This window comes from Dermochelys coriacea, chromosome 20 (assembly GCF_009764565.3).
Source record: "Dermochelys coriacea isolate rDerCor1 chromosome 20, rDerCor1.pri.v4, whole genome shotgun sequence".
Lineage (NCBI taxonomy): Eukaryota > Metazoa > Chordata > Testudines > Dermochelyidae > Dermochelys > Dermochelys coriacea.
In genome coordinates this window covers 5,899,409-6,036,603 of record NC_050087.2, presented here as the reverse complement: position 1 = coordinate 6,036,603, position 137,195 = coordinate 5,899,409, and the positions used below count along the sequence as shown (strand labels likewise).

Sequence of the window (137,195 nt, the reverse complement as noted above, 5' to 3'; positions counted from 1 at the left end):
AATGAATTACTATTACTGGGAACCTCAAGGGAATTTTCAAAAGTGCCAGGAGGTACGTCTACACTGCAAAGAAAAACATGTGGAGCAGAGCCTGGGTCAATTGACTCAAGCTCACAGGGCTCAGGCTGTGAGGCTAAAATTAGCAGTGGAGATGTGCCCGCTTGGGCTGGAGCCTGGGCTCTGAAATGTAGTGAGGGGGGAGAATCTCAGAGCCCAAGCTCTGGCCCAAGTGGGCATGTCTACACTGCTATTTTTGGCCTGAGCCCTGGGAGCCTGAGTCAGTTGACCTGGGCTCTGAGACTTGGTGCCACAGGTTTTGTTCTGCAGTGTAGACATACCCTAAGTGGTTTAGGAGCATAAGTCAAAGGGATTTGTGATCTTAAATCATTAGGCACTTTTGAAAACCCCACCCTATGTCTTTAAGGGCTTGATTCTGTGATGTGCTGGGTGTGAATTTAGGCTGAGATTTTCAACAGAGCCTAAAAGAGTGAGTCAAAGTCAAAGGGAGATAGGTGTGTGAGATTTTCAAAAGTGCATAAGTGAGTTGGGCACCTAATGGACATTTTTCAGAGTAGCAGCCATGTTAGTCTGTATCCGTAAAAAGAAAAGGAGGACTTGTGGCACCTTAGAGACTAACAAATTTATTTGAGCATAAGCTTTCGTCAGCTATAGCTCACTTCATCGGATACATGCAGTGGAAAATACAGTGGCGAGATTTTATATACACAGAGAACATGAAACAATGAGTGTTACCATACAGACTATAACAAGACTGATCAGGAAAGGTGAGCTTCAGTCTGTATGGTAACACCCATTGTTTCATGTTCTCTGTGTATACAAAATCTCCCCACTGTATTTTCTACTGCAGGCATCCAATGAAGTGAGCTGTAGCTCATGAAAGCTTATGCTCTAATAAATTTGTTAGTCTCTAAGGTGCCACAAGTACTCCTTTTCTAATTGACATTGTAAGTTAATAGGAGTGAGGTACCTAATACATGTAAGTGCTTTCAAAAACCGCACTGTGTGCCCAGGGGTGGCAGGTTTGTAGAAATTTTGGTGGTGTCCAGAACCTGCCCTCACTGCAAACTCTGCCCCCCAACTACCTAAGGCTCTTTGAGGGAGTTTGGGTGGGGGGGAGGAGGTCTGGGGTGCAGGCCCTGGATTGGGGCTGGGGATTAGGGTGCAGGAGGGGTGCAGACTCTGGGAGGGAGTTTGGGTGGGGGAGGGGTCTGGGGTGCAGGCTTTGGGATGGAGTTTGGGTGCTGGGTGCAGGCTCTGGGCTGGGGCTGGGGTACAGGAGGGGGTGAGGGGTGCAGGATGGAGTTTGGGTGCAGGCTCTGGGCTGGGGCAAAGGGTGAGGGTGCGGGGTGCAGGCTCTGGGATGGAGTTGGGGGTAGGCTCTGGGATGGGGCAAGGGGTGGGGGTACAGGAAGAAGTGAGGGGTGCAGGCTCTGGGAGGGAGTTTAGGGACAGGCTCCGGGCTGGGGCAGGACGGGGGTGAGGGGTGTAGGCTCTGGGACGGAGTTTGGGTGCAGGCTCTGGGCTGGCGCAAGGGGTGGGGGTGGGGGGTGCAGGCTCTGGGATGAAGTTTGGGGATAGGAGGGAGTGCAGGGTTGAGGGCTGTGGGGCTGAGGATGAGGGGTTTAGGGTATGGGGGATGAGGGCTTTGTCTGGGGCTGGGGATGAGGGGTTTGGGTGTGGGAGGGGCTCAGGGCTGGGGCAGAGAGTTAGGGTGCGAGGGGATGTGAGGGCTCCGTTGGGGCTGGGGATGAGGGGTTTGGGGTACTGTAGAGGCTCAGCGCTAGGGTGGAACCGCAGCCTGCCCTGGCCCACTGGAGAGGGGCACTAGGATCCTGCGGCAGCAGTTGATGCCGGAAGCTGGCAGAGTCAGCATGAGCTGCAGGGGAGGTGAGCCGAGGCAGCAACTGGGGGCCGGGGGACACTCGGGGGAGGCACATGGGGGCAGCAGGCGGGGTCGGGGGAGAGACCTGGCCCCAAACATTGATGGAACCAGGACCCAAATTTTGGTGGAGGCCGGGCACCATGAGCCCATATAACTCGCTGCCCCTGTGTGTGCCTAATCCCCTTTGAAAAACCCAGCCTTATGGGCAGGGCGGATAAAAATCAACACATCAAAAAATCAGGTTTTTAAATCCAAATCTTATTTTTTATATTTCAATTAAATATACTTTATTTTTTAAAAATAAATCTTTTTAAATTAAATTTGAAATTGACAACATTATAATAAGTTTAAGCCTTACCACAATCTATTAAAATAATTTAAATTAAATACAAAAATTTTTTTTACATAGTGTGTGTTTGCTGCCAAGTTATAAAGAAAGTCAAACCACGGAACTGGTGGTAGTCACTGACTAAGTACCTGGAACCAGAATTTGCTGAAGTGCTAAACCAACATGTGAAATCAGTGGCCTCTGCTTCAGGTGCAGGGAAAAATATTTTCTTCATTTCAGAGTATTCAACTAGTTTAGTGCAATGATAAAGTTAAGAAACCGCTTGGGGTTGAAAAGCAGGAAAGCTTGTTTTCCTTTTACAATCTATGAATGAAAACTAGGTGTGAGAGGATGAGATCTACTAGTTCTAAAAATCTTGAAGGACATTGTGACCACAATTCACTAACTACAGATAATGCTTCCTTTGTTTAATAAAATCAGTAAGTTTTATATGCAAAATGTTTTCTTATGTAGAAAGCATCCTTTGGTCTCGAGAGGCCATGTGTATGTGCCCCTGAGAGGTAAAGAATTTACTCAACTGGTTTTATCGCAGCCGCGACTGTGGCTGAAGAGAACCACCTCAAGAGAGACAATCTCTGTTGCATCCATCACATTTAAAGGTGGTGTTTTGACCATTTGGACTCTGCCTTTTGCAAGCTCTCTTCTCCTCTGCTAACATGCTTCCTCTCATAACTCTGAAGACCTTTATTAAGCTCTTGTTTCCAAAGACTGCAGTCTTGAGTGTGATCTTCCCATTTGTCCACACCCACATCCATATCCATTTCTTATGTACCCCGCACATTTTCATGTAGTTTTACTCGATAAAAAAAATTAAAATATTGGTTTTGTATATTTTAATTTAATTTGAATTTCAATCCAAATAGTCTTGACACAAATTACAAGTAAAAAAGTTAATCTAGTAAATAAGAAATGCATCATTCACCATTTTCTAACAATAAAAAATGTAAAAATTAAAAATCTGAATAAATGTAAATTAAGATTATAATCGCTTAAATAAATGTGTACAGATATAGAATATCCTCCTAGTTAGCAAAAAGAAGTACCAAATTTAGTGAAGGCTATATTTAGTTGCAAACCATCGTGTATTAATGGTTACCAATTGATGAGAATCAACCTTTTTTTTAGGAAAATAAAAAGCACACACGCAAAACACAACTAAAACTGAAAATTTAAATTAAGGTTTCCTGTCTGCCAATTAATCATGATTAAAATTGGTGATTTAACTCACTTTTGAAGTTAGTGGTGACTGAAAAATTGTAACTTTTTTTAATTTCAAAGAGAGCACGTTTTGAGTCATTGCACTCAAAAAGCGTTTATCTGAAAGCAAATCTTGAAAAAATTATTCTCCCTTATAGAATCACACACATTTTCTTATGACTATCACATCCACCTCTCTGTGAAAGTGTAGAAAAGGAAACAAAATAAGCATTCTAGATTGAGATGTTCAAAGCTGCCTAAGAGATTGAGATGCCCAAATCTATCTATCTCCATACATATCTCTCTCTTTCTCTCCCTCCCTCAGTTTTACAGTGCCACCCATCACCGTAGTATCTGGGTACCTTCCATGTAAATCAGTGGCAATAGTCTCTATTGGACTTCAAATTCCATTAAAATAAATCACCATTGTGTGTCCCAAACCTCTCTGGCTGGCTTTGCAATCCCACATACCGTGGATATCTGGGTGGACTCTTAAGCTAGCTCTGGAATCCACAGATCAATAATGAAAGTTGCACCTGGTGGATTTCACTTCTGTGCAAGGATTATGCACTGCATGTTAAGCCTTCTTCTGAGGGCTGTATCCATTCCCACTGATATCAATGGGACGACTCCTATAGACACTATGGGTGTAGGTTCACTGGAGCATATGCCACCTCTCTGCACAGGAATGAATTTTGCCCTTAATTCTTCTCATCAATCAGTATTCATTTCATGTTCCCCCACGGTGAAACCTGCTGTACTAGCTGGAGGTTGCAGATAAACTTGATTCATCCATAGCTAATCAAAGGTCACATGGGGGTTACAACAAGGACTTCTGCAATACTGAAAAAGAGAATTCAGTATTTCTCCTTTCACCAGTAGATTCAAGGAAGCTCTTGCTCTCCTCCCACTCAGCCCAGGCAAGGTCACCATGACCTGTTCTCAAGTTAAGTGGTTTCTTGAACTGTCAATACCCTTGGTTTCCTGCAACGACAGTGTTCATCTACAAACCACCTGCCGATTAGCTTCTGTTTCCAGCCAGATGTGCATTGGGAATAAAAAAAAAACCCCTGCGTTTAAGACTCTATCACTTTGCTGCATCAGCCCCCATTATCCTGATTGTTGAACAAGCATACAAAGGCCTTTACGCTCAGCTCCGTCTGTCTGCAATGTGATACCATTTGAATGCTGCATCAGATCAATGCCAAAATTCCAGGGAATGTTCTAAGCATCCGTGGCAAGAATCCTCCTCATATTTCTCCCCAAATACAACAATCAGAAGGGGCAGGATGGGGGACACATGGAGCCCCTGATGTTTGATTAGCACAGTCTCAGCTTCATAGACTCATAGACTTTAAGGTCAGAAGGGACTATTATGATCTGACCTCCTGCACAACGCAGGCCATGGAATATCACCCAACCGCTCCTGCAATAAACCTCTCATCTATGTCAGCTATTGAAATCCTCAAATCACGGTTTAAAGACTTCAACGTGCAGAGAATCCTCCAGCAACTGATCCGTGCCCCATGCTGCAGAGGAAAGCGAAAACCCCCAGGGCCTCTTCCAGACTGCCCTGGAAAAAAATTCCTTCCCGACCCCAAATATGGCTTCAAGTGCCTCTGCTGTTGTTTGTAGGCAAAACAACTGGTGGATGGCACCAACTAATGGCTTCCCACATAGCAATACCCCTGCACATCCTCCTAAGGGTATTTAACAGTGTGGATACAATGAATGATTTGCCTCCCAGATAGAAAGAAAAATAAGGGGAGGGGATCTGGGGGTCAGGAGGAGTAGGGGGTGTGCACACAGCCCATGGGATGGGAGGGGGAGATTGGGGGATCCTGGTATGAAGGGAGTGGGGAAGGGGGCCCTAGCATGAGGGGAAGGTAGACCTCTGAGGTTTCATAAAGAGCCTCTGCCCGGAGGAGCACGGGGGACTCTGGAATGGGAGAAGGGGAGGCACACAGACTCCTGACATGTGGAGGAAGGTGGAAATGGGGAGGGGGCAAATTAATCCCTGGCAAGGAGGGAGATTGGGAGACCCTGGTAAGGGGGAGAGGAATGGGGGGTATGGATGGGAAGATGGGAATGGGGGTGCACACAGAACCCCTGCCATGGGATAAAGGGCAGAATTGTGGGATTGTGCAGAATAATGGGACACACAGAACCCCTGGTGTGGGAGATTCGGGGACCTTGATTTTGGCGAAGGAGATGAGAGGGCACCTGGCATGGTGGGGAGTGGAAATTGGAGTGCACACAGAGCTGCTGGCATGGGGGAAGAATTCCCCTGTAGTGGGAGGGATAACTCAGTGGTTTGAGCATTGGCCTGCTAAACCCAGGGTTGTGAGTTCAGTCCTTGAGGGAGCCATTTAGGGAGTTAGGGATTGGTCCTGCTTTGAGCAGGGGGTTGGACTAGATGACCTCCTGAGGTCCCTTCCAACCCTGAGATTCTATGATGTTATTAACCTGGGTTCCAAATCCACAGCCCTGCCTAAGCAGAAGTCAGCAAACGCATCTGAAAGGAATGCGTGTTTACCTTAATTTGCAGTAAACAGAATCATCAAGCCAGAAGGGAAAACAAAGAAAGCTCAAACAGATGAAAAAAGCCAGCAGGGAACCTCCTTCCACATAGACTCTCTGTCTCTTAGTTCTCAACTGGGATGGTTTTCCAAGAGGGGGACTGAAACTATAAAAAGGAGGGGCAAAGATCCCAAGATGCCCCTCTCTCTCTCCTTGCCCATGGCATTCTCTGCACCTGAGAAGACAAAAGAAAACAGCAGTTGGACTTTGCGAGGGGTGGGGGTGCTGAGCTCAAGAGTTTGGTCAGTAACCGTGCAAGAAGCATGTGATGAGAAATTTTGCCTTTTTCGTTAGGCACCAGTCAGAGTTTCATCTTTATTTTTCTTGTAACCATTTCTGACTTGCCATGGGGGAAGTGGGAATGAGGGTGCACATAGCACTATTGGCTTGGGGGGAGAACTGGGGACCTGGGTATAGGGGAAACGGGGGGCACACGGAGCCCATGGCAGGAAGGAGAGTGGAGGGATGTGCAGGGAGTCCCTGAAATAGACGGGGATGGGAGGCTGGCAGGGAGCTTGTGGGGGAATGGAGGGATGCAAGGAGCCCCTGGTGTGTACAACAAGCTCAGCTGACAAGCTATGAAATGTGTGACCCCCCTAGTGGACTTGAGCATGAGTTGTGCTGGGAGGAATGAAAATGGCAAAGTCTATTTCCTGGCAGCTCTGTTGAGGGTTCAGCTTACAGGTTGGTGATTGCACATAGGAATTTCCAGCTTGGATCAGATCCCTGGGTCCATCTAGCCCAATTCCTCTGTCTCTGACCGTGGCTAGAACTAGATGCTGCAGAGGAAGATGGAAGAGCCACACAGCAGGTACCTGTTACGAAGCACAAAGATGCACGAAACTCTGCAAGTGAAGTTCTCGGCGGGTCCGTGACCCAGCTCCTAGGTGCTCCCATGACCATAATAAATACAATTTGCAAATGTGGTTTTTGGTTCTCTTGTAAGTACTGGGAGGGAGGAATTGTGCAGGGAAAGCCAGGTAGGTGTAAAGTAACCAGCAGAGGAAATTTTAACCAGATTATTAGGAACCATTTTTGGAATAGGAGAGGCTGCTAGGCAGTTTAATAGGTTCCCAAAGGAAAGGGAGAAATTGGAAAGCCCATTGTTTGTGTGATTTAAAATGAGATAAGATAAAATATTCCTAGATATATTGAAAGGAACAATCCTGCACGGCTCCTGATGGCTATACTCGCAGAGCTAATAGACAGCATGCAGTGCTGCTGGATCAATTTTTATAGGGGGAGTGCTAAAGATGGAAACCATGTATTTGGGCTGTTATTACAACTTCAAGACAAGGGGTGTGGCAGCACCTCAGCACCCCTCATTCCAGCACGTATGGCAGCATGGTCCAGTGGATCAAACACAGGTTTGGGACTCAGGACAGCTGTGTTCTATGCGTGACTGCCAATGAGTGATCTTGGGCAAGTCACTTCATCTTTCCTGGACCTGTTTCCTCTTCTGTGGTTTGTCTATTGCAATTGTATGTTCTCAGAACTTCTGAACTGTGTCTGCCCAAGTTTCTGACACGCTGGGCCCTGACCTCAGTTGGTGCCTCTTGGTGCACTTAGAAAATTATTAAGAATATACGCTACTGTGAAACAGAGCTAGGCTACTGGAAATACCATAGGTATTAACAAATTTATTAGAGCATAAGCTTTCGTGAGCTACAGCTCACTTCATCGGATGCATTTGGTGGAAAAAACAGAGGGGAGATATTCCACCAAATGCATCCGATGAAGTGAGCTGTAGCTCACGAAAGCTTATGCTCTAATAAATTTGTTAGTCTCTAAGGTGCCACAAGTACTCCTTTTCTTTTTGCGAATACAGACTAACACGGCTGCTACTCTGAAACCTGTCATAGGTATTAGGTAGCATTCCTGGGTCAGAGTCAGATAGGGACACATATGAGGTCCACAGTGTACAGAGACTAGAGGTACCCATTGCGAGAGGAAGCCATGTGATCTGATGCTGAAGGGCCCTGTGTTTGCTAAGTATAGCGTTTCAAATATACGTGCATGTCCTCTGGCAGCTTCTGTTCCATGGGCACATGGAGGACATGTACCGGCAGGGAGGACATGGCTGGGGCTTTGTTTAGATGATGAGGTCACTTTGGAAAGCTAGTCAAGGAGACTTGGATAAGCTGCAATATTGCCAAAGCCAAGTATTCAAAAATAATGAATCAGGCTCACCCCCTTCCCCAAAATCATGAAACTTTTAAAAAAGATAATAATAAATGTTGGGTTCTTTTCATTTCTGTTCTGCCTTTTAAGCCTTTAGCTAGTGCTGGGTTCATGTCTTCCAGATTTTCTCTGCAACCAAGAAGGCCAGAAACATAATTTTTATACACTAAATGAAAGCTGAGATTCTCACCTGATCATATGACTCCAGGAGCTGGGACTTTAATGAAAACACCTGGGGTGCTGCCTCAATTGCTGAGACTGGCAATGGGGGGGGGGAGCTGAGAACTGACACCACAGATACCCTGAGGCCTGCGTGGGAAGGGGATGGTCTGCTGCTGACGGCACAGGTGCCCAGAGGCTGGTGAGTGGGGGGTGGGCCCGAGGGGCTCAAATCACAAAAGTGCGCAACACGGAAGTTGTGTTCTGAAGTGACCCTAGTGTCTGAATTTGGCACACAGGGTCTGGTTGCAACATGGCTGTGACTCAGGATGGGGTTCCCAGATTCTCAGCTGACGTAAATCAATCATTGAATAAATTGAGCTATGCTCATTTATGCCAACTGAGACTCTCAGTCTGTCTGTCTCCTGACAGAGATTATTTCTTTACAATTCTTCCTGATTAGGCATAGCTTTTGCTCCACCCATCTCATCTGCTCTCTCCCCGCACCACTCCGGTAATGGTGCATACACTCTGGGCACCATGTAGAATGCAACAACGTCAGGGCCCTGGGTTCTATTTAGAAGTATATGTCAATCCCCCATTTATCTGGGGACACACAAAAAAGGAACCCTTAACCAGCTGGGCAAAAGACAGAATTTTAGGATGCACAATGACATGACAACTCTATCTTCTACCCACACTAGCTGGACTGATAATTACTCAGATTTATAAAAGTGCAGAGGCTTGATCTCTCCACGCCCGAGTTCCCAGACTGTAATATGGGGATAATAACATTTCTATTCTCTCATACCTCATTAGAGTGTAAACCAACCGGGCCGGGACGGTCTCTTCTTATGTGCTGCTGCTGCACTCCTGGGTGGGGCATCAGTAGCAGGGTTTGAACCTGCAACCACTGGATCTCACAGCATAAGTGTCTACTGCAGGGGTGGCCCATCTGTGGCTCCCCAAGACACATGGGTCTCTTCAGAAGTTAATATGCGGCTCCTTGTATAGGCACCGACTCCGGGGCTGGAGCTACAGGGGCCAACTTTCCAATGTGCTCAGGGGTGTTCACTGCTTAACTCCTGGCTCTGCCACAGGCCCTGCCCCCACTCCACCCCTTTCCACCCCTTCCCCTGAGCCTGCCACACCCTTGCTCTCCTCCCCACACCCCCAGCCTCCGGCATGCCATGAAACAGCTGATTGGGAGGTGTGGGGAGGGAGGGGGAGGCGCTGATCAGCAGGGTTGCCGGTGGGTGGGAGGTGCTGGGAGCGAGGTGGGGGGGAGAGTTGATGGGGAGTGGGACTGCTGACATATTACTGTGGCTCTTTGACAAGATACGTTGGTAAATTCTGGCTCCTTCTCAGGTTCAGGTTGGCCACCCCTGGTCTACCGCCAGAGTACTTGTGCTAGTCATGGTTGTAGCAGTCTCATCTATCTGCACTTGTGCCCAGCCACTACTAAAGGCAGACAGAGCGCCACACTGAGAGGCCGTGGATTGCAGCCATACAAATCAAATTTTAAAAATAGGGACCTGTCTTTCCTATGGTAGCTGCAACACTTAGCACAAGTTTGCTGCTACCACCATGGCAATAATAAAGAACATGCACTTAGAGAAGTAAGGCAGGGTTTCTACAGATTCAATTGGGTTATGGAGGCACTTGGATCTAGCTAGGAGACGAGAACAGCAACTCAAGGAGACTGTTTGGTATTAAAGGGCTGGGGGAGATTGGCTAAGTGGGGATGGATGGATAGTCCTGAATGAGCAATTAGCACCCCTGCCAGCGTGACCTTGCACACACACTGTGTGGCGGATGCTGTTTTGAGAACAAAATGGCCAGTGCAAGCTGACCCTGCTACAGCAGTCACTCGTCAACTGATCCGGAAAAGGACCGGGTTTTAAATCACAGAAACCAACAGCAGTAAAATAAAAGGTTAATGACTTGATACTAGGCTGTATCTCAGGTAGTTGCCTTTACAACTTTTACAGTGTTACCTTTGGCCTAATTAAACATGACAGCTACTACCATTACCACGGTTACACTGATGACTTGTAGACAGCCACTGTAGAGATTGCAAAGGTGGCCTCTGTGTATAAAACATAGGTGACCCCCGCATTGCATCGGGCACTTTCTGGACTCCATCTGGTATAGTGCTGGGCACTGTCTCACAAGGAGGGACAATGTTGCTTGGAAGAGGTAGATTCTGCTAGCACATAAGACACATAAGCCCCCATCAGGTATACTGTGTGCAGGGCCAGCCACCATCCAGGCCCAGAGATCACAGTGTGGAAGGGAGTAGTGTGGTGGTAGGTTCTGCAGTAGGTACTGGTTAGCCGGGGCATACCCTTGACAACAGCAGGGAATCTATAGCCTGGCAATACTTTAGTTGTGCAATGCATTTGTAACCCCTTGTGTGCATGTAATTTGGCATGTCATGCCTCTTGAACTGAAATATGATTTTTATCTTAACCCAGCTCTCTGGAGTTTATCAGACTTCAGAGAGGCAAATTTGGGTTTATTTATCACTCCAACAATCTCCCATACACCAGCAGGGAGTGGCTTCCTAAATGCAGCACCTCAGATGAGTCCACCCCCCCCTCTATTTATTCTACTATTTCTTATGAGTTTTCTCCTGCAGCTGTTCTTTCTTTGCAAGGTAAACACATACCCTTTCTCTGCTGTAATAATAATAATAACAATCATTAACTAATTAATAAACCATTGATACTGAATTTCATGAAAACACCCACTTCTTGCTAAATGAAGTGTGCTTCTCATTTTAGTCCTTCTGAGCCTTTCCCTGCAGAGAAAATGGTCTTCTGGAAACTACACACATTATGCATGTAACCATTTTCAGTGAGCCTGCCTAAGGGAGTTAGTCACCCAAAGCTTACTGAAAGCCTAAAAGTCCCTTACAGTCTACTGAAAATGCCAGCCTCTCTTTCTAGGTATGTAAAAGAAATGGCAACAAAATCAGTTGCAGCAGGTTGTGCAACACAGCAATTAACACACACATTTTTCTCTAATACAAAACTTGTTCTCAGACTTACGCACATGTGATTGTTTTATGAACTCCTTAGATAGATAGATAGGTTAGATTAGATAAATATTTGAGACTACTATGGACACTGTGTGACCATACAAGGTCTGAAAACATGCCTTATAGTCAGAGTCTTAAGAAGCTTGATCAATTTACTTTATCCAAGACACCAATGTTAAGAGGTGACTTGGTCACTGTCTACAAGTACCTCCATAGGCAAGAGATTTCTGATACCAGCTGGCTCTTTAATCTAGCAGACAAAGGCATAATGGGAGCTGTGGGAACGGTGCCTGTGGACGGGGCAGTGCGTAGAGCCGCCTGGCCACACCTCCGCGTAAGAGCTGGAGCAGGGACATGCTGCTGCTTCCAGGAGCTGCTTCAGGTAAGCGCTGTCCGGAGCCTGAACTCCTGACCCTCCCTCATACTCCAACCCCCTGCCCCAGTCCTGATCCCCCTCCTGCTCTCTGAACCCCTCGATCCCTCCTGCACCCCAAACCGCTCATCCTCAGCCCTACCCGAGAGCTCTCATCCCCAGCTGGAGCCCTTATCCCCTCCCGCACCCCAACCCTTGGCCCCAACCCGGAGCCCCCTTCTATGTCCCAAACCCCTCATCCCCAGCCCCACCCCAGAATCTGCACCCCCCGCCAGAGCCCTCACAACCCCCTTGCCCCAACCCCAGCCTGGTGAAAATGAGTGAGTGAGTGAGGGTGCGGAGAGCGAGCCGTGGGGGAGAGGGGCCTCGGAAAAGGGGTGGGGCAAGGGTGCTCAGTTTTGTGCAAGTAGAAAGTTGGCAACCCCAAAGTAGAAAGTTTGTACAACGCCTATCATGATAGCATGATGAGGTTCCTAACTGCTATGGTAATAAAAACAAATACTATTACTAATAATATAATATTGGGTAAAGTTTTTGGTATGTATTCTACTGGAGGTCAGACTAGATGGTCAAAATGGTCTCTTCTGGCCTTAAAAATCTATGCAATGGTGAATCTGTGCAGTTATACAGAGATACTATACATAATTTAATTGACTAATTTGGTAACATCTAGCCCAGTTAATCTGAGACTCTGGCTGGATTAGAACTCAGGGGCCAGATCTTTTGTGTAACCCCTAGATTAGCCAAACTTTTTATATAGAACCAGTTATTGAGGAAGCTCTAGCCAGTGGTTAGAATGCTAACCTGGGACTCAGGACACTCAACACAGCTTCCCTGTCTGACCTTGGGCAAGTCACTTAGTCTCTCTGTCCCTCGGTTCCCGATATGAATACTAGTATGTCCTATCTCCCAGGGGCATCATGATGATACAGATAATAAAGACTGAGGAGCTCATATACTTATCTGGCTCCAATTATGTAGCAAATTTGTTAGTCTCTAAGGTGCCACAAGTACTCCTTTTCTTTTTGCGAATACAGACTAACATGGCTGCTACTCTGAAACCTTTCTTTGCAAGGTAAACACAGACCCTTTCTCTGCTGTAATAACAATAATTAACTAATTAATGACGGCTTTAAACTTTGCACCTAGTGTGCATGCCACTTGTTTAGCAGCTGGATCTGCTTTTCCATATAAGCAGCGTTTGCTCAAACTAAGGTGCCATCTAGTGAATTTCTGGGCAATTGCAACGTACATGACACAGACAGGCGGAATGCCTCAGGAAACTTATTTGCATCGTGGGAGCACCAATTAAGATGGGTGCCCCATTGTGCTAAGCTCTGTACAAACACATAGCGAGAGATCGCCCGTGCCTCACAGAGCTTACAGTCTAAACAGACTCACGTAGGGTCTGCACTTAAGAGGGTTGCTGATTCATACCCCTGACTGGGCTGTGTCAAGAAAAGCCCTAACATAGATGCAGTTATACTGGCAAAAACATTTGTTTGCCTATATTGCTTATTTCATTCAGGGAAGTAATATAAGCTACACTAATTACACTTTTGCTGGTATAAACTGCATCTCCACTAAGAGGCTTTGCAAACCCCTTCTGTTGTAGGCAAGGCCTAACACACAAAGAGTGGGAGAAAGGAATTCTGAGTGCTCCACTTTAGGAAAGATGGGGACAAACTGGAGAGAGTCCAGAGACGAGCCACAAGAATGATAAAGGGGTTAGGAAACCTGACCTAGGAGCAGGGCCGTCCCTAGAGGGGGTGGGGGCCTGGGACAAATCAGCCTCTATGGCCCCCCCCTTAACATTTTTTATACAGATTAAACCTGGTTGCAGTGAACTTCAAGGGCAGCTGCAGGCTGCAGGTTCAATATTGATAGCGCCCAGCTGTAGAATTAAAATGTAGTTATATTATATTGTAGTTCTTATGTATAATTATAATGAAGTTCATATAATTAAAAAAAAAAACCTCACCGTGAGGCAGTCCGGCCCCAGGACTGAGCTGTGCATGGACCCTCTAGCTGGGGGCCAGTGTCTGAGCCGCTCTGCACCCCCGCAGAGAGCTCATGAGCCAGGGCCCAGCAGGCCAGACCAACCCTCTGCCCTGCACAGAAATAACAAGCCGCGAACGGGCCTCTCACAGGCTCCTGGAGCTGGGGCCTTCACGCGACCCTGCTGCTGGCGGAGGGGGCCAGAGACCCTAGGAGGGCAGCACTGACCCCCACGAGATGGAGCTGAGAGGTCCTGGCCCGTGGGACGCCCCCGCCTGGTTGCGCTCTCCTCCCCAGCCCCGCACTCACCCCCCGCCTCCTCTCAGCACCGCCTCCTGCCTCTGATCCTGTTGCCACTGCAGCCCCCCCCCCCCCCCGTCTCTGGGGCAACCAGCCACGGGGCTTGTGCAGAGACAATCACTGCCGCCTCCAGCACTGCGGGGCGAACCTGAGAACCACCCCCAGAATCTCCCACAGATCACCACAGTCCGCCGGGATCCCCCAGCCCCGATCGGCCCCTGGGATCCCGAACCCCCCGAGCAACACACACGCACGCTCTGATGGGTGTGTGCGAAGTATTGCATCTGACACCATAATGTCAAAAAGAAAAGGAGTACTTGTGGCACCTTAGAGACTAACAAATTTATTAGAGCATAAGCTTTCGTGAGCTACAGCTCACTTCATCGGATGCATTTGGTGGAAAAAACAGAGGAGAGATTTATATACACACACACAGAGAACATGAAACAATGGGTTTATCATACACACTGTAAGGAGAGTGATCACTTAAGATAAGCCATCACCAACAGGCGTTAGCCTACCTGCTTGTCACCAAGAAAGGTTTTCCTCCTTTCCCCCCCCCGCTGTTGGTGATGGCTTATCTTAAGTGATCACTCTCCTTACAGTGTGTATGATAAACCCATTGTTTCATGTTCTCTGTGTGTGTGTATATAAATCTCTCCTCTGTTTTTTCCACCAAATGCATCCGATGAAGTGAGCTGTAGCTCACGAAAGCTTATGCTCTAATAAATTTGTTAGTCTCTAAGGTGCCACAAGTACTCCTTTTCTTTTTGCGAATACAGACTAACACGGCTGCTACTCTGAAACCCATAATGTCAAAGTGTGGGGGGCCCCAAAACACAGGGCCCGGAGCGGTCGCCCCAGTTCGCCCTACCCAAGGGACGTCTCTGACTATGAGGAAAGGTTTAAAAAAAAAAAAAAAAGGGCATGTTTCCTCTTGAGAAAAGAAGACTGAGGGGGAAACCTGACAATGTTTTCAAATACGTTGAAGTCTGTTGTAAAGAGGATGGGGATCAATTGTCCTCCAAGTGCACTGAAGGCAGGACAAGCAGTAATGGGCGTAATCTGTAGCAAGGGAGATTTAGGTTAGCAATTAGGAAAAACTTTCTAACTCAAGGGGTAGTTAAGCTCTGGAAGAGGATTCCATAGGGAGGCTGTGGAACCGCATCACTGAAGGTTTTTAAGGACCATGTGTACAAACACCTGTCAGGGATGGTCTTGGTGCCCTCCGCACAGGGGCTGGACTTGATACAGGGGTGCCAGAACGGGAGGGGGAGCCAAGGGGCCATGGCCCTCCCACTTTTGAAAGTGGACGTGCCTGGCCCGTCCGCTTTTCGCCACAGGCCTGGCTCCCTGTGCCTCCTCTTCCCCCCCCCCCCAGGCCCTGCTGCCCCCTGGCCAGGCTGGAAACTAGAGCCCAGCCCAGGTAAGAACAGCCTGGGGAGACTTGGACCCTCCCTGAGAGCAGATGGAGGGTCTGCGGCTCTCCACAGCTGCCCAGGTGGCTCTCACCATGGCCCAGCCGCAGCTCTTCGGCCCCACCAGGCCAGGGCAGAAGCAGGAGCCGGGTTGGGGTAAGGGGTCCCAGATCTGTTCCCCCCCACCAAAAGAAATAAAGCCATGTCACTAAGGGATAAACTTTAAGCACTGTCTTACCAAAGCTGCTGCTCCCAGATTTGAGAGACCCCCCAGTCCACACACACAGTCTTTTCAGGCCGCTTTAAGCACCACACACACCCCTGCAGGAAGCAGCAAGGGCTGGGGAACATCAACATGGAGCCCCAAGAACTGTTCCAGTTACTAATGCTCTGATGTGTTCCAGCTTTGTATTCCACCAAAGGAGCTCAAAGAGCTTTCCTGGGCCGGGGGGAGGAGTTGATCTTAACCCCATTATACAGACATATTGTTTGATTTAGGCAGCGATCCTGTAGATGATGGTGCACTGGGGCTACTTAGATCATTAGCTCTTTGGGGCAGGGACTGTCTTTTTGTTCTGAGTTTGCACAGCACCTAGCACAATGGGATTGTGGGGTATGACTGTGGCTCCTAGGTGCTACCATCATACATCTAATAAATAATGTACAGCGCCTAGCATAATGGGATATCCTGGTCTGTTACCGGTGTCCAACATGCTACCATAACACACCTACTAAATAATAATCATCTTTACGGGCACAGCAGTCCACCCAAACGCGGCCAGCTGTAGAACAGGAGCCATAGACACATCAGATTATGAATCTTGTCACTTTTGCATACATGTATTAGAACAATCTTTTCAATGTCCCTTATTAATAGTGTATAGTCAAAATGTTCCCAAATAACCAGGCTAGGAATTGAGGACAATTCTGAAGGCACTGCCCTCTCAGTCCACCACCAATCTGCCACATGGATAGGGCTCCGTGTTTATCACGGAAGTCGTGGAAGTCACGGATTCCTTGACTTTCCATGACCTCTGTGACTTTTGCAGGGGCCAGGGTGGCTGACCCCAGAGCCACCCAAGCAGTTGGCTCCGGGGCCAGCCACTGCTGGAGTGACTCTGGGAACAGCCGCACCAGCCGCTGATGCGGCGGCCCCCAGCAGTGGTCCTGGGACAGGCGAAGCAGCCTCAGTCCATGGCCCTGGGCAGCGGTCCCCATCCAGCCGGCGCAGCCACAGTCCACTGGCCCCGGCAGCGATCCTCGGGTGGCGGGCCGAAGCACCACTGTCCGCAGCCCCTGGCAGTTGGTGCCACTGGCCCTGGGCGCCCCTGCCCCCAGAGCCCCTCTGCCAAGATTTAATTACAGGTATTTTTAGTATAAGTCATGGACAGGTCACTGACCGTGAATTTTTGTTTATTGTCTGTGACCTGTCCATGACTTTTACTGAAAATACCCATGACTAAATCGTAGCCTTACCTATGGATAATATATGTGAGATGCTGAGCGCTAACAGTGTCTAGCTCTCATACATCACTTTCGTAAACAAATTAGGAAAATGCAAAATGGTTGGAAAAATGGTTGGAAAACCATTCCCAGAGAGTAGTTATCAGTGGTTCACAGTCATGTTGGCAGGGCATAACGAGTGGGGTCCCACAGGAATCAGTTCTGGGTCTAATTCTGTTAAATATCTTCATCAATTATTTAGATAATGGCATAGAGAGTACACTTATGAAGTTTGCAGACGATACCAAGCTGGGAGAGGTTGCAAGTGCTTTGGAGGATAGGATTAAAATTCAAAATGATCTGGACAAACTGGAGAAATGGTCTGAAGTAAACAGGATGAAATTCAATAAGGACAAATGCAAAGTACTCCAGTTAGGAAGGAACAATCAGTTGCACACACACAAAATGGGAAATGACTTCAATTTTTCCACATCCTTCTTGTAGTGTGGGGCCCAAAACTGGACACAGTACTCCAGACGAGGTAGTGATCAATGTGAGGTAGTAATCAATTGAGTAGAGATCAATGGTTCCATGTCTAGTGGGCAGCCGGTATCAAGTGGAGTGCCCCAAGGGTCAGTCCTGGGCTGGTTTTGTTCAATATCTTCATTAATGATCTGGAGTATGGTGTGGATTGCACCCTCAGCAAGTTTGCAGATGACACTAAACTAGGAGGTGTGGTAGATACCCGTCAACCCGGGTAGTTGAGCTCAATGATCTAGCCAGCTTTCCATCCACCTTATAGTCCCTTCATCCAGCCCATACTTCTTTAACTTGCAAGAATACTGTGGGAGACCATATCAAAAGCTTTCTAAAGTCAAGGAATAACATGTCCAATGCTTTTCCCTCATCCACAGAGCCAGTTATCTCATCATAGAAAGCAATTAGGTTAGTCAGGCATAACTTGCCCTTGGTGAATCCATGCCGACTGTTCCTGTTCACTTTCTTCTCCTCGAAGTGCTTCAAAATTGATTCTTCCAGGGACTGAGGTGAGGCTGACTGGTCTGCAGTTCCCCGGATCCTCCTTCTTCCCTTTTTTAAAGATGGGCACTACATTATCCTTTTCCCAGTCATCCAGGACTGCCCCTGATCGCCATGAGTTTTCAAAGATAATGGCCAATGGCTCTGCAATCACACCAGCCAACTCCTTTAGCACCCTCGGATACTGTGCATCCGGACCCATGGACTTGTGCTCGTCCAGCTTTTCTAAATAGTCCTGAACCATTTCTTTCTCCACAGGGGGCTGGTCACCTCCTCCCCATACTGTGCTGCCCAGTGCAGTAGTCTGGGAGCTGACCTTGTTTGTGAAGACAGAGGCAAAAAAAGCATTGAGTACATTAGCTTTTTCCACATCCTCTGTCACTAGGTTGCCTCCCCCATTCAGTAAGGGGCCCACACTTTCCTTGACCTTCTTCTTATTGCTAACATACCTGTAGAAACTCTTCTTGTTACTATTAACATCCCTTGCTAGCTGCAACTCCAATTGTGATTTGGCCTTCCTGATTTCACTCCTGCATGCCTGAGCAATATTTTTATACTCCTCTCTGGTCATTTGTCCAAGTTTCCACTTCTTGTAAGCTTCTTTTCTGTGTTTAAGATCAGCAAGAATTTCACTGTTAAGACAAGGTGGCCACCTGCCCTATTTACTATTTTTTCTACACATTGGGATGGCTTGTTCCTGCAACCTCAATAAGGATTCTTTAAAATACAGCCAGGTCTCCTGGACTCCTTTCCCCCTCATGTTATTCTCCTAGGGGATCCTGCCCATCAGTTCCCTGAGGGAGTCAAAGTCTGCTTTTCTGAAGTCCAGGATCCGTATTCTGCTGCTCTCCTTTCTTCCTTTTGTCAGGATCCTGAACTCGACCTTTTTGTGGTCACTGCCTCCCAGGTTCCCATCCACTTTTGCTTCCCCTACTAATTCTTCCGTGTTTGTGAGCAGCAGGTCAAGAAGAGCTCTGCCACCAGTTGGTTCCCCTACACTTTCCAAAAACTTCCTGGATTGTCCGTGCACCGCTGTATTGCTCTCCCAGCAGATATCAGGGTGATCGAAGTCCCCCATGAGAACCAGGGCCTCTAGTAATCTAAAAAGAAAAGGAGTACTTGTGGCACCTTAGAGACTAACAAATTTATTTGAGCATAAGCTTTCGTGAGCTCCGATGAAGTGAGCTGTAGCTCACGAAAGCTTATGCTCAAATAAATTTGTTAGTCTCTAAGGTGCCACAAGTACTCCTTTTCTTTTTGCGAATACAGACTAACACGGCTGCTACTCTGAAATCTAGTAATCTAGTAATTTCTGATAGTTGTCGGAAAAAAGCCTCGTCCACCTCATCATATCCCTTAAAATAGTTATAGTGGTATGAAAATAGTGTGTGGATCAGTATTCAATTCCTCATTTCTTAATCTGCCCATGTATTCACCATCTTTGTCTGGTTTTCTTTACAACATCTATGATGTAAACTGAATTCCCCACTCACAGCTTTTTATGGGCGACTGGAAGCAGAATTGAAAAAGGCCTGTTTCCTGTCCCTGGTTTATTGAATTTACCGATATTAACCTCAAGAGCCACCACAAAGGCAGGAAAGCATCCTTTCAATCTAGATTATTGCTGCCACTGCAGCTCCAGTGAGTCAAACTTTGTGCGTTGTGAGTGTGGGCAGAACCAAGAGAGAGTGATGGAAAAAGGCTATTACGCCATTCCACAACCACAGAGTTCGTCAGAGAGTTCAGCACCTGCCACAGAATTGTGCAGCAAAATTTAAGCTTTCATTAAAACAAACAAACATACACCCACCCCATCAGGCCTGATTCTCCCCAGCCTTTCACCATGTGCAGTTTTCTACACCTGTGCAAGGTAAGGGTATGTCTACACTATAAGCCTGTGACAGCCTAGCTCCACAGTGTAGACACAGGTTACACCACCTCCCCACGTCATTAGCTACTCGACAGCAGCCCTCTTCCATCAACATAGACACATCCATGCTGTGGTTTTTGTTGGTATATCTGTGTCGGTCAAGGGTGTGCTGACGTAACTTTTTTTTGTAGACCAAACCTACATGTAAGGTGTTCTCACTTTTTTCTGGTTTGGCAGCATTTTACACTCTGCATAGGAATAAACTGCAAAACAGGACCAAATAGGACTGCTACTCTGAGGTACAAAAAAAACAGGGATAACTGGGACGTTCCTGAACCCATAAAACTGGGCAGCTGGCAGTGCGTATTGGGTAACCTTGCAGATTTCCCAGGCCACCTACCTCAAGAAAGAGATAGCCTTGGGAAAACCGGGGAAGGTGACAACCCTAGGCCAGTCACTTCTGCCCTGCCCAAATCAGAACAGTAGCATTTTGCACGTGTGAAATGACTGCACAAGGTGCTGATCAACAGAGACTTGGGTCCATAAAAGGTCTAATTGCATTGCTACCCTGCACCTCAACCAGTCATTTGCACCATTTAAAATGCTACCAAACCAGAATTTGCACTGGTGTAAATGACCGTATAAGGGATGGGGGTCAACAATGAACCGGGGTGGTGGTGGTGGGGCAAAGCAGAAGAGACTTAGGCCACGCTCTCCTGCATCTAGTGAACTTGTGTTAACCCTGGAACCTAATAATGGCAACATGAATATGCACTCTGCAACAACTATGGGGCATACCGGGACAAGTGGGCAGCAGGCAGCTGCAGAGCTGCAACCCAAGCCCATAAGGGGAGGGCCCTTCGCGTCATGGCAACACCGTCACCGCCCACTCGCCAGGGACCCTCTGCCACCCAAGCACTAAGGCACACCCTGGTTCCCCACTGGACGCATGCGCAAGTAGACACCCAGGCGTTAGCACATGCGCATTGACATAAGCCCTGGAGAGCGTCGTCCCGTTTTGGCGCATGTGCAGTGAGAACGGGAGGGGGCTGGAGCGCATGCGTACTGTCTGGCGGCCCACAAGTTTTTTTAAGGGCGGAGTCTTCTATACGTGCGTCTCCCCCGCCTCGTGCCCGTGCGCATGCGCGTTGGCAAGGCTCGACCGGGTGCGGCTGACCGTCACTCAGGGGAGGAACTTTCTCTAAGCCCCGCCCTGTCGTCACGCGCGCGCAGTGTGGGTTGGGAGGGGCCGAGAAGAACGGGGCGGGTCAATGGGAGGCGGAGTCTTCCCTAGCCCAGCTGCCCCGCTTTTCCGCCCTCTGTGCTCCTGCGCAATATGGCTCCCCCGCCTCGTCCCCGGAGGGGCGGAGCTTCCCTTTGGCCGCGCCCCCCGTCCTCCTGCGCGGGTCGCGTTAGGAGGCGCCGTCATAGGGACTCGCGCGTGAGCGGGGGCATGCGCAGTGCGTGGAGCTGGCTTGTCAAAGTGAGAATGCTCCGTAGGTGTGAAGGGCCGTGCAGGGGCCCCTGAGGGAAGGGGGCGAAGTGGGGGCGTCGTCCCTGAGGCGGGGGCTTTGAATCTGTGGGGAGGGATGCGGTGGGGGTCCTCCCTGGCGAGGCGAGGCAGGGCAGGGTGGCCTGGGAGGGGGACGGTGGTTTTTCTGGCTTGGTGGAAGCAGGGCGGGCGGAACGGGCCCGGGGGTGGGAAGCTTTGGCTCTTGTTGGTGGGAGAGGTATGGGGGGTGTACCTCTCTTGAAAGGGAGGGGGGTTAGCTCTCTGGGGTGAGAGGGTGGAATGCCTCTGTGTGGGGGGCGGGGGAGCGCAGGTGGAGGAGGCATGTGGGGGCATTTAAGGAGGGCCTTGTCCCTCTGCGTGGATAGGGGAGGGAATAAAAAGGCAGGGGCATACCTCCTGGGGATGAAGAGCAGCTTGTCCCTCAGCGAAGGAGGGAATCCTATCTGATCACGAGCTGTGCTCTTCCCAACTTTCCTTCTAGGGCATCCAGCAATTCTTCATCTGTTGCCATGGGATGTCTGTTCTCTCTTGGTAGTAATGTGTCTTCCAGGCAGAGAAGAGAGAACGATGAGGACTTACTAGACAGCAGAGATCGTGAGGAAGACATTGCCAAGTTTCCATATGTTGAGTTCACCGGTCGGGACAGCATCACTTGCCCAACTTGCCAAGGCACTGGCTGTATTCCCACAGGTGAACCTATCTGTATTGAAATTTAAATCCCAAAGTATTTTACTCATGGGCTAGAAACCTTCCTTATTTAGCTAAAACTCATATTCATTTCAGGATATGGTTCAAAATTTCCCTCTTTGATTTCCAAACTTCTTCTGAAGTGTACTTGGGTGCCCTTGCTTGTTTCTCTTTCTGCTACTGTTTTAGTTTCTCCTGTTGAATAGAAAAAGTTTTTGAATGAACTTTTGGTGTAGAAAGACGTGTGCACTGAATTAGATTTGTACTCATCCCATATCTCCTAACAAGTTCCTTTTTCAAAGCCTGGTTCACTTCCCAAGACCAAACCTCCTAAATAGTGTTTGAGAATCTTAAGGCACTGGACTAATGAAGAAAAGGTTTCTTGGGCTAGATAGTCTCATCGTGGGGCCATCTGTCCCATGGTGGTGTTTAACTGTTAAGGCAAAGAAGCAATGAGACTGTTTGTTTATTCTAATCAATCCAGCTGGTAGCTGTGATATTTGTATTGTCCGCTACAGTCTAGGAAAGCATGTTCCGTCTCATGCTGAAGGAGCGCGATATTAAAATGTATACCCAGAAACCCTTGGCGGCTTTTAGTCATTTCCAGGTCCCTCAGTTTTAGGGAGCTTAGTGCATAGTGACCTTGCAAATGGGTGGAATTGACAAAGCTTTTTCCTTTTTGTCTTCTAGAGCAAGTCAATGAGTTGGTGGCTCTAATACCATACAGTGACCAGAGGTTACGTCCCCAGAGAACGTAAGTTTAGAGTAAAAGAGTCTAATGCGTGTCCACTGATCTTTCTCATGACCCTCTATTTGACATTGGTGAGGCCTCATCTGGAGTACTGTGTCCAGTTTTGAGCCCCACACTACAAGAAGGATGTGGAAAAATTGGAAAATGTCCAGTGGAGGGCAACAAAAATGCTTAGGGGACTAGAACACATGACTTGTGAGGAGAGGCTGAGGGAACTGGGATTGTTTAGTTTGCGGAAGAGAAGAATGAGGGGGGATTTGATAGCTGCTTTCAGCTACCTGAAAGGGGGTTCCAAAGAGGATGGATCTAGACTGTTCTCAGTGGTAGCAGATGACAGAACGAGGAGCAATGGTCTCAAGTTGCAGTGGGGGAGGTTTTAGCTTGGATATTGGGAAAAACTTTTTCACTAGAAGGGTGGTGAAACACTGGAATGCATTACCTAGGGAGGTGGTGGAATCTCCTTCCTTAGAAGCTTTTAAGGTCAGGCTTGACAAAGCCCTGGCTGGGATGATTTAGTTGGGGATTGGTCCTGCTTTGAGCAGGGGGTTGGACTAGATGACCTCCTGAGGTCCCTTCCAACCCTGATATTCTATGATTCTATAAAGAATAAATGCAACTGCTCCTCATTTGGAGCCTGGTTGTGCTGCCACAACTAAATATTGCACTGACTCTGCATTTCCTTTTGTGCTGCCTTCCATGCTCTAGTTTAATCTAAGATAATGCCATCAAACACTTCTTCAGCTGTAACTAAATATTTCCCATTAACTCCCACTCTTGGGGTGTGCATGAAAATCCCATTACTACTCCAGTTCATGCCTTTTAAGTTCTTAAAAGAAATTCTGGCTTATCAACATCAGAAGCACCAGACTGAAAACATTAAAGGGGGGGGAAATGACTCTGAGTGCCATGTTTACACTTTTTGGTATACTCAATCCCTTTCTTTTTGGTAAAATGCCTCAGTTTAAAGGGCTGTCTGTTCTTTATTTGAGTCGTTTAGACACATTATCCAATTTAATGTTATTCATGTAAGAGTAGCACTTATTATTTGTGATATGTTTCTCCAGGGAAGCTTGGGTGCATTGTCTAATAGCTGGGGGAGGGGTTTATGTATAGCACTTGATATTTTTCCAGGGATCCTTTGTTCTTTCTGTCCTTTTTCTTCTCCTGGTTTTTATACTGCTGGAACTTAATTAGTAACAGCTGGTGATCTAGCCTCTCATTGTATGGGAGGAAACGGTGCCCATTGGCTTTAAACAAACAAGCCAGGACTTTCTGAGAGAGAGGAAGACTGGCCCAGTGGTTTGGGCAGTAACCTAGGACTTGGGAGGACTGAGTTCATTTCCCTGCTCTGCCACATATTCCCTGTTTGATTTCGGGCATGTCACTTAGCATCTCTGTGCCTTTGTTCTCCACATGTAAAATAGTACAAGGCTATCATTTCCATCTTATAGACTTGCTGTGAGGATAAATACGTTCAAGATTGTGAGGTGCTCAGATGCTACGGTTATGGGGACCATACAAGTAGCTTAGATCTGTAGTTTCCCCATGACTGCTCCAGAGAGTTACTGGGTCACGGAGTCCCTCTGTGTCATGGTTCATGCATATGTAAAGTGGGGATAATATGCTTCCTACGGAGCCTTTAAAATCACTTCATGTTTGTAAATTGAGACTCTCCAGTCACAAGTGGAGTATTAGGACAAAGTGGGTAAAATGTTCATGTCTGTTGCAGGAAGCTCTATGTGCTGCTGTCTGTGCTGCTCTGCCTTCTGATATCAGGGCTGGTGATTTTCTTCCTGTTTCCACACTCGGTCCTTGTGGATGATGAGGGCATCAAAGGGGTTCAAGTTTGGTTCGACCAGAAAAACTCCATTGTCATTCTTGCCATCACGGTAAAGCTCTGTCTAATCCTTTGTCTGAGTGAATTTGCTGCTGGACTCTGGAGGACTCAAATTCTGATGAGTCTTCTCTCTTTCTTGATACAGACTACCCTGAGGATCAGAAACTCCAATTTCTATTCAGTCGCAGTGGCCAGCATAGCCAGCCAGGTGCAGTACATGAACACTGTGGTTGGAACCCAACAGATTACCAATGTGTCTCGCATCCAGCCGCTGAGCGACAAACTGGTATTACAGCCTTTCTTGAGTATGAACTGGGGCTTAAGCTGTAGAGAATATTGAACCATACCCTACTGCTGGTGATACTGGCCTTTGGAAGTGACCCACAGCCTAATGGCTCCAACTGAAGAAGTTAGATGACTTATGGCTGAGGTTCCTGCGCTAATGAGCGGGATCTTCTGCACAGAGAGAGACACCCTCCCTTCTTCCTCTCCTCCCAGCTTGTGCACTAACCAGATGGGACCCATAGCTACATTAAAATGCAAATGGTGAGATATCACCAGTGATACCGCATTTTTGACCAGTTCCCTTGTGTAGCTAAACACAGCTTGTCCTGGAAATGCAGAATTGGGGTGGGACTAGACAAGAATAAAGATGTTAGGGCTGACAGGAAAAGAACAAATCTAGCATCCTCTCTTTCCCTGTCCCCTCTCCAAAAAATAAAAAAAAAATGCAGGAATGAAGGGTCTACTACATATATTGATGATGAAAGAAGAAAATGCTGGATAGACACTAGGGAAGTTGATGGTTTTAAATGACTGAACTTTGAACTGTTTTTACAAAAGTTAACAGCAAGTTGGATGGGACAAGATGAGTCTGGACAGTTTAGTCAAGAAGTAATTGGTAAGCAGTAATATTAAGATCTACAAGTCTTAGTGCCTGCCAAGTGATATGGCAGTGGTCAAAAAAAACCCCAACCCAATGCAGCCTTTGGGACCATTATAAAGAAGTGTTATGCCAAGGTAATCTCCTTCTGTTCAGCTCTGGCAAGGCTACATCTGGAATGTGGTGTTGGGTTCCAGGGAAAAGATGCTGATAAATAGGAGGAAGTCCAAACAACAATAGAAATGTTTCTGGGGGTGAAAGGGGTTGACTTTGGAAGGATTAAAAGAAACTGGTTTAAGTGTCACTTGTGATATGTTGGTTGACAAATATCTGAATGTTGTGGATATCTAGAAGAGGGAGAAATTTGTCTAAAGGGGTCAAATTAGAGTATAACTAGAAGTAATAGGATGAAATTAAACAAGGGAGAATCTAGGCTAGAAGAGGAACCTTCCTGACACTGAGATGTGCTGGCTAACCTTCATCTACAACACAGCTATAACCAAGTCAAGAGACTCCATTTACAGCATTGTTGGGTCCTGTCCCATGACACATTTTAACTGTGATATTACTCTGTTTCCTAACTCAGCGATGGTTCTGTGGATTAGGCTTTGAATGGTGAAATAGTCTCCTTGCAGCTAGAGTCTCTTGTAGCTGGACTGGACAAAGCACAGGAGAACGTATTGTAGGGAATAACCTGACTCGGTTTAATACTGAAGGTCACTTGCATCTCTGATTTCTGATTCATCATACTATTGGCTGAACATGTCTTCTCTTGTCCTTTTCAGGTGAATTTCACTGTGAAATCAGAAATGGGTGGACCTTTCTCCTATGTGTAGTAAGGATTATTTATTATTTATCTCTGCAGTTCGTGCAAAGAATCTGCATAAATTGGATATCACTGAGTAAACTGATCTGACTCCTGCAGCTTTATTTAACGAGTTCCTGTTGGTCAAAAATATCAGACCTGACAGGTCATCTGTACCACACTTTTCAAATATAAAAAAAATGTTAAATGTTCTGGACAGTTCATCCAGAGCAGCCCCAAAGCAAAAAGGGAGTTCCAGGATGCCCAAGAAATTTTAAAATGCCTTTCTAAAATTTGTTATGGATCAAACTGTTTTAGTCTTTCTTCCAACATGTTTCTCTATGTTGGTCTCTTACAGTTTTTTTTGCACATTACCCAAGGTCAAGGTGCATAACATAGTGATCTTCATGAGGTATGTAATTCTTCTTTTGCTCTACTGCACTCTGTTGACTGGAAATGGAATTGCAGTGACAAAATTACAGGCTTATCTTAGACTTGAGTTCCTTCTGTTCTGCTGACACATTGGTCAGTCCAGTTCCTTCATTGATTGTGGTCACTTGCTAGTTTTGGCACTCCTTCCCAGATGTGCAGATTTGGTCATTGAGATTTGATTTCTTGAGATACTAGCTTCACTGAGATCTCGTACTTGCATTATGAGCTTCATTTGCACCTATCGTCTTCAAGTTTTGGTTTAACTTGGACATGTTAAGATGTAATTTGAGAGCGTGTCTACTTGGACTGTTTCTGTTGCAGTAAGGTTTTACCTTAGTGGGTCATAAACCTAACAGCAGAACCTTCCTCTTTTATCCGGGCTTGGGACTAGCACTGTTGCTTACAGTGTGAGAGTTTAACCTGTAGCACAGCGTACCAATTCCTTCTGGGAAGCATCCCAAGTTAGTTCCATGTGTCTGGAGGTCTGGCCAGCTGCTAAGAAATATGGCTGTGTAAAGTGTGAGTCAACCTCTGTAGGAGAGGACAGTCGGTGGAAGAACTGGGAGAGGGAGGGGGGTGGCAAAGCAGTAGATGGTTGTATCCGAAGAAACTTTCAGTATCTATCATACAGATTCCCATCACTGTGATCTAGGGGCCTAATCTCTAGCTCTGTTTTCATGAGTATTCTGATTGACTGCAGTAGGGCTACTCAGGTGAATCAGGGCTTCAGAGACCAGCCCTGGCTGCAGGCAAAGAAAAGCTGTGTAATGTGGAAGTTGAGTGGACCTTTAATAATCAAAGGGACTCGATTTCTCCTCTATTCCATAAGCAGCAGAGGGGAGGGCTATAAGTGCCTATTCCTTGTGCCTTCTATGTAGCAGTGATTCCCATATCAGTCTCAACTTTTGGCATGGGAAATTTGATTCCCCTTTTAACTAGGGCACAGTCAGATGTGGATTGCTGCCTATCTTTAAGAATATGGTGAGTGTAAATTGCAGCAGGCTGCTGGCCCCAAAGCTGTGAAGAATGCAGAACAGTTAGTTTAGTTGCATAAATGTGAAAATCTGATGTGCACCCTGCAAATTCTGGTAAAGAAAAAATGTCCCACAAACTAACAAACATCCCTTATCTTAGTACCTCTATACCAATGATAAGTGCTGTATAAATGTCCAATATAGTCAGCAGTTTCTGAGGGGAAGGAGATAACTAAAAAGCAGAGCCACTCCTATTGCTGTCTGATATTTTCATCAGCTCTTCCCAGATTAGTGTCTTTAGATTTAATAAGTGAATTAAATATAACCTGTCCTATCTGAGCTGAACTGAATCTCTCTCTTCCAGAACATCAGTGAAAATCTCCTACATCGGCCATGTGACTCAGAGCTCCTTGGAAACCTATCACTATGTAGATTGTGGTGCTAATTCCACAGCTGTCCAGGACCCTCGGCCTGTGTCCACCCCACCTACTCTAGATAGTGTAACAAAGAGAGGAGGATACTTTGAAGACACTGGAGTCAACTAATACTTCTCTTGGGGAAGTGATCATGCAGACTGACTTTTATTATAAATTAGTACCTGTAGGCAGGATCACTAGGTAACTTTTAAATGGAATTAGAGGGATCATTGCTGTCCTTGGAGAAACTTGGAGTGAACAGGAGGTGTCTGAAATCATGTGGCACATCACATTCATGCATATGCAACTTGGCTGCACTGCTTACGTTTTGGGCAGCGATTTGAGAGCATGTCCACTTGTGATCCAGTCTGATCCTCCCCAAAACGTGCCGAGTTCCCGCCCACTTATAACTTGACATCGATCTGGTATTTAGATATTGCAACGAATTTCTTAGAATTGAACCCAGAGAAATCAAGGAACTGTTTTAAATAATCTTTCAATAGAAGAACTTAATGAAAGTCAAAGAAGGCTTCAGACTCTGTCATTGCCTTAGGATAAATGCTGGGGATTGAGTTTTGCAGAGCCCACCAAGCAGCAGCTCTTTTTTGGTCCTTTTCGGACAAAGTGCTGTTTCAGTGAAACTCCTGTTGCCCCTCATTCTGCTCAGAGGCAGCATGCCATTAGAATATGTTATGGCATTGTGTTAGTAGGATTTCTATGCATAGTCATTCCAGGAGAGAGTGGCACTCATATTTATTCTCTGTAGCTGGAACTTGTGACAGATGCTGGAAGGGGAAATTATTGGAGCTAACCAACATATGTTCTATTTGAGGTGCTGGTTTGCTTACTGACCAAGTTTTCTGAGGGTGTTCATCTCCAGTGTATCAAAACCCTGCCGTCTTAGTGATGGCTATGTTTCAATAGGTGCACCACTCCAATGAAGTCGTACTGATTTCCTTGTATGGACCATATAGCTCTTGGGTCTTTTTCCTTCATGCAGTGTTTTGAAGCTACTGCTCTAGATATGTTGTATTGAAAGTTCTTGGGCGTCACTGAAGCTAGGGAACCTGTAACTGAGCAGTTTGATCTGTGTACTTGCTGCTTTCTTTTAACAGGAAAACTTTGTACCAGTTTGTAAGGGCCAGGATTTTAGAATAGCATTTTTGTACTTCTGTATATTTTTGCTAAAGGAAGGGATTTAAAGATTACATATGAAGTATCCTTGTGTAGATTCTCCAGACATTGGCTTACTTTTGCATGGGGATTTGACTGAGTGCAGACTTGAGCTGATTTCACTTAAGTTAATGGGAGTTGCCCATCTCAAATGCTCATTTTAGAGATGCAGTTTATATCTTGGGATGTATAATAGCCAGTTAACCCTGGTACAGAAGGCTAAGCACAATGTATTTTAGTTTTCAATTCCTCACTTTGTAGGACAAATGATTCTATAGGCTGCTTCTGAGCCAGACTCTTGCACATCATGATTTCAGGGCTCTTCATTTCACTGTAATTCAACTCAGCTTCCCCATTTCTTTTGGGCTAAATCAACCAGCATCTTTCTCTATCGTACTTTAGAGGAAATAGCTATGCCAATGGGGAGGAAGAATCAAACAGTCAATCTGAAAAGGAAACTGATAATATCTAAAATGTTATTAGTGTGAGGTAGAAAATGAACCTGTTTTAAGAAAATGTTACTATTGTATAGAATTGCACTTTATGGGCAGAATTTCTAGATCTGAATTTTTTTCTAGACAAATAAAATCTGAGATTATTTAACACTAAGAAGTATCATTTGTGTGGAGTAGTCCCCTGGCTCTTTTCATCTCCTGCATTTCTGCCCTGGAGTTTGAATGCTTTATACTGCAACTGGCCTGACGCGCCTCTCTCAACTTGCTAGCTGGCTAATCTATGTATTATCAATTAGCAGTACTTATTGACTTGTATTACAGTAGTATCTGGTGTCCCTAATCGTGGATCAGTGCCCCAGCATGCCAGGACCTGTACAACACATAAAGAGGGCTTACGCCAATCTCTGACTAATCAAGATGAGGATGAGGCTGATGTGGGATAGCCTGCCCCCAGTGTCTGCCTATTTTGGTGTTCTTGCACCTTTCTCTGAAACATCTAGTGCTGGCCCCTGCCAGAGATGGGATACTGGACTAGATGGACCTTGGCTCTGATCCAGTGTGGGAGTTCCTGTGTCCGTACAGAGATGATCTCTCACTCAAAGAGTTTGCAATAGAAGTACTCTAGCATCAAATGTTTTTTCTCCTGGATAACATATCCCTTTAATCTGCATTTTGTCCCATTTTTCTTTATGGACCTTACCAAATGTACTAATGTGTTCTGTTCCCTATGAATTGGTGAATGTTGGAGCCCAAACACTGAACTTCAGAGAACCATCTAAAGTATTCAGTTAATGCTTTTACACTGCTGCAGTAACTAAAATATAGTTCATTCTGAGGCTGCATGGCCCAGAGTGCGCTATGCCCTGCAGATCAGGGGCAATGTAAAGTAGGTGCCGAGTGGCATCCAGCTGTTAGGATACCATACTCTGTCTACAGCAAGAAGGGGAAGACTGTAATCCATTCCTGCCACCCACATCTGGAGTCATTGGAAGGCACTTCACAGATGCAGCAGTCTTCTTTCTAGGTCTCCCCTTGCAGCATGGATATTTCAAATGTCCTGTGCTCTGAAAGGGGCAATGCGTTCTGGGTCACGCAGCTCTACACACAGGGCTTAATTTGTAATGAAAGAAGTGTGTGGGGCTCAAGCAACTTTTTTTTTACTTTCCTGACTGCCACAGCAACCCTAGAGATTCCAAGGCTCAACCCTGGCAAACCCCTGCACAAATCTTAACATGTCTAAAAATTAGGACTGTCAATTAATTGCAGTTAACTCATGTGATTAACTCAAATTAATTGTGATTACAAAAATTAATTGCAATTAATCACACTGTTCTACAATAGAATACCAATTGAAATTTATTATATTTTTGGATGTTTTTCTACACTTTCAATATTGATTTCTATTACAACAGAATACCAAGTGTACAATGCTCATTTTATATTTTTTATTACAAATATATGCACTGTAAAAATGATAAAAGAAATTGCACTTCAGTACTTGTATGAGGTAAATTGAAAGATACAATCTCTTTAGTGTTCAAGCGTAACTTACAAATGCAGATTTTTATTTGGGGGGGGGTTACATAACTGCACTCAAAAAGAAAACAGCATAAAACTTCGGAGCATACAAGTCCGCTCAGTCCTACCTTATTTTGCCAATCGCTAAGACAAACATGTTTGTTTACATTGACGGGAGATACTGCTGCCTGCTTCTTATTTACAGTGTCACCTGAAAGTGAGAACAGGCATTCGCATGGCACTTCTGTAGCCAGTGTTGCAAAGTATTTACATGCCAGATATGCTAAACATTCATGCTTTGGCCATCATTCCAGAGGACATGCTTCCATGCTGATGATGCTTGTTAAAATAATAATGTGTCCACTAAATTTGTGACTGTACTCCTGTGGGGGAGAATTGTATGTCTCCTGCTCTGTTCCACCCACATTCTGCATATATTTCATGTTGTAGCAGTCTTGGATGATGACCCAGCACATCTTCATTGTCAGAACACTTTCACAGCAGATTAGACAAAACGCAAAGAAGGTACCAATGAGAGATTTCTAAAAATAGGTTTACAAATCTGAAGTGCTGTCCAAAATCTGAGAGGGACGAGGTGTGGAGCATGCTTTTAGAAGTCTTAAAAGAGCAACGCTGATCCGGAAACTACAGAACCCAAACCATGAAATAAGAAAATGAACCATCTGCTAGTGACATCTGACTCAGGTGATGAAAATGAATGTGCATCAGTCTGCACTGCTTTGGATCATTATCAAGCAGAACCCATCATCAGCATGGAAGCATGTCCTCTGGAATGGTGGTTGAAACATGAAGGGACATATGAATCTTTAGTGCATCTGGCATGTAAATATCTTGCAACGCCAGCTACAACAGTGCCATGCGCATGCCTGTTCTTGCTTTCAGGTGACATTGTAAACAAGAAGCAGGCAGCATTATCTCTTGCAAATTGTAACCACCCTTGTTTGGGTGATTCTGACCAAGAAGTAGGAGTGAGTGGACTTGTAGGCTCTAAAGTTTTACATTGTTTTATAATTTGAATGCAGGGGTTTTTTGTACATAATTCTACATTTGTAAGTTCGAGTTCACCAGTGAAGAGATTGCACTATAGTACTTATATGAGGTGAAGTGAAAAATACAATTTTTTTGTTTAACAGTGCAAATATTTGTAATTAAAAATAAAGTGAGCACTGTACACTTTGTATTCTGTGTTGTAATTGAAAGTAACATATTTGAAAATGTAGTAAACATCCTAAAATAAATGGTATTCTATTGTTTTACAGCGTGATTTTTTTTAATCGCTTGACAGCCTTACTAAAAATAATAACATATGATTAGGTTGTGATCTAATGACAGTTCCTTCTTTCCAGCTGACTAACTCTCTCTATCCCAAACCCATGGTACACCTTCCAGCTGCGGAAACCCTTCCAGCTACAATCACACTGTCCCCTTTCCTCAGGACCCTGATGGAGACAAGCCTGTAATTTTCACCCAATCTCAGTTGTGTACCTACTTGACCCTCGTGGTATTGAGGAGTGCCAGTTCTTCCAGGAATTTGCGGTCCTGAATTTTTGGGAGGCATTTCTTTCTTTCAGCTGAGCCAGTGGTTACGGCCAGGGTTAGAACCTGCATCTTCAAATAAGCTCCGTTGCTCTTTTTATTTAGTTTGTGTCTCAAGATCAAAAGAACAAGGAAATTGAATGAAAAAAGCCCTAGTTGTGAATTCAACATAACAGATGAAGATTCAAATGTAGAATATCAGGAAATTCTAAAGTTAGGGATGATTTAGCACCATCAACTTGCCCCCATATGGGCTAATTTGGGCTGATAAATGCCAACTGCCTGGGCCAAATTCTTCTCTTAGTGTTGCAAACTCTTGTGGTTTTTATCATGAGGAACTCATGCGTAGTTCATGTTTTTTCTTCAAGCCCCAGTTGGGCTTCGAATTAATAAGACTAGTTTAAACGATGAGATCTTTTAAAAACAGGGAACTTTGGGTTCTTTTTATTTGCCTTCTGGTTTCCAAACACAGGGTTCAGCCTTTAAATCAACATGGGGCCTACTTCATAGACCTGGGTTCTTTTCCAGGTTGTTCCCTATGCCTGCTTGGTGACTTTGGGCAAGTCATGTACCCTTTATGCCTCTTTATCCTCATCTTTATGGCTGCAGAAAGATGCTGTCCACCTTTGAAAAGCACTGTGAGATCTAGTGCTGAATAAGAGCTACATAGAATACATTGCCTGAGATTGGGTGGTGTAGGGTTAGCTAGAATCTACCTGCAGGCTTGCATATGATGCCAACGTATGAGGATAGCAGCAGCCCTTATATAACCCATGCTAATCGAGTATTGCTCTGTGCCCCTCTAGGAGCTAACCCATGTATAGAGGTTTATGACACTGCCAGAGTTCTTTAACTCAGAGGCTTGTGGCTCAGAGCCAGCGCTCATGGCTTCAGTCGTTGCTAACAACCCATGTGAGGACATCTTATTACGCTTACTGGTTTCACTGGGAGCTGTTGTGCTTGTTTTTTCTCTGGCTGTTCATGTGTACATCATCTGATGCCTTCAAACACATTGTACGACACTTACAAACACTGGTTGCAGAGCATTTCTGTGTCGTGGTTTCCCGCATGAGCCTGTCACTGAATTATGAGTCCACGTTAGAAGCATTTGGCATTTTAAAGTGTCTCTTTAAAATATGTTTTGTTTTGTTTTTTTAAATCTTCCAAGCTGGCCATTTTTAATTAATTAATTTAATTTAATGCTCTGATCCTGCAAGAATGTAGTCATGTATTTAACTTTACACAGGAATAGCTCTATTGACAGACGTGCAATAGCACTAATCCCAAATGTTCAAGAATCATGAGTCTGGGCTCAAAAAATCATGGGACTTAAAAATAAATACCAGTAAATAAATTTGGAGGTTTTTATTTGCCTTCTGATGTTTGAGCCTTTTGGTTTCATTTCAAGTTCTTCTCTACAACTGTGAGTTCTCTGCAGTTTTAAAAAAAAAATGAAAACTGAGTCTCACGTAATCACTGGAGTCCAAGAGCTGGGACTTTAAGAAAAAAAACCCAAAATTCATTAGACTTGTGATTAAAATCATGTGCAGGGGCAACACAATTATGCATGATGGTTAAGCACAGTTGTAAAGCTGTGAACGATGAGTCGATGTATTTGTTGGGGTGGGGGATTTCAGCTATAGAAATTTTTCTTCCAATTAGCAATTGCATTGTTTGGAAGGAAGCTTGTTTTAATTAAATCATGAAATGAGAGCCATTTTAGTTAAATATTTTTAATTAAAATTTTTTATTTGTGGTGTTTTGGTTTGTCATGAAAGATCCCAGATAAGATAAAACATTATTTAACAAAGATTACATCATTGGGCAGCAATTAATACAAATAAAAACAAATTCAACAATGGTGTCTTTATTTTATTTTTTTTAATAGGAAAAGCATTCTATCTTTAGTGTGGAAAAATAAGGGAAGGGAGTGGAGTGGGGAGATGGGCTGAGAAAGACAGGGGAACAGAGTTGTTTCACAAGCAGTGTGTGTAAACTCTCTACCATGCTTCAAATTGGTATTGTAAAATATATTTTTTTTAAAAAAGTCTATTTTACATATATAAAGTAGTACATATTCCTTGGTTTGCTTGTTCCAGTCTTCATGTCACCAAAGGGTCATTTGAAAGCAAGGCAAGAGGGGTTGGGTTAGAATTAGCAAGCAGTTTTGGGGGTCAATCCACATGCTTAGTTTTGGAAATAATTGTTAGAAGAAACTTTAACTAGCTAGCACCCAAGTCCTTATTATGGCAAATGTTTTCATGTATATCCCATTCACTTGACAGCTACTGCAATACCAAATGTGTAAGACTTAGGGAAGATGTAACACAACATGTCAGATCAACCTTGAGAGCTGCTCTCGGCCTCCCTGGGCCATTACTGGGTTCCCCCGCCTTTCTTTAAATATTCCCACTAAATCTGCCACAGACGAGAGGGAGCATGTGCCCAGAAGTCCCTTGATCAGCACCATTACCTTGTAGAATTAGTGATTTCCCTTACAGAAATCTCACGGCTTCTGTGTTGTCTGCTCCTGTGATCAGTTTCAAGATTTTTTTTTTTCCTTTTTAATTTTTTTTTATTTTTATTTTTTTTTTTTGTATGAGGTAGCTTAAAACCAGGGAAGTTTGAGATTGGACCCTGAAACTTCCTTTATCTTGGTTTGGAAAAAAAAAAAAAAAAGTTAACAAACCGAGAAAGGGATGAAGGGAAAGCGTTAGAATGCTGGAACTTTCTACGGATAGAGACAAAAAATAAAACCTCAGATCAACTTGTACTTTCCAACAAAGTTTTTTTTTATATCAATTGATGTTAAAAAATACAGACTTGTTTTACAATAATAGCACCATTTTTGTTGTATTATACACAGTACTCCTGCTGATGATATACACTGGGGGGAGAAGGATTGGTTATACCTATGCTTGGGACATCCATTTTGTAAGGAGGGGCCTTCACACCTGCCAGTTAGATTCCCACCTCCATCTGACCCAACAAGAGGTCTTACAGGAAGACAATAAATAAATAACACTGTGATTTTATTTCACGGTCTGCCCAGTGATGGCTTTAGAAATAGACAATAGTCCAAAATGTAAGCGTGTGGATGTATGGCAATTGGGGGATTGAATCACCCATTCAGTGCAGAAGTCATACAAGTGATTGGAAAGTACTCAGGTCCTTGGGGTGGGGGTTGGTTTGTTTTGGTTCTTTTTAATGGAATTGGACTGGATTTTTTTAAAAAATGTTTTGTTTTTTTCCTTTTTACAAAAAGCAGACTGGCCCAACGTCAACGCCAAACTCCTGATCGGCCCCACCAATGTCCATAGGGGCAATATCGATGATGGGCAGGCGCGAGGTCTTCTGTGATCGGTATTCAATGACTGTCTTGCCCCATTTGCCAGTGTGTTTCTGGGGAGAGAGAACGAGACCAGGGATTACTAGATGCTGCAAACACCATAAAAACTGGCCTCTCCGAAGAACAGATTCCCAGTCTGGACTGGTTAGAATTTCACAGCTGTGCTCCCGGGAATGTCTATGCTATGGGGACTATCTCTACGCCAGCATAACCCCATCATGTAGATTCACAGATTCCATGGCCAGAAGGGATCATTGTGATCATAGGCACTGACTTCCCCTCTGCCCCGCAGGTGCTCGAGCCCCCCTTCCCAAAGCCCCACCCCTGCACCGCCCTTGCTCTGCCCCAATTCCACCCTCTTCCCCAAGTCCCCACCCCACCCTGCCTTTTCCCAGCCCCCTCCCTGCCCCTATTCCACCCCCTTCCCTCAAGTCCCTGCCCCTGCCCCACTTCTTCTCCACCTCCTCCCCTGAGCGTGCCCTGTCCCCGCTCCTCCCCCTCCCTCCCAGAAAGTCCTAAACGCAGCCAAACGGCTGTTACACAGCGGGTGGGAAGCGCTGGGAGGGAGGGGGAAGAGCGGGGATGTGGCACACTCGGGATGCGGGGAGGAGGCGCGGCAGGGGCACGGGGAGCTTGGCTGCCGATGGGTGCGGAGCACCCGCTAATTTTTCCCTGTGGGTGCTCCAGCCCTGCAGCATCCATGGAGTCGGCGCCTATGATTGCGATGATCTGATCAGACCTCCTGTATAACAACACAGGCCATAGAACTTCCCCCAACATCATTCCTAGAGCTGACCTTCTAGAAAAACAGCCACTGTTGATTTAACAATTGTCAGTGATGGAGAATCCACCACCACCCTTGGTAAGTTGTTCCCATGGTTAATTACTGTCACTGTTAAAAAGAGGTTTTATACTCACTACAGGAACAGCACCTCCCAGGTGCCAGTAGGTTGGTCAATGGAAGCATTAATCTGATTAGCTAGCTGCATCTACCCCAGGGGCTAGGTCAGCATACCTACGGCATGCAGAAGTGTGGATTTTTCACACCCCATGTGCCAGAGCTATGTCAACCTACATTTGAAGTGTAGACCAGACCTCAGCATGGCACTGGGATAGTGTGAGATGCGCAGGGCTTGACACTCACAAAAGTTCCCGGGAATAAACATTTCAAGTGGGTTAGTTAAAATATCCGTGTGGACGCTTGGCTTCAGAATTAATTTGTTTGGTCTTAATTCACTGTGGAAGCGAATGACCCTTCCTCTGACCATGGCAATTGACACTAAAGAGGTGATACTGGCATAGCCTCCGCTGTAGACCAGTTTACGCTGAGAGGAGGAAGAGTTCTGCTGGTGTAGTTCATCACCTCCCTGAACAATGTTAGCTGTGCTGACAATAGCTCTCTCTGTTGGCGTAGCTATGGCATTAGGGAGTGTTTTTTTCACACCCTGACCAATGCCGGTATACGTTTTAGGTGTAGACCAGACCTATTACCCTTACTACTCTGTGCAATGCTTAGCACAGTGGGGCCCCAATCTCCAAGAGGGGCAATAGGTGCCATGAGGAAGGCCCATGTCTTAATCTCCCCAAAATTGAGGTGCACACAATCACTGCTTTTGAAAATTTTGACCCCCCCACCCTAAAAAAACCCATGTGCCTCAGTTTCCCCATGAAATGGGAATAATGGCACCAACTGACCAAACAGCCCTAGCTCATTGTGAGGATTAATTAGCTCAGGGGTGACCAACCTGTGGCTCCAGAGCCACATGCAGCTCTTCAGAAGTTAACATGCGTCTCCTTGTCTAGGCACCGACTCTGGGGCTGGAGCTACAGGCGCCAACTTTCTAATGTGCCGGGGTGTGCTCACTGCTCAACCCCTGGCTCTGCCCCCACTACACCCCTTCCCTTCCCATCCCCTCCCCTGAGCCTGCCATGCCCTCACTCCTCCCCCCCTTCCAAGCCTCCTGCATGCCATGAAACAGCTGATCAGGAGGTGTGGGGAGGAATGGGGAGGCGCTGATCAGCAGGGCTGCCGGTGGGCAGGAGGTGTTGGGAGCGGGGTGGGGGAGCTGATGGGGAGCTGCTGACATATTATTGTGGCTCTTTGGCAAGGCACATTGGTAAATTCTGGCTCCTTCTCAGGCTCAGGTTGGCCACCCCTAAATTAGCTGATGTCTATAGAGAACTTTGCAGGTGCCCTGCTATATAAACCCTAAGCAACAGTAACTTCCATCAGCTTACCGTGCAGCCATCCGCCAAGGCACTGTATGTGAATCTGCTGTTGCCCTCAGCTCTGATCTCGACGTCATTGGATCCCTGTATCAGGATGGCTTTCTTCAGGTTGCCGGAAGCCTCATCCATGTAGGCAACGCTGTTCTTGCAGTGATAGGTTATGTTCTGGGAGCCTTCGGTGGACAGGAGACGCAGGAAGGTCATCTGGATGTTGGCAGTGTTAGGGGCCAGGTTGTCATCTCCATAGCTAAACTGGAAGGAGAGATTGAGATGGTTAGCGAGTCTGGGTAGCAATGGGCCTAGAACGTCAGCTAGGAAGGCAGAGGCAATCATGGAAGACAATCTTAGACCTGTCTTCTAAGACGTGTCTAAGGCAACCTCATTTCCCATTGCCCTCCAAGTGTACTTGGGGTACCTAACTTCCCTGGGCTCCTGTGAAAACCGCACATGGTTAAAAAAAATCAAGAGGAAATTCAGAAAGTTGGCATGAACTGTAGAATCATCATCCTCATCCCACTGTTAACGTATTCTAAATTTCAAAGGCACTCCAGATCTAAAGGCCTTTGTGCTAAACAAGACTAAAAACTAAGTGTGGAAAAGTCAAGGTGCTCTTATTACCAATGAGGTGGAAAAGTGTGCTTGAGTAGGGCACAGTTCATTATAATATATGAGGCTTGATAGTTCTCAGAAGAAGCCAGGGAAAAGCAACACTCAAGTAGAAAGTTTCTATAAAAAAATTCCCCACAAAAACAATCGTATTTCCTAATAGCTGAGATGCCCTGTTACCTCCTTTGGATACAGAACACCAGATTGTCAAAGGGATTTAGGTGCCTAGCTCCTATTGAAATACCTTTATTAATCACAGGTTTCAGAGTAGCAGCCGTGTTAGTCTGTATTCGCAAAAAGAAAAGGAGTACTTGTGGCACCTTAGAGACTAACAAATTTATTAGAGCATAAGCTTTCGTGAGCTACAGCTCACTTCCATGATGAAGTGAGCTGTAGCTCACGAAAGCTTATGCTCTAATAAATGTGTTAGTCTCTAAGGTGCCACAAGTATTCCTTACCTTTATTAATCTGGCCCTTCATGTTTTGCTACTATCTGGCATGCTAGAGATTGAGAAGAGATTCTAAGAATTCTTATTTCCTTTGCAGATTTCACTCTACTTCGACACTCCCCCTTCTTTCCCAGGGTCAGTATGTCTGTTTACATCAGTGTGTGAGAGATGTATTGACTTTTCAGGAACATATTATTCAATTTTTTCCAGGTTTTTGTGGTGGCGGGGGGGAAAGAGAGTTGAAATTTTGATGAAAATTTCCATTCAGGTTCATGTGACATGTCAACCAGCTCTAGTCTGTATTTTCAACGATGACTAGTAATTCTGGGGGGATTTTGTGGGGTGCCCAACTTGAGACATCTTAAAGAAGACTGATTTTCAGAGGGCGGTTGCTCAGCCTTTCTTGAGAATCAGGCCCCTTTGGAGGGGTTTCAAGTGGAGCCCCCTAAAATCACCACTCACTTTGGAAAAATGTGAAGCTGGATATAGAGGTAAAGAAAAGGGCTCAATAGATCTCTCATCCCACCCTTAAACTCAACTCCTCCCCCAAGAGAGGCCAACTCCGGCTAGTTTGAAACATTAACCACAGGCACTTACGTGGAATCCACCATTGATGGTCTCTCCAAACCAGATATGCTTCCTCTCCTTGGTCTTGCTGGTCCACCAGTTCTTCTTGGGAATGCTGGAGGGGTTGGGATAGACGCATGTCTCGCCAGTCTCCATGTTACAAAAAACCTTAATGGCATCCAAGGTACAGCCCTGGTTAGGGTCAATCCAGTAGTCACCTGCAATGGCAGAAACACACAGAAGGTTGGCGTCTTGGTAAAACTAGGACTAATGGGTTTTTTTTGTTTTTGTTTTGAAACTCAGGAGAGAGGTGGAGGGCTGTGATGGCAGAGGATAGTGCAGGTCAGGAATGAGGTGCAGCCACGGAGATGTGTGTTGGAGGGGAGCCCAGGGCTGGAATAGCAGGGATGCTACAGTTAAGGAGTGAGGTGCATCAGCATTGTGTGGTGTGTGGAGAGTGCAGGGCTGAAATAGCAGGTGGGCAGTGCAGGAGCATTGCGATGTGCATTGGGAGAGAGACTTATGGGGGAGACCTCCAATGGAAGAGCAAGGGGGCATGTGGGTTGGGACTGAGGTGCATTGGCAGAGCTGAGTGCGTGGGAAGCTGAGGGCTGGAATAACAGGTCGGCAGTGAGGTGCATTGGCAGAGCGGATGGTGGGGAGGTTTGCACAGCCCCCGCCCATACAATGCCTGAAGGGTCAGTATTTCAGAGAAGACAGGCAGGGAGGGATTCAGAAGCAGAAACGCCTTGGTTCTCTCCTGGCTCTGTGGCCCCTGCAGCCCTGGTGCTGCAAATCCCCACGCTCAACGCTCAGCACCCAGCTTTGTGCCTGGCACTCACCGCTCTTCCACTCGGGGTGGCAGAGTTTAAGGTCACGGCAGGTCCGGGCTGGGTTCTTCTTGGAGCCCTCGGGGCTGCGGATGCTTTCGATCTGGTTGTTGAGGGATTTCAGAGTGGCGTCGACCTCAACATCATGCTGGCGCAGGTCGCTAGAGGCCTGGTCAGCTCGCATGTAGCGCATAGGGTCAGGGCCTTTCTCAACCTGGCCCAAACCGGCGAAGGCTGACATGTCAATGCCGGGGCCTGGGGGGCCAGGAGGTCCAGGGGGGCCAGGATTTCCAGGGGGACCCTGCAATGGGAGGGGAAAGACACAATCCTTGTTTAGAACTCAGAGCCAATCTCCATCCTGCTGCTGTTCCCATGTCCCCTCATCGGGCTCAGCAAAGGGGGAAGACAAGGTCCCGTCGAGCTGATGAGTGGATTTACCAGTCTCCTGGCTGCTTCTCCATTAGGAGATTGAACTGGCAATGATAGCCAGCTGCTGAGGTTACACTGGGGCAAGGGAGTCACTGTGGAGGTGGACCCACTCGGGGCGGATCAGGGTAATGGAGCCCCTGAGGGAGAGAGGTGGTGGGGGAATAGTGTTGCTGGGTGCAGACTGGAGTGACAGAGCCAATTAGGATGAAGGAACCAGTCGGAAATACAGCCACTCGGTGGGAATTGGGGAGATAGAATTGGGGGTGACGGAGTCACTTGGGGCAGATCAGGATGATGGAGCTGCTCAGGGTGGATTGGGGAGATTGAGCTACTTGCGGGAGATGAAGATGATGATGCAGGTCAGGGTGATGGAAACACTCAGGGTGGTTTAGGGTGATGGAGACACAGTACAAATGACTTCAAGGCATGTAAGTGTCCTGCAGCTGCACTTCACAGGAAAGGCCAAGCCTTTGGTAGGGTATGGGGCTATGAGCTGCCCCATTAGCTAGTGGGGTTCGAGTCCTTAAGGCCCAGGTTGAAAGGCTGGCAGCTCTGCAAGGGGCACGGTACTTACAGCAGGTCCGGTTTCGCCACTACGACCACGAGGACCTGGAGGACCAATTGGACCGGGCATGCCACTTGAACCATCTTTGCCAGAGGGACCAACAGGGCCTGGGGGACCCTAGAAAAGATTCACAAGGAGGGAAATTGAGAGCTACGTCGTGAAAGAATCATGATGTAAAAAGACACCTGCAAGCTCAAAGGGCTCTGTGCCCTAATGAGGCAGCCAGACTAATTCATAACGCAATGAATGGGGCACCTTGGACTTCCCCATCCATCCCTCTGCTATGTGCCATGGCCACTGAGAACCCGACTACATCTGCCTATACTGCTAATGACTAATGGAGACTGACCTTAGTGCAAATGATAAGGAGAATCTCCACCCACTGTTAGCACTGTAGGGGCAGTGACACACAGAGCAGCACTTCTCATTCCATCCAGCAGAGGGCACAGGTGTGTGTGTACACAGCTCATGACCTTATACTGGAAGTACAGAGTTCTTTATCCAGGTTACTAAAATCTCCCTTGAATTTCTCCTCCTTGAAGCTGGAAAGGGGACTAAAACCCAATGTCCTTTTTGCCCATAATGCTGTTGATTATTTTCTGCACTTTGCTCAGCTTGGCTAAGCAACTGACTAGGCCATTTCACTTGAACCTGCACTGTGCTGTTCTTTGGTCCCCCGCTACCCTCCCACGCTCCGGGAACAGGACTTACCCTGGGACCAGAAGGACCAGAAGGACCAGTAGCACCTTGATCTCCAGGTGTACCCTGAAGGGGATGGAAACAGAACCACATAGTCATATCTCAGCATCTGGACAGCTTCCCTCTGGGGGGTGTGGAACCGTGGCCAGGCAGGGGATTCTGGGTGGGCAAGAGCAGCCCTTACCCAAGGGCTATGTTTGGTGTCTCTGAGGCATGAGCAGCCCAAAGCTGGGTGAGGCCTGGCCCAGCGGAGGGCCCCTTTTAGCCATGCCAAGAGAGGCTGTCAGCTTCTCGCCTGGCCCAAGGCTAGGAGCTTTATGCCACAACAAGGCCAACATGGTGGGGTGGCCCAGAGCCCCCTGCGCTCCCCTCTCCCAACTCACTTCCCTCAGAGAATGAAGGAGGGGGGGCTGGTTTTGTTTGACTCCAAAGGAGCAGTTGGGATGGAAGGGCTCTGGCCCTGGAGGTGCTGGGATGTCTCAGCTCTTGACAGGCCTTCAGTGAGACAGGCTGCCGAACCTTCCAGGACGCACAGATGGCTGGGGCCATGGTAGGAGCAGGATTATGCTCATGGGGCCAAGGCAGGGACACAGCCCAGTGCCCCTGCATCAGCCCTGGCGCGGCATGTTCTGTCCCAAGTCCTGCGCCGTGAGCTCAGGCCAAAGATGGGGCTCTGACGCTGAAACTTACGGGAGGTCCAGGAAGACCCTGCAGACCAGTGAATCCTCGGTGACCCTTCAGACCTCTCTCACCAGCCTCTCCAGCTTCGCCCTTGTCACCACGAGGACCTTGAGGACCCTGAGGGGGTGAAAGAGAAGAGCTTTCAGCCTGGGGCAGGAAAAGTCAAAGGCCAGGACATGGTCCAGCCCAGAGGGCCAGGCACGATGCATGCTATAGTGCAGAGTGCTGAGCATGATGCACGGACGTGCCACACACTGCAGGGCATGGCGCAGCCCAGAGCGCATCCCCTGCAGCTGGATGCAGTGCCAGTCTGTGCATCCCACAGGAGTTCCAGGTGGAAACCCTTTGCATCTTACTCTCCAGAATCATGCAGCAGTAGAAAAGTATACAGAACAAAAGGGAAAATTCCCTCTCACAGACATATATCAGCCAGATTTCCAGAGGTGCTGAGCAGCTGCAACTGACATCAGTGGAAACAGTGGGTACTCAGCCGCTCAGGGGACCAGGCAGTGTATTCCTCATGAGGATGACTTACTGGCATGCCACGTGCGCCTGCGGGTCCGGAGGGACCCATGGGGCCTTGAGCGCCCTGGAAAAAGACAAAGGTTGGTTATAGACATCATAATGACCCTATGAACGAGTCATCCATACCCTCTGTAACATTCAAAGGGTTGTTGTTGACTCCTGGTTTCCAAGACTGGAAGGGTCAACTGTGGTCATTTAGTCTGACCTCCTGTACAACACAGGCCACAGGACTTACTCCCAAATAATTCCCAGAGCAGGCCTTGTAGAAAAATGCCCAATCTGGATTTCAAATTGCCAGCAACGGAGAATCCATCATGACCCTTGGTAACTTGTTAAAAAGGTGCATCTTATTTCCAGTCTGGATTTGTCTAGCTTCAGCTTTCAGCCGCTGGATCGTGTTAGACCTTTCTCTGCCTGACTGAAGAGCCCAATGTTAAATATTTGTTCCCCATGAAGGTACATCTAGCCTGTAGTCAAGTCGCCCCTTAACTTTCTCTTTGTTAAGCTAAGCAGATTGAGTTCCTTGTTGCTGTCACTATAAGGCAGGTTTTTTTAATCCTTTAATCATTCTCATGGCTCTTCTCTGCACCCTCCCCAATTTATCAACATCCTTCCTGAACTGTGGACACCAGAACTGGACACAGGATTCCAGCAGCGATCACACCAATGCCAAAACCAGAGGTGATAAAACTTCCCTATTCCTACTTGAGATTCCCCAGGTTACACATCCAAGGATCACATTAGCCCTTTTGGGTGAGAACTTCAAAGCTCTCCAGGACATCTGCACGTCCCATTAATTCCCATGGAAAATAATGGGAGTTGGGCAAGTGGCTTTGATCAGCTCAGCCAGGGATGCAACCCTGTGACCAGCTGGCTGATGTCGATCATTTCACCTCCTTTTCTGCATGGGGTGTTGGTGATTTTCTCCCATCTATTCGGTATCTGAAATTTGGCAAACAATTCTTGCTTCTGCAGCTAGTTTGAGAGCAGCTCTCAAGGAGGCCTCCAAACGTGCCACTGGAGCTGTTTCAACTGGATGGATCGACTGCCTGGTACTGATTCTGTTCTCTGATTGCACCAGCATCACTCTTGGAACCTGCCTTCGGATGTGACTGCTCGCGACTGGGAATTGGAAATCCGTTTTCTGGGCAGATACTTCTCCTGAGGCAGGTTGTTCCCCCCCCCCCGACAGCCCAGCCAGCCAAGCCGTTTGCTGCAGTAGTCACACACAGCAAGTGGAATAGAGGAACTCATATAGGACGGTCAGGTCTCTGGGGCCAAAACCAACCCCCGTGGGAGGTAACATCAGCTCATCTAATCTTCATGCTTCATCCTAACAGCAAAGCCCTGGGTTCCACAGACTCAGTGATGCACATCGATTTCAATCTACTAGTCTCTGCTCTGGAGAAAATCCCCACTGCTCTTGTACAAACAAAATCAATAGTCAGCTGACTCTGAATGATACCTTTAAATAGTCTTAAATCGGCACTGACGCTGAATGATCACACTGCCTCTAAACGGTCCTCTCAAATACACTTAGAGTATTTCCTCTCTATGGTACTCCTGAATACTCAGATCCCTTTCTATACTCTAGATGGTACTCTTGAATACTCAGACCCCTTCTGTATTTTGAATGGTACTCTCGATACTCAGGGCATTTACTGTACTCTCAATGGCACTCATGAATACTCAGATCCCTTCTGTACTCTGTATGGTACTCTCAAGTACTCAAATCCCTTACTGTACTCTGGATGGTATTCACAAGTACTCGGAGCCCACACTGTACTCTAGGTAGTAGTCTTGAGTACTCAGGGCATTTATTGTACTCTAGATGATACTCTTGAATACTCAAATCCCTTACTGAACTCTGGATGGTACTTTTGAATACTCAATAGCCCTGACTGCACTCTAAACTGTACTCATGAATACTCAGAGCTCTTACAGTACTCTGGGTAGTATTCTCAAGTACCCAGTGCCTTTTCGGTACTCTGTCTGGTACTCTTACATTCCCCTTGTGAGACCATTGACCCCTTGATGAGCTGCTGCTATCTGGGCACTAAGGGACACTTACAGATTCTCCTCGGTCTCCCTGTTTGCCAGTTGGACCAACCGGACCCGAAGAGCCAGGAGGGCCAGGAGCACCAGGAGAACCGACAGCACCAGTCTCACCGCGATCACCCTGCCAGGAGACAAAGACACAGCTGTTAATGTTAATGTCAACGTGCTCTCCTCGCTGTGCCCCAGGAGGCCGTGATGTCACCTAGTGACGTCACCATTCCCTCACCTCCCTGGTTCCACAGGTCACCTCTGACCTTTGTTCTGCTGGGGCAGGTGCGTGGCTAAGCACCATGGGAAGGTTTGGATAGGCCAGCAACTGCTTTTGTGGGGCAAGAAGCCCCCCACCGCTGTCCAGGTCTGCGCGAAGCAGCCTGATGGGGGCTCATTCAGCCACTGGCAAAGCATAAATTCACTTCTATGCAAACACAGGAGCAAGCCAGTGTGCTAGGCAGAGGCTCCACCTGGCCCCACTCTTGGCAGCTGTTGCTGCCCAGAACATGGCATCCAGTGCAGGCCTGACCCTACAGGGCACCATGAGCCCAATGCCTGCAGCCACACGAGAAGGGAATGAACCAACCTCTGCTGTTTCACCGAGCGCAGGAGCTTCATGGGAGCTGATGGTATGGCACCCTATGAGACCCCCAAGCCCTGGGACCCTGCTGCTGGAGAGCAGAGATGAGTGCAGGGTGCCCCACGGCACCCTGGGATAGAAACTCCTTTTGCCAAGCTCACCTTCACTCCAGCTGCTCCATCTCTGCCAGGGGGGCCATCAGATCCGGGGGTGCCCTGGGGATGAGAAGAGGAGGAGAAGGTGATTCCTTGGAGGCCACCCAGGGAGTTCTGCCTGGGGAAGTGGGTAGGATGTGTGCAGACCTGGGCAAAGGAGCTGGCTGCACAGACAGCTGGTGAAACAAAGCACCCCGTGCAAGGCTCCTGTGAGTTCTAGAACCGGAGAACTAGGAACTGGGCTGTCCCAGGGCAGCCAGCACTAGTGAGGCCACGTTCCTGGCCCTCCCCTGGGGAAGGGGAATCTGGATTACACCCAGGGAAGGGGGATCCATACTATCCAGCCGTCACCATGGGAACGGGATGAGGCCGAAGGCTGAGAAGTGCCCCCGATGACTGATTCACACCACCCAGCCTTGCGGCTCTTAGAATCTGGCTGTGGAAACGCGTCTCCCTTTGTTTCCAGGCTGTTAACACGCCGAGCCAGTTTTGTTGCTTACCTCACGCCCAGGTTCACCAGAGGGACCAGTCAGACCTGGGGGGCCCACAGGACCAGGTGGCCCACGGTCGCCGGCACCTCCAGGGGCTCCTTGTTTGCCAGGCTCACCCTAAAGCAGAGGGTCAAGAACAGAAACAATCCAAGTGAGCTGATCCCCGTGCAGCACACGGGCTGCTTCTGCACCGTCACTTTCCTGACAATTAGCCCCCCTGTCAGGGTCATAAAATACCTTCCATCCTAAAGCCAAACCTGACCCCACGACCTTCTGACCCAACTCAACAGAAGTCTTTCCATTGGCTTTGGATCAGGCCTGAGCATCCTTCCTGCCTGAAAGTTGCAGCGAGGCTCTCCTGGTGGAGCAGAATGGTTTTACCTCAGGCTGGCCACTTATGAAATAGGCCACGTAAGCTAATGGCCGGCATTGTCCTTCCAATGGAGTCTCTCACTTGTGTTGGTCATTGCATATCTCACGACATGGACTCCAGAGGTCCTGCGTTCGATAGGCCTTGAGGAGCCGCTGTGCCAAGGGGTATGCTGAATAGGGGCTGTTTGAAACCTGTCCACCAAAATGGGCTTTTTGACACACAATTGAGGTTTACAAAGCAACAGATTCGTTCCCGAAAATCATCCGCTTTTGGTGGAAAATTTTGAATTGTCCTCGAATGCCCGAAAACCTGGTCAGCTGAAGATGTTCAGTTCTAGTTTTTTCCTTGAAAACTCCACATTTTCAGTGGGGAAGCAACCAGCTTCCGCACTGCCTCTAATAGTGAGAGATGATGGGTGGACAACTGAATTTAATATAGGTCAGACCCTGAGGGGTGCTGAGCATTGCCTGGAACATGCTAACTCCCTCCAATGATTTCTGAAGAGGCAGCGCCTCCCTCATTGGACCCTATGGACAAAAGTAATGTACAGGGGCTATCTGAAATCTCAGTGAAGAATACGGGGCAGATTCTCCATTGATCAGCACCTTGAGTCATGAATGACATCCAAGCAAGATGGGTGCAAATCATAGAATATCAGGGTTGAAAGAGACCTCAGGAGGTCATCTAGTCCAATCCCCTGCTCAAAGCAGGACCAACACCAACTAAATCATCCCAGCCAGGGCTTTGTCAAGCCGGGCCTTAAAAAACTCTAAGGATGGAGATTCCACCACCTCCCTAGGTAACGCATTCCAGTGCTTCACCAGCTTCCTAGTGAAACAAAGTTTAACTGTTCTGAGTTAGCAGTGTGTTGCACGGGTGTTAGTGACAGCACAAGGTGCCGGGCAATGGAGAATAGGGGCCTATAACATTAGTGATCATCCCCGTGCACCCAAAAGCTGGTGAGGTTTGGAAGTGCTGAGAACGGAAGTGCTTTCCACTCTTAAAATATACACATGCTGTCAACCCAGTCCGAGAGCACTTCTAGGCTCCATGACATGCTCAATATAGAGGAGATGACAAATGCATATAGGGTGAAATTTAGCACAAGGTATAGAGACCAGTCCAGTCATTCACAAGCCCTGCAGTGGGATGTAAGTTGTGCAGAAATGTTGCGTGGTCCCTCTGCACGAGGGTGAATTTCCTCTACGGCTCATTTATTAGTTAGTTTTTCATTGGCTGTCTTCCCCGGGGCTTATCCCAGACTTGAATCTCCGTGATTCACAATGGGGTGGGGGGATGCAGGGCAGAGTTAAGGATGTTTGTGGGACCTTAACGCTGAATTTCCTGGTTTAATCGATGTTGAATTGTTTGAAACGACACTGTCCAAAAAAGGTTCTTTTGGTTTAAATTCCCTCTGATCTCAAATTGTCTCTTTTATCCATCTAGTCCATGGGCTCTAGACTTGGGCATCAGGAGCATGTCCAGGGGTGTCATGCTCAACCTCCCTTTCTTTACGGCTAGATAGAAGAGATGCCTGACAGCATTATCTGTTGTCACAAGGGCTCTGCAGAACAGGCTCGCTGCAGGAAACAAATTAATGCTGAACTCACGATACCCGCCCAGGCATTAAAGTTCCTATCATATATAATAGCCCGTCACAGAGATCCGAAGCAAACATCACCGAGGTTAGACCCCGAGGGAGCCAGGTTACTTGGGTTAAGGCAGGGACAGCTTCTGTCCTGACTTCACCCAAAACTGGCGCATAGTAGACACAACGACTCCTTTTATTATGGCCTGCTGGGTCCTGATTGGCCTCCACCTGCTTCTTGCCCTTCTAGGTGCTCGAGCAACTACTCTTGCTGGTTTTGCCGGCAGCTGATCATGAGAGGCCCCTCTAGGCAACCCCTGGAGGACTGAACTCGCTGCTCTTCCCTTCCAGCTGGACACCTTTTTTAGTGCAGGGTGCACCAGCAGGCAGCACATGCCTGGGAAGTACCTTCACAGGCTCCCAGTAAGGAAAGAGCCTAGACCCACGGATCTGCTCTGACCCTCTCACTTTAGCGCTCTCAGCACATCCACTTCATTCCACCTCTGCAGAGAAATAAGCTGTGCAGAACCACTTCAGCTATAGGGCCCGAGCGAACTTTGTGAGCTGGGTTGGCACAGTCTGACTCTGCCTGGCTTTGACCTCGCAAGGTAAAGTTACTTACGGAGGGACCCGGCAGCCCTGGGAAACCTCTCTCACCACGCTGGCCGGGAAGACCGACAATACCTCGCTGGCCTGCCAAACCTTGAGGACCGGGTGGCCCATCGGCTCCCTGGAAAAGACAGAGGCGGGAGGTAAAATCCAGCAGAGGCTGCACTAGGTAGTAACTATTGTGCAGTCAAAGACAAGGCAACATGCACATGAAAACTTACAGGTGGGCCATCTTCCCCGGACTCTCCCTTCTCACCAGGAGGACCGGCAATGCCTTGGAGACCAGGGTCACCAGCACGGCCCGGTGGGCCCCCATCACCACGAGCGCCCTTGGGACCATCTTTGCCAGAAGCACCTGGTGGGCCAGCGGGGCCTGGGTTACCCTAGAAGAGAAATGCAAGGATTTGGTGAGCATGGGGGATGCTCTTCACCCTGGTGCAAAGGCCAATAAGTAATTCTGTCTTCTAATCAATCGATGAAGAGCACTTAGGTGCCATAGGCCATCTGAGTCCCAGAGTATCCTTCTCCGCATGAAGACTCACCAGCCCCTGCACCTTCCCCTCCCATCTCATCGCAACAGCCAACCATCTCAAAGTGAGGTCAATCCATCTCCTTATCAGAGAAAAACTCACGGTATCCTATCGTGTAGGAGAGATTTTCCACCCGTCAAGAGCACAAAGTACCAGGGACCCTCATCAGGTCACAGCAGAAATTTGTTTTGGGGGAATAAAAGCCCCCAAAGTTACTGAAAACTATGAAAGGGCAGGAACTCCCTGGTTCATATGTTAGAAATGTGGGGAAGCTCTTTTGGTTCGATGCACCGTTCTTTGTTCTCTTTGGAGCAACATGCCGGTGCGGTAGCAGACCAGGAACACAGGGACAGCCAGCTTGGGTCAGATTAGTGGGTCCGTCCAGCTCAGTCTCCTTTCTCCTGCAGTGACCAGTGCCAGCTGCTTCAGAGGAGAATGCAGGAAACCCTGCAGTAGGTCACAAGGGACAAAACTGCCCCAGGGAATGGACCATCTAACTCTCCCATGGTCAAAGTGTAGCTTATGTCCCGTCTCCCTTCCAAAACCCAAACATAGGCCCCGCCAAGGTGGAACCGATGCTGGATGTTCCTGAACTTACATTAGGGCCGGGAGGGCCGACACGTCCTGCAGCGCCGGGGAATCCGGTGGCTCCCTGGATAAGGAAGGGAGAAAGAGAAGGGTAAATACAGCACCCCAGTCCTTGCCCTTCCTGGAGAGAGGGGTGTGGTTCCCCACCATTAACAGGTCTGAGCTTTACGAGCCAGAATGGTGGATTCGTCCCAGAGAGGGGTGGAGTGCATGGAGTATGGGGCTGGGGGGAAAGCACCCGCTCCGTGTGTTGGTGCAAATGACTGGCCAGCTTGGGAGGGCGAGTTCTTCAAGCAGACTAAGTGCTTAACCCTACTGGATACTTGGGCAGAGCTGCAGTTCAGGCAAGGCCTTTGCTGTCCCCCAGGGCTGAACCTTCCAGCATCATTAGAACTCAAGGGCTGCAGCGAAGTCCCCTGGCTCGTGGGTTGGCAGGGATCTGGGCCCCGTGCCGCAGAGCAACGAGCAAAGCCCACTAGCCCACTGGCAGGCAGGAGCCTGTACTGCATAGCGAGGTGCCAAGCTGGCACCAATACAGCCACCCCTTTCCCTGGGCCCATTCCGAAATCGTCCCGATGGCGAGGCAGGGGCATTTTGCCTCCTGGCCTGCAATTCACTGACATGCACAAGGAGGATGGAGCCCATTTGGCAGCCGTCGCCCTTGCCTGGGCTGTGATTGTCTCAGCTTCCCCGCTGCCTTGCTCAGCCCGTGCATGGCAGGCCAATACCGGCCCAGCTAGAACCTGCTGCACAGCCCTTGGGCAGGAGCCAGGCTGAGCTCTGGCACTTGGTGCCTGTCTCCAAGGTGTCGAAGGACTTGGATGGTACTTACAGGGGGTCCCTGCGCACCTCGAGCTCCCTTCGGACCAGTCACACCAGTGGGACCCTAAGAAGGAAAAAGAAGCAGGTTAGATCCCGAATGGACTGCAGGAAATCAACCCATGGTCTTGGCAAAGGGACTGGTCCTTTGTACCAATGGGCGAGTATTTCTCTTCCAGCTGGAGATGAGTAGCAGCCAGGCCCTCTCTCTGACCCTGATGGTCTCTAGTGAGATCCCCCTTCTCTGTCCTCGTGGAGCCTTCCTTCCCGCACCCAGCTCTGTCCCCTCTGGCAGTGGTTGCCATGGCTGGGTGTGCCGCTGGCTGCAGCCATATGTCCCCTAGAGGGCGCCCTTCACAGCTGGGGCATTTCATGATGGTCTCCCCCATCCGACGGGGGGAGGGAGGGAAAAGAGGGAAATTGACCTGGATCAAACATCCCTAGGGACCATGTAAAATGGGGAAGGGAGTCCTTGTCTGTGGGGATATGCAGCAGAGGATACTCAGGTAGGAGGGTATTTTCCAGCCCTCCAAGCTCCCAGAGGGCTTCATGGCTGCAGTGAAACTGCCACCCTTGCTCCCTGGTGTGCGTGTAACCTTGGAATAGGGCACAGCCATTGCAGAGAGAGGGGGCGACCCTCTGGCAGGGATCCTGCCCCCTCTCTCCTGGGCCGGTTCTGAGGGTTTATTCCAAACTGAATCCAGGCTCCCCCATGAAAGGGAAAATCAGGGTGAGGGATTGCTGGGGCATCAGCCATTTCAAACCCTTATCCCTCAGCTGGGATAAATCAGTGACCCAGATCCTAGGTTCTGACCCGTTGCAAGTGGCCAGCGTATTTTCAAAGCAAAGCTCTGTCCTTTCTTGGGCTCCTTTTCCCGAGGATGGTTCATCTCTGGCCAGCCCCCACTCTCTCAGGCTGCCTTCCCAGTGGGGTCATGGGGGAAGGAGCGGGACTTGGCTTTACCAACCTGTGGACCAGGAGCACCGGAAGAACCCTGTGGACCCGGGGCCCCAGCGTCTCCCTTCTGGCCAGATTCTCCTTGTTCACCTTTAGCGCCGGGTTGGCCATCAGCGCCCTGCATTAGGAAGGGAAGAAAAAGCACCCACGGTGAGACGTGGCCTCTCTGCGAGACAGGTGCCTGGTGCTGGGCATGTGGCACAGTCATCACTACGGGAACATGGCTATTGAGGGGCGGGATAGAGAAGGAACCTGGACGACAAGGGTCAGCAAACATGGCTTTACTCACGGGAGGTCCAGCAAATCCAGCAGGGCCAGGGGCTCCAGGCTCACCACGATCACCCTGAAACAGAAAGGACTGGGGTTAAATGGGGGGCCCAGGCAGGAAACACCCCAACCTGGACAGCAAGCTCTATGGGGCAGGAGGCATCTTTGTGCTTCCATGTCTGTACAGCATCTAGCACCCTGGTTCTCGACCTTGTCCATTTGGGGACACTCCCCAGGAGCCTCTCCCATGTAGCTGGCACCCAACCCCTATTTAGTCGGGTGGTCTCGAACTCTTGACACCTGTTTTTGAGCCCCATGCACAGGGGGTCACGACTCCCCTGACCTAGCACAATGAGCGGGGCCTCTGGCGGCTATCCCCATCAATCAGAGCAATGTTGGCAAGAATGGGGAAGCCGGCGAATTCCCCGGGGGTGGTCTCTGAATTGAGAGGGGCACAGACCCCGCCCCCCGGCCAAAGGTCTCAGTCCCATTGTGTGAACCAAGGTCTGGGGACCTAAGATTGTTGGCATCACACTTACCGGGGCGCCACGAGCGCCGGCAGCACCAGATGGGCCTGGGGGACCCAATTCACCCTAAACAGGGAGAAAGAAAGAGATGTGAGAGCAGTCAGGGGGATATGGCGCCAGAGGTTGTAGATCATGTGGGACTCGGCTCTTCCTGCTTCCACAGCCTCAGTTTACCTTCCGCATTCTGCACCCCCTGCTTGGCCTGAGCCCAGCCCCATCCCTACCATCTTTCCAGACCCCAAAGCCCTGCCCAGATCTCAAGCTCCACCTACAGCCTGAGCTTCCTCTCAAGCCCCTCCTCCAGCTCCAAGACACACCCATGCTCCCGAAGCCGCTCCCCCAGCCCCTCCGTTCCCTCGTTCCCCCATAACCTGCCCACACTCCAACCTGAGGACTCCCCCACCCCACCCCCCAGCTCAAAGTTCTCCCCATGGCACCAGGGTTGCCATATTTCTGATTGCAGAAAGCCGAGCACACTTGCCCCACCCCTTCTCCAAGGCCCCTCCCTCCATTGCTCTCTCTCCCCAGCCCTGGCTCACTTTCACCGGGCTGGGGCAGGGGGTTGGGGTGTGAAAGGGGTGAGAGGTCCGGCTGGGGGTGTGGGCTCTGGGGTGGGGCCAGGGATGAGGGGTTTGGGGTGCAGGAGGGGGCTCAAGGCTGGGGCAGGGGGTTTGGGGGTGAGGGCTCCAGCTGGGGGTGTGGGGGCTCTGGGATGGGGATGAGGGGGTTGGGGTGTGGGAGGGGGCTCAGGGCTAGGGCCAGGGGGTGGGGTGTGGGGGGTGAGGGCTCCACCTAGGGGTGCGAGCTGTGGGGTTTGGTGGGGGATGAGGCTCCAGGCAGGAGGGTGGGGCCGAGAGGTTTGGAGTGTGGGAGGGGGTAAGGGGTGCAGGCTCCAGGCGGCACTTACCTCAGGTGGCTCCCAGAAGCAGCCAGCATGTCTGGCTCCTAGGCAGAGGGGCCAGGCGGCTCCGCATGCTGCCCCTGCCCACAGGTGCCACCCCTGCAACTCCCAATGGCCACAGTTCCGGGCCAATGGGAGCCGCGGAGCCGGTGCTTGGTGTGGGGGCAGTGCGTGGAGCCACCCGGCCACGCCTCTGCCTAGGGGCCACAGGGACACGTCACTGTTTCCAGGAGTCGCACGGAACCAGGTAGGGATAGGAGCCTGCCTGCCCCACTGCACTGCCGACTGGAGCCACCAGGGTCCCTTTTCAACCAGGCTTTCTAGTCGAAAACCAGACGCCTGGCAACCCTACATGGCACTGGCTCAGCTTGTGCCCTGAAGCCCCGCCCACATGCCAAGGCCCCTCCCACAGCCCAGTGACCCTCCCAGCTGGGCTATGGCTCTTGCAGTATCTCTGGCTCCGGCAGCCTGATCTATGTACACCTGGGGGGAGTCACTGAGGAGCACAGACCTTCGTCACCGAGAGGCTGGGAAATCCATGGGGTCTGAGCAGTGAACGTTGCTCTTTATGCCCTCCCACCATTGCACTGACTGCCCCCAGCCAGGCGTCATGCAGAGTTCCTGGGTTCTTACCTTCTCGCCGTTGGGACCAGAAGGGCCAGGGGGACCGATCGGACCTGTCAAACCCTGGGAAAGGGAAGAGGGAGAGGAGGGTGAGCAGATGGCTGTGAAGAGCACCTGCTGCCTGTGTGTGCAGGGCAGAGCCCAGTGTGAGCCAGGGGCTGGGTTAGTGTCAGAGACTGAACCCAGACCTTCCAGGTTCGCTGGCTTCTCTGCAGCATGGAGGGCCATGCCTCAAAACCCTGAGGATCGGTTTTAAAACAGCAAGGGAGTAATAACCCTCTGCCTGCTACAGCCTGACAAATGCTACCTAGCTCCAGCTCTGCCTGACTGCTATGCAGCTACAACTGTGCTAGACTGCTACATGGCTACAGCTGGACTCCTACCCTGCTCCAGCTCTCTGCCAGCTATGTGGCTACCGCTCTGCCTGACTGCTACAGCCTGACTCCTACACTGCTCCAGCATGTGGCTACAGCTCTGCCTGACTCCTACACTGCTCCAGCATGTGGCTACAGCTCTGCCTGACTGCTACAGCCTGACTCCTACACTGCTCCAGCACGTGGCTACCGCTCTGCCTGACTGCTACAGCCTGACTCCTACCCTGCTCCAGCTCTCTGCTTGCAATGAGGCTACAGCTCTGCTTGACTGCTACCCAGCTTCAGCCCAACTGCTACCCCGCTACCGCTCCCTGCCCGTGAACCGGCTACAGCTTGTCTGCTGTACTCCTACAGCTGTGTGTGACTGCTACCCAGCTACTGCTCTCTGCCAGCTATGCTGCTACAGCCTGACTCCTAGACTGCTCCAGCTCTGCGTGCTACCCAGCTACTGCCTGCCTCCCTGCAACACTTCTACAACTCTACCTGACTGCGACAGCTCCCTGACAATTCCCACTCTGCCGCTACTCTTCCTGGCCAGTAGGGCTTTCTCACTGCTACACCGTGACCGCTTGTTCCCTGACCGCTGTAGCGCTCTGCCTGGTCTCCACACAGCCGCAGCTCTCTGCCTGACCTTTAAGCTACCCTCCAGCATATGTCCCCAGGGTCAGCTGCTTGCGTAGCTAGACAGGCAGATGGCCGGGATGTTGCATGTTCACTCAGTCCCCGTGACCATCTGAGCAAGTGAGGCCTTCCCCTCTACTTACTCTTCCGCCGTCCTTGCCGGGAGCTCCTTCTGGGCCTTTCTCGCCGACATCACCCTGTGGGAGGAGATCAGAGAGACGTTACCACCCAGCCGCCAGTACGGCCGAACCATCCCAGGGCAACAATGGGCCACAAGCCCCTCCCCCGCCCCATCAGCTCAGAGAGGGCAGCGAAGAGATCCCAGAGAATGATCAAGAACCAATGGGGGCTTAGGCTGTTTGATTGGCAGACGGTCTTTCACCTGCTGCAGGTGATAGAAATGCTTAGAGTCTGGGACCACAGATCATCTAGCCTGATCTCCCGTGTGTCACAGGCCACCCATACCACCCGGCACTCTACACCCAACAACCGAAAGTAGACCCAGGTATCACGGCCCACAGAAGACCAAGCTATTGCATGCCACAGGTCGGGGCTAGGTGGGACCGAGGTTCACCAATGCTCCTGCAACAGCTGGAAATTGCTTAGCACTTCCAAAGATCTGATGGAAGCCGCTGATGTTGTGTCCCCCTGGTCTATGGGTCTGAACTCTCTGCATTAAGGTTGACATCCCTGAGGCCAAATATATTCAGTGCTGGGTGGGCAGGTTCTCCTTCCCATATCCCCCCTTCTTCACATGAACGTGGCTAGATCCCATAGCTCCATTGAAGTCAATGGGGCCAACTCCCAGCGTCTATAAATCAGCATCACGACATTGCAATCATTACATCTTCCATAGCTCTCACCCGTCGGGAATCCAGCCCTGCGTGTATGCCTGTCTGCCCTGTGCAATACCTGACCCCTGAAGTCCCGGGGAAGGTGCTACTTACCCTGTCTCCCTTTGGTCCAGAAATACCAGCTGCTCCCCTCTCACCGGGCATCCCTTGCAGACCAGGGGGACCTTGGGCACCAGTAGGGCCAGATGGACCAGTCGCACCCTAGAGTGGAGAAACACAGCGAGGTCACTGAACAGCTGCATGTTTCCGGATCCTGAGGGAGCTGCTGTCCCCCATCACTGGGCCTGGGGGGGGGGCTAGAGCAGTGATTCTCCACATTACCCCCGACCATCCTGGAACTCCCTACCCGCCAGCAAAACGGGAAGGAAAGGATAGTCACGACACTGCCACCGTTCATGGCCCAAGTTGAGAACCCCTGGACTGTAGCTCCAGTGGTTTCCTAAGTCAAGGTCCTAAAGCTAGAGTATGAGGTGGACTCATCAACTCCCATTTTAAGTGCCGCTGTAGGGGAGGAGTTGCACTGGGAAAGCCATGCTCTGGGTGATGCAGACGGGGCAGGATTGGCCACGCCCTCTTCACATGCACGGAGCTGCACTATGATAGCAATCAAGCAAGGCTGAGCAGTCAGCCTGGGCTGCTCTGTCCCAGGCCATGCGAGGCTCTGCCCTGGTGGAACGTTCTCCCATCGGACAGACAGGATGCTTAGGGGCCCAGCCCTTTGAGGCCCTTTTAAACATGATGCCCACAAAGCCTGCAGCTGCTAAAGTCAGTTTTCCTGTCCCCCTCCCAGGGCAAGATCTCATCCTGGCGATCGGTATGATGCCACCCCGGGTGGGGATTGAACCGTGGCCCTCTAGAGCTGAAAGCCTGAGCCTCACATGTCAAAGCTAAAGGACCGGTTCTCTCAGCCAGGACACAGCAGCTAGGACTGAATCTGCTATGAGAGAGAGACAAAGAGCTGCCCGGGTTACACAAGGGAACCTACCTTGGGTCCATCGGTACCAGGAGTTCCAGGGAGCCCTCGAGGGCCCTGCAGACCTTGTGAACCTGGAGAGCCACGTTCACCTGGGAAGCCACGTTCACCCTGCCATGGAAAGAGACATTGTTAGGGAGAGGTCACAGCTGGGGACTGGCCGGCGCAATTAAAGGGTCCTGCTGGTTTTATCACACGGTGATATGCAGAGGTGGCTGCGTATCAGCGCTGGGTGAATGTTCCCTCACGGCTGCCTGGTAGATGCTCTGGGATTGCCTGGAAGGTGCTGTAGAAATACCGGGGGGTTAAACAGGGCACCCAAAAATGGAGAGACCAAAACTGAAAGGTGGCTTTTTACCGTTTTGCTGCCAGTGCCCTGGAGGGGGCGGTTAATGGTGGAAGGGGCGCTCGGGGCGATGCTAGCGGAGATGCAACAGGTGCTGAGACCATGAGCAGCAGATACAGGGCCAAGAACAACAGCAGTCTTCTTCTTCTGGGTTTGTACAGTGCCTAGCGTGATGGGCTCCTGGTCCAGGACAGGGGCTCCTGAGCACTACTGTAATACACCTAATAACTAATGTACAGCACCTAGCATCATACAGCCCTGTTCCGTGACTAGGGCTCCTGGGCACTACCGTAATACACCTAACAACTAATGTACAGCACCTAGCACCATGTGGCTCTGTTCCATGACTAAGGCTCCGTAGTGATACTGTAATACATAGCATACGTAGCAATAATAATGTATAGCACCTAGGACAACAGGGTCCTGATTCATGCTAAGGGCTCCAGGGCACTACCGTAATATAGCTAATAAAGCACCTAGCGTGATGGGCTCCTGGTCCAGGACAGGGGCTCCTAGGCGCTGCCTTAACACCTAATAAATAATAATAACCCGGCTGCTGAGCTTCCGGCTCTGCGACCCGGAGGACGGATAGTACTTACTCGGGGACCCACGAGGCCTGGGGTGCCAGCTTCTCCGGGGACGCCCTATGGAGAGCAAGAAGGGGGAGACGGCAGTTACACTCCGAGAGGGAGGCTCCTGGGCAATAGAGCTTCTTCCCTAGCCAGAGACGCACCACCCCATGCAGAGAGAAGATGGGAACAGACCTACAGCAGGGCCCACTCTTCCCAGGTGCGGTGGGGTGAGTTTGCCCTGGGGGAGACTCTGGCTGTCATTTGACTCAGACCGGGCGGACGTGCAAATTGGCAGCAACGTGCGAGCGAGGGTTGTTTCTGACTAGCAGCTTTCGAGCGGTGCAAGGGGACCAGTCTGGGCCTGGTGCATCGCACGCACTGTCTCGCTCCCGAGGTGGCCCAGGAAACCCTAGATGGGGGTGGTGACAGGAGGGCAGCATGCTGAGTCTGACAGAGCCCCAAGTTTAGTGGTCATCTGGCTTCTTCAGTGACTCAGGCGTTTCCCTCAGGGTGGCTTGAGCCAGGTGGGCTGAACCTCCCTGACTCAGCGCCGGCACCAGGGGACTAAACTCCAGGGGAACCCTCCTCCTTGCAAAGGGGACTCAGTTGCCAGCTCACATGGCAGCTCTGTTCATGGCCTGCAGTGAGGAGCTAAGGAGGCTCTGGGATGGGGTCTGAACTCACCTGATCTCCTGGCTTGCCACCTTCGCCTGGAGGACCTGGGGGGCCGGGGAGTCCCTAAAAGGAAGCAGTGCAGAGAGGTTAGCCGTGATCGTAGGTTGCTCATGTCCACACTGCACTGGAAACCCGGGTCTGTGGGCCTCGGGCTTGTGGACTCAGTGTTTCCAAGCCTGCGCTTGAGCGTCCACACTGCACTGTAAACCTGGGTTTTCAATTGCTGGGACCGGATCTCAGAGCCACGTTAACGCGTCCACACTACGCAGACCTTCTGACTCGGGTCTGTGGCTTGAACTGCATCCACACTGCAGAATGACAGGGCCTCGATTCACAGCAGGACTTGGGCTCTGACCCACACCCCCGAGCAGGGTCCTAGGATCCGGGTGCTTGCTGCCCTGAGTCAGACTGATTTGCGTGTAGATGGAAGGGGGGCATGGGCTCAAACCCGAGTCACAGCCCAGGCTTAGTATGCAGTGTAGACACATCCTCAGTCTCTGGGCTGTGGGGCATGTTCAGATCATGTGTTGGGTGACAAAGGGCCCAGCTGGGATTCTGGATCTGGCACATGTGGCATCCGCTCCTGGAAGCAGCCAGCCTGCTGGCACTAGGGCTGATACATGTGTCTACAGCCTCCAACAGAGATACACTGAGCAGGCCCGAGCTCCGGGTTGTTTAGGGGGATGGAACTCGGGGTGCAGGTATTTACAGGACTGCCCCGACCCCACACTGCAAAAGGGTTAAAAGGCATCACTCCTACTCACCTGGAAGCCAGAAGGACCTGGCGAGCCCTGCTCACCCCTCTCTCCAGCAGGTCCCTGCAGAAGGAAGGGAGAACTGTGAGCATAAACTACATCTGGTCCTGACCCCAGATTTAGGGCCCAATGGGGAGATGACACCAGTGATAGGACAGGGCTACGGTGCCCGTGATGGGACCGGACATGTCATCCAGGACACCCACCCTGTGTGGTAGCCCTTGAAGTCGGATATCTGTGATGTGCCTGGTTTGTTTTACTTTGATTTGTTCTCTAAACCAGGTTCCCCTATGTTAGAGCAGCCAGGTTCTGGCAAAAAAAATTAAACCCAGAGTGCCCTGGGGAACATGTGGGTTCTACATTGCAACCGGATTCCACTCAGCATCCATCCACCCGTTATTGAGTGAAGTGTAGACTGGCAACTCACTGACCAGGCGTGGTATAGGGTCCCAGTATGGCGAACTGGGAAAGAGGCAAGACCCCCAGTCTGGGTGAACTGGGAAATGATCCTCCAGTCTGGTAAAGGAGGAGGGTCCCCCAGTCTGGGGTAACTGGGCAAGGGGCAGGGTCTCCCAGTTTGGAACTGGGAAAGGGGCAGATCCCCCAATCTAGTGTAATGGGGTCTCCCAGTCTGGGTTGCTCTACAGGAAAGAAATCCCAGTCTCTGTGACCAGCCTATGGGTCAGCCATGCTGCCCAGGTCCATCTCTGTATTGTGGCTAGAGAGACCAGCCTCGCTGATTTCCTTCTAGCAGCAAGTACTCACGGAAGGTCCGGGGGGGCCAGAAGCTCCTGTCTCACCATCTTTGCCAGGAAGACCCTAGAGAGAAAAGAAACCCCCAGGGCATTGATCAGTGAGCCCTTTTTAGCTACCAGACTGCAGTGCTTTTAAAATCCCACCCCGGGACCTCGCAATCTTTCTCTGCTCCTGTTGCAACGGACTAGGCAGCAGTAGATTTCTCCATCTATCTGTCCATTTATCCAGTTGTCCGTCCATCCAGCTGGGCTCTCACCTGGGCCCCGTATCACTAGGGCGTTGGTGCACCCACCACATTCTGAAAAATCAAAACGCCGCTCCTTGAGAGAGGAGGGTGCTGAGTTCAATTCCTGGCTCGGCCCGGCTGAGTCACTTAATCTATCCGGCCCTGTTTCCATCTGTACAATGGGGCTCCCAATGCTGCCTTTGTCACACATCGATTAAGTGACACTCCTAAAACAAGATCTCTGCCAGCCAGGGGCAAAACTGGGAGGGAATCTCCCAGGAGCAGTGCAGGGACCCCTGTGGTGGGGGATATTTGAAGCTAGACTGGAGAGCCTTCTATTAAAAGTGCAAAGGGGAGCAATCCTGCCTTGCCCCCTGGGAAATTGACTGACCAGAGTCTGATTCTGGGCGTGGCTGCCTGCAGGGAAGGGCTGGGATCTCTCCATGGGGTGTCAGCCTGTGTTGTAATAGAGGGGGGCGGGGAAGATAAACCCACTTACTCTCAGACCAGGAGCGCCGGGCAATCCCTTCTCTCCAGCTTTACCAGCCTCGCCCTAGGAGAGAAGAGAACACACGGCACGGTGAACGAGGCTCCGATGTGACCAGAACAGGCTCGGGGATGCGGCAGGTCACCTCCACTAGCAGAAGCTGTCCAAACTGACGTCAGCAGGAGTGATACAAATGGGGTCCATGGAGCTGGGGCTAGCCCAGTCCTGGCTCCGCTCTGGCTGAGCTGAAGAAACAGCAGCTCCACGGGGCACCTGGACACATTGGCGCCAACTGGGGGATTTCCCAGGGTCCTTTGCTTTGGGCCTCTCATTCCTCCTTTGCCCGATGACCGACTCAGTGGCAAAGCTCACGACAAGCTACCCCTGGCGCAGGGCTGTACATGTGTATATGGACTGCAGAGATGGACTGCGGGGGGGCCCACTGCCACTGCAAGATTCTCCATCCCCCGTGGCCTCATTGGTGCTGTCCCTTGGCCCACGCTGCCTGGTGGGAGGGGGGCCTGGGGGGTGGGGTACCACTTCAGGAACGTGTACTTACATTAGCACCTTTTGGCCCTGGGAAACCCATGACGCCAGGCTGCCCGCGAGCACCTTGTGGACCTGGCGGGCCAGGGCGACCGTCCTCACCAGGGGCACCCTGCAGGGAGGCACAGAGGTTGGCACGTTAGTGGATGATCTCCCTCTTGCACTCTGAGCAGCCCCACATGCAGCCTGTAGGAACCTGCGGCTTAGTCTGGGCAAAAGTGCTGGATGTCCCATCAACTGTTGCATTCTGCACTCAAGGCTCAGGCACCAATGGTGCCAAAGGGTGGGGGCTTCGTTCCCCCCAGCAAAGCGCTGAGTTAAGGCTGTGCTGTTTTTGGCATTACGAGGCACTGCCCTGTCCCAGGAGGGGCGCACATTGCCAGGGGGCATTCTGAAAGTCCCATGATCACCCACCACTTAGCCACGCTCCCCTGGAACACGCCTGCTAGCACATAGCACACAAACACATGCATTAGTGCTTCTTCCCCAAAATATCTGTGCCCCCTGCCCCAGCATTGCCCAAAGCATAGCACTCACCCAATATCCCCTCCCCAATCACAGCCCCCCCTCTGCACCCCCCAAAGCACAGCACCCACCCATTATCCCCTCCCCAATCACAGCCCCCACCTAGCACCTCCCAAAGCACAGCACCCACCTAATATCCCCTCCCCAATCACAACCCCCATGTAATATCCCCACCCCAATATCCCCCCAAAGCACAGCACCCACCCAATATCCCCACTCCAATCACAGCCCCCACCCAATACCCCTCAAAGCACAGCACCCCCCTAATATCCACTCCCCAATCACAGGCCCCACCCAGCACCCCCCAAAGCACAGCATCCACCCAATATCCCTTACCAAATCTCAGTGCCCACCCAATATCCCCCCAAATCATAGCCACTCTCTAATATACCCCCAAATCACAGCCCCCACCCACTACCCCCAAATATCAGTGCCCTCCAAATATCCCCACAAATTTCAGCCCCCACCCAGTACTCCCCAAATCTCAGTACCCTCAAAATCACAGCCCCCACCCAGTACCCCCAAATCTCAACACTCACTCAATACCCCCAATGTCCAATATATACACCCAAAAACTTAGAGCCCACCTAGTACCTCCCAAAACTCAGAAGCCACCTCCTAGCCCTTTCCCCAAACTCAGCACCCCCTTAATTCAGTGCCCCTCAGAGCCCAACCCAGGAAGGAAGAGGAGTCTCACTTACAGAAGGACCGACTTTGCCTTGAGGACCAGCATCACCAGGGCGCCCAGTGAGACCCTGATGGAAAGAAGGAGGCAGGGAGTTAGGACTTTCCTGCGGGTCCCTGCACTAGCTCTGCTCTGTGCTGGTTGTTCCTGCTTGTTTTACTGGCACTTAGGAGACATTGAAACAGCAGTCAATTCTCCCGTGTCTTTGGAGGAGGGGATACCTCTGCTGCACACTACACAACAGGGCCCTGATCTCAGCTGGGGCAGGGACTGTCTGTCGCTGTGTGTCTGTGCAGCGCCTGGCACCACGGGGCCCTGATCTCAGCTGGGACAGAGACCATCTCTCACTGTGCGTCTGTGCAGCGCCTGGCCCTGATCCGTTAGGGCCTCTGGGTGCTACTGGAATGCAAAGAAAAAGAACAGAGCCTTTGTCATGCCTAGAGGAGCCCGGGCGTGGGAATTATCTCCACTGCGGGGGAGGGGAGGAGTGTGACTCTCAAGGGGGAGTCATTGGGGCTGGATGCTTTGAATACAGTATTCAGTGTCCTTCTGAGGATCTGCCCCTATATGGTTCAGCCTCACTGGGTCACGTCACCAGCCAGGAGACTCCTGCAGCAGCCAGTTACCCTGGAGTCTGGCAGGGAGGGCTCAGCACGGTTGGAGCGCCCCCTGTCGCTGGGCTGCAGGGCTGCACATTCCCTTATTACCACCTGCCAAAGGCTCAGAGGGGAGTGCGCCCCAGTGGCACCCGGGCTGTTATGGTTGGTGCCACCTGCTGGTGCCTTGAGAGAGCGACATGTGCAGAAGATGGGACATCGGTGATAAAGCGCTGGCTAGCAAAGGGAAAAGGTCCATCCAAACCTCTGGGATTTCAGTGATAGGCGCCTCCTGGTTTTGACAATATCTGCAATACCCAACGCTGGGAAACGTGGCTATGTATCTGCAAGGGGCAGGGGGGCCGTCACCGAAACCCAGCTCTCGACATCCCCTCCCCCCCGCCCCCCAAAAGTCTTATTCAGGGCCATTGACAGCCAGTGCTTCCCCTTACTGGTACCCACGTGCCGTCTCCTGCCTAGACTCTGGCTGAAGAGCAAACAGCTGGCGTTCTTGGCAGCACCGCATGCCAACCCTGTGGGTGGGTCATTAGCAGAGTGATGCCTTGGGTTCTCTGGAGGCATGTTTGTCAGAGGGTGGAGATGGATGGCAGGAGAGAGATCACTTGATCATTACCTGTTAGGTTCACTCCTTCTGGGGCACCTGGCATTGGCCACTGTCAGTAGATAGGATACTGGGCTGGATGGACCTTTGGTCTGACCCAGTATAGCCATTCTTATGTTTTTATGAGAAGCATGGGAAGTTGGGGTTCCATTTCTGCTCCCCCACCCCCATCCCAAATAAAGTTGCTTTCTCTAAACATCTTAACCCTTTCAGTCCCAGTTGTCAAGGCCAAGGTTGGCTGGAAGCTGATGCCATCTCCCCTTCATTCTCACCCTCGCGCCAGGCAAGCCGGGTTCTCCGGGACGTCCAGGATCACCAGTGGCTCCTTTAGGCCCCCCAAGGCCAGCGGGACCACGTTCGCCAGGGGCACCCTGTTCGGGGATAAGGAAGACATACACGTTAGCCAACCCAAGTCTAGGGGGCACCCAGGGGCCGGAGGCTGCACCACAACCAGTCTGGCTGGGGACAGGCTGGGCTGACGAAAGAGGCCTTAGCGTGTAATTGCTATGGGCCCCAATCTGGCTCCCGCTGAAATCAACGTGACTAAGGCTGCTGTGTGTTGGGTCGATCCCTGTAAAAAGGTGCACTGGCCCTTTGAGGACTGGGATGGGAACTCCTCGGAGCCAGCCCAATCCAGCCTCGAAAGGTACTTGGGAGACAGGAGACATGGGCAATGAACTGATCTCATACTACCTCTGTAGTCTCCAACCCCCTCTCCTCTCAGCCTCTACTTCAGAACCAGGAGAGCAGGGCAGGCTGGGAAATGGAGTCCACCATGGCAGCCCTATGGCAAATCCCACCTGGGGGCAAGGCATGCTGGGAAAGAAGGGACATATATAAACCACAGCTGGGCGCTCAGAGAGGGCAGGAAGTTGGCTCTTTCCAGACAGAGCCCAGTGCCTTATGTTAGGGGCGCCTTCTTTTTGCTCAGGAACGGTTCTGGGGGCAGATGTTGCCGAGCTGACCCAAGCAGTCATGCAGACGGTTGAGCGGCCCTCCTCCTGGGTGGACTGCACCAGACCCCAGGGCAGGGGATGTTCCTCTGCCTATAAATTCCACCCAGGTGCCTTTTTTGTCCAGCCTCTCCCAGGACAGTAAGATGCCTAGGCTGAGTCTATGGCAGGTGACCCCTAGATCATTTGCTACCCCCATATTCTGCTCATTGAACAGGGGCAGTGATTTCACTCACCTTGGGCCCAGCGAGACCATCCTGACCTGGGAAGCCACGGTTTCCAGGAGAGCCCTAGGAAGGAGGAGACGACAAGGGTGGCATCAAGGTATTAGGTACCACTATGCTCCCTCCACTAGTTTCCCGGTACTGTACAGGCCAAGGAGATGGATGATCTCAGCAGTCCCCACTCCAAGCCACACACCTATAGCTGAGCTCACTCTGAATTGGGAGTTCCAGGGCTCGCCCTGGGGTGGGCGTTACACTGCGAATCCCACGTAGCGGACACACCATGAATGCCGGGGGCTTGCACCATGATGGGCTCACATCACAGGGGCTGCCGATCCTGCAGCTCACCCCTCCGGGTGGCCTTTACACCCTGGCTCCTGGGGATCCTGCCACCACGGCCATTGCCCTGTGTATCCCAGGGCTCGTGCCACGGTGGCTGTCACCGGCTTTCTGTCCCGTTCCAGGCTGCCAAGCATGGTGGTGCCTCCAGCGTGGAAGCATGATGCTGATGGCACTTACTCTCTCTCCGGGGGCTCCGACAGGCCCAGCAGCACCGGGCTCACCACGGCCACCTCTCTTGCCTTCTTCGCCAGCCGGGCCGGGTGCTCCCTGTGGCCCTGCGGGGCCCTGTGGGGGGACACAAGGAGAGCATGCATTAGGCTTTCTCGTCCTCTCACCCGGCGCGTAGGACAGTGCGAGGGACCTTCCTGTGCCAGCCACTGCGGTACATGGCCTCTATCTCCTATCAGCTGAGGCATGTGCATTGCAGGCAGGCAGCGTGGTCTAGTGGGTGGGGCCTGGCCCTCGGAGCCAAGTGACTAGGGTCCTATTCCCAGCTCTGCTGTGTGACTTTGGGCAAGTTGCATCCATTTCCTCTACTAACCTCTGTCTGGTTTGCTTCGACTGCAAGCTCCCCCATGGCAGGGACTGCCCGTACAGCCCCTAGCGCCGTGAGGCCCTGATCTCAGATAGAGCCTCTTAGAGCTGTTTAATAATAGCAACGTAGAAGGAACTCTGGCCAGATCCACCTCTCAAGCCATTGTCTCTCTCTAAACAGGAGCACAATGCAGTTCTGAACTGTTTGTGACCGCCCATCAGCACAAGGGTCCTGCAGGGTGGGCCAGATCCTGTGCTGGTGTAAATCAGCTATAGTTCCTCAGAAGTCAGAGCTGAGCTGATTTACACCAGCAGAGGATCTGGCCCCATTGTATTCAGGCTGGTTAATGGAGCGGTGAGAGAATGTTCTTGGCCTAGCAGAGAAGTTCTGGGAGGCAGAGGCTAAATGCAACAGGGTGCCTATTGTTTCCCTTCCGTGAGTTCAGCGCGAGGGCCCGGCAGGGCTTGCTAGCCAAGGGGCCATTTAGGGGAAAAGGCTCATTAACTGCGGGAGAGACTCTCTCTTCTGCCAAGCGTGCCGTGAAGCGGGGAACAGGTGCATGGGGGAATGAGGGCTACCCAGTACAGTCAAGGGATGGGATTCAAACTACACCCTGGGGAGGCAGGGCAGCCTAGTGGCTAGAGCACTGGACTGGAACTCAGAATATCTGGATTCTGTTCAGGGCTCTGCTGGTGACTTTAGGCAACACGTTTCCTCTCTCTTTCCTCCCGCACTGGTTAGGCCATCAGGTCTTTGGGGCAGTATGTGTCACTCACTATGTTAACCACGTTTCTCCTGGAGAGACTAGGTCAGGACGTATCCTGTACATTGCTGTTAGGGCCCAAGGCTTGGGAGGAGAAGGTTGTCATTCTGTGCTCAGCGCCTGAGAGTCCTGCCCAGAGGACCTGCGGGCGTGGGCTGGAGGGTTACATCCAGGGGGCATCTGCGAGGGCACAACTGCCCACCACTGGATTCGTGCTGGATGGCCCATGACTATTAATCACAGGAATTCGTCAGACCGTAGATCACATTTGAGCTGGTTTGCTGGATACTCACCGATTCACCTTTGGGACCTTGTTCACCTTTGAAGCCTGCAATGCCGGGGTCTCCCTGCAGAGAAAGAGAGAGCTGTCACTCATCGTCCCATGGGACCAGAGCCCACACGCTCCTCCAGGTATGTCTCTGCAGGCCGTGAATGCCGCTCGGGTGTGGATTTCCAAGGGAGTGGTGTTTGCACACCCTGAAATATCCGATGGCGTACGCTGATCCCTTTCCCCGGGGCACATGGCAGGGGGAGGGGGATTTGGGGCACATGGCCTAGAACAGCAGCCCAGGGCAGAATTTGTGGCAAAGGGAAGGGTAAGCGGCATCACGAGCAGTGTCTGGCATGGGGGATAGGAGATGCCGTCAGGTGGAATCCGTGGTATGTGAGAGGGGAAGGTGGCAGTGGGAGGAGAATGTGGCCCGGGGGTGGCTGTGGCATCGGGGGCGGGAAGTCGGCACTGGGGAGAGACTGTGGCATTGGCAGGGGTCGGCACCGGGGAGAGGCTGTGGTGGCGGGGGAAGGGGAGGTGTCAGCACCGGGAGGAGGCTATGTTGTGGGGGGGGTCGGCACCAGGAAGAGGCTGTGGCGTCGGGGGGTCGGCACTGGGGGAAGGCTGTGGTGTTGCGGGGGGTGTCAGCACCAGGGGGAGGCTGTGGCACGTGGGGGGGGGTCGGCACCGGGGACAGGCTGTGGCATGGGGGGGTCAGCACCGGGGACAGGCTGTGGCATGGGGAGGTTGGCACCAGGGGGAGGCTGTGGTATCGGGGTGGGGAGGCTGTGGCATGGGAGGGTCGGCACCGGGGACAGGCTGTGGTATGGGGGTTGGCACCGGGAACCGGCTGTGGCATGGGGGGGTCAGCACCAGGGACAGGCTGTGGCATGGAGGGGTCAGCACCGGGGACAGGCTGTGGCATGGGGGGGGGTCGGCACCAGGGACAGGTTATGGTATGGGAGGTTGGCACCGGGAACAGACTGTGGCATGAGGGGGTCGGCACCGGGGACAGGCTGTGGCTTGGGGGGGTCAGCACCGGGGACAGGCTGTGGCTTGGGGGGGGAGGGTCAGCACCGGGGATAGGCTGTGGCATGGGGGGGGTCGGCACCGGGGACAGGTTGTGGTATGGGAGGTTGGCACCGGGAACAGACGGTGGCATGAGGGGGTCGGCACCGGGGACAGGCTGTGGCTTGGGGGGGGGTCAGCACCAGGGACAGACTGTGGCATGGGGGGGGTCAGCACCGGGGATAGGCTGTGGTATCGGGATGGGGAGGCTGTGCTGTATGGAAGGGGGACGCGGCATTTCTTTGCGCTCTTCTTTGCTACAGACCTGCTCCCCCAGGTTCTTACCGTCTGACCTTTGGGACCCAGAGGTCCAGTTGCACCTTGAGGTCCGGGAGGCCCACGTGGCCCAGGGAACCCGGGGGCACCGGCAATTCCAGGAGCGCCCTGTTGACAGCACAGAGGAGGTGGCGGTCAGGAGGTACAAGCGAAGAGTACAGCTGTCCCCTCGCCCTGCAGCCCAGAATCCACCACATCCCTTGGCTCAGCATATTCATGCGGCATTAATTCCCACGGCAGGGGCAGATGTACCTACTGAGTTGGGCCAAGGCGACTGGAACCCCCACCCGCTTTGCTGTTGCAGGCTCGGTCCCCCCCACTGAATTCCCCACTTCCCCTTGGGCGTCAAGGCCAAGTCCTACTCACAGCTGATCCTTTAGCGCCAGGGATGCCGTCAGTTCCGGGGTTACCCTAGAAGCAAGGAGAAGATCAATGAGCGACTAGCAAATCCCTTTCCAGTGGGCCAGGGAGGTCCTATGGGGTCTCAAGGGGAGCTGTTGTAGGTTCCACCAAAGAAACAGGAGCGAATTCAGCAGGGAAAGAATTACTCCACAAATTCCCCTCTGGGGAAAGGGTAAGAGGGCTGTGACTAAGGCTAATGCCCTGCAGTGACAGGTATCAATCAGACTAACAGCTGGAGGGGCCGGAGCAAGCCCTGACAGGCTGCAGCAGGGGAAAGGCAGGGTTAAAATATATTGAGGCCCTGGAGGGACAGTTCAGGTAATGGAACCCGCTAGGAAAGGAAGCTGGATCTAGATTACAATTGATCAGGCACGACTGCTGGCGGGAGTGGTGGCTCCTGCCACAATGCAGGGGGAAGAGATCAGGAATGCTAATGGAGGAGGAGGAAGAATGGTCTAGTAGACAGTGCTCTTCCTGTGTCTCCTTTTGCCAGTCAGCTAGGCCCAGATCCTCAAAGGTATTTAGGCCCCTAACTCCCTTTGATTTGGGTGGGAACTAGGGGCCTAAATACCTTTGAGGATCTAGACCTTCAAGTCCAGCGTGCCTCAGTTTCCCCACTGGTAAAATGAGGTTAATACTCCCTATATCACTCATGGTGGGAGTGAGTGTGACGCCAAATGAGGCTGGCTGACTGGGGCAGGAGAAAAGATACGAGACCAGAAAGGGGTCGTATTTGGAGGTGTTAAACTGGGTGGGGACCCTGCACTCCTGAGGGACAGGGGTTCTTCAGGTAACTCATCACCTGGGCGGGCTTTCTCCTTTCTCTGTGACTATAGCCCTTACCCCCCCCCCCAAAGGCTTGGGGGCAATTAAGGACAAGAGCCCCCCCGGCTAGGCCACCCATCTGCCATGGCACAAAGGGGCCAGTTACTTACAGATGCTCCTGAAGGTCCAGGGGAGCCGGGAGTACCAGATTCACCTCTGGGGCCTTGAGCACCCTCAGGGCCACGAGCACCAGTGGGGCCAGCTTCCCCCTGCAAAGGGAAAGGGAAAAGGGATAAAGAGAGCAGAATCCCACAGCGGAGAGGCAATGCCTAAATGCCATCCTGTTTGAACCACCCTGGCCTGGGAGGCTTCTATGTGGATGGGGCTAGATGCTCTGTCCAGTTAAAAATGGAACAGCCTGTAAACGGGAGAGGTAGCGTGGCTTAGTGGGTGACGCCTCTATGCCTGACCTCTGCCACTGCCAGGTTGCGTGACCCTGTGCAATTCACTTTCCCCTCCCACCCTTGGTCTATGTAGACGGTGAGATCATCTGGGCAGGGTCTGTCTGTGCAGTGCCCGGCATGGTGTGGCTCTGATCTCAGTAGGGTGTCTACATACTTCCCTAGTCTCTCTGGTCGCTCATGATACAGCAGCTGAGGGGGCGGTGTGTGTCGGTGAACCTTTCTACAGAGGACACAAGGAGGAAGGAATCCACTCCCAGCACTAGTATTTATGAGTGTCTTTCTTCTGTCTCTTTGGGAGGATTTGGGGCCACGACTTTCCAAAGCGGCTGGTGACTTCGGGGACCCCAACTGGAGACGCCTTTCAAGAAGCCTGATTTCCAGCATGTGCTGAGGGATCCACCCTCAGAAACCCAGGCCTCTTTAAGGGATCTCACGCCAGGCAGCCAAAATCGCTATGTTTTTGGAAAAGATTGATAAGATTTTGGAAAATTGCAGCCTTCCTCCGCACATACCTTGAGCCTGCACTAGCCCCTGTCCCAACCCGCCACGGCGGCTTTGCCTTTACTTGGGGATTTATTGCTTTTTCAATAAATTCTCTCCCCTTGGGATTAAAGACCCGGCGCTGAATAAAGAAACTTCAAACGCAGCTCACTGCTCTCATCCGACCCACAGCTGCACCAGGGAGGGGGAGATCATGTGTCTTTCAATCTCCTCCAACGAGCCCGCGCTGCTGCTGCTCATAATGAGGATGATTATTACTGAAGTGCCATTGTCTGCCTCTCCGGGACCGCATCTGCATGGTGCCCTGTGCTGTCTGGTAACTGGGGAAACCAGCTGAGAGAACAGCAGCAAGGAGCCAAATGCCACATGCCTCCCAGCCAGACTCCTTCAGGGGGGATTCCCAGGGAAATATCCCTCTAGATCTCTCTCCTCCTTGCTGATCTTACAGGTCTCCCATGCATCTGATTAAATAAATCACCAGGCTGGGACATGTGGGGGGAAGAGATAGGACTTATGGGGGTGCCCCCTGGACTGGACGGAGGTGGCATTGGGAAATCTGGTGGGGGCTGCCTCTTTTCAGATTGTCCTGGCCCTCTGGGTGGTCATTTTTCAGCTGGATGCTTTGCCCCGGGGCCTGGTTTTATTGACTTTTTATTTGTTTAACCAGGGGCTCAATCCTGAGCCAGCAAAGCCGTTAAACACAAGATTAAGGATAAACCTGTGAATGGGTCCCGTTGACGTTAATGGGATTGCCGCACGGGCCTAAAGCAAAGTGCGCGTTCTCCTGGTTCGGGGCCAGAGCACTCAAAATTTTTCAGGGCCGACCCTCTGGGGCAAATCTGTTTACTCCCTAGAGTCACCTGCCATTTTTCTCTCCCTCGCTCTGTTTTTTCTTCTTCTCTTTCTCCTGCTCCCTCTCCTTATCTCTCTCTTTCCCACTCTTTCTGCTTCCTCTTTTTCTCCTTTTTCCATTTCTCTCTCTCTGTTTCTTTATCTGTTTTCTCATTCATTCTTTCTTTTTCATTCAGTTTCTCTTCCATTTTTTCTTTCTTTTTCCCTTTCTTTTCCCATTCTTCCTCTCTTCTCACTCTTCCTTTCCTTCTTTCTGACATTTCTCCCCATCTTGTCTCTCTCTTTCTCCTTCATTCTTTCTGTCATTGACTCTCCTCCCATTCTTTCTTTTCTTTCTCTCTCTCTGTCTCTCCTTTCACACTCACTCCTTCTCATCCTATCTTTGCTCACTGCTCCAGCAGGTGACCCTGAAAATACATGTCAGGCTGGAGGTGAGCGGAGGAACTGAAGCGCTCAGTGGATTTTCACTGATGCTTGCAAAAAGCCCAGGGGAAGGCATTTCTGGCTGGCCCCCCGCTCAGCTACGTGAGAAGTGCCTGCCGGAGACTCATCACCTACCTTAGAGCCTGGGCCGCCGGGGAACCCAGGAGCTCCGGAGGGGCCGACGGGTCCCTGGGCAGACAGAAACAGAAGTTAGAGTTGGCCCTCAAGGAAGAGCAACAAAGTCCAAATTCAAAGATCAGGCAGGTCGCAGCCATTTGGGGACGGTGCGTGGACTGAAGCCCACATAAGCACAGAAAAAGGGCTCCTTATCGGGTGGGGAGGGGGGGAGTGTCGCATGGTTCCCAGAGGGTTAAAATCTAAACCAGAGGGCCCATGAGGTGGGAGCTCCAGGGGACGAGTATAGGCCACTAGAGGGACTCGGGACAGCTCAGTTGCATGGTCTAGACAGGTGGGTCTCGCAGGGGCACTGCCAAGGGAAGTGTGCCAGACATGGGGTACGCACTAGCCCAGGGCTAGCAGCAGTCAGTCCCTACCCATTAGCAGAACAAGTGCCCAGACTAGTGACTATCTCCCGGCGGGGGAAGTGTCACAGGGGGCTCTCATCGTATAGCTCACATGCACACATTGCCAGGGAACTGCACAGAACATGGTGAGCACCACTGGAGGGCTCACTAGCTATTTAAGGGGATACCATCCAATTCCTCTACTCTGCTGGGAGGAAAGTGGAGGGTGGGCAATTGCTGGAGTGAGTGTGTGAATGTTTTCAGTCTTATTGGGGGCGGGTGATCTCTTCGGGACCGGCCCCGGTGTTTTGTTCTGTGTTTGTACAGTGCCTGGCACAACTGGGCCCTGGGGCCGGGACTGGTCCTGAGAGGTGCTACAAACAATAAATAATAACTCGCACTCCTGCGCTTAGGATGTGATGTGGAGGAAGTGCAGGGTACACGGGCCGGGGCCCAGTTAAAAAAATATTTCCAACCCTCTAAAACACAGACAGTTGAGACGGTTTTCAGCAAAATCCGTCCTGTGCAAAGACTGTAATTTTAGAAGATGTAATATACAGAAAACAAAGTACTTACAGGGGGGCCAGCTGGGCCAGGGAGACCATCATTGCCACGAGCACCCTATGGAAGCAAGGCAAAAAGAGAGAGCCTCCTTAATAAGTGACATGACGCGTGACTAGCTAACAGTGTGGTCTAGTGGGTAGTGCACTAGACTGGGACTCAGGAGACCTGGCTTTTGTCCTCAGCTCTGCCAGTAACCTTGGGCCAGCCATTTCCCCTTGATCTTTTCTTTTTTCTGTGTAGATAGTTAGCTTTTTGGGGGCAAGGAGCGTCTCTTGCTATATATTTATACAGCACCCAGCACGGAGGGGCCCTGATCTCAGCTGGGTCCTTTGTAATAAGAAGTTGACAGCAACCAGTGTAGCATTACTCTGCTGGAAAATGTCTGCTTAGGGGATGACTTGTGGCACCTTAGAGACTAACAAACTTATTTGAGCATAAGCTTTTGTGAGCTACAGCTTGAAGTGAGCTGTAGCTCACAAAAGCTTATGCTCAAATAAATTTGTTAGTCTCTAAGGTGCCACAAGTACTCCTTTTCTTTTTTGCGAATAGAGACTAACACGGCTGCTACTCTGAAACCTGCTTAGGGGATGTCGGCGCAAAGGGGGAGGGGGTTAGCCAACGAGCCGCACAAGTTCCTAAGCCAAATTCACCTCTAGTGTCAATCCGTCCGTTTAAATGGAGCAGGGCTGAATCTGGCCCTTTAGATTTTACAAGAAGGGTGGTGACAGGCTCTGACTCCTTTCCAGTTAAAGCTCTGAGGGCAGATGCAGAAAGCAGGAGGGATTTTGCAAGCCACTGGGGGATGCTGCATTCATGCAGCGAGTACAGTATAGGCATTGTAAGTTTAACAGTGTCTCCACATGGGCTGGCACACTAAGCTACAGCCCCTAGGAAGCGCCGTGTAGGAGCTCCCACCGGCAAAACACATCTTCCTTTACCAGTGTATTCTAAATATGGAGTAGAAGTCAGTGGGGCCAGTTCCTTAGATGGTGTCAGTTAACACCGCTCCATTGAAGTCCGTGGACCAGATGCCCAGCTCGTGTAAATCAGCTGTAGTTCCATCGAAGACAATGGAGACGCACCACTTTACACCAGCTGAGGATTTGCAGTTGCTCTTTTACACTAAAAGGGCCTGATTCTAGTTTCGCCTCGACCACTGTTTGCATACTGGAGTCACTCCACTGACTTCTGTAGAATTACTCCTGATTTTCAGCATCCGGCCCATCTACCTCAAACAGGGCTTGAGTGAGCATGGATTTCAGCACCCCCCTGCAAGCCACTAGTCCACAGTGAAGCACAAGTGAGCAGCCATCGTTCCTTTCCTGCACCAGGCAGCAGCTAAGAAAGCGCCAGACACGCTACAGGGGATCAGTAAAGGGGAGCCATCCTGATCTTGGAGGAAGTCCACTGCCTCTGATGGGTTGACACCAGGGTGCACGAGAGTGGAATCAGGCTTTTGATGTGTCTGGGTAGCAGCCATGCTGTGCTTAAACAGACAGCTGAAAAAGTATCCGCGAAGCCTTGCCGTGAGGAATTCATTACCCAGAGGAAAGGGGGCATAAGGAGGAAATGAGATGAAAGCCTGCAATGCCAGGAAACATTTCTTTAGACTTAGATCTGCTTTATTAGGCCACGGACCGAACTCCCAGGGGAAGCAGGAGGAGCCCTGGGCTGGACAAAGCCCTTTATTGTGAAAAACATCCCTGTGTTAGCTGGGGGCTGGGGACTGGACTGCAGAACTGGGACCCAAGTAGCTCTTTCCAGTCTGGCTCTGTGGGTCTGTAGATGTAGCAAACCAAAACCACTAAGGATCTAGAATTGCCAGCCCTAAACATTGAACGGTCAAGAGTCAGGCCTCAGAAATATGAGATTGGCTTAAAAATTATGAATTCTGGGTCTTTTTCTTTGTCTTCCAGTTTATTTTGCAATGGGATCACGTTTCTAAGCTTTTCTCTGCAACTAGAGAATGCATGCTGGCTAGAATCTTGCTGCTTTCTTTTAAGTGAAAGCTGAGATTCTCCCATATTCTCATGACTCCAGGAGCTGGGGCTTTCAGAAAACCACCAAATATCACAATGAAATTGCCAGAGTTGGCAACACAGAGATTGTTAGCGAAGGCTGACACAGTCTGGGCTGTGTCCTGGGTACCAAAGTCTCAGTTTACACTGATGCTGAATTCCACACCAGTTTGGATTGGCGATGCTTGGATGGTTTACGTTACAGACCTTGGTGTAACTTTGACGCTAACAGATGCCAGAAACAGCTGTTTCAAAAGTGCATGTGGCCCGCCAGGAGGCAGCTGCCCTCAGGGAAACTTTGGCCCAAGTCCTCAAAAGTATTTAGGCACTTAACTCCCATTGGGCTGGGGCTATCAGGGGATGCAGGGCCCCACCATGTTCACCCACCCTTATTGGTATGATACCGAAGTATCTTCCCTGACTCTTCATCGGCTTCAAGGAACTCAACAGACGTCTTGCAGGAATCATGGTTGGGGCCAAAATCTCTTGCCGAACTTCCCAGCCATTCCAGGGGCTTTCATGGGCTCAGCGAATGGGGCGGGGGGATTTTATGCTTCACTATGTTACCAGCTGACAGCTGGAAGCCCTGGGGACTTATGAGAAAATGTAGGAAACGTGTCCAGGCACGACGGGCCTACCGGGTACTGCACTGAGCGCCTGAACCGACAGCTTTGCTTAGCAATGCCCAGATCGCCTGTCGCTACGGCTCTTCCGTGTGACACAGAAACCGCCTGTATCTGCAGCTTTGCTGAGCAACACACCAAATGCCTGTATCTACGGCTTTGTTGAGCACCGCAGCAAGCACCTGTACCTACTGATTTCTTACGCAACACTCAGATCTGCTAAGTAATACACAGAGCACCTGTACCTCCAGTTTTTCTATGCAACTAGAGAGCTCCTGTATTGGCTTTTGATAAGCACTGCACAGCGTGCCTGTCCCTAAACTTTTCCTAACTATACAGGATTCTTCCATCAACCTAACTATCGTTTCTCATGGAGTTGGATTACCTACATCGATGGGAAAAAACCCTTCCGTCGCTCCAGGGAGCGTCTTTGCTACAGCAGCAGCACCTGTAGTGTAGACAGGGCCGGCGATTGAGCATTACAGTCTCTCAAATGAGCCATGCACTCGGATGAGAGCACAGTGCAGAGGGCCAGCATGCTGTACAGCTTCCCAGGGCTTCACTGGGTGTCTAGGCCTGACCCTCTATCCAGGGCTGAGTTTCACCCTAATTGCATACTCCAGGCAGGGATCCGCTCCACCTGGCACAATATACCCATGACCTTGAAGAAGACAGCACCTCCCTGTAGGCTGCAAGCAGGGGGCCTATGTCAGGTGCCTAGGCAGATGTCAGGGTCAGTCATGTCAGGCAGATACGGTGCAAAGCAAGGAGCTGAAGCATTGGGAGAGCTCATTAGCAGCTCCCAAGCCTCCCAATGGAGCCAGGGCAGAGTAACCCATGACTGAGGGGTGTTAGGGGCCTATCTTGCAGCGGCTTTTAATGGGACTAGGTTGCATAATCTCTGAGGCCCATTGAAAAAGCCAGCTTACGTGGCTCTGAAGGACATTCAGCTCATTGCAATCTAATGAGAGTCGCTTGGGTGAAGCACACGCAGCCTGAGGCAACCCAATGCATCTTGTTGTTGCAAACCGGGAGGCCCAACACAATCTGACAATATATGGGGCACTGCTGCCAGTTGTGCAGCAAGGCGCTTCCCAAGCATGTCTCTGCTCTGACTCCTGCACCTCACGGCAGCACAATGCAGAGCCCTGCGCTGACTCCTGCAGCCCGCTGCATGTCCCTGCACTGAATTCTGCAGCCAGATGCAGCCCGATGAACTCTTAATTTCTGCAGCCCAGTGCACATCCCAGCGCTCTCTCCTGTGGCCGTTGTAGCCTAGTTGAAGTCACTGTGAGGCAGGAAGTCCAATGCAATATGCTGCCCCGCTGTAATACGATCCAATGCAATGCAGCACATGCCTTCACTAGGCAGCCTGAACCCAGCTGCAGCATAGCAAACAAACAAAGCAAGCAGTGGGATGCAACTCATGCAGGACAGCAGGATTCATGGGGCAATGCACTGCACAGAGACCACACTCATCGCTCGTCTGCAGCACACAGTATTCTCCCCCTGCTGTAAATTGGTCTCTGCTGGGACAGATCCTTGCAACAGGATTGTCCTTAACATTTGCAAAGCCCCAAGCTGCCTGAAGGGGATGGAAATTCACCAGTGGATTGCCTGAGACCAGAGAGAAACCATGCCTTGGGAGGGAGATCAGGCCAGCCAGCTGTTGGCAGATCTGGCCCGTGAGCCGTTTTAAGCCGGCCTGCGAGCTCCTGACAGGGAGCCGGGTTGGGGGCCGCACCACATGGCTCAGCCCTGCTCCAGCCGGGGTGCCAGGTCGGGGCCACACCACGCAGCTCCTGGAAGCCGCAGCATGGCCCCGCTCCGAGGGTCGGGGTCCGCTCCCCGCATAGGAGCCGGAGAAGGGACATGCCACTGCTTCCGAAAGCCGCTTGAGGTAAGTGCCGCTTGGAGCTGCACCCCTGAGCCTCTCCCCCAGCCCCCTACCCCAGCCCACACCCCTAACCAGAGCCCTCAACCCCCTCCTGCACCCCAACTTCAATTTTGTGAGCATTCAAGGCCCACCATACAATTGCTATTCCCCGATGCAGCCCTCAGGCCAAAAAGTTCGCCCACCCCTGCTTTAGAGGGATGCCTGTGGTAGTCCCTTATTCAATGGACACCTCCGCGGATGTTATCCAAGTAGATAATGAGAGCTAAAGACTAAAGATAAAAATGTCCAAAGCACCTCAGTGACTTAGGAGCCTAAGTTCCATTTTCTGGAGTGATTTAGGCACTTAGGAGCCTAAATCCCACCAACCTCCAATAGAACTCAGGCTCCAAAAGTGTCTACATCACTTCTGAAATTGGGACTTAAGCTTCCAGGTGACCTATGCTCCTAAATCACTTGGGCCCCTTTGAAAATTTTACCCGGAGGCGCCCAAATCCCATTGATTTTCAAGGAGACAGAGGCTCCTGAGCACCTCGGTGACTCATGAAAAGAAAGGATTTAAGCTCCCAAATCACCTAGGCACCTTTGAAAATTTTACCCTATAATCTATAGCTTTGGCAACGAAATTGGTAACAGCAGAAGCCGTTTAATTCCAACGTGCTCCCACTGTCAGCATCGTCTTTCGCTTTCTGCAGCATCTCCCCACAAATCAGAACAACTTAAATACATATATATTTTTTTCTCGCTTGGAATGTCCGTGTTGCATCTTTCTGGGATTTCGCCATGACAACAACATGGAGGCGTGGCTAAATTGAGTAATTAACTGGAGGGCGGGACTTAAAGATGAATAATCAATCAAAAGGGGGGGGGGTCTTTGCAAGGAAGTGATACAAATGGAGGAACGGGGTCACGCCAGATTTTCAAGAGGACTCGGCAACCAACATGCAACCAGCCTGCTTGAGTCTTTTCAGAAACCAGCCGCTCGTTTTGCTGGCTAAAAATGGGAGCTGAACACTTTGGAAATCTGACCTGGGTAATGCCAATAGGGGCTGGCAGTGTCATTTTGGAAGGAGATTATATTTGGTTATTTCGGACCTGGGATTGGCCGGGATTCTGCTCTAAAGTATTAAAGAGTTTCCCACTCATTCAGGGCATAAGAGGGGCCCCATGATTACTGATGATTGCAATTTTTCCACCGCCATGTTTTTTCAATGAGAAATGGCATTTTTGGATGCAACTTCCCCTCCAAAACGTCCATTTTCTTGCAAATTTTTGTGGAACCCTCCCCCACAACTAAACATTTTTAAACCAAAATATTTTGGTTTTAGGGCTTTTTGACAATAACCTGAGATTGTTCTGATGGGAAGGAAAAAAATGATTGTTTTGTCAAAATTTCTCATAGGGAAAAAGAATAATTTCCCGACTAGCTCTCCCCACAGTACCGGTATTGTGCAACTCAGTGACCAGATCCCTTCCCTGAGAGGCAGCAGGGGAAGTGTCACTGTGTGGGAGGAGTTGCAGGGAATTATAATGATGGTGGTTAGTTACTATTATTGTCCTGGTATGTTATACACCTATTACACAGCAATTGGATGCAGGGGCCGGGAAGAGCAGGCAGTGTGGAAGGAAACTTTAATACTCACAGCAGCACCAGATGGGCCGGGACGTCCTCTTTCGCCTGGGAGACCACGGGGCCCCTGGAAAACAGCAATGAAAATAATGAGGCTTGTCTTATTACAGTCCCCTCAAGGCAAACCTTTTGTGTGCTCTCAATCTCCACCTTTTAGCACCTTTTTAGTTATATCAGAATTAACTATAATGAGTGCATCAAAGAAATCTGGGTAAGCCTGATCCTCAGTTCCTGCACTTCAAAGCACCCTTTGCATTCCTTGTATTCTGGAGCTGTGCCCCTGGTATAAGTTGAAGCAGCCTTGGGGTTGCTCTAGCTTTCACTCTGCTTCCCATTGCCTCACATTGGCATGGAAAGCTGACAATAGCCATAATGCAGGGTTCTCCAGCCACATCCCCCACTTCAGCCCCTATTCTGGGGGGCTGGGAGCAGGGCCAGTGCAAAGCATTAACATCAGCTTTACATTGGCCTGTGCAGAGGGTGCTCTCAGAATGTCTACACGTGAAGCCTGGGGCCTGTCTCCGGGTTTGAGCCCAAGTCCCACTTCTGTCCACATATGCGTCAGCCTGATTCGGGTTGATAAGCACACAGGACCTGGGTACCAAGATCCTGCTAGGAGGGTGGGTTAGAGCCCGAGACCCACTGTGGCTCAGGTCCAAGGCCTGTCATTTTGCAGTGTGGATGCAGGTCAAGCTGCAGAGCTCAGTCTGAAGGTCTCTGTAGCGTAGTGTGGATGCATTCGCACGGCTATGAGACCCGGGTCCAGCAAAAATAAACCCAGGTTTACAATGCAGTGTAAACGCTCACAAACAGGCTTGGAAACACCAAGTCCACAAGACTGGGTCCCACACACCCAGGCTTAGCGTCCATGTAGACACCCCCTCCAGGGGCCATATATAGCAGCATAAAGGAGCCATAACCTAAATGAAAATCAGGCCGTGACCCAGCCTTCATGTTGTGACTGGGCAGCACAATTGACTGTTATCCTACACCTGCTCTTGGGCTGAGATGTGAGAATGCTTTAACCAGCCAGATGTGCTTCATGTCTAGTGAGTGCCAAAGCTCCTGCACACAGAGAGAGCTGGTTTGGGGCGGTTTTTTTTGTGATGTGAGAGACATTGGGCGGGACTGAAGAGATTTGGGTGCTGGCCCTTTGCCCTTCTCAGCACAGGATTGTTACAAATATCCATGCAACTATTAACAGAGGCAGGCTTGTCCAGTGGCTAGATCACTGGCCAGGGAATCGGGATACCGGGGTTCTATTTCTGGGTCTGCCATGTAACCGAGGGCAAGTCAGCTCAGTGCCTCAGTTTCCCCTCTTGTCTAGACTGTAAGGCCCAGATTTTTTCCTAAGTGCCTAAGTTCCTTTTAAAAATGAGATTTAGGCTTCTAAATCATTTAGGCATTGGGACGCTGAGTGCAGCAACAGCTAAATACTTTAAAAAATCTAGGCCTAAGGTCTTTGGGCACTATCTCACTCTGCGTTTATACAGCACCTATCTGAGGGGGACCCTGATCTCAGCTGAGCCCAGCAGGTGATAAATAATAATAAGATAAGAACGGCCATACTGGGTCAGACCTGTGGTCCATCTAGCCCAGTGTCTTGTCTTATGACAGCAGCCAGTGCCAGAAACTTCAGGGGGAATAAACAGAACAGGGCAAATCTGAGTGATCCATCCCCTGTCGTCCTGTCCCAGCTTCTGGCAGTTGGAGATTTAAGGACACCCAGAGCATGGGGTTGCATCCCTGATCATCTTGGCTAATAGCCACTGATGGACCTTTCCTCCATGAACTTATCTAATTCTTTTTGAACTGAATTATATTTTTGGGCTTCACAACATCCCCTGGCAATGAGTTCCACAGGCTGACTGTGCATTGTTTGAAGAAGAACAAAACTTCCTTTTGTTTGTTTTAAACCTGCTGCCTATTCATTTCATTGGGTTCTTGTGTTACATGAAGGGGTAAATAACTCTTCCCTAGTCACTTTTTCTAAACCGTTCATGTTTCAGAGCCCTCTATCATATCCCCCCTGAGTCGTCTCTTTTCTAAGATGAAAAGACCCAGTTTCTGGGTCTCCCCTCATGTGGAAGCCTCTCCAGCCCCCTAATCATTTTTGTTGCCCTTCTCTGCACCTTTTCCAATTCTGATATATCTTTTTTGATATAAGGAGACCAGAACTGCACACAGTATTCAAGGGGTGGGCACACCATGGATTTCTATAGCAGCATTATGGCATTTTCTGTTTTATTACCTATCCTTTTCCTAATGGTTCCCTAAATTCTATTTGCTTTTTTGACGGCTGCTGCCCATCGAGTGGATGTTTTCAGAGAACTACCCCAATTGACTCCAAGATCTTTCTTGAATGGTAACAACTAATTTAGACCCCATCATTTGGTAGGTAGAGTTGGGATTATTTTCCCCAATGTGCATTACTTTGCACTTATCCACATCAAATTTCATCTGCCATTTGGTTGCCCAAACAGACAATAGCAATCACAGCAGAGTTACCCGAAAGAGAAACATCAGGTGTATGGGGATGTTGGGATTAGGGGGTTATCCTGGGCAAGTCACTACCATTCCCTCTCTTGGTCTGTCTGCTCTATTTAGACCATAAGCTCTTTGGGACAAGGCCTGTCTCGCACTCTGTGTTTGTACAGCACCCAGCACAAGGGGGCCCTGATCTTGGCTGAGGTTTGTACAGCACCCAGCACAACGGGCTTACCCCCAGGCATTGCTATACTATAAATAATAATAACGGGGAGGCTCATACTCACCATGGGACCAGGAGAACCATTCTCACCAGGTGATCCAGCTTCGCCCTAGAATGTAAGAGGCAAAGAGAATTAAGTCCCATCTTGCCCTTGTCACCGATTCCTATAAAGAGGCAGAGACAGCGCTACAATGCTGCAGACACCCACACTGATTCCCACGGGGAATCATGCAGGCAAAAGAAATACCCACGAAATGACCACTGGGGCCTTATGCACATCCATAGCTATAAAGAGGGCAGATGTACACAGCCAGCTATCAGCAACAGCTCTCGCTGCTGGAAAGTGGGAATGGGGGTGGGTGATTCTGCCCGGAGGAGTGGGATGTTCTAGGGGGTGCTGCTGAAGGGGCAGGGCATGGAAATGGATTACGGGGCATCTATTAGGGAGGAGATGGAATAGATGCTACTGCTGCACTACTAGAAGAGCTATACATTGGAACCACCTTAGAGGGAAACACAGACGCTGCATTGAAGCCCATGGACACTGAGGCGGCGAAGGGAGATGCTTAGCGGGAAAGTGGAAGCAGGGTACGGGACTGTGGAGACAGCTTTCCTGCGTGGCCAGTGGGGAGGGATAGACAATGAGCACCAGTAGGTAGCACTAGTCACATTTCTCTCTGCTTCTAATATTGGCCCTGCCCATTTCATATTGCCAGCACCATCTTTTAGGGTTGAACGGAGCTGATCTCTAGTACTGAGGCATTTACCAGATCAAAGGCCATAGATCGATCAATCGCTCTATCTCCATAAACCCCAAACTATCTATCTATCTATCCCCATACACCCCCTCTATCTATCTATCTATCTATCTATCTATCTACATACACCCCATACTATCCATCTATCTATCCATCCCCATACATTCCCTCTATCTATAATCTATCCCCAAACATCCCTTCTATCTATTTATCTACCTATATATCCCCATATACCCCCTCTATCTATCTATCTATCTATCTATCTATCTATCTATCTATCCATCCCCATACACCCCCTCTATCTACCCCTAGAGACACCCTTTATCTATCATCTATCTCCAAACACCCTGTCTATCTATCTATCCATCTATCCCCATACACATCTATCTATCTATCTATCTATCTATCTATCTATCTATCTATCTATCTATCTATCTATCTATCTCCATACACCCCATACTCTCTATCTATCTATCTCTCCATCCCCATACACCCCCTCTATCTAACCTAAAATTTTATCTAATATCAAGACCCACATCTGTCTATCTATATCTATCCCCATACACAGAGTCATAGATTCGTAGCATTTAAAGCCAGAAGGGACCATTAGATTATCTAATCTGACCTGGAAATCACAAGCATTCACCCATTTACCCCTGTGTTGACAGCAATAACTTGTGTTTGGCTAATGCACGTCTTTCAGGAAGGCATCTGGTCTTGAGTTAAAGACATACTCGTCTTTCTGTCTAATTTCAAGATCGATATCGATGTAGCTACTTGATTCCAGGTCTCTCATCTATCTGTTCTATTCTGTCTAACCTGCCTCGAATTATCTATCTAGGTTTCTACACCGGGCCTATCACCCCAGCACCTGGGCCGAACACCAGGTTCACTTGACGAGCTAGCTGAGTCACTCAGCCAACCTGAGTTCAAATCTTGATTCTGCTACTGCCTTCCTGTGTGACCTTGGGCAAGCACCTTTATCCCACTGGCTCTCCTTCTGTTCAGACTGTGAGCTCCTTGGGGCAGGTATGATCTTTCACTATGTTTTTATCCAGTGCCTAGCACAACGGGGCCCTGATCTTGAGTTTCCCCCTCTAGTCGCTACCGTAATGCATGTAATAATTAGCAATACTAATAACTTCCCAATGATCGGTTTTGTTTCAGATGATAGAAACTGGAATCCTGTTGGCTAAACGCCTCACCTTAGCACCTGCAGCTCCTGCTTCTCCTTTGGAGCCGTCTAACCCAGGGTAACCCTAGGGAGAGAAGCAAAGTCGTGGTTACTGTCCCAGCGAGCTCGAGCAAAGGGAAGAGCCAATGCTTTGCAAGTCATAACCACATGTGCTTACTCTGTGACCTTTGACTCCTGGGAGACCTGGGGTTCCTGGAAAGCCTCGAGCCCCCTAAAATGAAAGAAACGGGGTTCAGTCCAAACGAAAGGCAGGGAATACAGAAGAGGGCAAAAAAGGATCAAGTTTCTCAGATATGTTCAGATGTTATATTGTTAACAAGCTCCAGGAACAGGAAGTAAAGCATTCTTACTGTGCTTTGTTGATCAGGATAACATATAGCGCCAGATTAGACTAACATATAGAATCAGATTATGGGGTAATATATAGCGCCATATTACAGTAATATATAGGGCCATGTAGAGTAATATAGAGAACTATATTAAAGTAACATATAGGGCCACGTAGTGTAATATAGAAAGCCAATTTAGGGTAACATATAGGGCCAGATCAGGGTCACATATAGGATCATACTGGGTAATATGTAGAGCCAGATCAGGGTAGTCTATAGGGCTAGATCCTCAGCAGGTGTAAATCAAGGGACTTATGCCAATTTACACCATAGAGAATTGTTTGTGACGGGCTTGAACCAAAGTCCTGCATCTGAATTGCTGTGAACGTCGGGGAAGTTCAGAAGCCCACTGTCCCGAATGGCCCGTGATCATTAGTGGGTAGGGACTTAAATCCCAGTCTAGCCTTCAGTCTGAATTTTGAAGCCCTGAGCCCCTCTCTGGTGGTAACAACCTGATGTCTCTTTGGCAAATATCATTAGGTTTTAATGGTTCATTTCCCCCAACTTCTCCTGGTTAAATAACAAAGGAGACAAGAGACTCTGGTGGGCTGGTGACTGCGGCCTTCCTGCCATCCAGCCATGCCTCTGGGCCACATCGGTATATACTGGACGTCAGAGCCTGGAGCCCTATACCTGAGGGCCAGGGGATCCGCGTTCACCAGATTTGCCGGGTTTGCCTGATTCGCCCTGAGAGAGAAAGAGAGAGAAGAAAATCCCTTAGCTTCCTTCAGAGCGATCTTGGAGCGAGGCACAGCGTAGCAAGAACCAGGGGGCAAAACCCTCTGCTCTGATCATTGATACATTCCGTTTCGCATGCTGGCTGCTTGCCTTCCAACCAGCTTTGATGTCAGTGGCTGGCAGAAGCTGCCCTGCAAGGAACGAGTGGCTACAGAATACTTACATCATCACCAGGTTTTCCAGGTGGTCCGGGAGGCCCTCGGGGACCCATTGGACCCTAGAAGGACAGACAGAGCGAGTGTGACATGTGCAAGGCAGGCAGGGCATTCAGAGAGAATCAGAACCTTTTTTAATTGAGTCACAATAATCTATATCATTAAGGGGGTCTCGGGGTTTGGGGTCGTCACAGTACAGGGCAAGAGATAACTCGGCTAATGGGCTTCGAAGGCAATGTTGTCTCAAAGGGGAACTACAAATCCTTGCATTGGCACCTGCCTTTTTGGTGGGGCTGTGGGTTGGGGACTCCCAATATTCTGCACTGGGGCTAGGCAAAGGGTTATGGGGGAAGCTCACTAACCCTTCCAAAAAAGACCAAATAGTTTGGGCCCAGCTAAAACCAGCCTCCCTGGGACTCTGCATATGGCTGACTCCAACATCACTCTCCATCTCAGAAGAGTTCGGGCTCTGGGAGTCCATCCCCAGATTCAGGTGGCCAGAGAAAGCTGGCAAGGGAAGAAATTGGCCAGTCAGGTTGGGGAAGAGAGAGAAGTCCAGCTATTTTCCCCAAGCGGCCTGCGCTCTATGCCAGCCTGGGATGGTGTCGTGCTGTCATCATGTTTACATCACACTGCCACATGGTGACATCACGCACTGGAAATATCAGGGTCAGGGTTTGCTGAACTAACTCCCCACTGCCCTGGCCACAACCTGGAAACTTTCTCTGGAAATCTACAGCAGCTGAGTGGCTCCTCCCAAATACCCCCTGCTTCCCTGAGTGGGGAGGGCAGGGTGCAATAAACAGAGCCGTAAAACCTCTAGCTGTGAGCTTGGCAGCTCTCAAAGGCTAAGCGGCGTTGGCCTGGAGGGGAGACCTCCGAGGAAAGCTACAGCTTCTGTAGGAAGCAGGATCGGTGAACCAGCAGAGGGGGCTCTTCTCTGTGCGTCAGCACTGAACCAACCGTGCGACACCGTGTTGCCAGAGATGCTCTGATGGGACACAAAAGCGAAGTTCTCCCCATTAAAGACACTGTCAGGTGTTTTGTTAGAGTAAGGTTGTAGACTCCAAATGGCAGCTCAGACTGCCTGCCTAAAGCCAAGCTCCTCTTGGAATGGATATTCCTTGATCCCAGTTTTGGACTCCACCCCATAGCATTACCCCATTTAGCACCAACTTGCTAGGGGTTTATGTAACCTAGCTTCCAAAGACCCACCCCTGCCCTTGGAAGAAGATTCCACCGCCTGACCCATCTCACCGTCAGGAAGTTTCTCCTGACATTTGTCTGAATTCTAACTCTCTCGTTAATTTCCTCACATTGCTCTTTGTTGGGATAACCACCCTGGAGCAAGCTAAATGGGCCCGATCCTCGGGTGGTGTAACTCAAAGTTGGCATCCATGGAGATACATTGATATAAACTAGCTGTGGATTTGACGTCCCTGCTCGCAGATCTGAGGAGGACAGCTGCTCCTGCTTATGGAGTGTCTAAGTCAGAAGAAACAATAGCACTATACTCATGAGACTGTTTTTATCTCCCTCTCCTTCTTGGCTGTTGCTCAGCAAAGCTCTTTGAATCATTTCTCTTAACCCAATGCCACCGACACCCAACTGATCTTCTTTGAACTCCCTCCAATTTGCTGATAACTCTCAGCCCCCAACTGGGTAAAGTCATACTAGAGCATCGGTTCTCTTCTATTTCCATACCGCCCTCCCCCCATTGAGCCGGGATCTAGCTAGCCACCCCCACAACGAAGGATGGTGTAGTGGCTAGGGTGCTAATCTAGGACTGGTTTCAACGCTTTGGGCTGGCATAGACCTCCTGGGCAAATCACTCAGGCCAGAATCCTCAAAGGTGGGAAATCAATGGGAGTCTGGTGACTAAATACCTTTGAGGATCTGAGCCTTAGTTCTCAGTTCCGCAGCTGTAAAATGGGATTGACACCACTTCCCTACCTCATAGGGTGCTGGGAAGATAAACACATTCAAGGTTGCAAGGTGCTCAGAAGCTACCGTAATGGGGGCTGGATAAGTACCACGGATAGATCCACCCACTCCCTGCATTTAGCCAGGGCTGGGTGGGTTGTGACCCCCAGGTTAAGAACCACTGTATGGAAGCATTCGAGAAGTGTTCTAATTTCCCTGCCCTAGGATGCTTCTGCAGATGCAACTCCAAACTGCTCGCCCTGTTTGCACTGCAAACTCCTGTCCAAGTGGCTGATTATCTTGCCTCTCTCTCTCTTTTAATGTGGTCGGTTCCTCCCTCCCCTTAGTTGGCTGGTACGAGGACTAAGGAGGGATGGGATGAAACTGAACACGAGGAAAAACTCAGGTTGGAACATCGGAGGGGGGGAAATGTCCTGATCATGAGATCTGTTATAGGACGCTCCCAGGGTAAGCAGTCGAAGCCCCATGGCTTGGCAGGACTGGAAAAAAACCTGTTAGCATAAAGAATGACCCAGAACAGGCTAGGGTGAGGAATGGATTAGATGATCCTTTACTGTAGTCCTTTGGATCATTCCCACCCCGCCCAATGGATTAGCATTTGTCCACGCTGCATCTTATGTTGCTATTTTCCAGGTCTATCTGCGCTCCTTCACAAATTTTTCCCGTTCCTGACTGTTGTTTGCAACTCTCCCAAACATAGTCTCATCTCCCAGCCACATTAATGGGCTGTTTGCCTCCCAGACCATTAATGTAGAGGTTATACAGGACCGAATCTAACACCAAGGCCTGTGGTGCCCCACTATATAAATTACCCTTGGTCATAGGTAGGAAGTATAGTCTCATGGGTAGGACACTTGTCCAGGACTCAGCCGTCCTGAGGGTGGGGGGTATCTATTCCCATCTCTGCTACAGATTGCCTGGGTAGCCTTGGGAAAGCCACTTAATTAACCCAGTACCTCAATTTCCCTGTCTTTAAAATGGGGTGTTATCTTTCTCTACATGTTTTAGGATAACATCCATTAGTGTCTGTCAGGCTCCCAGGTGCTACAGTGATATCAGCACAGAGCCACGCCTTGCCAGTTGTGCCTCTCCAAACCAATGTGAAACAGGCACAGGATCAAATACCTAATTCCAACCTCTACGTATATTACATCGACTGAGCTCCCCTGCGTCCTAGATCCTTGCCCCCGTCTCTCCATCACCATCGGAGCTGAGCCCCTTGGTCCTTTTGTCATCCTGCCATGCAAAGTGATCGACTGCGTCTGGACTTACAACTCCCCCTTCCCCACCATCACTGCCACCAGCCACACAGCTTCTCCAGTGTACAGCATCAGCGCACATCCTTGTCACGCTGTGTGCCCCTAAGATATACACACCGAGCCTGAGTCTCATGGGCACTAAGGCCCCTTTACACCACCTGAGCAAGACAAAGAAGCCTTAAAGTAGGAGTGAGCTCAATGTGCACCCACTTTATTGGCACCCTACATGGCCAGGGCCGTGTACACGGTCTTTATGTGGATCAGAATCTGTCCCATTAATTCTGTTTCCTTTCTGTTCATCACACTGATCATCAGCCTCCTGTGTCTAAAGCCGAGGCTTGAGATTTTTCAAATCCACCACCAGGAACGAGAAGCCCAATCCCCATTAGTTATACTGGGAACTGTGTATAGGCCCCTTTGAACACCTCGGCCTATGTCTCTAACCTAAGCATTCCCTCAGTCTATCTCCCCAGCTTTGATTATCAGCGAGATCATAGCGGAGATTCAGAGAAGGGTGATTTCTGCTCAGAGAAGTTGGCATTGGGGTCTCTTGGTGGAGGGACTTTTTGGAATGAATTCCTCAGGGCAGCTCTAATGTAGCTCACATTTCTGGGAGGTTTGCGGGTGCAGCTGGGGTGTTGGCTGTTTGCATGGGTAACTGAGGTGTCGATTTGTGCCAGGTCACGGCCTCTTTGGCCAAAAGCGAAGCTGCTCGTTACTCACCGAAGTTCCAGGTTCCCCAGGCTCTCCAGGGTTGCCTTGAAATCCTTGAGGGCCCTGCAACATATAGCAAAGGAGCCTCATTAGCCATCTCAACAATGATGCTCTATCTATTCGCTATGATATTTTACCCCCAATGAGACAGATTGCTCCTGAAAGAGCAGGCACTTACAGGAGCGCCCGATGGTCCTGGAGGTCCTCGCGGTCCCATAGGTCCCTACATTGGGAAACAAAAATCACCGTCAGTAAGAAAATCTCTAAGCCCCCCGCCAAGTGAAAAGGGGCAAGAGATTTCCGCTGATGGCCCATAAAGAACAAGGATCTTTCCCCCTCAGCAACAGAGGATTCTGAAATCGTCCCTCTTATATTCAGCCCCTCCGAAGACAACACCAAGAACTATTTTTCCTTTAGAAACTACTTGGAAAGGCGGGGGGGGGAATGCAGCATGCTTTCTCCTGGACTGTAGCCATGTTTACTAAACCCTGCTTTTCATTTACTGCTTGCCAAGAAAGGCTGGAGAGCAGAAATTTCCTGCTGGAAATCTTGTGGGATCTTGAAGAACAGTAGCTGCTGTCATGCATTCCTCAGCCATGGTCCAAAAGTTACAGAGACCAACCCCTAAACAAAACGTTCTATAACTTTCCCTCCCAGGAGAGTCTATTTAAACAATTTGGCGTGTGACTTGGGATGCCCTGGCAAGCAGAGCAGAAGCCGAGGCAATTAAGTCATCTTGTGTGCTAAGTAAATCCTTGGTTATTCAACCATTTTATAGTAATTTTAGTGGGTTGTGGCTAGGAGGACAGGGACAGAATCTCGGCGGGTGAAACTCAGCATGGCCTTCGATGGGGCTGTGCTGAATTCCACCAGCTGAGGATCTGGCTCATAGATTATATCGAGCTGTGTTTTAATGGTTGGATTTTTCAAGTTGCTGAGCAACCCCCAGCTCCTGTCAACTTCAATCCTAAATATCAGGCCTCCCACAAAGAGGCCGCATAGTGTCCCAGTTGCTAAAAGGAAGCAGAGAACTGTCTTACCATAGGTCCCTGCATCACACCCAACTGAGCGCCACCAGCCTTCTCATCGAATCCTCCCGCCATCTGAGCAGCAAAGTTCTGCAAACAAGACCAAAGCACAGACACATCTGAGTGGGGTTCTTTTTCATGATCAGTCAAGCCATGCGATGGGCATGTGGGCGGCAAAGTGATCACTATTGGTATCCTAAAGTTTTTGGTAAAGTGTTAATATTGGTAAAGTATTTGGATCCATTAGGAAAAACAGACAAGCCAGTGTAAACTGATAAGCAATAAACCAGTGAACCAAACGTATCCTGTACCTGATAAGCAACCATTTCCGTGTCTCAGAAAAAATCAAAATGAGGTTTTTTAGACCTGTTATTTGCTAGACATCGATTTGCAGTAAATAAGCAAAATGTTACAACATTTCATTTTAAATTTCCTCACGGTTATTACTTCAGGGTCAGCCTTTTTATCTGGTGATATTTAGAGGGGAGAAATTTCTTTGAAGAATAAGAAAAAATCATTTAAAAAGGCCAAATGATTTCGGTACCGTCATTTCCTCTGATTATATTTTGCTTCTAGTGGAGACACAAGTGAAGGGCACTTTCCAACAAGAAAAATCATTCTGTGTTGTTTTTATTTTTTTAAAGAAACTGCCCAAGAGTTCCTCATAAATCTGAAGTGATTCATTCATCTGAAAGACCAGGAGATTAGAAAACTCACACACAATGAATCTAAATATAGTGCACAGCATTTGGGGTAATTAAAATGCGCCTTTCAATGGGGCGCCATTGAGTTAAATTTGCACCAAACAATAAGCTTGGTCTTGCACAAGGTAAGCCCAACAGAAATGTTTCCTTAGATTTTTTTTGAAGCTATCACCACGTGGTATCTACCTGCCCCCCTACCCCTCCACACACATCAATCACTGCAGGGTTGGGCTAGTGCATGGGAATCACAGAGTAAAATTGACCAGGAACAGAAGTGAAATACTAAAAGATTCCCTTGTGGTATTTGTAGCCTTGGGCTACCTCATGAAAGCCACGGACTAGGAACATTAGTGAAACTTTAAATATTCCCAAGCAATGTTTGCTCCCACTTGCTGCAGCTGTGGGCTAGTGCAAAGGGCACCCTAGAGTGAAACTGACTAGGGACAGAGGTGAAATTGACTTGTGAGCCAGTGAAATGCTAGAGCAATAAAGGCCTTTATTACTGTATGTCTTCACAGTGTCTAACAGCGGGGCGCGGGGATCAGTAGCTGCAAAGCAAATAACAACTAATGGGGAGGAAGCAAGTTAGCTGATAAAAAGTCTTGCATTCTGAATAATTGAAAATGTTGTTATTTAATTTTTCATAGGAGCCCTAAAATGACATAAATATTCCTATTGAATAAGTGACTCCAGCTGAATTATACAGTATTGGGACACACTCCAAAGGCCCTTTCAATCAGTCTGTGCAGCCACATGTCCTGGATGTGAAGGTTAAAAAACAAACAAACAAAAACACCTGAGGATACTCACTCCGCCAAGCCCAGGGGGCCCTGGGGGACCCGGGAGCCCTGGGGGTCCGGGGTTTCCAGGGGTACCAGGTTCGCCATCTCTACCCCGAGGGCCAGGAGCACCCTACAAGGAACAAAGAAGAAAGGTGACTCCAGACAGACACCCAGGAAAAGCTAACTGCAGTCTGCGCCCTGATGTGACATGAGTCCTTGGAATGTAAAAGGCTCATAGTGTATATTATCAATTCCCTACCATTTGGTTATTTGTAATCAATTATGAATTCTATATGCTCCATTATTGTTATGCATTAAGTATAATTATGAATAGAGAGTGGTGCCTTATTCATCGGCATGTCAATGGCCCAGTGTGTGTTAATTACATATCATTCATTATGAGTAGTAATTTATTATCAGTGACAGATTGCCAGGCATTAAGGACTGAGCATCCTTACTATTCATCCAGAGTGGTGCTTTATTCGTCTGAATGTAGGCAACTCACTGCACATATTAATCATTTTACACATGAATTACATTAATTAATACCACTGTTATGGAGCTTAGTTATTGTTAATATAGCACCATAATGGAACCATGGTGCTTTAGATATATAGGGTCCTGGTCCATGACTGAGTCCCCTAGACATCCTCATCATCACAGATGGCAAGTTCTCTGCCCTGATGAGATTGCAGTTTAATCTGAAAGACTATTTTTCATGTGTTAAGAGGCAGTAATATTAAGAGGGGGACGTGCCACGTTGATGCTTTTGGAAGTATTTTAACCCATGGTTTGGTTTGTTTTTTTGCTCTGTGTTGGTTATTTTGTCTTAAACTCACTTTTTCGCCTTTGTCCCCACGGTCACCCCTTGGTCCTTGTTCCCCTGCAGGTCCCTGAAACAGGTGAGACAGGAGGAGTTCAATAGTCTCCAATGTTTTGCCCACAAGCATTCAAACGATGTGATAAAGTAAGCTCCTCACCTGTGGTCCAGGTGGTCCTCTTGGTCCTACGACCTGGGTGGGAGAGAGAAACATAGGAAAACTTAGCTGAGAAGGATGCTCACACAGGATTCTCTCAAAGCACCCTATGTGCCCCTATGGGAAATAAATGAATGGAAGACATGCAGAAAACTCAGATTAAAACTTACATCTTTAATATCACCAGGTTCCCCTTTTTGTCCCTGCAATGCAAAGCAGCTGGAATTAGAACACTGCACACAACTGATGTGTGTGATTATACATCCTGCCCCCTGCCTAGCCCACTGCTAGACCCATCACAGAAATGCAGCTAATCCCCATCCTGTGCGTCTGCACAATCCCGCAAAGAACTGAACAGAGCACTTCAGCACACTCTGCGCTTTAAGCACTGTATAAGCACCCGTATAACTGCATCCACACTGCCGGGTTGCACCGCTTTAACTAGGCCAGTGTAATTAAAATGGTACAACTTGTGTGTCTATCTGGAGTCTGATTCTGTTTCACTTCCAGTGGAGTCACTCCTCATTGATAACAGTGTCAACTGAGAACAGAATCTGGAACGCTACACCCATGGAACTGTAATAAAAACCAAAGAAGGGAAAATGTGCTGGTGGTCATGAAAAATAATACTAACAATGATCTCACCTTGGGGCCAGGTTGCCCTGTTGAAATGAGAGAGAGAAAGTGTCAGCATCATGATGAAACCCACCATTTCAGCGCACAAAGATGCACACGACAAGGCATTGGATAAGACTCCAGGGACGGATGTGATTGGGGTAACATCAGTTTCTCCTCTACACCCAACTGCGTGAGTATTGCTGTCACTGCTCTGCTGGAGGGGTGATAAATTGTCCAGCATTTCACAGATACAGGCAAGGCTTCATGCAAAGCATCGTGGGATAATAGGCTTCCAAATAGCTAATGGCAGGTGGCGAAAATTTCTAATGCAATTGCTAATGAAATTGCTAATGGCAGGTGAGCTAGTCACTTTGCCCTTCCAGAAAAGACCAGGGCATGGTTATGAAGCAGCCAAAGAATAATGCACTCAGACAAAATGAGTAGGTTAAAAAAAAACCCACCAAAACCAAGGAAAATCTTCTGAAGCCAGCGTGCCAAAGACCAAAAAAGGCAGGCATTAAAGCTACATTCAGCACAGGTCCAAATCAACATGATTGCATTTCAGGGGAAAATGTTAACATTTGCTCTCAACTCTTCGCTGACACTTGTGGGCTCGAAGGCATTTCCTAATTAAAGAGGGGGGCACACTGGAAAGTAGCCTGTGTCAGCAAAGGGTTAAAAAAGGCAACTTCTGCTTTCGATGGAACTAGAACAGAGAAGGTCTTTGAAACAGTGGCACTGAAATAGCTATTGGGCTCAGCTGAGGATCTCAAAACACTTCACAGATGGGAGTGAATTATGCCCCAGGCTGGGAGAGTTTTATGACCCATCCCCATTTTTCAGCTAGGGAAACTGAGTTTTTTACAAAGCCAGGCACAGAACTCTGACCTACATGGAGGCCTGGCCTCTCCTTTGATGCTCAGGACCACCCATGACCCCCTTGAACTTGGGAGTTCTTACATAACTTGGGCTCAAGGTCATTTTGGAGGTAGTATGAAAATTAAAAGAAAAGGAGTTTTGATCTTTGCTAGTACCAGAAGGCACGTTTTTATATCACAGCAAGAGAGCCTTTATTCTAGGTGCTATTTCTACTCAGCTCACCCTGCAATTTCTGACCCTGGTGTAGTGGTTAAATACTAAGGAAACAAAAAAAAAAATCCCATGTACTATGTATTTAGCACTGTCCAGTTTCCGCCTTTATGGCTTAGAAATCTGCAGGCTGTGGATTTAAATAAGGCTTCTCTGATGCAGAGAGATTTGATTCACTGTCAGGGCAGAGACAGCTTTGGTGTTGTCTTGCTGCCTTGGTAATTACTACAATATCTTTAGAATCGGGGCTGTTAGACTAATTGATTATGTTAATTATCTTTCTTCTCATCTGTGATTTGACCAAACTGTTATTTCAGACCTTCTACAGCCTAGGCAAAGAGACAGACCCAAATGAGTCCACGAGAAGTGGCCTTTCCTAGCTAGGTCCCATGGATGTTCCCGTCTTTTGCTGGGTGCTCATCCATTGGGGGCTATTGATCTTTGCAATTATCTGGAGTAATTTATTTATGGAAGGGAAATAAATAAATTACGACCGCTGACAGCAGGTTGGTCAGTTGGGCAGATAGGGCAGCATTCTCCGAAGGGGATCTCGGGGCTGGGACAGTCTCTCATTTCTTCGCAGATTATCTCGTCGCAGAGGATAGTCCCAGTGTCACAGACACAGATCCGGCAGGGCTCGGGTTTCCACACATCCTTATCACTATACCTCTGCCCATCCTGCACACAGCTGCCTGCCTCCTCTGTGCCAAAGGGAAAGGAAGGGAAGGGGGGAAATGAGACGCGGTGGGAGGGGAGGCAAAAGGGAGAAAACCAAAAGGGAGAGAGAGAGAAACAGGGTCATACCATCAGCATCAGTTACAGCAATCCCATACCAATTGCAATAGGGCATAGAAATAACCTCCCACGTTCATGGTCCAAGCCAGCTCCCTGCCAGCTCCCAGGTGGGATGGTTTTGGTTTTCCCATCTTCCTTCAACATCTCACAGATTAGTACATGGATCTCTTGGCCACTCCAGAAGCAGAGCAAAACATGGAGGCCTGATGATAGCTCTTCGGCCTCCTCAAGAAGATACTGTGAGGAAGAACTCTCCTGAAGGCCCAGGGCTCTTGTGCTACTGACGCTGCTGTAAGGTTCAAGGCTTCCCACCTGGCACTTTATTAATTTCCCATCGCGGTCACTTTCGCTGAGAGAAACTGATGACATAGCTGTGCCCATGAGTCAGGTAGAGTTCTTAGCAGCCACAAGCTATGTCCACTTTGGTCAAGCTCAGCTCAGCCCTCTTGTGCCTCCTTCATGAACCCCCTGTGTCTCTTTTCTACGGGGGCCTGTGCGTTTTTCCAGCAACCAGACCTGAACTGGGTTTCACACTAGTTCTACATGGGTGTCATTCCATTGGCTCCAGTAGAATTACTCTGGATTTACACTAGTGTAGATGGGGAAGCGAATCAAGTCTGGATTCTCTTTCTCAGCGCTGCCAGAAGGGGCAGGGTTACAGCAGTCTGCTTTGTTTAACCTCATCCCACCAGAAAAAAATATAAATGGGGAAAAGGTGGAGAGAAAAGTAACAAAGAAGATTCTTTAAATGCCCCCTGGCTGCTTCTGGAATGTACTGTGCAGACCGAACCCTGTGATGAACAAAGAGCAACAGCCCTGGCTCATTCTCTCCAGGCAAAGGCTGTTTTTCTAATCAAAACACCATAAACGAGAAACAAACTGAATCAAAGTCAAACCTACGAATGGACCAAGGAACCTGGAAGGGCGGCGGGGGGTGTGTGAATGGCTGCAGCCGGGGGGGGGGTGCTTGTGGGGGCCACAAAAAATGCAAAAGAAACAAGCATCCAACTGTCACTGGGAGAGTTCATTATAATATTATCCCAATTATAACAGCTCAATAGAAGGGGTTCTTGACAAGGGGAGACCCATAAAAAATATAAGTGCCTCTTTAACATCTGTTTCTCTCTCTCTCTCTCTCCCCCCCCCCGCCACGTGAATGTCTGAAGCCCTGATGGCAGCAGTTGATATGACAGGGGGGGTCTTTGTGCATGGAGCTGGGGCACCTTGGGGAGCCCAGGGGACCCTTCCTCTCATGAATGGGCCTTTTCTCGAGCACACACAGAGCTTGATTCACGTTGCACTGTTAGGAACCAGTTTAAATAAATAAGGGCAGCATTTCAACTCCATCTGGAAGCGATCGCTGCCAATCTCCCCTATGCAAACAAACTGCTCACAATGGGGAATTGAGTTCCCTCCATGACCTGGAGAACTTTTGCAGATGAGCCTCCCAAAAGAGCTAAAGCCATCTGAGCAGAAAGTAAGTTCCTCTCCTGGGAAACAGGATGCAATTCTTTGCTTTAGAGAAGAATAAAGCGCAAGGCATGCTCGGTTACGCCCATTCCTTGTGCTGCACACCTGAGGAATCCAAGCACATGATGAAGGATGCTAACTATACTTTAATCTAAACTAGAGAGGGCAGACAAGGCGTGAGATAGCAACTTAAAGGAACCGCTCTGCCAAGTTTTGGTGTACGATCAATATTCCTGCAGGGAATAGGAAAAGGAAACAATCACTCGTTGCTACAAATAGACTGATTCCCAAAGTGCAGCCTCCAACTTCTGAGTTCTCTTGGGGTGTATGTGGTGTAGGTGCTGGAGCTAGGGGGGCTGCCGCACCACCTGGCTTGAAGTGGTTTCCATCCTATCCAGGGTTTAAAGTTCAATGGATCTCAGCACCCCCACTATACAAATTGTTCCAGCACGCCTGGTATGTGGTCAGATGGAAGTGTGTCACTGGGAAATCTCACAAATCCAATCCTTTTGTTAGGAACTAAGCAAACTGAAAATGGCCTAGCAACTCTTTTGCGCCTGAATGGAAGGAATTTCAGCTCCTTTTTGCTGGAATCTCAGGCTGATTGTGGGAAAGACAGCATGGCCCAGAAGCAGGCAAGCAAGGAGGCATTTTCAGGCACTCTCTCTCTGCAATTGATTTACAGTCTGGAGCATATGGAGACAGAGATGGAATTCAAGCAATAGGAAACCTGCCCAAACAAGTGAAAAAAAAAATCCTTTCTACCTAATAAAGTTTCCAGCTTCCAGGCTGAATAATATGCCAGACCAGTAATTTTTCTGGGGGAGGGGGAAGGGCTGGCTGTGCATCAGACTTTAATGTCACAATTGCACAAGAGGATCATTTTGTTTCAAAGAGCAATTGAAATTATGATTGAATTGAAAAATTGAATTGAAAAAATGGTAAAATGTTGGGGGCAGGGAATGGGAATGCGCTCCCTCACTTGTCCCCTTGCTTTCCTCTTTGGGTTCAGATGGGGGGGGTTGGAAGGTGAAGGAGAAGTTGGACAATCTGTCTAGTGTGTCTGGAATGCCTCTGACCCTCCAGGTGGCCTCGTCTTGTTGGGGGGGGGGGATTTCCTTTCTGATCCTTAAACCAAAAGTCTGTTAGCTATCAACTTCTTCTGCACCTTACACACCAGCCTCAACTAAGAAGTGGGTTGGGATGAGGAGGAAAGTTGAAGGCTGTACAAAGGTCTTTCTTTGTGAGTCTCAGACTCTGGCTTGTCTGTCTTGGAATGTCCCCTTTGTCTGGCTCCCCCTGGGAACCCCCCCATCCCACTCAGCTTTGTTGCATTAACTCTTTCACCGCCACAAGAGGCAGGAAGATATTTTGTTCTCCCTTTGGTGGGTTCTGACCTGACCAGGTTATATTTTCCTCTGAAAGCCCTTTTCAGGGTGGAAATCAACTCAAGGAGGGGGATGGAAGCCAAAATAATAGGCAAGGAGAGGATTCACGACTGCAATGCTCTTCTAAAGCAACCAAGCATTATAATGAATAGGAACAAGCTTCTTCGCCAATCAGTAATTTGTCATCCCGCCGCAGTGAGCCTCATCCAGAATCCAGAGAAGGTACAGAGTGGGAGAAAAGGCAAATCTAAAAAGGAGCAATGGAAACCCCTGAGCTCAAAATCAAATACAGGGAGAACAGGAGGCCAGTTTTCCAGGTCTTAAGGTACTTTTTTTTTAAGCCACGTCTCCCAGGCCTGCAACTCTTGCTCCTACCAGCCCATCTTTCCCTCCCAGAAGCAGCGGTTTCTCTCTCTGTGTGTGTGTCGCTCTTTCTTCCCTTGCTTTCGTGTCCAGTTCCCCCCTTTCCCCTTCAGGATAAATTTTAAAGAAAGAAAAGGTGCAACTTACGGATATCCTCATCCTGGCATCTGACAATGGCTAGTAAAATGACGTGGGTGGCTGCGAGCAGCACTACAGTCCTTGAATCCACAAAGCTGAACATGTCTAAATGTTAGACATGCAGGACCTTTGTGTGTGGAGGAGAGAAAAGGGAGGAGGTTGGTTTCCCCAGTGACTACCGAGCCTTCATGCAGCCGAGTCCCCCCTGATTTTCTGGAAACAGCAGGAGAATCCAAGGTACCTAGGCCCCAGCAGAATCGCGGCGCCGTCTGCTCTGGGCCAAGGCACCAAAGTTAGATGGCCCCTCTGCCTTCTAGGAGCCGGTGTATATGCCCCGATCTCAGTCCTCCCCTGCCCCCCAGCTGCGCTGTAACTTGAGCCCTGAGCCCCGTCCCCAGGGCTGGAGACCCCTCCTCCTGCCAGCGCTTCAGTGCGGCCCTGGAGCCAAAAGGGGCACGAAGTTAGGGAGGGGAAGAAAAGGGAGGGGAGGGTCCCTACCTACCCCACCTCCTCCCCGAGGAGGCGCGGCGGGCAGCGCTGTGTCTCTCCAGACACACGCAGGGATGGGGCAGGGAGAGCGGCTCCCGTCCCTCTCCAAAGCGCCGCGCAATGGAGGAAGTTTCCCCAAAGCTCTCCAAAGGCGCCCGGCGCGCTGCGCTCCCCGGGCAAGGCGTGGGGAAGGCAGCGGGGGGCCAGGAAAAGCCCCGCTCCGGGGAGAGGCGCAGCTGGGAGAGGAGAAGTTGGGGGAAGTTTCCTCCGAAGTTTCCCGGGCCCGTGCGGTGCAGCGGAGAGCGGAGGATGCGGAGCCACGGGGGCGCGGCTGGAGCTCGGAGGGGTCTTTGGTCCCCCTCCCGGCTCCGGCATCTGCACCCGGGCGCGGTGCATCCTTTCGGGGGAACGTTCCGCTCTCCAGCACCCCGGCCCCGGTGCAAGTCAATCAGGTGTCACTCCGTTCGTTCCAGGGCAGGGGCTCCGGAGTGACACCGGTGCGACTGAGTTCACACCCTGGCCTTTTCGCTCCGTTATCTCCCAGCCCAGACCGCGGGCCCCCATTCCCTCCCCGCGCTCTTCCTTCCCAGTCCAGACCCCGGCCCCCTCTGCTCTCCCCTTCCAGCCTGGCCCCGGGACCTTCTGCTAACCCCCATCCCCGTCCGATAGTTTACAGGCGGCGTGCTTTCTGGAGGTGATTTGCAAACGGGTGGGGGGGGGGGGGGAGATAGGGATTTCAGGTTAATCCCCTTCCCTTGGCATTAGCCTCCGGGAGCCAGGAATCCCTTGCCTCCCCCCCCGTCCCCCAAAGCTGAGGCACTCAAACTGCAGGGTTTGGGAATCCTGCCCCCGTGCTTCTCCCCAGCCCGGTAAACGCTGGTCCCATCGGCTGGGGAAAGTGGAGGGGGGCGAGAAAAGAGATCCCCACATGCCCCCGCTTTCAGGTCCGGGCATCTCCCTCTCCAGCCCCCGTGGGAACTGAGCACCCAGGGCAGGGACAGCCGCAGGGGCCGTGGTCCTGCAGGAGGATGCGGAGGGGGGAGAGGAAGGCTATGGAAAGGGATGGGTGGCGGGGGGCGCCTTTCCCCTTTCTCCACAGTCGCTGCCTGCTCCGCTCTCTTGATCGGATGGCGCGGATCCCAAAGCTTTAATCCCGGGGTCTGGCAGCCCCCGTGGGGAAACTGGGGGAGCGAGAGTGGGTGCGTAGCGCTATGCAACCCCTAGCAGAGCTGGGGGGGTTGCGCTGTGCTTTTCAAATACTAGTACAGCTGGGAGAGAGGGGGGGTCCCTCTGATTTGCAAGCCCTAGCACAGCCTGCGGGAGTTCCCCGGGTTGCAACCCTTGGGGCTGAGGGACAGAGAGGTGCTGGGTTCTCCCCGGGCCGCCAGTCAGCTGCATTCAGGCCCCGAGTCAGCAGCCGACTGAAGCACGTGCTCCACTGTCCGCTCACAGGCTTCCAGTGCCGCACCTGCCTTGCGGAAAGGGCGGGGGCTTCTCCCCAAGCCCCTCCCCGGGGTGCAGAGGACCCCCCAGCCCTGTCCCGCCGCCCCTGCTGCTGCAGCTCCCCTGCCACGTGCGCACATGCAGCGTCCCGCGGCCCGGCGCTGTACGTGCGCGCGTGGGTGTCCCGGGAAGGCTCCAGGCTGCTGCGGGGACAGCGCTGGGCGCACGCGGCAGCGACTGGGCAAAGCCTGACATTCGGGGCCGGGGGGCGGGGGGGGGGAGTTGCGCCACTCTCCCCAGCCAATAGCAAGCTGAGGCTCAGAGCGCCCATTGGCGGAGGCGCCCATCATGGGGTGGAGCTTGGCGCGCCAGCCCTCGAGCCAGGCCACCTTTAAAGGGCGCTCCCCACGCCCCACGCGTTGAGAGTGTGCGGCGCTGAGGCCCGCCACTCAGCTCCTGGGATGCTTCTCTTGCCGGGAGCCCGGGCAGCTAAAAGGGGAACCGGCAGTAAAGCACAGCAGCCAAGCTCTGCCCCTCTCCACGGGTGGCTTTTTATGCAGATTACACGCTGCTCTGATTTGCATATCATTTTGCATATGTCCACAAACTTCTGCTTACAGTTAGGGTGGATTCAGCTGTGCTGAAAGGCAGCCCTGGTTGACTGAGGTCCTCTGTTTATCTACAGGACAGCAGCTAGGTAAGCTACGCACCCAGCCACACACTGCAATGACTTTGAAATCCTGCAGGCTGTACATCACCAAAGACTCAGCTCTGGACGCCAGTTAATGTCAAAGGCTGCGGCCTGCCCTTGATACAAAGATTTTCTTAGAACAGTTCCTCTTGGTTAATCAGAATGAGCTGGGTATTTCCCTTTATGCTCTGCAACAAGGCTATTGTCCTCTGTCTTTTTTTTTTCTAGGCATCTTTTGTGTTTGGAATGGAAATAACTATAGGATTGCTGACCTTTGGAAAATAAATTAGGCCGTGAAAAGATCAGCAATTGTGCATTTGTGCTTTGCAGGGAAAGTGCACAGGCAAAAGGTCCAGAGACCACTTTTTTACTCGGGTGGCCCTGATAGATCATTCAAGGAGCTATTTCTCTTGGATGCTTTCTTGCTGCACCACAGTTAAGGTTAAACCAGTTTATGCTGAAATCTGAATTTCCCAAGAGCTCTCAAATCCAAATGCATCATCAGATTGACTTGAAAATTTCTATGCCATTTGTGGGCCTGAGGAGGAGTTGATGGGGCAGATTAACCTGGGGATTCCCAAAATACAGACCCTCCAAAAATGACTGTAACAATTATTTTTACTTTTTTTTTTTTTTGCACATAGCTAGGAAAAGGATTGGGGGCTCAGTCATATACAATGGAGGTTGCTGGACTCATCTAGTGCCTGACACCGGTGCCATCCCCAAAACCCAATAACTGAAAAGATAAATCACCTGCAACTTGGATTTTCTTCAGCTTCCAACACAGAGTCTTCGAATTGTTAGCTTGGAGTTAACAGTAGCTCCAGAATCAACAGGGACAATGAGATGCTTTTCTAAAGTTGTTCTTAACTAAGCCCTTTATTTTAATACATTGAGAGAGTTGCCACCATCTCTGTCTCTGCAGAGCTACCTGCATTGCTTTGGTGTTTTTTTCCCCCCTACGAGCAATAACTGGTAGATTTAAGGAATTTAGACTTGAATTATTTCACGATAAAGGAGCAGAGGTGAATTTTCGAAGGTGGCCAGATGTTATTTTGGGTGCGATGGAAATGGCGACTTGTCAAAGCAATGCTAGCGGGAATGCAAAAACTCCACTATTATGAGCATCCCTGGCATAACGTCAAAGCCCACTAAATTGTTTAAAAATGTCACAGCTTCCTGGCCTTCAGTCAAGACACTCTAGAAATCTTTGCATAGGACAACAGCCGCATCAGCCCCTGAATTGAGAGAACATGCTTGTAAATAGGAGGGGGGGGGTGTTTCCAAGATCAATGGCTGCAGAATAGGGTTTGCCTTGGCAAGATTCCACAGCATATCTCTTGCTCTCCGCTCAATGATGTTCCAAGGTATCAAAGCAGCTCATAATGATCAACCACCCTTCCAGACTCCTCTTGCACGGGCAATCTCACTTCATCCACGTGATAATTATTATTTCTATGACAGTGTTTAAAGGTCCCAGAGAAGAGCAGGGCCCCCCATTGTTCTGGGCACAGTAAGAGACCGTTCCTGCCCTGAAGAGCTTATAATCATCTCTTTGACGTGTTTTGATGTGTGTTTGTCTTTTGTAGCTTGGGCCGTGCCTGGGGCCTGATCCAATCAATGCCTATTGGGATCATTGCTTAAGGAGGCTTTAAATTAAGTGGCGCATAAATCTAGTGCTGCCTCTTGTCTTCACAGGGTAGAATTGCACCTTCTGAAATCAATATGCTCAGCGCTGGTTTATCCAGCTACTCAGTAGTAATTGTGATAACTAGAGAGGGATTAAAAAGAAATTAAGGCTACTTTTTCCTTATACAAAGCTGCTAGAGACAGTGTCACTTGCAGTGAAACAATATATCTGTGCTCTGTGCCTTATAATCAAAGGCCCAGGGGATATTCAGTTAAACTGAAAGGTGACACATTTAACATTGATCAAAGGAAAACTAGATAAGTTTATGAATGATAATATGATGGAGTTCCCTGCAATAGCAGGGGGCTGTACTCAGTATCCCTTCCAGTCCTATGTGCCAGTGAAATGCTTTTAGGCACAAGGCATAATTAGACTGCAGAATTCATTGCCACAGGATGTCAATCAGGCAGGGTTCCCAGATGGACTGAACATTTACAGCGCTAACAGGAAAAGCCAGCATTTTAATAGTTAATGCTAATGAACTGCTTCAGGGCTTAAAATCTATTAGCCGTGTTTGCCAAATTGAAGTGTTTAAAAAATCATGGCTGGACTCTCCAGAATCACAAAGTTATCTTATAAATCATGAGATTTCTCTTTTTTTTAAAAAAAATTGCACTATTTTTATTAATTGGTTGGTTTCTTAACCTGGAGGAGGCTCTCACTTCATGTTTGCAAGCCTGCAGCCATGAGGGCTAGAAACATGCTAGTTTTTTTTTACAAAAAAAGAAAGCCGAGAGTCTCCCCTAATCCCATGCATCCAGCAGCTGGGGCTTTAAACTGCACACTCTTCATAGTAGCATGAAATAAGGAACCTGGTTAAAGGGGAGACCACAACGAGTCATACTGAAAGGTGAACTGTCAGACAAGAAGGAAGTTACTAGTGGAGTTCCTCAGGGATTGGTCTTGGGACCCATCTTATTTAACATTTTTATTAGTGACCTTGACACAAAAAGTCTGTGTGTGCTAATAAAATTTGCAGATGACAGAAAGTTGGGAGATATTGCCAGTACAGAAAAGGACTGGAATATAGTACAAGAAGATTCAGCCATGCTGTATTTAAGGTTAGGATAAGACCTTTAAGTAAGTTCTTTGGGGCAGGTCTTTCTGGTCTGTTTGAACAGTGCTTAGCACAATGGAATCTGGTCCATGAATATGCACTACTGTGAAAGAAATAATGGTGCCTAGTTTTTTCATCAGTAGATCTCAAAGCAGGTCATATCATTAGCCCCATTTTGCAAATGGGGAAACTGAGGCACAGAGCGGCAAAGTGACTTGCACAAGGTCATCCAGCAGCAGAACCAGGAATCGAATGCAGCCAGTACTCTAGCTACTAGGCCATACTGCCTTCCCATTCATAATAATATGGAGGCGGATCACCCCACATCTGCTTTCCGAGGGGTTTCTTGCTCTTTTTTCTGAAGCCTCTGTTGGAGGCAGGATACTGGGCTAGATGGACCATGGTTCCGATCCAGTCTGGTAATTCCTATGATCCTTATGGAAATGACGCATTTCATTCAGATCGCTTCTCGGTATTGCAGTGGAGACAGGCGTTTGTGACTTTGCCCAAAGCATCTCAGCTATGCTAGGAGCCTCCAAGGCAGGATACTGCATCCCTAAAAGCCCAGAAAAACACAAAACCTATGTTGTTGCTGCCAGGAACTTTTGCCAAAAATAACCCGGGAGGATCTGTCACTAAAAATGCCGGTGTGCACTGCCCATGTTTGCCCAGTGTTGCTAAAACGGCCCTATCAATAAACCAGCGAAGCTGTTTCATTAGCTTTCACAGGGCCGCATGTGCTCCCAGCCCACAGAGCTCCGAGGTCCACCCAAGCTGAGAATAGCCATGGCTCTCAGCTCAGCAGCCTTTGATAATGCACCAGGCTATGTGGTTTTGTTTGCTATTTTTAGCCCCCTCCAGCCTGTCATTAGGACGTACCCAGATCCTCTTGGATCCGTGGGACAGGGACTTGCAGCAGCAGATGGTTGCTGGGAGAGACTGGCTGCTTAATGGATTTGCAGTGCTCCCCTTCATCGTCCGCCTCAATCTCTCACACCCGTGCGCCGACCTAGCCTGGCTCCAGCTGGACTGGGCAGACCTTAGAAATGGCCTGCTGCCTCATTTTACAGTGGACAAGAAGAAAACACCCTCTGTGAGAACAGGTGGGGGTTGCGTGTTATCACATGAGGCTGCAGAAAGGATCCAGGCCAGCAGATATAACTTGTGAAGTTACTTGCAAAGCCTGGGCTCTAGGATCCTGTGAGGAGGGAGGGTCCCAGAGCTTGGGCTGCAGCCCGAGCCCGGAAGTCTGCACTGCAATGAAACAGCCCTGCAAGCCCGAGTCAGCTGGCATGGGCCAGCTGCACGTTTTTAATTGCAGTATAGACCTACCCTAAGGGTTGGATTTTCAAAGCACTGGCACTCCAGTGCCTAAATCTCCTAGGCAGCTTTGCAAATCACACCCTTAGGTATGTCCATACTGCAACCAAGGGATGTGACTGCAGCTCTTTGATGTTTTGGGGTGCAGTACGGGGTTCTGTCACCGCCTGCCGTGTAACCTAGGGCCTTTGTGCTCTGCCACTATGGCTCAATTCCCTGACATTGGTAGCCTGATAGCAAGCACAAGGTCTCATCCTGGTTTCCACCAGCCTTGTTACTCTGGGCAGAGTGACTGCAACAGCTCTCCAGTCCCAAGTCTCCCCAAATCTGTCCAGCCTGAGACAGACATTAGACAGTCTCCCCTGAGTTGTTAAGAACCAGACATTCGGACCGTTCCCCTCTGGTTTGTCACCCCTGAAGGTGTGAAATCAGCTCCCCAGTTATCAGCTCACTCTGGTGCACAACAGAGATCTGCTTGGGGCAAAAATAAACCAATGGCTTATTGACTAGAAAGCCACAGATTCAAATGGGCACCATAGTGGTAGCAGGATGGGCCAGCTGGTCGAACTATTACCCACAGTTCGTGGCAGGCTGGTACAGCTCATGGCACTATAACTTCACTGCTCTGGGGCTTAAACTCGCTAGATTAAAGCTAGCTCAAGTATGTCTACATGAGCTGCAAATCACCCCCTGTGATTGCAGCGTAGACCTACCCTTCGACTCTCTGCGCCCGTTTCCCCAGAATCCTTCCGTTTCCTCTGCCCACCCCTTGTACATAGATATTTTTTGCAAGGTTTCATTGGTCATTTTCACCCCCATGGTGCAGAGAAACTATGGGCCGTTAAGTGGCCGGACGAGATCAGCAATGAGGCTGTTTGTAGCCATATCCACCCGCCATCTCCATCAACCCTTGTTCGGTTTCATCGTGCAGCCATATTATTAGCATGGAAGACCAACTAATTACAAAGCATGTTTATCAAGGAATGCCACCACATGGCCGGTGATCACCTGGGCACCAAAATCTTCAGTGGTGCGACATGATCACCGGGGATGGACATAGACTGAACATCCAGCTGACTGTCTGAGATCAACAGCTAGAGATCAACGTTGGCGGAGTTTCATCCGGAAGGAAGCTGCATCCCTTTGGCATCGGTCATGATGATGCTGACACCTTGCATAGGCCTGCTGCTTAGTAAGGCTTATATGAGCCAAAAGCAAGTAACCTCTCCGATCCCATCCTGGCTCAGAGACCACTGAAGTGCAGGAGAAGGTTTCCCAAAACCAGGCAGGCCCCAGCTTGCAAACTCTTTTCGCCTTAACCCTCAGGAGGGTTAAAAGATTTGGCAGCCCTGCACCTGGAGCCCTTTGTCAGATACAATGATCCTCAACACCTCTGCCTGCCTTTGTGCTTCTAATGGGCAGGTGGTTTCTCCGGGGCATTACATTCTGGAGGGGCTAAGCTCCATGCATTCCTGATCCATTGCCTTCAAGAGGGGATTTACCCTGAGCTCAAAAGAGGACAAGAAAGGGATCGGAGAACGAAATATTGAGCCACCCTCCTGCATCGTTATGCCTCTTTCACGAGGAATACCCTGTGCACCCAACGAGGGTGCAGCTCCTGTCAACTCCAGAGTTGTGCACGAGATTGGAGCAGTCCCACAGCCAGAAGGAACAGAGGGAAATGCATTCCTTTCATCGTCCTTATGACGGGGCAAAGATCTAAGGCGCACGCATTTTCCCCCAGCGGTTTGGAGCTGTGGGGTCTTGCAACAGAAATCTTTGGCTAGATGAATAGATCTTGGTCTGGGCAGGTGTGAGGGTTAGGAAGGTAAGGCACTGCTGCTTTTAAGTTAAATCCATCAGTTTGCAAGCAGACTTTGGAAGAGAAGCAAGTTTTGCACACACCCACACCCACACCCACACATTATCAGAAGTACTTAGCACCCAGTAGCTCCCGGTGAAATCAACAGAGACCCTCGCCTCCATCTTTCCCCATGGAGAATCCAGTCTCTACCTCCACCATTCTGAAAGGACCATTCCAGCGATAGTACTTCAGTCACTTATTCTAGAGTCTATAGCAGGGGTCGGCAACCTTTGAGAAGGGGCGTGCCAAATCTTCATTAATTTAAGGTTTCGCATGCCAGTAATACATTTTACATTTACAGGGCCCCCCCCGATAGAACTCCAGACTGGCAGCGGGCTGGGTGGCTGGAACCCCAGACCAGCAGCGAGGTGTGTGGGGTCGGCGGCTGGTATCCCAGGCTAGCAGCAGGCTGAGCGGGGCTGATGGCCAGGACCCCGGCTGGCAAGGGGCCGGTGGCTGGAACCCCAGACCGTCAGCGGGCTGAGCAGGGTGGCAAACAGAACTCCAGACCGACAGCGGCTCACCCGCTGCTGGTCTGGGGTACCACCGGCTCCTGCCAGCGGGGGTCCCGACCGCCGGCCCCGCTCAGCCCGCTGCCAGCCTGGGATTCCATTCACCCAGGCCGGCAGCGGGCTGAGCGGGGCTGGCAGGCTTATGTGCCGCCTTTGGCACACATGCTGCAGGTTGCCAACCCATGGTCTGTAGATACCAAGCATATAGATCTCTCTCTAATGCAGTGGTCTCCAAACTGTGGAGCGCGCCCCAATAGGAGCGTGCGGCAGGGCTGGGCCAGCCCCCATGGGAGGCGGGGAGGGAGCCCCACCCAGCCCCGCTCAGGCCCCGCTCCCAGACATGGCCCCGGTTCCTGGCCGTGGCTCCATATATGGATGGGATCTGAGTTACCCAGGAAAGAATTTTCTGTAGTATCTGGCTGGTGAATCTTGCCCATATGCTCAGGGTTTAGCTGATCACCATATTTGGGGTTGGGAAGGAATTTTCCTCCAGGGCAGATTGGAGAGGCCCTGGAGGTTTTTCGCCTTCCTCTGTAGCATGGGGCACGGGTCACTTGAGGGAGGATTCGCTGCTCCTTGAAGTCTTTAAACCACGATTTGAGGACTTCAATAGCTCAGACATAGGTGAGGTTTTTCGTATGAGTGGGTGGGTGAGATTCTGTGGCCTGCGCTGTGCAGGAGGTCGGACTAGATGATCAGAATGGTCCCTTCTGACCTTAGTATCTATGAATCTATATCCAGCTGCACACCCAGCTGTCAACCCAGCTTCGGTCCTCAGCCCCACCCCCAACCACTCCCCCCAGCCCCAGCCTCAGCCCCCTCCGGGCTGGGGAGGGGGGCGGACGGGGTAAAGGTGGACGGCGACTGTGAAAAGTTTGGGGACCACTGTTCTAATGTGTATGAGGCAGCACGGTCTAGTGGACTGGAAGCCAATTCATGGTTCTGCCAGTGACCTATTTTGGCAGTCACTTCTCTTCTTTGTCCCTCTGTTTCCCCTCTCACCCTTTGTCTGCTCCTCTGGGCAGGGGCTTTCTTTCCCTAGGTAGCTGTACAGCACAATGGAACCCCAGTCTCCTTAGGACTCCATACAAATGAATAGCAATTGTTTTTTCCTATTAAGTTTCAATGTCCCTTTTCTCCCCTCCTTGGGGTTTATAAACTTCAAATGGACGTAGATGGCTCATGTCAGTGGCTGACTAAGCGATACATTCAAGGTGTGTCTCCCTTGGCTTCAGAGGGCTCTGGATCAGGCACTAAAAGAAATAATTCTCTTTCCTCAGAAGCAATGGTTGTGGTCAGTCAACACCAAGCAAGCAATGGTCATGCCCCTCACTCTCAGGAACAAGAACCTCATACATCCCAGGCTTATGAAGAGATGCCCTAGGCTGTGCGTGCGGGCTGCACCGGGGAAGGCATCTGTGTATCCAGGCCAATTGGGTGACCATATGTCACCTTCGAAGTGTCATCCAAATTCCGGGCTATCAGGGCAAGTGTCTATTCCTGTCTTCGCCCCAGAGATGTATCAGGTACAATAGAGACAGCTAAGGGGTGGACATTGCTACTAGTGATGGCCATGGTTCGCCCCTCTGGGGGCATTTGGTTGTTGCTAGATTGGCCCCATCAGCCAACCAAGGAACAGACCAGAGGGTGGGATGCTGTAGCAGTGGTATCCTATATGCCAAGGTGGCAGGTGGTGGCTTTTCACCAGGGCATCTAAGAATTGCGCTGTGGGACTCTTGGAAAGGTTCTGGAGGGTAGGGAGTCAGCAGAAAAGACACCCAACTGGATCCACAGCTGTTTAAATTAATGTAGATCCATTGCTTTACGCACTAGCGGCAAATCTGCCCTGAAGATGTGATGCTGGTAACATGGATAACCCAGGATTATTATTAAAATTGCAGTAGCATCTAGAGGTGCCAAACTGGATGAGGGCCCTACTCTGTTAGGCGCTTGTTCCAAAACACAGCTGCTGCCTGGATGGGAGAACAATCTAGACAAGACGGGCAAAGGGTTGGAGGGGAAATGACTTGCCCAAGGTCACACAGCAGAAGCAGGACTAGAACTCAGGGCCCTCAACTCCTAAGTCACCCTGCTAGCCAGTAGCCACTAGCCTTTTTCCTTCAAACCAGAGCTGTGTTCAGGCATGTCACACAGGCCTCTGGGTTTCTGGAGAAAGGCAACTTCCTGAGTCCTTCCAATTTAGCTAAAAGGGCATGGGACTGGATGTGGAGAATAAATGAAGCTCAGCCACGCAGAAGATCAGCCATTCCTTAAGTGTATTCTTTATGCTTAAAGAATACAGACAAATTAAAGCAACAGACAAAGCCAGAGGTGCCCCACAGCAATGACTGACAAGGCAGCGCCAGGCTCTCCTTCCTTTAAGAAGAACTTCTTGTTTGATCCTCAGAGTTATTTCTCTTTGGTCCCTCTCTGGTGCAATGGAACCTCTGGGCCAGATATTCAACAGGTGTAAATCAGCGTAGCTCCCCCAGTGCTTTGCTAATGATGGGGGGTGGAGGGAGCCTTGACTTCTACATGATGGGGCTTAATGAGAGCTCGGTGAGTATGCAAATAATCACTAGTAAATGACCCGTTTGGTAGAACTGGTTGCGAAATTTTCACTGGAAATTTTTTCAGGGGCCAAAAATGCCCTTTCGGAAGAGATGAATCTTTTCATGAGAAACAGTGTTTTTCATCAAAATCTTTCAGGCGTTCATCAAAAGCCTCCAACTTTTATTTGTTTAATTTTAATTTATTTTGTTTTTCTGACAGCCAAAACTCTACCTTTTTGGTTGTCAAAAACCGAAAAAAAATCCGTTTTTCCCATTTTTGGTGGGAAAAAAAAAACCCTGTGAAAAATGTAGACAAAAAATGAACAATTTCCAGCTGGGTGGGGATTTTTATTAGAAAATAAAATACATTGCCCAGCCAGCTCTGCTATTTGGTCCTTTAAAAAAAAAATCATTTTGAATCTATGCAGATGCCTTTTGGGTAAAGTTCGGAGCCATGCAGCCAGCCAGCACAAGTTTATGCGTCACTTAAAACCTAGTTAAGTAGGGCCTAGTCCTGCGTGGGGCCAAATCCACGCACTAACTCCTCTGCACAGAGGGAATTTCCTTCTGTGCGTCTGGTCGATGCAGCTGTGATTGAGGACTAGCAGAAATGCATCCAAGAACTCCCGTGACACAATCTTTGTCTCTGCTTATATTGTACTGAAGGGGAAAGAGCTGATTAATTGGCGACTCTCATCATCATAATTTTTGCAAAGGCTAAGCAAATATTAAAGGCTCTATCTATCGCAACATTGGCCAGCAAGGAGGGGAAAGGTCAAGCCCCATTTAGAGGAAACTCAATGTGGGATGTGGAATTTAACTCCGCATTGGGGTGATGTCATTTAAAGGGCCAGGTGATGATAACGCACAAGTGGCTTTATCCCCCAAGTCTGTTTCTTTGCATCCCAGCTGTTAAATACCTTGGTCTGTTTACCATATAAAGGTCACACAGCCAGCCACTTGACAGATGCAGAGATGAGCAGTACCTTCCATATGGACCGCAGCTGCTTCCAGTTATTCTTACCAAGCCTGACGCTGTGTGCCCAAAAAGGAGACAAAATGTTCGCTCTGCTTCTCATTTGGCCCCTGAGACTCGTGAGGTGGGGTTGTGTTTTGCAGGGGATTGGTACTTTTAAGTCGTCCCCGGTCACAAAAGTCTATCTCAGCCTGTTACATCAAAAAGTCAGCACGAGTTAAAGACAAAAAGACTGAATTAGCCCAAACAAAAAGCCTTCCTGTTTTAATCCAGCACTGCGCTGAGAGCACGTCTAGCGAACAAGAGGAACATAGGACCGAAAATCAATGGATCAAAACTGGTGTGTCAAAAATTCGCCCTGAGTGGTGGACAGAATTGTGAGGGGATGGATTATTCTGCCCTGCATTCCCACTTGGGGTCCTTAAAAAAATAAGTCTTCAGGGGAAGAATCAAGTTGGCTAGCTGGGAGATGGGCGGGCTATGAGGAGCAAGCTTCACAATAATAGCTGCCACCCCCACCATCTTCTGGGCCCCCAGGATCCACTGTGATGCCTTAGGCCCTTCACTGCTCTGATCTTCAGAGATGGCCTGACAAATAAAAAATAACTAAGAGCTGAGCAAATAATTGATGTTTCAGATTTGGGGCTGAAACAGATTTTTTGTTGTGAGTTGGTTTCAGGGGCCTTTAACCCATTTTTGTCATCAGCAGATCTCAAAGTGCTTTACAGCATCAGCATCAATCCCATTTTACAGATGGGGAAACTGAGGCACCAAGCAGGGACGTGATCTGTGCAAGGTCACAGGCTGAGCTAGGACTAGAACCCAGGTCTCCTGAACCCCAGCACAGTGGTCTTCCCACTAGACTGTACTGCCAACATAGCTCAGGATTGTGGGGGATTCTAAATCAGAGCAGTCCGAATTCAATCGTTGTTACCTCCCAATTCCTGTGGGCTTCTCCTGCAAAGAGCCCAGAATCTACCCCCCCCCCCCCGTGTCTCAATCGCTTGTTCTTATCTCTCCTTAAGGAAAAGGCTCCAGCAGTTCTGCGCTGATGAATGGTGCTCAAGTTAGCGAGCCCATGTCCGTCGTTGGGACAAAACACAGCAAAAGCTAATCTGAAACCGGGCGATTATTGAGACAGGACGTGTCACCCTAAGAGGCTACACGGCCAAGCTTACACAGGCGTTTCCCAAACACTGAATCCCCTGCTGGGATCATGGAGACATTGGAAGGAGAGCGGTCAGAGCCCTGATAGCTTCTGAACAGCTGACATTCCTCAGCGTCAGCATGAGAGCTGGTCACAATTTTTCCCTTGAAACCCACTTTTTTCCCCCAATGGAAAATTGCAGTTTTGACCAAATGAAAATGTCACAAAGCTACTGAGCCTCAAACTTTTCCAGGTTTTGGGGGGGGGACACCCAGTTTTGGCCAAAAATTATCTTCCCCCCTCCCCTTTTGGATAAAAAAGTTGCAATTTTCCACAAGAAAGCCCCACCCTGGTTTTCTGACCAGCTCTAATCAGGAGACTTTTGTGTTTCACTACAAAGCATCTAAGGATGAGTGTCTCATCACTGGCCAAATCCCAACCATCACAAGTGTTTTGGTCGCCAGCAGAATGAATTTGTAACTCATGGACAATCGGTAAAGCGCAATGTCCCCCTCTAGTGGTGGCACCTTGGCCAACAGAACCAGGTATTTGTCATGCTTTTAGAATCAGAGGTCTCAGCTTTTCTTCCCGCTGCTGCACCCAGGGACCTAATCACCACCAGAGGGGATGAGGGTTACATATTTTGTAGAGCTCAGTCCAAAAATGGATTTTCTGTCCCACCAAAAATTTTGGCAGTTCAAGCAAAATTCACCCTGCATTGAGATGGAAACCCCAAATTTTGAAATTTTTCATGTAACGAAATTCCTAACAAATCTTTTTTTGTTTCGGGTCAAATCAAAAAGTTTTGACTGTCTCAAAACAGACCTTTCCTTCTGATTTCAACCCCCGTTTATTTTCTTTTAAAATACAACATCAATTTCAAAGTAGAAAGTCATTCCAAAACTAAAAAATAGAAACGCTTTGTTCCAAAAGCATCAAAATGGGACAACTTGACATTTTCAAAACATGGTTTTCTGCTTCCCCGCTCCCCAAAACAAAATTTCCTCAAAACCAGTGAGATTTTGCTAACATAGTAAGTTTAATCAAAATGGCATTTTCTGATGGAAAACTCTTTTGATTAATATTTTCCAGGCAGCGCTAATATTCCGGGATCTGAGAATGGAGTTAGGTCATTGAAGCCTTTATTCTGCATGGACGGGGAGAATAGATGCAGCACGGATGGGAAAGTGATGAGAGGAAAGGTTGGGTGGATGTGGCCACAAAAAGATACTTATTATTGGCACGTAGAGGCTTCCACCAAAATCAGGCACTAAGATGCTAGGCACTGCACAGACATATAGTAAGAGGCAGTCCCTGTCCCAAAAAGCTTACAGTCTAACTAGACAAAAGACGGGGACAGTTTTAGAGATGGGAAACTGAAATCCAGAGAGGATAAGTGACTTGCCTGAGGACATACAGGGAATCTGTGGCACAGCCAAGAATTGAAGCCACCTCTTCTAACTCCCAGTTCAGTGCTTCACCCATAAAACTAACCTTCCTCTGCAGAGCAGGTGCAGAACAAGAAGTTAGAAAGTGAGAGGAGAGAGAAGACAAAAGAGATCATGCAGAGGGAAAGGGTTAAGGAGGGAGGGGAGGGACTGGAGTGAGAGGGGATTGTTAGGGAGGGGTTTCCAGGGGAAAAGGGAAGGCAGGGACCCAAGGAAGAACTGTTTGCCTGTGCTTTGTAACAAGATGATTCCTGACCTGATGACACAGAATAGATGCAGTAGTAGAAGGTGCTCGTTATGTTTCTCTATCATCCCACCTTCCAGGATGTGTAGAGAATAAAATTAAAAGTCTCCTGGCCACATCCTCAGCTGGGGATGCTCCACTGAACTCAGACCTTCCAAGAGTCCTGGGACCATCCCATTTTGCCCCACGAAACCCTCTATCCTGCACCACTCACTCAGATTTGACCTGGCCACCCCCCTCTCCCCATCAGGAAGCCAGGACCCCAGGCACTAGGTCACAATGCCCAGAGCAGGGATGCAAGCCCTGCCAGCCTCACGGGACAGGAGATGCAGTAGCATCCACCCCACCGGCTCCCATCCTGGAGGCAGTACCTGTTCCACATTAGCCACTGGAAGTGTTGGGAGATATTCTGAACTCACTGAAGCTATGTGATTTGTACCCACAGAGGCTCTGGCCCCAAGCGCATTGTGAGAGCTTTCAACCCTCTTTGGCTGTGATGCAAATTGGAAAGAGATCCACCATCTCCCATCACCATGAGCATGGTCATAAGAGGCCATGGTAAAAAGAGCTTTGGTCGTTCCTTCACCTGAGAAAAATGTACCCCCAACACAGACGCACCAGTAAATCCCCTTAAGCTACAGCAGCTATTAGAAGAGGCTTTAGGAGCCACTCTTTTGATACACAGAATATTTCAAAAAACTCAGCCTCTGTTTAGACACCAAAGTCAGCAGCTGGATTTTCAGAAGAACACAACACATTGAGCTGGGTGCTCAGTTCCTGACTGCGGGACCTGATAGCTTGGATATCTGGCTCTCTGGGACCCTAATGAACCCATGAATCATGCTTTTGTGGTGTCTTGGGAGCAGGAACTGTTCTTGCCCCTGCTAGCCACTTATCCACCTTACTACTTGTGTACCAAGTTCCTGTCTTAAAGATTGCACAGTAAAGTCTGAGGGGATGTTACAATTTCCTGCCCCAGTTGATCAAATCCACCAGGCTCATATACACCAGCAGAGGATCTGGCACTATTGACTCCAGTGGAGCTGTGGCTGATTTAACCAGCTTGGAATCTGGCCCCACTGATTGTACATTAAATGGATCGTGAAACTACTATGAAATTACTAAGAAGATGGGACTTTATATCTGCAGGGCCAAGTTTTACTTTGTTCTCGCTCAATCCATGCTCAGAGGAAATTTGCCTGAGTGAAAACTGGGTTTGACCCTTAGGAAATCTGAACTTTCAGCTGGGGACGAACCATTGTTCTGGATAAATAACATCATCAGGTGTTAAAAGAACCAGTTCCTCCTCAAGATATCATAGCCCAGATCCGCAAAGATATATAGGTGCCTAACTCTTTGACATCAATGGGAATCAGGTACCTAAATATCTTTAAGGATCTGGTCCCATGTCCCCATCAGCTATATTTCACTGTAGCCTGGTTACTTGCAAATGTTGCCAATGCCTTGTGTTGTCCTGATGACAAAAGGAGCTGGGCAACAAAAGTCCTTGCGGTTCATAACTCCAACATCACAGAGGGGAAACCAGACCAGCACTTTCTGATATAAGAATGGACAAAGGCCGTTTAAATTGTAGGGGTTGCCAGATAGCACCAGAAGAAACACAAACTAAGATCCTTGCGATACAAAACAAATTCCTCTGCCAGTGCAAACTTCTGCAGATTTTAGTGTGCTGGCACATGTGGCATTTAGGATCTAAGCGACGTTCCAGGATGAAGACCATGGTTAACAAACCCACTCCTCAGGCACATGGGAACTCTCTCCAATAAGGGTCAAGCTCATCTGTGCTGCAGACAGAGTGTCCTCAGGGCTGGTATGAGACTGTTGAATGACTTCCCCCAGGAACTTAAGGACCATCACAAACCACCGTACCATCCACTCCAAGTGCAAGGCCCATCTCTCTGACCTGCCTTCTCTAACATGAAGACAGAGCAATGTGTAGAGGTTGCGTTAAATGCATAGGTACTTAATGTTTGTACAGTGTTTTAACACAGAAAGCTCCATTTAAATCCTGATTGCTGTTATAGTCGAATGACTGGGCCACTTATGTAGGCCTCAGGATGCCTGGTTCTGCACTAGGCTGCTGGGTAACCTTGGGCACCTCTCTGTGCCTTAGTTTTCCCCATCTGTAAAATGGGACTAATGATACAGCCATCCTGTCTAAAGTGCTTTGAGATCTAAAGATGAAGTTCCGCCTATAGAACAGCTGAGTATTATTATTAGTCGTAGAGCTGGTTGAAAAATGACAAGACAGAGAACATCTAAATTATGGGGGTTGCCAGGTCCCCCCAATAGAAACTCAACCAAAGATCCTGTTTGTTCGGTTTTTTTCCCCAAACTTTCCCCCCCCAGTTTTTTTGATGTGAAATAAAATCTGTTTGTTTTTTCCAGGTTTTAGTTTCTGATTTTAACATTTCAACCAAAATGAAACATTTTATTTTGGCAGAAATGCAATTTTTTGTCAAAAAATATTCAACCAGCTACTTATTTTTTATTAATTGTTCTTAATTTATTATTATTATTATTATTTTATTTTGAGCCCATCACATGTAATCAGGGGGCTAGTATGAAAGTCTGAAACAGTCCCAAAATCTCCTAGGCCATACGCCCACAAGCAGGGGTAAATTTGGCAGTTGGGGTTGGTGTTGGTCCTGCTTTGAGCAGGGGGTTGGACTAGATGACCTCCTGAGGTCTCTTCCAACCCTGATCTTCTATGATTCTATGGTGTTCTGCCCCCCCACTCCAAAAACCAAACAAATCTCCTTGATCGTTTATGCAACAAAGAGATTTCTATCACGAGCCACTATTTTTCATTGCTTGCCTAAGAGGTCCCCGTGGGCTGAGAGCTGATGTGCTTGGTCTGAGTTCACAGGTGACATTTTGGGGGACAGTTTGAGCCAAATGAGTTGAGCCAGTTTTGAGTGATGTGATTACAGAATTAACCAAGAAAAACCCCACAACAAATCTCTTTTTCCACTGAAAAGAAAATCCCAATTTTTTTTTTGTGATGGGGGGACCTAAATAGTCCCCTCCTCCCTCCCCCTGTGTGTACCCTCCTCACCTCCTGAAACACAATCTCCCCTCCCATTCTGCCTGTCTTCTAATGAAACACAGTTCCCATACTGCCCTAACGTGGCCAAACTGCCTCCAGTTTATTACGTACGGATCCCTTTCTCTCGCTCTCTCTCACACACACGTTCACACAAGCTGCCCTTTGCAGCCAGCACCTCCCCTTCCTGCAGCAATGTACAGGGGAGCTCTAAAAAGAGAGCAGGGCTGATGGACAGCCCAGGATCTCTCTACAAGTTGCTGCCTATCATACAAAGGCTGGCCCAACCTCTCTATGACATCCAGCAGCAGATCCCAGCACGTGGCTGGGCATCGCCCAAGTTCCTTGACCCTTGCTGCCCACGACAATGAGCCTTTGCTTATTGCACTGAGACCAGCAGCTTCCAATTCCACCATCATGCCACCCAGATCAACCCTGAACCTGCCCAGCACAATGGCATGGGAGATGGGGCAGGGTGGGGGCGGGGAAGGGATCTTGCCTTCAGACCCAAATTCCCCAGCCTCCCCAAAGGGCATCAGTCAGTGCTGCTGGCTCCTCACCAGCCCCGATGTCAGCCCCAGGCTTTGTACGTCCAAACAATGGGCTTATTTCAGGGCTTTCTAATGACCCTTGCTGGCTCAAGCAGTGCTGCTCTCACTTCTGGGAAGGGAAGGGTGGGCAGGGGGAATGGTTTTAAAAGGCCGTTGGGCTGATTTATTGATGTTTTAAATGGGAGTGCGCCTTGGTTTGCTGCAAAAATAACCTGCCAGGGGGAAAAAACCAACACATCGTCTCAGAAGGGAAAAAAAGCAGCTTTTTGTAGCCAACCAAACCACTGTCCACCTTCCCCCAGTGGTAGGGGAAGATCTAGATCAGGAATCAGCCACAGCTGGGTGAGAAGCACAGAAGTGCTGATTTCAGGAGGGTTAAAAGGCACATTACACACCCACGCTGGAATTTGAGATGGGGACAATGGAAGAAATGACATCAAACCAGGCTTCCCTCTAGGGAGCCCAGCTGCCCGTTAACTCTTCGAAGGTCCAGCCCTGCTGATCGCAGCCCGATGGTGCTTTGAATGGGAAAATCAGACTGGATAACACAGGATACTGTACCTCGGCATCTCGGGCTAGTTCTTTGGCTCATGTAAATTGGCACAGGGCCAGCGAAGTCAATGGACTACACCACTCCTGCAGATGGAGGTCTCACTAATTTACACCAGCTGAAGATCTGGCCCCATGGACTCCAGAGGAGCCCTGGTGATGCTGACTGGTGGGAATCACAATCATAGAATATCAGGGTTGGAAGGGACCTCAGGAGGTATCTAGTCCAACCCCCTGCTCAAAGCAGGACCAATCCCCAATTAAATCATCCCAGCCAGGGCTTTTGTCAAGCCAGACCTTAAAAACCTCTAAAGAAGGAGATTCCACCACCTCCCTAGGTAACCCAATCCACTGCTTCACCACCTTCCTAGTGAAAAAGTTTTTCCTAATATCCAACCTAAACCTCCCCCACTGCAACTTGAGACCATTACTCCTTGTTCTGTCATCTGCTAACACTGAGAACAGTCTAGATCCATCCTCTTTGGAACCCCCTTTCAGGTAGTTGAAAGCAGCTATCAAATCCCCCCCTAAATAGCGCTGCTGAATCACAGTTTACGCCAGCTGGGGAATCTGACCCCACTGACTGCAATGAAGCCATGCTTGGGCAGAGCCAGGCCAGTTTACACAAGCCAGGAACCTGCCTTATTGATTTCAGTGGCACACTGGTGATTTACACCATCTGGGTCTCTGGCCCACTGACTTCCACAGAGCTGTGACCAATATACAAGTGAGGATTTGGCCCAGTAGAGTTACTCCTCATTTACATCGGTGTAGATGGCAGAAATTTGGTATAATGGACCTGAGTCTTCTCTTACACCAGGTTTATCCCTGCGCAACTCCATTATGCCAGTTCCCCCAGCTGGTGTGACTTGGCCATAGCTCCATTGAATTCAGTGGGCCAGAGCCCCAGTGGGTGTAAATCAGCCGAGCCCCATTGCATTCAATAGGCCAGATCCCAAACTAGTGTAAATCACCGATGGAGCTACAGTGATTTACAACAGCTGAGGCCCTGGCCTATTAATGTCAGCTGCATTACTCCTGATTTGCCTCCGCGTGACAACAGAATCAAGACCACGATCTGTCCACGGAGCATGAACTCATTTCAGTGAGCTCCATAATAAAAGCCTGCCTGGGTTGAGCTCTCGTGCACAGAGGGCAGGGAACGGGCCCTCTGCTGACTGACAGGTTCAAGCGTTTTGACAACCAATGGGGCATCTGAAAATTCCTTCTGAAATTTAAAAAAAAAAAAAAAAAAGAGGCGTGTAAAGCAGGCACCTGCAGGCTGACGCGGTGCGAAGGGGCCCTCAAGATTCACAGGATGGGCCACGGCATCCCAAAAAAAAGGGAGAACTGGAAACATGCTCTCAACTATTGTCGGGAGGGGCAGCATTTCACAGGTTCTCTTGTCCTGCTATAGGGGCACGCGTGGATTGGACAGCTGCCGTTCTGTAACCATTTATTGTATCACTATTAACGTACGCGAATACTTCATGCCATTGTTAACAAGTCTCTATCGAAAGACCCATCGGTGTTCAGTCGACCCCATTCATTAGCTTTGTCTTTATTTTGTTCTAATACCCCCAAATGGTAGCCAGACATTAGCAAATCCACTTGATCGTGGTCAAAGGCTGTCTGTTGCGCATTTCTGTTGGCAAAATTTCCCATCCTTTATTCCTCCAGGTCTCTGATTCTCGGGGAATCAAGGAAACGAGTCGTCTGGCTGCTAGAAGTAATTTAGTCAAACACAAGCTATTGGACTCAATATAGGAGTAACTGGATGACATTCACAAACCCCGTGCGACGCAAAAGGTCAGACTAGAATAGATGATACAATGATCCCTTCTGGCCCTAAAATTTATGAATCTGTTAATCCGATTGTGTTATCAATGGGTCCATCCCTGAGTTAATAATCTCTTGTATAATCACTATGGGTTCTATTCCTGAGATCAGAGCCCCATTCTGCCAGGCTCAGGACTTAGTGAACTTAGTGAAAACCTCTCCCTGCCCAGGAGATCACACAGCCCAAATAAACAGAGGCACAGGAAGTGGCGTAACTTGCCCAAGGTCATACAGCAAGACAGTGGCAGAGCCAGAGATAACCCCCAGTCCAAGCCTGCTGCTCTAGTCGCTACACTATGTGGCCTCTCCCCACACGGGGTAGGACCCTTATGCCCTCCGAGGACTCCACACATTGGGACCTGTGGCTGGAGGTGGAGTTGATGTAGCACAGAGTTTGGAAGAGCAGGGAACCCCCATAAAGTGGCCCCGTGCTCCCACATCCCCATCTCAGGAGCCCAGTGAGGGAAGGAAGGGGCCTGCGCTGGCAATTCCCAACATGGCCTTCTGAAAAGCACATCCTGGGGAACCCCATTCTCAGGTGGTCAGGAGAGAGAGGCCTGCATCACAGTGAGGAAAGAGCCAACTGCATCCCCCTGCAGCTTGCTCAGACAGGTGATCACCCTCCAGGACCACCAACCATCTCTCTGCCCCTCCAATGACAAGAACTGCAGCCCAGGGCCGGCACTTAGATACCATAGGAATTGGAACCATCTAAACACCCAAACTAGAGAAAGGGAGGCTTTAATCTATCCATCCCCATACACACACCCATCATCTATCCAACCACCCATCCCCATGCACATTCCTCCATCCATCCATCCATCCCCATGCACATTCCTCCATCCATCCATCCATCCCCATGCACACTCCTCCACCCATCCCCATGCACACTCCTCCATCCAACCACCCATCCCCATGCACACTCCTCCATCCAACCACCCATCCAACCACCATCCCCATGCACACTCCTCCACCCATCCCCATGCACACTCCTCCATCCAGCCATCATCCATCCAACCACCCATCCCCATGCACACTCCTCCATCCAACCACCCATCCAACCACCATCCCCATGCACACTCCTCCATCCATCCCCATGCACACACCCATCCAGCCATCATCCATCCAACCACCCATCCCCATGCAGACTCCTCCATTCATCCATCCACCCACCAATCCCCATGCACACTCCTCCATCCATCCATCCCCATACATGCACCCATCCATCCACCCATTTCTAATCACAGCCCTCCATATAACCATCTCTGAATCCATGGTAACTGGCACCATATAAAAACCCAGATTAGACAAAGGGAGGATCTCCATCCCCAAACACACCACTCCATGTACAGTCTATCGCACCCCATACACACCCCTTCATCTATCCATCCCCCTACACATCTATCTGTGATCTCATTTCCACAATAACTTTCCGGATATTATGCTTTTGCTTAACGACCTTCACAAAAAATCCAGAGTTCCTATATTTGACACCTTCCCCCCCACCCCCAGGAAAATCCAATCACTTTTTAAAGAACATTAATAAAAATAGCGCCATGCACTGATTCTCCCTGAAGAGTAACGTGCTGAACAAATGATAAATCATTAGCCCAAGATGTTTTTGAGTTCTGGGTGTGTGTGAAGCTTTTCAACAAGTGAAAAATCCAGACATTTTTCTCCCCAAAGCCATGTCAGTCCAACATGGCATGTTCAATTAACCTCAGACTTTCCCCAAAAACATTTCCTCTGGCCTAAAAGGCAAGCCTGAGAAATGTCAGGCAGAAAGGAGCCTTGTTAAAAAAAAAGCAAGCTTCTAATGGAAAAGTGTCTCGCGACCCCAACCGTGGAGGGACCGGTGTGGCTCCATAAATACAGGCACTAGGAAAAACTCAGCTCTAAGAAATCCTGTTCCAACATTACTTCAGCAGCAGAATGGAATGTGCCTCTGGATCAGCGAAGCGTGCTTCTGAGCAAGCAGTATACAATGAGGAAATGGAGCGAGAAATAGCCCGTTAGGCTGCTCAGCGATGCAATCATTCCCAGGGCTACAGTAGTGGAAACTAAGCCGCTGTAATTTACATTTCAACATTATTTTCTGCTGCAGTGTGGTCTACCGGACAGGGTACTGGACTGGGAGACATAGGTTTGAATCCCAGGTCTGCTACTCACATTGAGCAGGTCTTTTCCTTTGTCTATTTATATATCCATTGGTGTACACACCCCTCCATCTATCCATCCCCATACACACCCAAGCTGTTTGGGCAGGGATGGGCTCTCACTATGTGGTCACGCATGAGGCTCTGGTCTCAGTTAGGGAATCCAGAACTAAAAGTCTGGGCGTCTACAGCTTGCACTAAAGATCAAGAGCCTATAACAGGGAGCTGTAATAGATTCATAGTGTGGATCAGGCACAGCAAAGAACAAAGTGACACACTGGACAATAGCGGGCTGATGAAAGTACTTCCGCACTTCCTGCAACAGCGGATCCATTGCTCATGTTCTGTGCTCGCAACTGGATTTTCCTTGCGCGCAGGGAGTCCGACTCACCCCTTGCATTACTCCAGTTTTATGCGGGTGTAACCCCCTTGAAATTAAGAGAGTTATACTGATCAGCGCCTCAGTGGGTGCAAATCAGCATGGCTCCACTGACTCCAATGGAGTAAAACTGATTCACACCAGCTGGCTACATCCATTTGCAACAATTGGCGAGCTGGCTTGTTGATTTCAGTGGAGCTCATCCCATTTGCACCTGCTGGGTGGGGCGGGGGGAGGAGTAATTTGCCCACTCAATGGACCTGTCCCCATTTGTACTAGCTAGGGACCTGCCCCAGTGATTAACGCCGCACTGCAGAGACCGTCTTTTACCCTGGTTAGGCCAACACTAGCTGAAAACCAGGCCCATGCTCGCTCACGCTCCCTTTGACCATGGGCAGGTTCAGATCCAGACCCAGATATGGCCCCTCTCTTCGGTCAGCTGCGTTCTTCCCCCTTCCAGCCTTGCTCCGTCCTCATCATGATGCATATGGACGTTGAGCTTTTCCTCCGGGCTCCTTACAAATCTGCCACCCAATGCTTGCTGACTTTCTGACCTTTCATAAGCTTCCTAATTATTTCACTAAGGTGCTGTTGATTTAATCAGTTTCCTTGGGGGGAAAATATTCAAACAAGGGGGTCATGTGGTCACAAAAAGGCAATTTCATTGGCTCATTCTTTGATTTTTGTAACCCAGAGCCTCAGGGTCAACGTGGGTCAAACTAGACGTGGATTTCTCTCCATTCAATCCAATGGCTTTACACTAGGGCTGAACTTGGCTCAGATGCAACAGATTCTGGAAAGAAGGTTGGCTCACCCTTGCAATTTATGTGGCTCTCCTCCCTCCTCCTCCTCCTCCTCCTCCCCTCCGATCCTCCAAGGTGGGAATCCGGCAGACCCTAATTTAACCCAGTTTTGGCCACTTTTGCTTTGGAAAATTGATAAATGGTGCTAGCTCTGGAAATGAGGGCCCTGTAGAAATGGGGAGATTGCAGTGGCAATAGGATCTACATGCAATTCTCAACTGCACATTTACTGCCATCCTCAAAGTTCAAACACCAAAAGCCCCCCAGATCATGGGATGGGTTTAACAATTGTGAGATTTTTAAACATGCTCCACTTTGGGTCTTTTTGTTTGCCTGCTGGCTTGGAAGCCTTTAAGGGTTCAAATTTCCAAGCTTTTCTCTGCAACTTTGAGGGCTAGAAACTTTCTTTAAAAGAAAATGAAAGCAGAGATTCTCATGCAATCAGCTAACTCCAGGAGCTGGGGCTTTAAGAAATACAGGGAGAGATGTCAACCTTGTGACTGAAAGAAATTCATGTCTATGGGACACCGAATGGGATTTTCAAGAGGAGCCAAAGGCAGTTGGGTGTCCAAATCTATAGAAATCCTGTGGGATTTGGGCATCAGACATATTTTGAAAATGCCAGCCACTGAGCCTTGACTTATTCCATGAGTTGTCTCAGGCTATGTCTACATGGCCCCACAGTTCAGACTACAGGAGGGTGAATTGCAATGCACAACAGAGTGCTACTCTTTAACCACCCCATTGGACGCTGCTGGCATGAACTAAAAGGTACCCAATTGCAGTAGGGTAAGCCACACTCTGCAACTTTCATTATGCTGTAGCAGGATCCACATGGCATGATACTGCGTGGCAAGCTGGTGCACCAGAGATTCACACTGTAGCTTGCCACGCTGTATCTTGCTTTTAGAGAAGCCCTCACTGGGCTCTGTGGAGGCCTTCACCCTCCAGAATTTGCTCAAGCCATTCTACGGTGTGTTACTTCCCTCGAGTCAGCCAGTCGCCAATGGATCAAAAAGCCAGAGTCGTTTGAGGGAAAGAATCAGATTCAATGAAATTTCCTGACTCGAAAATACACAGGGGGGGAAAAAAGCATTCAAAATGTGATATTTTTCAAACAAAAAGATTTGCATTTTTGGGTGTCAAAATTGCTTTTCTTTTAGAAATTTTACTTGATTAATACCTAAAAATGATCAAACAAATTTAAAAATAAAAGATCAAAACCACCATGAAATGGCTTGAAATGATTGAAACAAAACATTCTGATTGACCCAAATTCATTTTGTCTCAGTTCGTCAATTCCAAAGAGTAGCAGAATCTGACCCTGTATTAGCACGTCCTGCAAAAGCCCCACAGAGAGGGCCGGTCTGTTCTGTGACTATTGTGATGTTCTGGGGTGCAATCCAGACCAGCGAGGGGTTGTGTTACCGCCTGCCCTGTACATCTGAGTGCCTCAAAATGCTCTGCTGCGGTTGTCATTGTCTTGTGTGGATGCTTCCAGCCAGCAGACGAGCGTGCAGTATCCCAAATGTGTACCACACAGCCATGGTTCAGTGCTCTGCCCCCTGCAGCCGCCTACAACACAACCCCATCCTGCTACCCACTGCTCCTTGATTACGACTTGCCAAGGTGATCCCAATACATGCCCAGACCTACGTGTCCCCCAAATCATCTTCTCTGAAGTGTCTATCCCTCTCCTGGAACACTCAGAGAAACACATCTGCATGCAGTATTCAAGGTGTGGGTGTACCATGGATTTATATAGAGGCCATATGATATTTTCTGTCTTATTATCTATCCCTTTCTTGATGCATTAAGAACTCATTAAGAACATAATTCCAGCACATATGCATAACTTGTGCACACATCATGCAAGAATATTAGTGATTAGTGAGGTGTTCATTTTCCAATGATGTCTTACATGCCACTTATTTAGATACAGGTTATGACTTTAATGAGTTGGGGCAACACTGAACTCATCAGGCTGAAACTCACTACCTGATACCAGTGAGCCCCTTGCCCTCATGTTGTTAGGGTCCCAACTACCTTAGTCCCTCATCCATCTTGCTCACCAACCAGCCCATGCCTGTACTTCAAGCTGGGGAAAAAGTCCCACCTTCAAAGGAAACTCTGGTTATATTTATTCTCAGGTCCTCTAGAGCCAGCCACAAAGCTGGAGCTCAACTGCATGGTGCATTGTGAAAAATCACGGAATAAACTCAAATGGCCTCGGAAGATGGAGGTGCTGGCATTCCTGAGAGTCGCACAGCGACCCCTGATGCCGTCAAGGGCCAGGAGGTGCCAGTTCAGGAAGCCCCATGGAGAAAAGATGGAGCCAGTCCAATGGGTATAACTCTTGACTGATGAGTGCTTTCTGGATATGTACACGGCACCTCCACAGCTTGGGTGCTGGATATGGCTGTTGCCACTCAGTTTGGACAGGATTTTTACTGCTGAATTAGCCCATTATTCTCTGTGCTTGCGTAATGCAGAAAGAAATGCTGCAGTAAAACCAATGGAATTAAACACCGCCCACACCCCCTTCCCTGCACCCAGGGCTGTTTGTAGAGCGGCCTTGTTGGGGGCTTTATTGCTTGATTTTTCTCTGCTCTGTAAAGCAGCAGAGGGAATATTATTTGGCAATGGGAAACCTTAAATTCGTTACAGGAAAGCTGTTGATATATGTACAGGGAATCAAATACAGCCCAGTCTGTATTTGATTCCCTGTGCTGCTGGGGCAGGAGCTGCAAGTTGGTCATTTACAAGAGAAGTCCATTGGAAATATGGAGCCAAATCCCTAGCTGGTGTAAATCAGCATCACTCCATTGAGGTACAAGGAAGTTAATGGGACAATGCAGATTTGCATCAGCTGGGGAAGTGGCCCATTGGCTATGACCAGCTCACATCAGCTGGGGATCTGGCTTGCCATTTTCCGAATGTCCATCTATAAACAGTTAGTTGGTTGGGAAGGGTTTGGGGTTTTTTGCTGAGTGTATTTGCAAAGCTTCAATCTTTTCTCTTACTCAGCTAGCTCTGGCTTTTTGCAAAGGGGGACACTGTCATTTTTTAATTTTGCTTTTTTACTGATGTAAATTAAGTCTCCGGTTGATTGAATTAAATAAGAACAGCTGCGCCTGACTGGTTAATGCAACTCGGCCAGGGCTCTGTGTGGCTGCTGCACAGGACAGACAGGGGATATTATTTTCATTCATTCTGTGGACAGCAAGGATCCCAACCCCCCCTCCCCCCAGTCCCCTCTGGGAGGTGGGGTATGAAAAGGCAAGTCTTTGGAAGAGGTAGCTCTGAACAAAGAGGCCCATTGAGCTGCTGGGCTGGAGTTCACTGGAGAGACTGCAAAGCCCAGGCGGTAACCTGCCTTCCCCCGACCCGAGGCAAGAGAATTCAGACTGAAAATAACCTGAACGTTCCACCGGGACGGAAAGAATAAACAATGTGAAAAGCATGAGCGTCCCCACTACCTCGCAGCTAATCCACTTCAGTCTCCTTCCCCCACTCCCCTTCATTCCTTGGGCCCCTCACTCCTCGTGGTGACCTTTGCCAGGATGGTGAGGTTTGCACTGAACCGACGCGGGGGCAGGGATTAGAACACGTGGGATCATGCCCTTCTTAAAATGCCAAGGGGGCGGGGGAAGACACCCTAAATCATGGCGAGGTGATTGGAAAGGCTGTTCAGAGCACAAAGGTTTGAGTGTGGTCAGTGGACAATACCCTGTTCTGATGAGACCAGGCAGGCCCACATCCATCTCTAGTTTAAATGCATCAATCTGAGTGACATCATTTATTCTGCTGGGCCATATCACGTCGCTATCACACAGACAATCGTGACTCATGGACTGCCCTCTGCAGGCATGTAGTTAATCAGGAATAGTGCTGCCATTCCCTTGTGTTCCACAATCATAAGTTGGGCCCACCAAAAATTACGAGATTGGCTTCAGAAATCATGAGGTTTTTTAAATGATACATTTGGAGTTCTTTTCATTTGCCTGTGGGAGGCAGTAGGAGTAATGTTTACAAGCTTTTGTCTACAGCCACAAGGCCTAGAAACTTACATTTAAAAAAAAAAAAAGGATGAAAGCTGAGATTTATCCCATGGTCCCATGACTCCAGGAGCTGGGGCTTGAAGAAAAATACCAAATAGTGCATGACAACATGTGAAACTGTGAGAACAGGCAACCCTGTAGTGCAGGAGTGGCCCCAGCTATTTTCCAGCCTGGGTGGAAAACATTTTCAGCATAAATCCCCCCAACCAGCACCAAGCCAAAACAAAATAAATCCCCACAGCTAGACAATTAGCAAAGGGGAAAACAAAAAAGAGCAGCAAACGAGTTCGGTGCCCCCTCAAATTTGGCACCTTGCTTAACTGCCCCTAGAACCAGCCCTGCTGCAATGAGGTAGATAAATTGGGGAGGTGTAGGACTTAACACTGGAAAGCATTTGGACCCAGATCCTCAGAGGTAATGGGAGTTAGGCACTTAAGTACCTTTGAGAATCTGGCCCTTGCTTAAGCTTAAGCACGTGCTTACATCAATGGGAATTAAGCACATGTTCCGAGTTCATTACAAGCTTATGTGTTCTCCTGAACTGGGGCCACAAGTCCGATCAGTGTTGTATATGTGCCTCCCAGAGCTATTGGGCTAGATCTTCAGCAGGTGTAGATTAGTGTAACTCCATTGACTTGGGCAGAACCAGGCTAGTTTACCCGAGCTGAGGATCTGGCGCATGGTTTCAGGTTGTTTACAGACCCCACCATAGCTGGTTACATTTTGGAAAGTTTTTCTTCACCACCAACCCTTAGGCCTGATTTTCAGAGAGGCTGCGCTATGGGTCCTCAGCTCTCCTGGGAATTGGGCCCTTCATTAAAAAAGAAAAAAAATTAAGTGCAGGTTGTGCAACAGAAGGAGAAAGCTGCAGCTGATTCTGCGTCACAAAGGGTGGGCTGAGTATAATGCAGCCTCTAATGACACAAAGTCCTGCTATTTCTCCAACAGGACGACGACTGAGCATTGAGTGGTACTGCATGCAGGTAAACTAGGCCGAGAGCAAGAGCCTGTGACTGGAAGCTGAAGCTAGCCACATTGAGCTGTAGCTCACGAAAGCTTATGCTCTAATAAATTTGTTAGTCTCTAAGGTGCCACAAGTACTCCTTTTCTTTTTGCGAATACAGACTAACACGGCTGCTACTATGAAAATTATCAGAAGGGAAGCTCAGTAGAGTGGACATATGGCCCAGAGGATGGTGGAATGTTTATTATATGCCTAGAATGCTCCAATTCAATGAGGTCTGTGCAAGAGAGCGACATTATGGTCCCAGCTAAGCAACCTCCCAGCGAACACCCAGGGCAATTACAAGACAATGGCATGCTTCCAGGCCCAAGTGACTGAGCTGGTTTGCCAGGCTGGGAGACTAGAGATCAAGAGAACACTAAATAGAAGCCTGCCTGGGAAAAGAAGGGGGTGAGTTACCAGGGCCTGTCCAGGGAATTGTCATTACGTTCCGACAGGGGCTCTGGGAAAAAGTCTATAGGGAGATAAGGATCTGGGCCTAACGGGAGAATTTCTATCGGAGTTAGGCACCTAAATATCTTTAAGAATCCGGGCCTTAGTCCTTCCAGGGATCCCACATGGAAGATGGTTAGATACAGGCTAAGCCAGAGATGCATACAGGCTGATTTATTGTTTGACAGTGTTTGCTCTGAAATGATTTGGTTCTAATGCAATGATACTCCGCTTTCAAGAGGCCCTTTTGGTCATTGGTTACCACAGTCATTGCCCTGGAGGGAAGAGAACTGCAGGGCCTGAGCCCAAGTAAGACCTGCAGAGGCAACCACAGTCAGTATCAGGGGACGGCAGCTCAGGCCCTGATCTGGGGGTGGGAATTGTGTGATTCCACCAAAAGCCAGGCAACAGCTGGAGATCTGAGATGGGGGTTCATCCAATGGGACCATGCAGGGCCAATTCACTCTATCCCTTCCCCCTACCCTCTGTCTGATTTGCTTGTTTGGGTTGTAGGATCTTTGGGGACAGGGACTGTCTAGGACTAGAAGTTTGCAGAGCACCCAGCACAACAGAACCTTCTTCATGGTTGGTCCCTGGAGGCTACTGTAACACACATTGTGCTGGGTGATGCACAGACCCAGACTCTGCCCTCAGGTGCTCACTATCTAAACACACAAAGGGGCTGGGGGAGAGAACAGAAGCCCAGAGACATGCCCAAGGTTAAGCAGTAGGCTAGGGGCAGAGCGAGGTATAGCACCCAGGTGGCTGGACACCTAATCTGCTGCAATAGACAACTAGGGATATATTGTTCTTTACTGAGCGTGAGCTCTTCGGGGCAGAGACTGTCTTTTTGGTCTGGGTTTGTACAATGCCTAGCACAATGGGGTCCTGGTCTATGTCTGGGATTCCAAGGCACTCACAACCCAGATAAATAACAATAGTAAAACAACAATGTACATGTAATTCCCTAGCCAGGGTGTGTTATATGTGCATGATCCACAGAGGATCTGTCACAGCTGTGACAAAGTTCCTCCTCTACCTTGGGGGGTTCTGTGCTTTTTGGTGGATTTGCTGACCTCAGAGGTTCACGACAACCTTCAGTTTGGCCACTTCCGCTAGAGGCTCAAACCTGCCATTTACCCAGCTAACCTCATCACTGGCCAGCATGGGGGAAACGGAGAACAATCTCCACAGTCTCTGTTGTCCCACCTAGTGGGTCGGGGACAGAGCAGATCCCTTTCCAAATTAGACCTTCCCTTCTGGTAAATCAGACCAGGTCAACTCCTCCTGTGTCCAATCAGGAGTTGGGGGGATGGGGGGAATCCAGGCCTACCCTCTACACCGGGTTTCAGCCCAGGATCCTGCGGATAGTAGCTGTCTACAATGTCTCCTGTATCAGCTGCATGACAACTACAACTCCCTGGGCTACTTCCCTATGGCCTTCCCCCCAGCACCTTCTTTATCCTCACCGCAGGATCTTCCTCCTGAAGCCTGGTCACACTTGTACTCCTCAGTCCTCCAGCAGCATACCTTCTTGCTCCTAGCACACCCCCCTCTAACTGATGGGAGGTCCTTTTTGAACCAGGTGTCCTGATTAGCCTGCCTGCCATAATTGATTCTAGTATGTTCTTAATTGGCTCCAGGTATCTCAATTAGCTCACCTGTCTTAATTAGTTCTAGCAGGTTCCCGATTGCTCTAGGGCAGCCCCTGCTCTGATCACTAGGGGAACAGAAAATTGTTCATCCAGTGGCCAGTATATTTGCCTTTGACACCTTCTAGAGCTGCGCATGTGGAGCCTGAAATCAATAAGTTCTAAGAGGGAAGCCAGAACAAATCTGAGAAACTGGATCAAAACATGGAATGTTGCTTTGATCATGAAAGGAGAGAAGGTCTTTCAGACAATAAAACCAGACTCCTATACCCCACTGGTCTGTGTCTGTCACACAGCCCACAACTATGAAACCTGGCTCTTTAGGGCAAGCTGTAGTAGTCCATACTGTTTGCACCAAAGATCCCCGGTTCACTGCCTGGTAGTAGCGAAGAGGGCAGCTCACCTGTCTTCAGGCTTGTGCAAAGGAAAGAGCCTCACTTTGCACAGGTGCAAATGGCAACTCAATGAGCAAGGCAGGTGAGAATTAAACCGCCATTGTGCAATACTCCAGCCAGCCTCTGGTCCAATGGGAAGCTTAAGAGAAATAATCGTAGCAGCTGTTTGAGTTCTTCAGCCCCTATGGGGCTGGGAACTGGCCTGGGTGTTCTGCTGGGGCAGTTCTCATTCCTTGCCTTGCATGGGGAAGGGTTTGTTTAACAGATCAGCTTGTGTTTGGGGAGCTGTAGAAAAGTTCTCACCCTTCTTTAGGTTTTTGTTTTGTTTTTTGTACAGAGGAAGCGAATCAAGTAGGGAACAAAGCTGGGTTTGCTTCGGGAAGGTCTTCCCAGGTAAACCCATGGGCCAAACCAGAGAACTGATTCTGGAAGGTTATTGGGGGTGGGAGGAAGGGAGGGGCAATCTGGGAGAATTTGATTCCAGCACTCCATTTTTGTCACCCTTAGAAGATCCCAAAGATATTAGAGTCACGAACTCGCCCCCACCTCCGCATGGAACAAGGAGCAGAACCCTCCTCCTGTGTCAGACTGCGTTTGAACTAGAGTATGTCACTTCCATTTCAGCTCCAGGAGCCTGCTTCTGCAACAGCTCTAGGCAGCAGCCGAGCATCCATGGAAAGACGGGGACGCACACTGTACCCTTTGTTCCTTGGGAACCTTGTCAGTCTGTATGCTTGCTTTCCCTCTGACACCCATGACTGATTAATGCCGAAAGGAAACATTGCATTGGGGTGAGATTTTTCAAGAGCATCCATGTGATTTAGGAGCAACGGTTGCATTGAGCTCCTAAGTCACTTGGGCATTTGCAAAAAAACCCACCCTTAAGAGCCTATGGGCTTGTCTATAACCGCACAGGTGCACTGCTATAGCATTTAAATGTTTGTTGGGGTTTTCTTCAGGAAAATGCCAATTTGTATAAACCAAAACTTTTCCCACAAGTGCATCAGTTTTAATGAAACTTTTGTCGGGAAGATTTCTCAGGTCCAGGATGAAAGCTGAAGTCAAAGCTAGATTCATAGATACTAAGGTCAGAAGGGATCATTCTGATCATCTAGTCCGACCTCCTGCACAGCGCAGGCCACAGAATCTCACCCACCCACTCCTACGAAAAACCTTATCTAGAGACCTAGCCTGTAGCAGAGTGGCTATACTAAGCACTGGGGATGGGGGAAACTCAAGTTCAAATCTGTATGCTGCTAGATTTAGGCCAAGGACTTGAACTTGGGTCTCCCAGATGAGAGTCCTAGCCATGGGGCTGTTGGAAAGGTGACACTGTAATGGAAACAAATGTCAAAACCTCACTCTCTTTCACAAAACCAAAATCTTATTTTTCAGCCAGCCCAACTCAAAATCACTCAGCGTTTTTGAAAATCTGAGCCTGTGCCATTGACTTGGAATGAACCTCAGGCTCCTAAGTGTCCCTGTCACAGAAAAGGAGGTCGTTTCCTAAGTGACTTTTGAAAATTTTACCCCAAATTGTTGACAGGACTTGGAAACTGTGGACAGATTTTTCAGCAAGACTCAGAGCACCGAGTGCAGCAGCTTTTAAAAATCTCCCTGCCCTGCGTATCACAACAGGAACTGCTGGGTGCTTGAAAATCTGGCCATTATTTAGGTATCTAAATGAGAGCTGACACCTATTGGAAACTTCAGCCCCAGTTGTGGGTGCTGAGCAATTGGAGATCTGGTATAGTACATCCTATAACTCAAAAGATGCACAGGTGGAGGATTGGGAGGAGGTGGATGGGGTAGGAGGCTTATTACAAGCAGAATTCAGAACATTGGAACAGCGAAGCATCTTCATGTAATAACAGTGGCTGATTGATTAGGGTCCATGGCTAAGATCCCGCTGCCTATTGGATTTGGAACTCAACTATATTCAGATTTTGTAAAGAAGAGCCAGCGGTATTTATTTCCTCCTAGGATGGTTTGGGAAGATCGTGGCACAAAGATCACTGCTTGGCTTTTTTTTTTTTTTTATTTGTTTGTTTGATTTCAATCCTAAATAAATTATTTCAAACTCCCAGATTATTTTGTCTGCAAATAAGAGAGTGTGAAAAATCTTCCTTTGGCAGAGCCTGAATTCTGGATAAAATATCTGAAGTGCCCTCTCCTTCCTGTCGTTAAACACCTTATATAACCATTTAATTGTGTTTTCTGTTGTGGTTAATTCATCTGTAATCAATGTACAATGAATAGATTTAAATTGTAGGTACAATTATGGAAATATGTAGGATAATATTTAAAGAGTATAGAGCTGAGAAGCATATCTCATTGGTAAGAGTGTGTTAAATAAGTAAGGTAAGGCTGTGAAGTAAGGCTGAAAAGCTTGTCAAATTTCAGCTAAGTCATAGCAGGCCTTAGGCCTGAAAAAAGTTGACATGACAAGTTTACCTAGGGGTAACCCTGTTCCAGTAAAGTTGCATCCAATGAAGTGAGCTGTAGCTCACGAAAGCTTATGCTCTAATAAATTTGTTAGTCTAAGGTGCCACAAGTACTCCTTTTCTTTTTGCGAATACAGACTAACACAGCTGCTACTCTGAAACCTGTCATAAAAGATGTGTTAGACTCAAAGATCAGAAGGGACCATCCTGATCATTTAGTCTGACCTCCTACACATCGCAGACCACAGAACCTCACCCACCCACTCCTGTAATAGACCCTGAACCTCTGGCTGAGTTACTCAAGTCCTCAAATCATGATCTCAAGTGCTTATATACAAATGCACAAAGCCTTGGAACAAGCAGGGAGAACTGGAGGTCCTGGTGATGTCAAGGAATTATGACGTGATTGGAATAACAGAGACTTGGTGGGATAACTCACATGACTGGAGTACAGTCATGGATGGTTATAAACTGTTCAGGAAGGACAGGCAGGGCAGAAAAGGTGGGGGAGTAGCACTGTATGTAAGGGAGCAGTATGACTGCTCAGAGCTCCGGTACGAAACTGTGGAAAAACCTGAGTGTCTCTGGATTAAGTTTAGAAGTGTGTGCAACAAGAGTGATGTCATGGTGGGAGTCTGCTATAGACCACCGGACCAGGGGGATGAGGTGGATGAGGCTTTCTTCCGGCAACTCACGGAAGCTACTAGATCGCATGCCCTGATTCTCATGGGTGACTTTAATTTTCCTGATATCTGCTGGGAGAGCAATACAGCGGTGCATAGACAATCCAGGAAGTTTTTGGAAAGCGTAGGGGACAATTCCTGGTGCAAGTGCTAGGGGAGCCAACTAGGGGGAGCGCTTTTCTTGACCTGCTGCTCACAAACCGGGTAGAATTAGTGGGGGAAGCAAAAGTGGATGGGAATCTGGGAGGCAGTGACCATGAGTTGGTTGAGTTCAGGATCCTGACGCAGGGAAGAAAGGTAAGCAGCAGGATACGGACCCTGGACTTCAGGAAAGCAGACTTTGACTCCCTCAGGGAACAGATGGCCAGGATCCCCTGGGGGACTAACATGAAAGGGAAGGGAGTCCAGGAGAGCTGGCTGTATTTCAAGGAATCCCTGTTGAGGTTACAGGGACAAACCATCCCGATGAGTCGAAAGAATAGTAAATATGGCAGGCGACCAGCTTGGCTTAATGGTGAAATCCTAGCGGATCTTAAACATAAAAAAGAAGCTTACAAGAAGTGGAAGGTTGGACATATGACCAGGGAAGAGTATAAAAATATTGCTCGGGCATGTAGGAAAGATATCAGGAGGGCCAAATCGCACCTGGAGCTGCAGCTAGCAAGAGATGTCAAGAGTAACAAGAAGGGTTTCTTCAGGTATGTTGGCAACAAGAAGAAAGCCAAGGAAAGTGTGGGCCCCTTACTGAATGAGGGAGGCAAGCTAGTGACAGAGGATGTGGAAAAAGCTAATGTACTCAATGCTTTTTTTGCCTCTGTTTTCACTAACAAGGTCAGCTCCCAGACTGCTGTGCTGGGCATCACAAAATGGGGAAGAGATGGCCAGCCCTCTGTAGAGATAGAGGTGGTTAGGGACTATTTAGAAAAGCTGGACGTGCACAAGTCCATGGGGCCGGACGAATTGCATCCGAGAGTGCTGAGGGAATTGGCGGCTGTGATTGCAGAGCCCTTGGCCATTATCTTTGAAAACTCGTGGCGAACGGGGGAAGTCCCAGATGACTGGAAAAAGGCTAATGTAGTGCCCATCTTTAAAAAAGGGAAGAAGGAGGATCCTGGGAACTACAGGCCGGTCAGCCTCACCTCAGTCCCTGGAAAAATCATGGAGCAGGTCCTCAAAGAATCAATCCTGAAGCACTTAGAGGAGAGGAAAGTGATCAGGAACAGTCAGCATGGATTCACCAAGGGAAGGTCATGCCTGACTAATCTAATCGCCTTTTATGATGAGATTACTGGTTCTGTGGATGAAGGGAAAGCAGTGGATGTATTGTTTCTTGACTTTAGCAAAGCTTTTGACACGGTCTCCCACAGCATTCTTGTCAGCAAGTTAAGGAAGTATGGGCTGGATGAATGCACTATAAGGTGGGTAGAAAGCTGGCTAGATTGTCGGGCTCAACGGGTAGTGATCAATGGCTCCATGTCTAGTTGGCAGCCGGTGTCAAGTGGAGTGCCCCAGGGGTCGGTCCTGGGGCCCGTTTTGTTCAATATCTTCATATGAAGATCTGGAGGATGGTGTGGATTGCACTCTCAGCAAATTTGCGGATGATACTAAACTGGGAGGAGTGGTAGATACGCTGGAGGGGAGGGATAGGATACAGAAGGACCTAGACAAATTGGAGGATTGGGCCAAAAGAAATCTAATGAGGTTCAATAAGGCTAAGTGCAGGACCCTGCACTTAGGATGGAAGAATCCAATGCACCGCTACAGACTAGGGACCGAATGGCTCGGCAGCAGTTCTGCGGAAAAGGACCTAGGGGTGACAGTGGACGAGAAGCTGGATATGAGTCAGCAGTGTGCCCTTGTTGCCAAGAAGGCCAATGGCATTTTGGGATGTATAAGTAGGGGCATAGCGAGCAGATCGAGGGACGTGATCGTTCCCCTCTATTCGACACTGGTGAGGCCTCATCTGGAGTACTGTGTCCAGTTTTGGGCCCCACACTACAAGAAGGATGTGGATAAATTGGAAAGAGTACAGCGAAGGGCAACAAAAATGATTAGGGGTCTAGAGCACATGACTTATGAGGAGAGGCTGAGGGAGCTGGGATTGTTTAGTCTGCAGAAGAGAAGAATGAGGGGGATTTGATAGCTGCTTTCAACTACCTGAAAGGGGGTTTCAAAGAGGATGGCTCTAGACTGTTCTCAATGGTAGCAGATGACAGAACGAGGAGTAATGGTCTCAAGTTGCAATGGGGGAGGTTTAGATTGGATATTAGGAAAAACTTTTTCACTAAGAGGGTGGTGAAACACTGGAATGCGTTACCTAGGGAGGTGGTAGAATCTCCTTCCTTAGAGGTTTTTAAGGTCAGGCTTGACAAAGCCCTGGCTAGGATGATTTAACTGGGACTTGGTCCTGCTTTGAGCAGGGGGTTGGACTAGATGACCTTCTGGGGTCCCTTCCAACCCTGATATTCTATGATTCTATGATTCTATGATTTAAAGACTTGAGGTTACAGAGGATCCAACGTTTACACTAGCTTAAACCTGCCAGAGAAAGGCAAAACCCCCCAGGGTCTCTGCCAATCTGACCCAGGAGAAATTCCTTCCCGACCCCAATTATGTTAATAAGTGATGTTCAAGAAATTATGCCACAGTGTGCCCATCAATACCACAAGATGTCCAATTGTAACATCGTGGGAAATTCTGCACTAACCGCAAGTTACCACGGGGACTTATTGATGCCAATGTTAATGAAGATAAGGGGAACTAAGAGAACAGCGAGGCTTCTCAATATTTATGGGGTGTGGCAGTCCAGATAAGGGAAAGGGGTCGGAACCCTCATGCGTATGTATAAGGGTTTTGGATGTGAACATAACACAGGATAAGAGGGGGTCCCCAGCATGAATAGGGAGGAGGAATCCATCAGGAGACGCTCCACAGATGACTACCTGTGGAGAGGTCCACTCATCTCTA

The 137,195-nt window shown here is 49.3% G+C and overlaps 2 protein-coding genes across 4 annotated transcripts; one reads left to right on the top strand and one right to left on the bottom strand.

The window, feature by feature from the left end:
* Positions 1-21,179: 21,179 nt before the first annotated feature.
* Positions 21,180-29,932, top strand: TMEM106C (transmembrane protein 106C). Of its 2 annotated transcripts, none has more exons than XM_038378094.2 (8): positions 21,180-21,352; positions 21,847-22,055; positions 22,743-22,806; positions 24,533-24,692; positions 24,786-24,926; positions 26,309-26,358; positions 26,687-26,740; positions 28,099-29,932. In XM_038378094.2, the coding sequence occupies exons 1-8, from the start codon at positions 21,189-21,191 to the stop codon at positions 28,277-28,279; spliced, it is 1,023 nt and encodes a 340-aa protein (XP_038234022.2). In that variant the 5' UTR covers positions 21,180-21,188; the 3' UTR covers positions 28,280-29,932. The 2 variants fall into 2 exon arrangements, with proteins under 2 accessions (XP_038234022.2, XP_038234023.1); XM_038378095.2 differs by having other exon boundaries at positions 21,198-21,335.
* Positions 29,933-35,401: 5,469 nt separating this feature from the next.
* COL2A1 (collagen type II alpha 1 chain) lies at positions 35,402-99,146 on the bottom strand. Of its 2 annotated transcripts, XM_038378088.2 has the most exons (54): positions 98,770-99,146; positions 95,101-95,307; positions 93,545-93,561; positions 93,070-93,102; positions 92,903-92,935; positions 92,762-92,815; positions 91,951-92,052; positions 90,449-90,526; positions 89,587-89,631; positions 89,418-89,471; positions 85,500-85,553; positions 85,232-85,285; positions 84,367-84,420; positions 84,220-84,273; positions 82,321-82,365; positions 79,560-79,613; positions 73,394-73,438; positions 72,429-72,482; positions 70,224-70,322; positions 69,253-69,297; positions 68,896-68,994; positions 67,565-67,618; positions 66,151-66,258; positions 65,644-65,697; positions 64,727-64,825; positions 63,253-63,306; positions 62,040-62,138; positions 61,493-61,546; positions 60,777-60,830; positions 60,021-60,074; positions 59,266-59,319; positions 58,609-58,653; positions 57,676-57,774; positions 56,784-56,891; positions 55,980-56,033; positions 54,851-54,904; positions 53,329-53,382; positions 52,812-52,865; positions 52,533-52,640; positions 51,578-51,631; positions 50,756-50,809; positions 49,849-50,010; positions 49,641-49,748; positions 47,067-47,174; positions 46,573-46,626; positions 45,854-45,961; positions 43,793-43,846; positions 43,267-43,374; positions 42,589-42,642; positions 41,887-41,994; positions 40,896-41,184; positions 40,084-40,271; positions 38,441-38,683; positions 35,402-36,255 (listed from the first exon to the last, which is right to left on the bottom strand). In XM_038378088.2, exons 1-54 carry the CDS (start codon positions 98,861-98,863, stop codon positions 36,109-36,111), a joined length of 4,473 nt encoding a protein of 1,490 aa, XP_038234016.1. In that variant the 5' UTR covers positions 98,864-99,146; the 3' UTR covers positions 35,402-36,108. The 2 variants fall into 2 exon arrangements, with proteins under 2 accessions (XP_038234016.1, XP_038234017.1); XM_038378089.2 differs by lacking the exon at positions 95,101-95,307 and having other exon boundaries at positions 98,770-99,145.
* Between the last annotated feature and the right edge of the window lie 38,049 nt (positions 99,147-137,195).

Excerpts from the sequence above, each read along its gene's own strand:
- TMEM106C (XM_038378094.2), top strand. The coding sequence starts at position 21,189 with ATGGCTCCCCCGCCTCGTCCCCGGAGGGGCGGAGCTTCCCTTTGGCCG. Across the intron at positions 24,693-24,785 it reads TTGTCATTCTTGCCATCACG|ACTACCCTGAGGATCAGAAA; the intron begins GTAAAGCTCTGT and ends TTCTTGATACAG. Across the intron at positions 26,359-26,686 it reads GGACCTTTCTCCTATGTGTA|TTTTTTTTGCACATTACCCA; the intron begins GTAAGGATTATT and ends GGTCTCTTACAG.
- COL2A1 (XM_038378088.2), bottom strand. The coding sequence starts at position 98,863 with ATGTTCAGCTTTGTGGATTCAAGGACTGTAGTGCTGCTCGCAGCCACC. Across the intron at positions 92,053-92,761 it reads GTGGGGACAAAGGCGAAAAA|GGTGCTCCTGGCCCTCGGGG; the intron begins GTGAGTTTAAGA and ends TGTTCCTTGTAG. Across the intron at positions 42,643-43,266 it reads AGGGTCTTCCTGGACCTCCC|GGTACACCTGGAGATCAAGG; the intron begins GTAAGTTTCAGC and ends CATCCCCTTCAG.